The 140,164-nt window shown below is 41.2% G+C and overlaps 2 protein-coding genes and 1 pseudogene across 2 annotated transcripts in view; 2 read left to right on the forward strand and 1 right to left on the reverse strand.

Annotated features, from left to right (window-relative positions):
• LOC128698826 (transport and golgi organization 4) overlaps nt 1–35,031 on the forward strand; it is a 178,007-nt gene extending 142,976 nt beyond the window's left edge. Inside the window, exons 3-8 of the mRNA XM_070097659.1 lie at nt 18,650–19,122; nt 23,219–23,413; nt 27,334–27,522; nt 29,459–29,606; nt 32,791–32,906; nt 34,808–35,031. Coding sequence (XP_069953760.1) covers nt 18,650–19,122; nt 23,219–23,413; nt 27,334–27,522; nt 29,459–29,606; nt 32,791–32,906; nt 34,808–34,867 — 1,181 coding nt within the window. The 3' untranslated portion in view covers nt 34,868–35,031. The remainder of the gene's footprint in view (nt 1–18,649; nt 19,123–23,218; nt 23,414–27,333; nt 27,523–29,458; nt 29,607–32,790; nt 32,907–34,807) is intronic.
• Nucleotides 35,032–39,828: 4,797 nt separating this feature from the next.
• Nucleotides 39,829–119,542, reverse strand: LOC128698824 (NK1 transcription factor-related protein 1-like). The gene is made up of 3 exons (XM_053791242.2): nt 117,952–119,542; nt 54,324–54,427; nt 39,829–40,805 (listed from the first exon to the last, which is right to left on the reverse strand). The coding sequence occupies exons 1-3, from the start codon at nt 118,967–118,969 to the stop codon at nt 40,482–40,484; spliced, it is 1,446 nt and encodes a 481-aa protein (XP_053647217.2). The 5' UTR covers nt 118,970–119,542; the 3' UTR covers nt 39,829–40,481.
• On the forward strand, nt 107,468–108,703 carry LOC138854426 (GPI mannosyltransferase 1-like; annotated as a pseudogene).
• Nucleotides 119,543–140,164: the final 20,622 nt, after the last annotated feature.

The raw sequence follows: 140,164 nt of genomic DNA on the forward strand, positions 1-140,164 counted from the left end.
CTCAGTAACAAATTCGTTGCTGTCCAGTGTTATTGATCGGTAGGTTGGGCCCAAGAGCTGGATTTTCGTCATCAGTTTCTTGATGCCTGTGAAGGGTTTTTGATGCATGGAACCGGAGTTGCGGATTTTTTACCGTTTCTCCTTGAATGTAATACTAGGGCGCCGTCACGAACGCAGGTAAGACACACGTAAACATTTCCACCTGTCCGTAATTAACGGAAAAGGAGGATCGAGACCACAACACCACATGGTAAATTACCCACAAGGGTTTAGCGTTTCGTGTAAATTCGATTTTCTCTCTTTGCCCAGCGCACAAATTACGGAGTCAACCCCACCCACCATAATCCAATAGAGCGTGACGTCACTAACCCGTTCTTCACCTATCCGTATTCACGTTATGACGTCACTTTGCATCCTGCTTGCTTGTGGGGTAGACCGTGCAGGACCAGCCTCCTCCAGCCTTCCTTATCAGGCAGGCTTATCTTCTCACAACCGGAAGTTAATTTTGGCTGGTAGGGGAGTTAGCGAGGTGGGGAGCAGTCACGAAGAGCGGGGAGGAGGAGGTGGTGTACGGGGAGAACTGATGGAGGGGATATGGGGAGAGACGTGAATGTGTATGCATACGTATTTATGTAGGTGTGTATCAGTGTAATATATGTATGAATGTATATATGAAGGTATGTATAGGGGGGGGGGCACGTTTCCAATCCAATCCAAAATGGGGCAAAAGTTGCATAAACAAAATATCCAAAGTACTGGAGGCTCTTTACTTCAGTTTGTCATTATTAAGACGTTAATGCTGGAGACTTATTTAACATTTCTCGAATTCTTTTATTCACTTTATCAGTTGCACTTGTGTCCTTTTACTGTTACTACTACTACTACTACTACTACTACTACTACTATGCTGCTACTGTTATTACTACTGCTACTATGCTGCTACTGTTATTACTACTGCTACTATGCTGCTACTGTTATTACTACTGCTACTATGCTGCTACTGTTATTACTACTGCTACTATGCTGCTACTGTTATTACTACTGCTGCTACTGTTATTACTACTGCTGCTGCTACTGCCGTTGCTACTACTACTGCTACTACCTCTGACACATCTCTCCTATTGATTCCTCTCTACTCCACTTAATTCCACTGAGATTCTCTCAGTTCCCACCCCATTTGAAGCTCAAGAGAGACACTGCAGCTTCATCTTCATCATCCACTTATACCTGCCAAGAGGCTGGCTGGATCCTCTAGAACACCCCTCAAGTGTTTCACAATCCTCTGTGTCACGAGCTTCCGCAATGAATTTTTCGAGACGAATACGCGTGCATATTTCATCCTTCGAAATGTACTGAGACAGTGCGAAAGCAGCCTTCCCTTTGTTGGACAAAACCCGATTACCTCCCATTCTCCAGGTGCTGTAAAAATCAACACTATATATATATATATATATAATGATTGCAACACGAAAGGCCTAGAACTATGATTCATCCCCCTATGCGGATCAGTCTCCGACACTTAGGTGAAAGGACACAAGTGCTTGCACTAGGATATCATAATAGATGTTTTCCTGTACATGTCCCCCGGTCTTTCAAAGTGATATTGAAGTAATCAAGGTATCTGGACTGAAACCTGTTCAATGAAGATAACCTAAGAGTGCTTCCTTCCATGTAATCAGTATAAATATTCGTTTTGCCTTCAGGATCTCCCTTCTCTGATTCCATGTTGATTTTTTCACAGATGAAGCCTCTTTCTAGGGATAAATGGTCCGGTATTCTCACGACATTCTTCATTACTTGAGGCAGAATATTTGCAGTGATACCTTCCTTTTCATTTCCTCTTCTCTTTGTCCCCTTTCTTATAGAGAAACTACAGAAACAGACCATCAATTCATCTAGCTATCAATACCGTTGAAAATTGCATAAATGTGAGCATAAATGCGTACTTAATTTAACTATTTTAATTAAGGAAGTAAATGACCATTGCCTTCGTGGCCCGGTGGCCTGGTGGCTAAAGCTCCCGCTTCACACACGGAGGGCCCGGGTTCGATTCCCTGCGGGTGGGAAACATTTCGACACGTTTCCTTACACCTGTTGTCCTGTTCACCTAGCAGCAAATAGGTACCTGGGTGTTAGTCGACTGGTGTGGGTCGCATCCTGGGGGACAAGATTAAGGACCCCAATGGAAATAAGTTAGACAGTCCTCGATGACGCACTGACTTTCTTGGGTTATCCTGGGTGGCTAACCCTCCGGGGTTAAAAATCCGAACGAAATCTTATCTTATCTTATCTTCGTGATTTCTGTCATGTTCTCAAACAGTGATTGAGAGATCACGAAAGCATTTGGAATATATTTCCCTTTCAGAGTGGTTAAATTGCATGTGGAGATATCGCTTGGCCTTTGTGATCCTGTCACATGAATATATACATAGATATATGCAAAAAAAGAATGCATTAATTTATACGATGAAGATGAACAAGATTTGTTCTAACCCCAACAGTTGAGGAGTGGCGGGTGGCTCCCAAGGTCGACAAATTAGTACCAAGCCTCACCTCCACACCTCATCATTACACCAGACCTGGTCGTCAAGCCCGTGCCAGACCTGGCCAAGACCACATCAGGCGTGGTCAAGCCCACACTAGATCTGGTCAAGCCCACACCAGGCCTGGTCAAGCCCACACCAGGCCTGGTCAAGCCCACACCAGGCCTGGTCAAGCCCACACCAGGCCTGGTCAAGACCACACCAGGCCTGGTCAAGACCACACCAGGCCTGGTCAAGACCACACCAGGCCTGGTCAAGACCACACCAGGCCTGGTCAAGACCACACCAGGCCTGGTCAAGACCACACCAGGCCTGGTCAAGACCACACCAGGCCTGGTCAAGCCCACACCAGACCTGGTCAAGACCACACCAGACCTGGCCAAGACCACACCAGACCTGGTCAAGACCACACCAGGCCTGGTCAAGCCCACACCAGGCCTGGTCAAGCCCACACCAGGCCTGGTCAAGCCCACACCAGGCCTGGTCAAGCCCACACCAGACCTGGTCAAGACCACACCAGACCTGGTCAAGCCCACACCAGACCTGGTCAAGACCACACCAGACCTGGTCAAGACCACACCAGACCTGGTCAAGACCACACCAGACCTGGTCAAGACCACACCAGACCTGGTCAAGCCCACACCAGACCTGGTCAAGACCACACCAGACCTGGTCAAGCCCACACCAGACCTGGTCAAGCCCACACCAGACCTGGTCAAGCCCACACCAGACCTGGTCAAGACCACACCAGACATTTAAGAACCCCACCACACCTATATATCTCCTCACCCGACCTGGTTATCAAGACCACAGCAGCTTCTCTGTAACACTCGTAACAGACATTCTATACATGACCAGCCTTTACTGTATCATCAGTTTAATTGAACCTTTAAAAATAAACTTGAATTTAATTTTTTTCTCAAATTGAAGGTGAATATAATTTACTGCATTGTGGACAGCCTTTCCAAATTTAGAAATTCCCTTCTAGAACTGGTTGGTTAATTGGGTTTAAATCCTACCGACCAAACAAAACAGCCATTAAGATTTCATATGACTTGTGATTTTTTCTTATCCATAAAGTCTCATAAATCCACGAGTATCATTTGTGATACAGTCGTGTCAGAAGACTGACACAGGTACGGTAGAATTGTAGTTAGTGTAGTCTAAGTACACCTGTGGGCAGCAATTTCGCATAGATCTTCGTGCAAGACAAAGAGTAGTAGTCAACAGAGTAAAGTCTGTGGCGGCTACGGTGAAAAGCTCTGTTCCGGAAGGCACAGTACTCGCCCCCATCCTGTTCCTCATCCTCATATCGGACATAGACAGGGATAGAAGCCACAGTGCAGTGTCTTCCTTTATGAATACGAATATAAATCATCATCATGGCTTAAACACGAGCTTGATAACATTCTTCCCAAGTTCCTGCTTAAAGAAGAACGTCGTTTTCTCTCACGGTTCATCAAATTATAACAACGAAAATGTTTCGTAAGGGAACGCTAAGCCGGAAAGGTTCATAATAATAATATATTTATTTACTGCATGTACAAGGTATACAGACCATAGCTGACATCAATGACATACTACTATATAGAAAGCAGCTTGTTATGCAGAGCATTTCGGGCAAATTAGGTCAATTTTGTCCCAGGATGCGACCCACACCAGTCAACTAACACCCAGGTACATAAACAGCAGGTGTCTTATGGAAACACGTCCTGATGTCTGCTAGCCATACCGGGAATCGATCCCCGAATCACAATGTGTAAACCAAGTGCGCTACCGATCGAACTGTAATAGTATGGCATATTTTAATTTAAGTATTTAATGAATTTTGACATATACGAACCTCTAATGTGCAAAAATTACATGTGGTTCGGTCTATCTGCGATCAGAGAACGATATTCCCGTATCTCATAAACCCAGCCCTCTCTACCTCTACATGCGCACAAAGGAATTCTACAGAAGTCAAAGTAGAATTCACCGGTAATGAAAATTTGAAGCCGATCAACAGAACCTTTCTCGTGTTGTGGCGCTGAAACCAAAATCGGGAATGATTGATACAAAATTGACCTGGTAGGCAACTCTCTCGCCTGAGTGTCCGTGGTTTGATCCTGGAGTATGCCTGGAGAGAGTTCCGGGGGTCAACGCCCCCGCGGCCCAGTCTGTGACCAGGCCTCATGATGGACCAGGGCCTGATCAACCAGGCTGTTACTGCTGGCCGCGCGTAATCCAACGTATGAGCCACAACCAGGCTGGTCAGGTACCGACTTTAAGTGCCTGTCCAGTGCCTGCTTGAAGACAGCCAGGGGTCGATTGGTAATCCCCCTTATGTATGCTGGGAGGCAGTTGAACAGTCTTGGGCCCCTGACACTTATTGTGTTGTCTCTTATCGTGCTAGTGGCACCCCTGCTTTTCATTGGGGGAATATTGCATCGTCTGGCGAGTCTTTTGCTTTCATAGGGAGTGATTTTCGTGTGCAAGTTTGGTACTAGTCCCTCTAGGATTTTCCAGGTGTATATAATCATGTATCTCTCCCGCCTGCATTCCAGGGAGTACAGGTTTAGGAACTTCAAGCACTCCCGGTAAAGTGAGGTGGTTTATCGCAGTTGTGTGTGCCGTGAAGGTTCTCTGTACATTTTCTAGGTCAGCAATTTCACCTGCCATGAAAGGTGCTGTTAGTGTGCAGCAATATTCCAGCCTAGATAGAACAAGTGACCTGAAGAGTGCCATCATGGGCTTGGCATCCCTGGTTTTGAAAGTTCTCATTATCCATTCTGTCATTTTTCTAGCAGATACGATTGATCCAATCTTATGGTCCTTGAAGGTGAGATCTTCTGACATGATCACTCCCAGGTCTTTGACATTAGTTTTTCGCTCTATTGTGTGGTTGGAATTTTTTTATACTCCGATGCAGTTTTAATTTCCTCACGTTTTCCATATCGGAGTAATTGAAAATTTCTCATCATTGAACTTCATATTGTTTTCTGATGTCCGCAGTGTCTTCAATGGAAGACACTGTCATGCAGTATCGGGTATCATCTGCTAAGGAAGACACGGCGCTGTGGCTTCTATCCCTGTCTGTCAGATATGAGTATGAGAAACAAGATGGGAGCGAGTTACCTGGAGTTTACCTGGAGAGAGTTCCGGGGGTCAACGCCCCCGCGGCCCGGTCTGTGACCAGGCCTCCTGGTGGATCAGAGACTGATCAACCAGGCTGTTGCTGCTGGCTGCACGCAAACCAACGTACGAGCCACAGCCCGGCTGATCAGGAACTGACTTTAGGTACTTGTCCAGTGCCAGCTTGAAGACTGCCAGGGGTCTGTTGGTAATCCCCCTTATGTGTGCTGGGAGGCAGTTGAACAGTCTCGGGCCCCTGACACTTATTGTATGGTCTCTTAACGTGCTAGTGACACCCCTGCTTTTCATTGGGGGGATGGTGCATCGTCTGCCAAGTCTTTAGCTTTCGTAGTGAGTGATTTTCGTGTGCAAGTTCGGTACTAGTCCCTCTAGGATTTTCCAGGTGTATATAATCATGTATCTCTCCCTCCTGCGTTCCAGGGAATACAGGTTTAGGAACCTCAAGCGCTCCCAATAATTGAGGTGTTTTATCTCCGTTATGCGCGCCGTGAAAGTTCTCTGTACATTTTCTAGGTCGGCAATTTCACCTGCCTTGAAAGGTGCTGTTAGTGTGCAGCAATATTCCAGCCTCGATAGAACAAGTGACCTGAAGAGTGTCATCATGGGCTTGGCCTCCCTAGTTTTGAAGGTTCTCATTATCCATCCTGTCATTTTTCTAGCAGATGCGATTGATACAATGTTATGGTCCTTGAAGGTGAGATCCTCCGACATGATCACTCCCAGGTCTTTGACGTTGGTGTTTCGCTCTATTTTGTGGCCAGAATTTGTTTTGTACTCTGATGAAGATTTAATTTCCTCATGTTTACCATATCTGAGTAATTGAAATTTCTCATCGTTGAACTTCATATTGTTTTCTGCAGCCCACTGAAAGATTTGGTTGATGTCCGCCTGGAGCTTTGCAGTGTCTGCAATGGAAGACACTGTCATGCAGATTCGGGTGTCATCTGCAAAGGAAGACACGGTGCTGTGGCTGACATCCTTGTCTATGTCGGATATGAGGATGAGGAACAAGATGGGAGCGAGTACTGTGCCTTGTGGAACAGAGCTTTTCACCGTAGCTGCCTCGGACTTTACTCTGTTGACGACTACTCTCTGTGTTCTGTTAGTGAGGAAATTATAGATCCATCGACCGACTTTTCCTGTTATTCCTTTAGCACACATTTTGTGCGCTATTACGCCATGGTCACACTTGTCGAAGGCTTTTGCAAAGTCTGTATATATTACATCTGCATTCTTTTTGTCTTCTAGTGCATTTAGGACCTTGTCGTAGTGATCCAATAGTTGAGACAGACAGGAGCGACCTGTTCTAAACCCATGTTGCCCTGGGTTGTGTAACTGATGGGTTTCTAGATGGGTGGTGATCTTGCTTCTTAGGACCTTTTCAAAGATTTTTATGATATGGGATGTTAGCGCTATTGGTCTGTAGTTATTTGCTGTTGCTTTACTGCCCCCTTTGTGGAGTGGGGCTATGTCTGTTGTTTTTAGTAACTGTGGGACGACCCCCGTGTCCATGCTCCCTCTCCATAGGATGGAAAAGGCTCGTGATAGGGGCTTCTTGCAGTTCTTGATGAACACAGAGTTCCATGAGTCTGGCCCTGGGGCAGAGTGCATGGGCATGTCATTTATCGCCTGTTCGAAGTCATTTGGCGTCAGGATAACATCGGATAGGCTTGTGTTAATCAAATTTTGTGGCTCTCTCATAAAAAATTCATTTTGATCTTCGACTCTCAGTCTGGTTAGCGGCTTGCTAAAAACTGAGTCATATTGGGACTTGAGTAGCTCACTCATTTCCTTGCTGTCATCTGTGTAGGACCCATCTTGTTTAAGTAGGGGCCCAATACTGGACGTTGTTCTCGATTTTGATTTGGCATAGGAGAAGAAATACTTTGGGTTTCTTTCGATTTCATTTATGGCTTTTAGTTCTTCCCGCGATTCCTGACTCCTAAAGGATTCTTTTAGCTTAAGTTCGATGCTTGCTATTTCTCTGACCAGTGTCTCCCTACGCATTTCAGATATATTGACCTCTTTTAGCCGCTCTGTTATTCTTTTCCGTCGCCTGTAAAGGGAGCGCCTGTCTCTTTCTATTTTACATCTACTCCTCCTTTTTCTTAGAGGAATAAGCCTTGTGCATACATCGAGTGCCACCGAGTTAATCTGTTCTAGGCATAAGTTGGGGTCTGTGTTGCTTAGTATATCTTCCCAGCTTATATCGGTTAGGACTTGGTTTACTTGGTCCCACTTTATGTTTTTGTTATTGAAGTTGAATTTGGTGAATGCTCCCTCGTGACTAATCTCATTATGTCGGTCTGGGGCTCCGCGCATACATGACTGAACCTCAATTATGTTGTGATCTGAGTATATTGTTTTTGATATGGTCTCATTTCTTATCAGATCATCATTGTTAGTGAAGATGAGGTCTAGTGTATTCTCCAGTCTAGTAGGCTCTATTATTTGCTGGTTTAAATTGAATTTTGTGCAGAGATTTAAAAGCTCGCGTAAGTGTGAGTTTTCATCAGAGCTGCCTCCTGGTGTTATTACTGCAACAATATTATTTGCTATGTGCCTTGTGGAACAGAGCTTTTCACCGTAGTCGCCTCAGACTTTACTCTGTTGACTACTACTCTTTGTGTTCTGTTTGTGAGGAAATTATAGATCCATCTACGAACTCTTCCTGTTATTCCTTTATCACGCATTTTGTGTGCTATTACACCATGGTTACACTTGTCAAGGGCTTTTGCAAAGTCTGTGTATATTACATTTGCATTCTGTTTGTCTTCTAGAGCATCCAGGACCTTGTCATAGTTGTCCAGTAGTTGGGACAGACAGGAGCGACCGACAAGGGTGGAAATACCGGACGTGTTTACTTAAACCTGTTGTCCCCGTTTAGTCGACCGGTGTGGGTGGCATCCTGGCGTACAAGCTTAAAGAACAATAATGGAAATAAGACAGACAGTCTTCGATGAAGCACTGACTTTCTCGGGTTATCTTGGGTAGTTAACACTCCGGGTTAAAAGTGCCAACAAAATCTTATCTTATATCAGTAGTTGCATGAATCTTTTCCTAGTTATAGTACACCAGTATCATAAATTTCAAGGCGATCGGGTGAGGCGTTCTCAAGCTATGAAGGAAAACCTTGGAAGAAGAAAAAAAATCAGGAACCAGATTGGAACTTCCATGTTATTTCATGATAAATTTCTGTAAATAATTTACCTTTTGTATTATTAAACCTCATAACTATGAATGGAAAGTAGTAACATTGACTACTGAGGCTAAATCTACATAAAACACTGTTTTAGTGGACATAAAACGCTGTTTTATGTGACTATGTAATCCCTTTTCAGAAATTTGTCACATTTCGTGAATTCCCTGAATAATTTTAGGTAAAATTTTACAAAACGTGTAAGACCCCATTGGAAATATTTATTTAACCAGAATTTACACAAGTGCATGCAGCGCTGTATAGCCCTTGTGGCTTAGCGCTTCTTTTTGATTATAATAATAAAAATACACAAGTGCAAATACACAAGTTTTAGGGTGATTATAATTGTTTTACATTGTAACATGTGTGTAAATTACCTAGGATAAGGCCACGAAAATTATTGGAGAATAAGTGACCTGAGTTCAAACCTAAAACAACATGAAGGACAAGGCTAGTAGACTTCCGCGTAGGTATTGATGGAACGTGGCTGTCTCTCTGTACCCTCTTCCTGCGGTAACAATCAGTGTGGAATATTTCCTATTTTCTTTTCCTGAAACGTTCGTGTTCATCACACGTTGCCCATTGCTGGATAATGGACCACAGCGGCACCATACTGAGCTCTTTTGTAGGTAACCTAAACACCTGTTGTTGTTGACTCAGATAAGGGTGTGTATGGATTCACTTACTTGTGCACTCTTATTTGTGGTGTCATGGGTAGATTCTCTGAACCTGACCCCGCCTGTTAACTTGCCACTTGCCAGATTAATTTTTTCGTAGTCTCATGGGCCTTATATCTATACCAGCTATACTGCCCCAATAGAAATAAGTCACTGTCTGATTTTTTTGAGGGTTATCATAGGTAATTTTCACATATGTCACTATGTATGACAATTGTATTTATTCGTACATGTACCTAAATAAACTTATAGCCTAGCCTTAGTCCAGCAGTAACGCTATCTTTAATTTACTGGTCTTGTTACTGTGTCCATAGATATGTTTAACTTGACACATTTCATGATGATAATAATAATAAAACTAATTATATCTTTATTTCTATAAGTACATGCACAAGGTATACAGGCCTACCTAACATCAATGACATACCGCTGTATAGAAAGTCCCTTATTATGCTCAGCATTTCCCGCAAATTAGGTCAACTTTTGTCCCAGGACGCGACCCACTCCAGTCGACTAACACCCAGGATGTGACCCACACCAGTCAACTAACACCCAGGTACCCATTCTACTGATGGATGAGCATGGACAACAAGAACAGCAGATCTACTAGTTCCTATCTCTACTGTCATACTTCTTCAGGCTCCTTTGCTAATTCCTTCCTAATATATTCGCATGCTTTTATTTGGAAAAAAATAAATTATACTCAACATTCTCTTGTTTACTTAATTCATTAACTTCGCCATGCTCCTGGAGATCTATGGAGCCTAAAGCTGTATAATCCTACGGGTTTAGTGCTTCCCTTTGATTATAATACTAATAACATGGAGCCTAAATGTAATTCCCAACAAGGTATGCATAATTCATTCCCAATATAAAGTATTTTAGTGAATGTAAGACAGCCCATGGCTTCATTTTTTTTTTATTTATTTATTTATTTATTTATTTCCAATTTGTGCACACATACAGAGGTACAAAAAAATACAGATAAGAGCAGTATGCCAAAGCCACTTATACTATGCATAGCATTACGGGCTGGCTTAAAATTAACTTAAGATTAACTAAGCAATGATTATTATTATTATTATAATCAAAAAGAAGCGCTAAGCCACAAGGACTATACAGCGCTGCTACTAAGCAATGATGAAATCAGTGATAAAACATTAATGTAAACAGATAACTATAAAGCACAAGTGAGTATTACAAAGACAGGTCATATGGTTGCATTCAGTTAGGTAGTGATTCTGTTAGGTAGTGTATTTAAAAAATAATAAAGTTAGATTGGGTTTTAGGTTTAACATTTATGTGATATAATTGTGAGAAACATTTAAGATATACAATTTATAATGTTCAGTTATTCAGTATTTATTTGGTTTTGGGTGAGTAAGTAATCTTTGAGAAGAGACTTGAATTTATAAACAGGTTGTGTTTCTTTTATATTTACAGGTAATGAATTCCAGATTTTAGGGCCTTTTATGTGCATTGAGTTTTTGCATAGTGTGAGATGGACACGAGGAACATCAAAGAGTGATCTGTGCCTTGTGTTATGGTCATGTGTTCTGTTGAGGTTGGCAAGGAGATGTTTGAGGGGAGGGTTAATATCAGAGTTAAGTGTTCTATGTATGTAATAGGTGCAGTAATAAGTATGGATGTTTTGTATGGTGAGTAGGTTTAGTGTATTGAATATTGGTGGAGTGTGCTGCCTGTAGTGAGAATTTGTTATCATTCTAACTGCAGCCTTTTGTTGGGTAATTAGTGGTCTGAGATGGTTAATTGTTGTTGAGCCCCATGCACAAATTCCATAGGTGAGATAGGGGTAAATAAGAGAGTGATATAGGGCCAGGAGGGCTGACTGTGGAACATAGTACCGTATCTTCGATAGTATGCCTACAGTCTTGGAAATTTTCTTAGAAATTTGATGTATATGTGTATGAAATTTGAGTCTATTATCAAGGTGGATTCCTAAGAATTTTCCCTCTGTTAGTTTTGTGATAGGTGATCCATTTATCATTATGTTAAGAGGGACATCTGTAGCTCTGTTACCAAACTGAATGAAGTAGGTTTTGTCAATGTTTAGTGTAAGTTTGTTAGTCCTCATCCAGGTAGATATTTTCTGTAATTCGGTATTTACAGTATTGGCTAGCGTGACTGGGCTCGGGTGAGAGAAGACGTATGTAGTGTCATCTGCAAATAGTGTGGGTTTGAGTAATTGCGAAGCATTTGGAAGGTCATTTATGTATAGGAGAAAGAGAAGAGGGCCAAGGACACTTCCCTGTGGGACACCAACTGTAATTGGTTGTGCAGAAGAGTTTGCCCCATTTGCGTACACATATTGGCTTCTGTTGCTGAGGTAAGACTTGAGGTAGTTGAGGGAGTGCCCTCTTATACCATAGTGTGACAATTTTACGTGGAGCAAGTCATGGTCAACTGTATCAAAAGCTTTACGTAAGTCAATGAAGATCCCCAGTGGGACTTCTTTTTTCTCTATTGCAGTGTATATATGTTCTAGCATGTGTATAATAGCATCATTAGTATTTTTATTAGGCCTGAATCCAAATTGGCAGGGGTTGAGTATGTTTTGGGAGATAAGGTAGGAGTAGATTCGTTTATGAATTAATTTTTCGAAGATTTTTGAGAGAGGGTGTAAGTTGGATATTGGCCTATAGTTATTCAACTCTGTTTGGTCTCCTCCTTTGTGGATCGGGGTGACCCTTGCTATTTTGAGTACTGTAGGGAAGGTGGAGGATTCAATGGATTTGTTAAAGAGTGTTGCAATGATTGGTGATAGCACTTGTGAAACTTTTTTGTATATAAGGGGTGGTAAGGTATTTAAATCTCCTGCCTTGTTTTTTAGTGCGTTGATAATAAGGGAGACTTCGTATGGGTTAGTCGGAGCTAGGAACAGTGTGTTCGGGTAGTTGCCGGTGAGGTAGTCATTTGGTGGGGTATCTGAGCTTGGGATTTTATTGGCAAGGTTATGTCCTATAGTGGAGAAGAAATCATTGAGTCTGTTTGCTGTTTCTGTTGGTGGGAGTTGGGGTTCATCTGTTTTTGCTAATTTTATTTCGCTATTTCGTGATATCTTTTTTGTTCCCAGAATTTCTGATAGGGTTTTCCAGGTCTTTTTTATATCACCTCGTAAGTTGGATAATCTGTTCTCATAATACAATTTTTTTGCCCTTCTTATCAGGCTGGTTAGGATTGACGAGTAACGTTTTGTTTGGTCTCTGGTTATGTGACCCATTCTGTACTGTTTTTCATATTGGTGTTTTGTATTTATGGATTTGAGAATGCTGGGTGTTAGCCAGGGACTGTTCAGTCTCTTTGCTGTCATCTGTTTAGTTTTTTTAGGGCAGTGCTTGTTATAGAGGTATTGGGTTTTTTTTTAGAAAATTATTAATACATTCGTCAATATCTGTATAGGTTTCTAGCTCAGTGTGCCAGTCAATGTTTGCTATTGCTGTTGTGAAGTTATTAATGGCTGCCTCATTGTGAAGTCTGAAGGTGACTTTAGTAGTGTCTTGGGGTAGTTTACCAAGAGTTGTTATGAGGAAAGTAGGGTAGTGGTCTGTGGTATTATCTGTAATTATGCCTGATTTTAAAGGGGATATGGTGTTGGTCCAGATGTGGTCAAGTAGGGAAACACTAGTTTCGAATCTATCAATGGTTTTACTGTGTTGTAGGACTAAAACTAGTGCATGGCAATCTATGAACAATCTTATGTGCATTAAGTACATCATTTTTGCAATTCTAACATATACACCATATCTGAGATTATTTCCTTCAACAGTTCCCCTCAAGGAAGGTTCCTTGATGTTGGTGAGGGGCTCTTCCCCCTTATTTATTTATTTATTTATTTATTTATAATTTGAGCACACTTACAGAGGTACAAAAAAAAATACAGATAAGAGCAGCATGCCAAAGCCACTTATACTATGCATAGCATTACGGGCTGGCTTAAAATTAACTTAAGATTAACTAAGCAATGATGAAATCAGTGAAAAACATTAATGTAAACTGATTACTATAAAGCACAAGTGAGTATTACAAAGACAGGTCATATGGTTGCATGCATTGTTGTAAATTCAGTAGAATGGAGTATTCTGTTAGGTAGTGAATTTAAAAAATAATAAAGTTAGATTGGGTTTTAGGTTTAACATTTATGTGATATAATTGTGAGAAACATTTAAGATATACAATTTATAAGGTTCAGTTATTCAGTATTTATTTGGTTTTGGGTGAGTAAGTGATCTTTGAGAAGAGACTTGAATTTATAAACAGGTAGTGTTTCTTTTATATTAACAGGTAATGAATTCCAGATTTTAGGGCCTTTTATGTGCATTGAGTTTTTGCATAGCGTGAGATGGACACGAGGAATATCAAAGAGTGATCTGTGCCTTGTGTTATGGTCATGTGTTCTGTTGAGGTTGGCAAGGAGATGTTTGAGGGGAGGGTTAATATCAGAGTTGAGTGTTCTATGTATGTAATAGGTGCAGTAATAAGTATGGATGTTTTGTATGGTGAGTAGGTTGAGTGTATTGAATATTGGTGGAGTGTGCTGCCTGTAGTGAGAATTTGTTATCATTCTAACTGCAGCCTTTTGTTGGGTAATTAGTGGTCTGAGATGGTTACTTGTTGTTGAGCCCCATGCACAAATTCCATAGGTGAGATAGGGGTAAATAAGAGAGTGATATAGGGCCAGGAGGGCTGACTGTGGAGCATAGTACCGTATCTTCGATAGTATGCCTACAGTCTTGGAAATTTTCTTAGAAATTTGTTGTATATGTGTATGAAATTTGAGTCTATTATCAAGGTGGATTCCTAAGAATTTTCCCTCTGTTAGCTTTGTGATAGGTGATCCGTTTATCATTATGTTAAGAGGGACATCTGTAGCTCTGTTACCAAACTGAATGAAGTAGGTTTTGTCAATGTTTAGTGTAAGTTTGTTAGTACTCATCCAGGTAGATATTTTCTGTAATTCGGTATTTACAGTATTGGCTAGCGTGACTGGGCTCGGGTGGGAGAAGACGTATGTTGTGTCATCAGCAAATAGTGTGGGTTTGAGTAATTGAGAAGCATTTGGTAGGTCATTTATGTATAGGAGAAAGAGAAGAGGGCCAAGGACACTTCCCTGTGGGACACCAACTGTAATTGGTTGTGCAGAAGAGTTTGCCCCATTTGCGTACACATATTGGCTTCTGTTGCTGAGGTATGACTTGAGGTAGTTGAGGGAGTGCCCTCTTATACCATAGTGTGATAATTTTACGTGGAGCAAGTCATGGTCAACTGTATCAAAAGCTTTACGTAAGTCAATGAAGATCCCCAGTGGGACTTCTTTTTTCTCTATTGCAGTGTATATATGTTCTAGCATGTGTATAATAGCATCATTAGTATTTTTATTAGGCCTGAATCCAAATTGGCAGGGGTTGAGTATGTTTTGGGAGATAAGGTAGGAGTAGATTCGTTTATGAATTAATTTTTCGAAGATTTTTGAGAGAGGGTGTAAGTTGGATATTGGCCTATAGTTATTCAACTCTGTTTGGTCTCCTTCAACAGTTTTGAAAGCTTTAAGTCTATCTTTACAATGTTGGTTAATTTTATTCACAGCTATTAGTGTACATGGAACAGTAATGCTCGGTGGTCTGGTGGCTAAAACTCGCTTCACACACGGAGGGCCCGGGTTCGATTCCCGGCGGGTGGAAATTCCGACACGTTTCCTTACACCTATTGTCCTGTTCACCTAGCAGCAAATAGGTACCTGGGTGTTAGTCGACTGGTGTGGGTCGCATCCTGGGGGACAAGATTAAGGACCCCAATGGAAATAAGTTACAGTCCTCGATGACGCACTGACTTTCTTGGGTTATCCTGGGTGGCTAACCCTCCGGGGTTAAAAATCCGAACGAAATCTTATCTTATCTTATCTTGACGTGTAATTTCAATAAGCCTGCCATTAACGTTTAATTGTGATGGTCCACTTCTATCACTGGCCGTCTGTATGTGATTTAGAGTGGTTTGATTTCATGATACGTTTTAGTATGCACAAGAATAACTTCAGCATAGTTAACTGTGATATTGCTGGGGGTATTTAGTGTAAATTAAGAACATTGACTACCCAAAACTAAGATGGGTAACCAGTACTTACTCACCATTATTTGTTCTACTATTAGGTTCCCCGAGGCCATCCCACTACGTTAAATTACTACACGTGTGCTTTTGAGAGCACTGGTGAATTTGTTTACTAAAGCTGGGATCCCACAGGTAATTCAGAATTAATACATTAAACAGTGTAGGACTTAATACACCGCCTTTGGGAGTGCCAAGTTGCATTTCCTTAGTATCCCTGAAACAATGAAGCTGAGTTTCTGTTCGTGAGATACCCAAGCATCCACTGAAAAAGTAAACCACCACCAGTGTCTATTTTATCTAGTTTTCATTATAGTCTCCTGGTTCTCTTGTCCTCCACGCGTGTGGGAATGTGTTTGGGGTGGTGTGTGGGCGTTTAGCTTAGTTTAATATGTTTATTATGCACCCCATACCCATCCTGTGGGCGGTAGTCAAAAGATTACACAGGTACATAATGGGTCCAGAGACTGGACCCCAAAGTTTTGATAGCAGAGCAAGATACAAAGGTATTGAATTCCAGGTAGATCTGATCACAATCATGACATGTTAAAAAGATATTTACAGGTTACATAGGTACATAATGGGTCCAGGGACTGGGCGTTTAGCTCAGTTAGGGTTTAACCAATGGGGTCCACTTCCCTTTTCTCTTCCCAGAGAAAATTTTAGTAAGCAAGTAAGTTTATTTAGACACAGATACACATAAGTACAATTATTATTTAGAGTAAATTACCTAGGAAACCCAAAAATGTCAAAGTGACTTATTTCCATTGGAGTTTCTGATTTCAATTGGGGTCCTTGAACAAAGATGACCTTTGCAATAACTTAAGGACCCCCAGTGATAATTTACACATACATTACTATGTATGATAACTGTACTTATGAGGGCCTGTACCTAAATAACCGGTGGGACCTCACAATGTTTATAAAGGACCCCAATGGAAATAATTCACTCCGACTTTTTCACGGGTTATCCTAGATTCTCTACACATATGCTGCTATTTATGGTAATTCTATGTAACTGTATTTGTGTATACCTGAATAAACTTACTTACTATCTATATAACTATATTTGTAACTATACTGTACAACTGGCTAAAGCTCCCGCTTCACACACGGAGGGCCCGGGTTCGATTCCCGGCGGGTGGAAACATTTCGACACGTTTCCTTACACCTGTTGTCCTGTTCACCTAGCAGCAAATAGGTACCTGGGTGTTAGTCGACTGGTGTGGGTCGCATCCTGGGGGACAAGATTAAGGACCCCAATGGAAATAAGTTAGACAGTCCTCGATGACGCACTGACTTTCTTGGGTTATCCTGGGTGGCTAACCCTCCGGGGTTAAAAATCCGAACGAAATCTTACCTTATCTCTTACGATATACTACTCCTTAGTATTAAGTAGAATGTAAGCCAATAATGTTAAGTTGGCCCATAATGCCTAGGCATAATAGAGGCTCTCTTTGCACTGCAACCCACTATTGTATATACACAATCTCAATGTACTGTTTGCAAAGACATTAAATAAATAAAATACATAAAATAAAAATTTGTGTATACCTGAATAAACTTACAGACCCCCTGAAGGAAGGGTTCAGTAAGCCACAAGTTTTAGCGGCCCTTAATAACTCCAACAATAACAACACCGTCTTGTGTGTGAGGGGAAAGCTAAATTCAATAAATTGTTCGTATCTTGAGTAAGAGAAGGCATTTTAACATTATGCAGACGTTAAGAGTTACATATACATGAACTACGTGTGTTAAGAAGACAACTGAAGGTGTTGAGAGGAAGATAATAACATATATCAGGATAACACTGCTCAAAGTTCCGCTGTATTGTCAGGCAAAGTTAAAGTAAGTTTTTTTTTTTCTTTTATTTAGGTTTCATATGTTATATATTTTTTTTTATAGTGGTGTTAAGGGCACACACATATTATGGGCACACATATACATTATTTAAATTTAACTTAGGATAAAGTAATATAGCAAAAAACAGTAGGTGATTGATTTCTGCTGTGACGGAAATAACAGTAGTAGTATTGGTAATAATAATAATAATAATAATAATAATAATAATAATGTAATACCTATATACACGGTGTAATCTAAATGAAGACGTATAGTGAGACCTCCGTGTAACGAATTTTGGATATATAGGACAAAATCTACCGTCAGTCAATTTGGAAGAAATGGACAAATTCCATTGGTCACAGAATTATCAGTTATTGAAAATGAAAATGTTTATTTCCTTTCAAAGCTTATAATGTGTGGTTTACATATTATAAAATATTAATTACAAAGAAGGCTACTAGCATGCCTAGGCATTTCGGGCACACTAATCCTAATTTTTACTCTATATTGACCCACGTTATGGAGCAGTACATTTTAATATACCTTATTGCAATAATGGCAAAACAATCTTTTCTGTGTCCACCAAAGTTTCTATTTCCACCCACCTATCTCCCCACTCCCTAATTAGTGTATTATGTGGAGGGTTTATTGTAACCACTGTATGTAGAAGACAAAAAAGTCACTATAATGTGGTTAGAAAAAATCCCCAGTTGTGAACTGACAATAGTTGAAGACAGACTGAAACATCATCACAAGGTTCCTCGCATGTATGCATATACAGTATTGTATATGAACTAAATAATTATTTTTCACTAATTTTTTCACTGTATTAAGTATGTTGTTAAATTTTATGCAGCTGGAATTGTTCATCAGAAAAATGAGAAGTCCATTAATAAGCTGAAGGCTCTCTGTGTTAAGCAATTAGATATAAGAGCTATTAAGTACAGTAGGCACAAAAATTTGTGAAATTATACTTTTGGGGCTCTAATACGTATAAGAAAATAAAACACATCACTATAAAATACTGTTTGTTACAAATGACAAGTTTAACTTTAATTAAACTTTTCAATTCCTACCAATAGCTTGTTATATTATTCATTTTTACTAATGAGTTTACTGTTATTTTTCAGCAGTCAACATGCCATCAACTACAGATGATGTTCAGCGCCATTCAGTGCATACGTTGGTTTTCCGATCTTTGAAACGGACTCATGATATGTTTTTATGCGATCAGGGAGCTTTGCCTCCAGTTGACGAGTCTTTGGAGAAACTTCGACGGCTAGTAAAGTCCCGGGACCAGTATGGTCCAGTCCTCAACCTAGTAAAGCAGAATAAAAGAAAGGCAGCCACACAAGCTGTTTATGATGGTGAACCTGAAGACCACCCACCCAGGCCAAATAGTGTTACAAATGGCTCTGTGTCGGCTCCCTTGGCTCTTCCACCACCATCAAGCCCCCAGGCTCCCCCTCCACCAGCGCCATCACCAGTCAGCATGGCAGTTGTTCCTTCTCAGATCACTGGTGCTAGTATAGGCCAGCAGTCGCTCGTGCCTCGCCGTGCTCCGACGTTACCAAGACCTAAGTGGCACCCACCTTGGAAACTTGCCCGATAGGTAGTAGGTTGGTAGACAGCAACCACCCAGGGAAGTACTACCGTCCTGCCAGATGACTGTGAAACAAAAACCTGTAACTGTTTTGCATGATGGTAGGATTGCTGGTTTCTTTTTCTGTCTCATAAACACGCTAGATAACAGGGATATCTTGCTACTCCTACTTACACTTTGGTCACACTTCACAGACACGCACATGCATATATATATATACATACATCTAGGTTTTTCTCCCTTTTTCTAAATAGCTCTTGTCCTTTTTATTTCTTCTATTGTCCATGGGGAAGTGGAAAAGAATCTTTCCTCCGTAAGCCATGCGTGTCGTATGAGGCGACTAAAATGCCGGGAGCAATGGGCTAGTAACCCCTTCTCCTGTATACATTTACTAAAAAAGAGAAGAAGAAAAACTTTATAAAACTGGGTTGCTTAAATGTGCGTGGATGTAGTGCGGATGACAAGAAACAGATGATTGCTGATGTTATGAATGAAAAGAAGTTGGATGTCCTGGCTCTAAGCGAAACAAAGCTGAAGGGGGTAGGAGAGTTTCAGTGGGGGGAAATAAATGGGATTAAATCTGGAGTATCTGAGAGAGTTAGAGCAAAGGAAGGGGTAGCAGTAATGTTAAATGATCAGTTATGGAAGGAGAAAAGAGAATATGAATGTGTAAATTCAAGAATTATGTGGATTAAAGTAAAGGTTGGATGCGAGAAGTGGGTCATAATAAGCGTGTATGCACCTGGAGAAGAGAGGAATGCAGAGGAGAGAGAGAGATTTTGGGAGATGTTAAGTGAATGTATAGGAGCCTTTGAACCAAGTGAGAGAGTAATTGTGGTAGGGGACCTGAATGCTAAAGTAGGAGAAACTTTTAGAGAGGGTGTGGTAGGTAAGTTTGGGGTGCCAGGTGTAAATGATAATGGGAGCCCTTTGATTGAACTTTGTGTAGAAAGGGGTTTAGTTATAGGTAATACATATTTTAAGAAAAAGAGGATAAATAAGTATACAAGATATGATGTAGGGCGAAATGACAGTAGTTTGTTGGATTATGTATTGGTAGATAAAAGACTGCTGAGTAGACTTCAGGATGTACATGTTTATAGAGGGGCCACAGATATATCAGATCACTTTCTAGTTGTAGCTACACTGAGAGTAAAAGGTAGATGGGATACAAGGAGAATAGAAGCATCAGGGAAGAGAGAGGTGAAGGTTTATAAACTAAAAGAGGAGGCAGTTAGGGTAAGATATAAACAGCTATTGGAGGATAGATGGGCAAATGAGAGCATAGGCAATGGGGTCGAAGAGGTATGGGGTAGGATTAAAAATGTAGTGTTAGAGTGTTCAGCAGAAGTTTGTGGTTACAGGAAAGTGGGTGCAGGAGGGAAGAGGAGCGATTGGTGGAATGATGATGTAAAGAGAGTAGTAAGGGAGAAAAAGTTAGCATATGAGAAGTTTTTACAAAGTAGAAGTGATGCAAGGAGGGAAGAGTATATGGAGAAAAAGAGAGAGGTTAAGAGAGTGGTGAAGCAATGTAAAAAGAGAGCAAATGAGAGAGTGGGTGAGATGTTATCAACAAATTTTGTTGAAAATAAGAAAAAGTTTTGGAGTGAGATTAACAAGTTAAGAAAGCCTAGAGAACAAATGGATTTGTCAGTTAAAAATAGGAGAGGAGAGTTATTAAATGGAGAGTTAGAGGTATTGGGAAGATGGAGGGAATATTTTGAAGAATTGTTAAATGTTGATGAAGATAGGGAAGCTGTGATTTCGTGTATAGGGCAAGGAGGAATAACATCTTGTAGGAGTGAGGAAGAGCCAGTTGTGAGTGTGGGGGAAGTTCGTGAGGCAGTAGGCAAAATGAAAGGGGGTAAGGCAGCCGGGATTGATGGGATAAAGATAGAAATGTTAAAAGCAGGTGGGGATATAGTTTTGGAGTGGTTGGTGCAATTATTTAATAAATGTATGGAAGAGGGTAAGGTACCTAGGGATTGGCAGAGAGCATGCATAGTTCCTTTGTATAAAGGCAAAGGGGATAAAAGAGAGTGCAAAAATTATAGGGGGATAAGTCTGTTGAGTGTACCTGGTAAAGTGTATGGTAGAGTTATAATTGAAAGAATTAAGAGTAAGACGGAGAATAGGATAGCAGATGAACAAGGAGGCTTTAGGAAAGGTAGGGGGTGTGTGGACCAGGTGTTTACAGTGAAACATATAAGTGAACAGTATTTAGATAAGGCTAAAGAGGTCTTTGTGGCATTTATGGATTTGGAAAAGGCGTATGACAGGGTGGATAGGGGGGCAATGTGGCAGATGTTGCAAGTGTATGGTGTAGGAGGTAGGTTACTGAAAGCAGTGAAGAGTTTTTACGAGGATAGTGAGGCTCAAGTTAGAGTATGTAGGAAAGAGGGAAATTTTTTCCCAGTAAAAGTAGGCCTTAGACAAGGATGTGTGATGTCACCGTGGTTGTTTAATATATTTATAGATGGGGTTGTAAGAGAAGTAAATGCGAGGGTCTTGGCAAGAGGCGTGGAGTTAAAAGATAAAGAATCACACACAAAGTGGGAGTTGTCACAGCTGCTCTTTGCTGATGACACTGTGCTCTTGGGAGATTCTGAAGAGAAGTTGCAGAGATTGGTGGATGAATTTGGTAGGGTGTGCAAAAGAAGAAAATTAAAGGTGAATACAGGAAAGAGTAAGGTTATGAGGATAACAAAAAGATTAGGTGATGAAAGATTGAATATCAGATTGGAGGGAGAGAGTATGGAGGAGGTGAACGTATTCAGATATTTGGGAGTGGACGTGTCAGCGGATGGGTCTATGAAAGATGAGGTGAATCATAGAATTGATGAGGGAAAAAGAGTGAGTGGTGCACTTAGGAGTCTGTGGAGACAAAGAACTTTGTCCTTGGAGGCAAAGAGGGGAATGTATGAGAGTATAGTTTTACCAACGCTCTTATATGGGTGTGAAGCGTGGGTGATGAATGTTGCAGCGAGGAGAAGGCTGGAGGCAGTGGAGATGTCATGTCTGAGGGCAATGTGTGGTGTGAATATAATGCAGAGAATTCGTAGTTTGGAAGTTAGGAGGAGGTGCGGGATTACCAAAACTGTTGTCCAGAGGGCTGAGGAAGGGTTGTTGAGGTGGTTCGGACATGTAGAGAGAATGGAGCGAAACAGAATGACTTCAAGAGTGTATCAGTCTGTAGTGGAAGGAAGGCGGGGTAGGGGTCGGCCTAGGAAAGGTTGGAGGGAGGGGGTAAAGGAGGTTTTGTGTGCGAGGGGCTTGGACTTCCAGGAGGCATGCATGAGCGTGTTTGATAGGAGTGAATGGAGACAAATGGTTTTTAATACTTGACGTGCTGTTGGAGTGTGAGCAAAGTAACATTTATGAAGGGATTCAGGGAAACCGGCAGGCCGGACTTGAGTCCTGGAGATGGGAAGTACAGTGCCTGCACTCTGAAGGAGGGGTGTTAATGTTGCAGTTTAAAAACTGTAGTGTAAAGCACCCTTCTGGCAAGACAGTGATGGAGTGAATGATGGTGAAAGTTTTTCTTTTTCGGGCCACCCTGCCTTGGTGGGAATCGGCCAGTGTGATAATAAAAAAAAAAAATATCACACAATGCCTAATGATACATTAAATGTAATTGAGGGATAAATTACTAAGTAACTAACAAAAGCCATAAAATTTATTCGCGTACATATCCTCCAAGAACTTTTCATAACAACGAAATAATAAACTCAAGTGAATATTCCATATAACACAATGTTTAATTCCATGATGTACTTAAACTTTTATATTTTATCCTTTACATACAATAAATTTGATAGACAAAATAGCCTTGAGACCTGTTGTATATTTCTACCAAGTGAAATTAAAGGTATATTTTCATTCAGGTTGATGCATAAAAAGGTGCATATGAATTATTTACTAAGTCAGAGCCTCAAAACCATGTATCTCCACTCACTCCAATCTAATATGCTCACACATGTCTGCAGGATTTCCAGTCTCCCAATTTTTTTTTAATTTTAGCACTGAAATTTAATTCATTATTCATAATCTTAATTTATGGTTGAGCAATACACATATTTTCATATTTTTTTTCCAGGTGATTAGACATTATCATGGTCATCTGAGTGCCTGTTATGGATTAGCATTGCATCCAACAATTGATGTCTTAGTTACTTGTGGCCGAGACTCTACGGCCCGCGTATGGGACCTTCGGACTAAAGCAAACATTCATACACTTACTGGTCATACCAATACCATTGCATCAGTTGTATGTCAAGCAGCAGAACCTCAGGTTAGTGTAATAGATTAAAAGAACTTGAAAAAATCACCAGCAATAATTCAAGTGCTTTATACAGTAGAATTTTTTTTATTATTATTCTTCTATTCACTCCCATCTAACAGACAGATTACGGTTGCTAAATTACTGCATGTGCATATCTATAACTATTGTATGTTTATTACAAACATTGTGTAATTGTACATGTATAATAGTCTGTAAAACTATATACAGTGGTACCCAGATTTCACCCTTAATCCGTTCCAGAAGGTGGTTCTAATTCCGAAAAATGTGAAAACTGAAGCAATATTTCCCATAAGAAATAATGTAAATACAATTAATCCGTTCCAGACACCTAAAAGTATTCACAAAAAATTCATTTTTTAAAGAATAACTATAATTTTACATACAGAAAACAATTATAAATAAATATAAACATTACATACGTTTATTGAAGATTCTTGTTGGAATATGGAAGAAGGCGAGGAGGGGAGAGGGAGTTGGGGTTATTGTTTGGAAGGGGAATCCCCCTCCATAAGGACTTCAGGTATCAAGTCCCTCTCTGGGGTTACTTCCCTTCTTTGTCTTTTACTGGCACTAGGACCAGCTTGAGAGTCACTGGATCCCTATCACACACAAAAAAAAAAAACTGTCCAGAGAGCTCTGTTTCTGGCACCTCTTTAAGATTTACCTGAAGTGGGACAAGGTTTTGTCACTGAACATGTTGCAGATATGGCTTGTTTCAGCTTGGTCAGGGTGATATTTTTCAACAAAACTTTGCAACTCATTCCACTTTGCACACATATCCTTAATCACTGAAGAAGGCACCTTCTTCCCTCTTTCTTCCTCCTCCTCTGAAGCAATTTCCTCAGTTGCAGTCTGTTGCTGTTCCAGTTGATGGTCTTGCAGCTCTTCAGTGGCTAGCTCTTCCCTGTGGTCCTCCACCAACTCTTCCACATCCTGGCCACTCACCTCTAACCCCATGGACTTCCCCAAAGACACAATACATTCCACAACAGGCATAGGGTTGACAGGGTCAGCCTCAAGCCCTTCAAAATCCTTCTCTTGGACACATTCTTGCCACAATTTTCTCCAAGCAGAGTTCAAAGTCCTGGAAGTCACTTGCTGCCAAGCCTTACCTATAAGGCTTATGCAATGGAGGATATTGAAGTGATCCCTCCAGAACTGTCTTAGAGTCAGTTCAGTGTTGAAGTCACTTCAAAACACCTTTGAAACATTGCTTTAGTGTAGAGTTTTTTGAAGTTAGAAATGACCTGCTGGTCCATGGGCTGGATGAGAGGAGTGGTGTTAGGAGGTAAGAACTTCACTGTTATAAAATTGAAGTCCCTAAACAATTGGTCTTCCAAGTCTGGAGGATGAGCAAGAGCATTGTCCAGTACCAGGAGGCGCTTGAGTGGCAATTTATTTTCCAGGAGGTATTTTTTCACACTTGGGCCAAATACTTCATAGACCCAGTCAATGAAAATATGCCTCATGGTCCATGCCTTATTATTAGCTTTCCACATCACACATAATTTACTCTTCATGACATTGTTTTTCTTGAACACACTGGGATTTTCCGAGTGATACACCAGTAAAGGCTTCGCTTTGAAATCCCCACTAGCATTAGCACAGAACAAGAGAGTTAGCCTGTCTTTCATAGGCTTGTGTCTTGGCAGTGCCTTTTCCTCCTGCATGATGTAGGTCCTCTTTGGCATTTTCTTCCAAAAGAAGCCTGTTTCATCACTATTGAACACTTGTTGGGGAGGAATCCTTCAGCCTCTACGTAATCCTTGAATTCATGCACGAATTTTTCAGCCGCACATTTGTCTGAACTTAAAGCCTCACCATGTATGCCACTTCTCTTCTTGAATCTCTCGAACCAGCCTCTGCTGGCCTTAAATTCGCTAACACCACCACTTGTTTCAGGCATTTTCTCTACAAGATCCACATGTAACTGCCTTGCCTTTTTGCAAATGATCGACTCCACAGCACTGTCTCCCACTAATTGTTTTTCGTTGCTCCACATCTTCAACTACTTGTGACCTCTGTTTCGTTAGCATATTCACCCCTTTCGCAGCTTTAGCTTCCTTGATTTCTACTTTCTTTGCCAGGATGGAAAAGATTGTTGATTTTGACTTCCCATGCATCCTAGCAAGCTTGGCTAAACGTATGCCACTCGTATTTTTCTGCAATCTCTTTCTTTAATTCTATTGTGTTTCTCAGTTTCTTTAACAAAGGACTGGCACTAGGAACTTTCTTTGGGTCCATGGTGGCTTATTTCACAGTCACAATCAATAAACAAGCACAAAAATTGCGAAATGTTTTGGATGAATGCTCACTCAAGCAGCGACAGAACCAGACTGACGGCGCCCCCCAGGCAAGGGGACGCGTATGGTACATGCAATTCCCGGGCCAAGATCTGAAATTCGAGAAGGGAAGCATAAAAGGATGGTAAAGGAACTGGGAAGGATATGTAAAAAAAAAAAAATGGTAGTTGAAAGTTAATGCAGAGAAGAGCAGGGTGATGAGAATAGGTACATATAAGATTCAAAGATTAGTGAAAAAGATGAAAGGCAGGAGAGTGGAGGATGTGAGCAATTTATACATTTGGAAGTGGATGCATGAAGAACTTCATGGATCAGTGAACTAATGAGAAACCTGTAGGAATATTGAAATGTCTGGAAAGAATTTTGTTGATTAACCTTAGGATACACTATTCACTGGTTTCACCTCTTACACAGGTAGTATTTTTATAGGAAAACATGCTAGGTCTCGGTAAATGTGTTTTAAAAGAATAATATGAATATTCTTATCTGCTGTGACAAGTGAATACAAATAGGTAGCAGATCAATCATCCACTTAGTGAATACAAGATCGATCCTCCACCATGCCATGTGCTGGATGATCTGCATGAGTTTAGTCCTTTAAATAATTAAATGAAAATAGCCAAAATAAATATGACAGACATTATATTTCTGCATTATGGCTTGCCAGTCAGTCTGTTGATGTAAGTTGGAATGCTACCCAAATAACCCCCACACAGGAGAAACTTATGATGACATTTTGGTCCAACTTGGATCAAAATGTCATCATAAGTCATAACTAGTCAGTATGTGACAAGTTAATGGTCCAACTTGAACAAAACATCATCATACGTCTCTTTTTTCAAGTCACAGTATTGTGGCTTTTTGTCTTTTCAGATCTCTACTTACCCACCCTAGATGTGAGGCACCACTAGCTTAGGATTTCTGAAACTAATCATAATAACATCTTATTTCAGTATGCTCTCTAGCCTGTACAACTTAATATTTTGTCATTATGTAAATTTCCACAGCTTCAGCTTGTTCTGGTGCAGACCTTTATACTGTTCTATAATGAAACCAAAAGTCTAGATCTCAAGATGCCTTATATTAAGCAGTTTTACCTGTAACTTTAGGAAGAAATATTTTAATTTAAAATGAGTTCAGAAGTTCTGACACACTCTGTACTTCCTCCAGTGGTATGTGCTTGCTCAGATTATTTTTTATTCTTCCTACAAATTCTTTTTTCTCAATGTAAATAAAAATGTAATTACTTCATTTAAGTGATAGAATTATTTGCAAAATGTTCCAAGTGCTCCTACAAACGTAATTAACTTTTAAAGGCAGTTAGAAGAGATTCATTGCTTAGCGGACACATCACTGGCACTAAGCATTTAGAGAGATTATGGGCAAGTCTCGGTACAACTGTTTTCCTTGTTTTTTACTTGGAGCACCTAACCTCCATTAATTGTTTTAGGTTGCATAGCCTATAATCTCTACAGTGTAAAAAAAAATCTTAAGTTTTTTCTTTAGGTCACCACCTTATACTTACTGACTCATAGGATCATATTAGTCTTTGATTTTATCAGATATGTTGAAGACTCGTTTTGTGAAGCTCATTGTTTTTGGCAGGTAATCACTGGCTCTCATGATTTTACTATACGTTTGTGGGACTTGGCTGCTGGCAAGAGTACATGTACGTTGACCCACCACAAGAAGAGTGTTCGATCCTTAGCTGTTCACCCAGAACTTTATATGTTTGCGTCAGGGGCACCCGATAACATCAAACAATGGAAATGTCCTGAAGGGAAGTTTGTTCAGGTAAGGCTGGTTTTTTTTGGTGAAGGGCTCTTGATCCAAGGAATAGGAGCTACTTTCCCCTTCTTCAAATCAAACCTAATTTCCTCCCATTCCTTACATTCCCTAAGCACTGTATAACCCTTTACAAGGCTTTCCTTCAAATATAAAAATAAAATAAGGAAATTGTCAAAAAGGGTATTAATAAATAATACAAAGATTCAAGTTGTGTATTTTTAAGGGATATTGTGTGATCAGCTCATGAAAAATGTAGAATGGGTTGAAATATTTATTAAAAGTAACGAGAGATATCATTTCATTGTGTTTTTGTTAAAAATCAGTAAAGAAAAAAGTGTATGTAGTTCCATATTAGCTGTTCTGGCATTATTTATTAATGTAGTTAATAAATATAGAAACCCTAGGTAGTAGGTTGGTAGACAGCAACCACCCAGGAAGGTACTGCTGTCCTGCCAAGTGAGTGTAAAATGAAAGCCTGTAATTGTTTTACATGATGGTAGGATTGCTGGTGTTTTTTGTCTCATAAACATGCAAGATTTCAGGTATGTCTTGCTACTTCTTCTTACACTTAGGTCACACTACATATACATGTACAAGCATATATATACACACCCCTTTGGGTTTTCTTCTATTTTCTTTCTAGTTCTTGTTCTTGTTTATTTCCTCTTATCTCCATGGGGAAGTGGAACAGAATTCTTCCTCCGTAAGCCATGCATATTGTAAGAGGCGACTAAATTGCTGAGAACAAAGAGCTAGTAACCCCTTCTCCTGTACAAATTACTAAATGTAAAAGGAGAAACTTTCGTTTTTCCTTTTGGGCCACCCCGCCTCGGTGGGATACGGCCGGTGTGTTGAAAGAAAGAAGTTCCATATTAGCTGTTCTGGCATTATTTATTAATGTAGTTAATAAATATAGAAACCCTAGGTAGTAGGTTGGTAGACAGCAACCACCCAGGAAGGTACTGCTGTCCTGCCAAGTGAGTGTAAAATGAAAGCCTGTAATTGTTTTACATGATGGTAGGATTGCTGGTGTTTTTTGTCTCATAAACATGCAAGATTTCAGGTATGTCTTGCTACTTCTTCTTACACTTAGGTCACACTACATATACATGTACAAGCATATATATACACACCCCTTTGGGTTTTCTTCTATTTTCTTTCTAGTTCTTGTTCTTGTTTATTTCCTCTTATCTCCATGGGGAAGTGGAACAGAATTCTTCCTCCGTAAGCCATGCATATTGTAAGAGGCGACTAAATTGCTGAGAACAAAGAGCTAGTAACCCCTTCTCCTGTACAAATTACTAAATTTAAAAAGAAAAACTTTCGTTTTTCATTTTGGGCCACCCTGCCTTGGTGGGATACGGCCGGTTTGTTGAAAAAAAAAAAATATAGAAACACTAAATTCAACAAATAAAGTACTTGAAAGGGAGGCAGTAGGCATATTGTTGATGATCTGTTGCTGTAGGTTGAAAAATATTTAAAAAATATGGAAGAATCATTGGATTTTACTTTTGAGATTCAGAAGCTATTCTTTTATCATGGGATTCGAAGGTTATTAAGTCAGGAAACATCTGCATTTTAACCATTACCATTACATATAGTACATGCTTACAATTGATTTTCCCTTCTAAGGAGAGACCCTGGTGCTGGTGAAATTCTCTTGATCACATGAATTGGACCTACTTTATCTTATCTTGTTTTGTCTTACCTTTGCATTTTTTGGATCATATCTGATTTCATCTCATTCCCTAGACATTGTATGACCTTTATAGTTTTAGTGCTTCCCCATAAATGCAGTTATAGGTTTAACTTAGTTGCTTTATTGCTAGGATACTAAAAAAAGTATTTAGAACTCGAATTCTTTTGTAGCTCATTGAGTATTGCGGTCTTCCATATACTATGCTTATTTTGATACATTATTATATATGAATAACTTTTACAGAACCTGACAGGCCACAATGCTATAGTCAACTGCCTGGCAATGAACCGAGAAGGGGTTCTAGTGTCTGGAGCAGACAATGGCACCCTCTATTTCTGGGATTGGCGGACGGGATATAACTTCCAGAAACTCCAGGCACCGGTGCAACCAGGTGAGGAGGATGTTTTGTATGTAGTGAGTGTGATGTTCATTTATAGACCATAGTCAATATTGGTTCAACACTGAAGGAAATATCACACTTGTAGTAGAAAGACACAAAATGCAACACCCTCTAGATTAGACCTCACCTGACCTGAACCTGAACCTGACCCCTATGCTTTATGTACTGTTGATTTTGTGTTCTTTGTATATATTTAATGAAAATCCCTGTGGCAAAAATGTATTCATAAAAAGCTCTTTGCTCAGTTCAGTTATTATTCCACAGAAATGGTGGCTTTTTTCTTCTTTCAACAAACTGGCCATATCCCACCAAAGCAGGGTGGCCCAAAAAGAAAAACAAAAGTTTCTCTTTTTAACTTTAGTAATGTACAGGAGAAGAGGTTACTAGTCCCTTGCTTCTGTCATTTTAGTCGCCTTATATGACAAACATGGCTTACGGAGGAAGAATTCTGTTCCATTGCCCCGTGGAGAAATGGTCACTTTATAGTTCTTAATTTTTTTCAGTTTGATTAACCATCTATTTGTATGCATTAGGAGAGGAAAAAGACTACAGCAAATTTTAACTTGAACTTTATGAAGGGTACCAAAAACTAATATAAATTGAGTTCTTGATTAATAGTGTAATTAAATTAATGTTAAAATTAAAATTAGATGTTAAGTTGGACATATACTAAAGTAGTGTTCTGAATGAATTGGCTAGAAAGAGTAAGGATATGATGCCACAAATGGAAAATTTCTTGTGGTTCTGGGAAGGTTCCCAGGCATTATGCACGTCTCTGTGTGCTTGGACAGTTGTAACACGTGATCTCAGATACCCTGGGTGAGGCTCTGATGCCTTATTGTCACCATTTTGTTACCAACATTTGTCTCTGCCAGACCTGCATGCAGTACTCACTATGATTACTGTGTGCTTTGTGCATTTTCTCTTTTCTGAGGTGCGAAGATATTGTTGGAAATGTCAAAAGGGCTGCAGATTCCCCTGTGAGTAACAACGATAAGAAAAAATAGTGTACAGCAGCCTTTTAATCAAAGTATGCATTGAATATGGAGACTGAAAGCCTACCACTGTTTGTTGTTTTTTGAAGTGCTGATTCAGGTATTCTGACAATGCTGCTGTGCTGCTTTTATTAAAAATATTGTTGTTTTATAAATATTTTACAGTCACTCCTCACTTAGCGATGTACTAGTTTACCAACCGCTCAGAGTCATGACGAGCTCTCCAACCAATGTGCAAACCTTAGTAATGTATATTAGAGTTGATTTCCTCTATTCTGTTTATTACAATATACAGTGCACTACTGTATAAATGTTTAAAAATATACTAAAAATGTTATAAATGGTGCAAAAGTGACATTGAAAAAATATCTAAAGATGACTGACAGAAACCCACTACCAGTTCAGTATGCTCCTCGCTTAACGACCATTTCACTTACCGACCTATTCCTAGGAATGGAACTCGGTCATTAAGTGAGGAGAGGCTGTGTAAAATTACTTGCTGTATAAGCTGTATGTGGAATATATTTGATATTTGTGTTTAGACTTTGGTCCCATCCCTAAATCCAAAATCCAGAAAATTCTGAAATCCAAGGCACTTCTGTCCCCAAGCATTCCGGATAAGGAATACCCAGTCTGTACCTGGATTTGAGCAGCATTATTCTTATGTAATACAAGCCCTCAAATTTTCCACTTTTCACAACTCTAATTATATAACTTGGAAAGGAAATCTGAGATGATGCTTCACTTCATACTAGACTTTAATCAAGTTGTCAGTCCAGGATGGACCAAAAGGTTCTTTGAAGTTTCCTCTCCATATTGTGGGTTGATTGTGAATTGTTCCAGCCACGGTGCTTGACTTACTCTTTCACTTTTAAGTCAGAAAGAATGAAAGGCACAATACCATGACTGGAGCAATACACGAATAACCCGCACATAGGAGAAAATAACTTATGATGACATTTTGGTCCGACTTGGACTATTAACTAGTCACACACTAGTTGGACTGAAAGAGTCATAATTTTCTTTCTCCAGTGTGTGAGTTATTTGTCTATTGATTCAGAAGTATTATTATTATTATTATTATTATTATTATTATTATTATTATTATTATTATTATTATCAAAACTAAGCAAAACCCGACAAGGGCCATACAGTGCTGATATTGATTCAGAAAGATTATAAACTGCATTTCATACGAGGTGGTTCATATGGATGACTTCCAGGAAAATTCATATTTATCTTCTTCTTCATACACACTATTCCATTTTTGGCAGTTGAAATCTCAAAGAAAAATTATATTTGTTATTGTATTTACAAGTTGATTAACATAATTTTAATTTCTTCTTTGAATTCTGAAAGCTTTTTACAGTATTTGGCATTTAGCATAAATGAATGCTAATTTCAGGATGTCTTATTTGACTGTTAAGGGTTTAGTCCTTTCCATAAAAATAAAAATAATTCTGGTTGATTTTTGATTCATCATGTTAATCTGCATAAAAACAATTCATCAGAACATGGTACCACCTCTATATAATTTTGAAGATCATATAGCAGTGATAGAATTTTTATAGTTTATTATTATTATTATTATCATAATTAAGTGCTAAACCCACAAGGGTCATACAGCGCTGTGTAGTTTATTCTTTCTTTCAACACACCGGCCATATCCCACTGAGGCGGGGTGGCCCAAAAGGAAAAACAAAAGTTTCTCCTTTTACATTTAGTAATATATAAAGGAGAAGGGGTTACTAGCACCTTGCTCCTGGCATTTTAGTCGACTCTTACAACACGCATGGCTTACAGAGGAAGAATTCTGATCCACTTCCCCATGGAGATAATAGGAAATAGACAAGAACAAGAACTAGAAAGAAAATAGAAGAAAACCCAGAGGGGTATGTATATATATATGCTTGCACATGTATGTGTAGTGTGACCTAAGTGTAAGTAGAAGTAGCAAGACCTACCTGAAATCTTGCATGTTTATGAAACAGAAAAAAGGACACCAGCAATCCTACCATCATGTAAAACAATTACAGGATTTCGTTTTACACTCACTTGGCAGGACGGTAGTACCACCCTGGGCGGTTGCTGTCTACCAACCTACTACCTAGTAGTTTATTATATTATTTATATTCTAATTGTAAAAAAGATTCAATGATCATTGGGCTTTATTTTCACAGGTTCTATGGACAGTGAAGCCGGGGTGTTTGCCATGACATTTGATCAGAGTGGCTCACGGCTAATTACCTGCGATGCAGACAAAACTATCAAGATTTACAAGGAAGATGACACTGCAGTAAGTTTTCTGGCCTTTTTAATGATCCACATAATACTTTTTAAAACCTTCATTTTGTCAATTTTATCATAGGTGCATGCTGTTACATCTTTTTTTTTTAAACCTTCAGCATGTCGATTTTATTATAGTTCATCAGCTGCATTCCATGACATCTTTTTTAAAATCTCTAGTTTGTCGATTTTATTATACAGCCTCTCCTCACTGAACGATGGAGTTCCGTTCCTAAGACCACATCGTTAAACAAATTCATCACTAAGTGAGGAGCACACTATAATGGTAGTGGGTTTGTGTCAACCATCTTTGATACTGTTTTAATGTCATCTTTGCACCATTTATAACATTTCTGGTATAATTTTAAATGTTTATACAGTAGTGTACTGTATATTGAAATAAACAGAATAGAGGAAATCAGTTCTAATATACATTATTTAGGTATAAATACTGGTCAGAGAGCCCGTCATAAGTCCAAGGCGTCGGTAAATGATTACGTCGCAAAGTGAGTAGAGGCTGTAGTCAGTCAACTGCATTCTGTGACATCCTAGGAGACGCCCTATTTACCTGTTGTACAAAACCTCAATGCTTGGCTCTCTTGAGTTATCCACATTGTGCAGTTTCCATGCTATTGAAGTATGATCTGCCTTTCAAGTTAAGCTTAATTTTTCTGTATAAGTGATATCACAGAATTTCACATAATTTTTTTTTTTTAGGCAAGAAGTTATTGAGACTTGAAACCTTACAACCTTACTGTAGAAATCATTACTAATTAAGCACTTTGGAGAATTCCTGGGATTAGGACATTGTTAATTTTGCATCTAGGTTTTTGTGCAAGATATCTGTCTTGAGCAGTACTTTTCATCTAGGAATAGAGACATTGTTAAAAATAGTGTGAAAGATAAATAACATACAGTATTAAGATTTGCATGTTTGTATATTTGTTCAGCCACCACTAATGTAATATCTATTTTTGCCTCTGTATAATAGACATGAAATCTCAGTATAAGGGACTAATAGGGGTAAAGGGTGTCAGTTTAAATAAAAATCCATTGTATTGAAATCCCCAGTGCACCGATGTCCATTGTATGGAGAGCCTTTGGGCAAAACCTCAATATAGCATACTTGGTCCATTGTATGGGGAGCCTAGTGGACACACACACCTCTGCTGACGGAAAATCTTTATACAGTAGACTTAGACCATTGTATGGGAAGCGTACCACATGCACACATAACAACTAACAGTCTTGGTCCATTCCATCAATCATATATCCAGCCAAATATTTTTTCTGTCATACCTTTTATCCATCATACAGTAACTTGCTGTATCAAAGTTTGGCTGTACAATGGCCCCCTGCTTTACGATCACCTCCCAATGCGACCAATTATGTAAGTGTATTTATGTAAGTGCATTTGTACGTGTATGTTTGGGGGTCTGAAATGGACTAATCTAATTCACAATATTCCTTATGGGAACAAATTCGTTCAGTAATGGCACCTGAACATACTTCTGGAATGAAATAATATCGTAAACCGGGGTCCACTGTATTTACAGATTTGCTTTTTTTTTTTTTTTTTTTTTTTTTTTTTTTTTTTTTTTTTTTTTTTTTTTTTTGCCTCAGTGATGCTCTGTATCTACTTCCCTCCTACAGAGATTTATGAACTCTTCTTAAATACCTTTCATCCTTTCTCCATGACCTTACCAGCTCTCTCCAGACCTTGACTTTCACTTTTAATACTCCACATACATTCTAATTTCTGCATTTTTTATTTTCTGCTGAATGTTCACATCATACAAGAAATTTTCATACTTTTCTGGCCAGTTAATAAAAATGGGCATTAACTATTTCTACTTATTGATTTTTATTTTGCTTTCCTGTGATACTAATGTATCCACTTTTTTTTTTCAGTCTGAAGAGACACATCCAGTCAACTGGAGGCCAGAAATTTTGAAGAGGAGGAAGTACTAGATGTATCTTTAGAGTCACTGTCCTCTTTTAATAGTGGATGAAGCAAGTTAGACATTTTAGGAATCCATCTGAAAAATGTGCTATAAAGTCTTGTAAGTTTTCTATTGCTTTATACAGTAGTATATGTCCTGTTTAGGAAATAAATATGGATAAATTTCCTGTAATTGCAGTTTTGTAAGTAGCCTTATAGTGTCTTCTTAGTGACCGCTGCAGCACTTTATTAATATTAATAAAGTATCTTCACCTGTCAACACATTGGTGGTATGTTCACACACAATGGAATAAAATTCTATCACTACTCTTATACAGTAGCAAGCACTATATTACAGCATAATTTCTATTGAGTTTTTCAGGTTATCCATTTTACATTTTTTAAATATAAGTTGCTTTGGTGCTATTGAAGGGCTAGTGATCCAAGGAACTGGAGCTACTCTGCTTCCTTGAATCAAACCTGAATCCCTCTTATTCCCTAAACCCCTAAGAGTTTAGCGCTTTCCATTGAATATAATCATTACTGGATTCATCAACTTGTCAGTACTGTATATGATAAGCAAAGGCTGCAGTGACGTTAAAAAAATAAATTTAATATAATGGGGAGCCTTTAATTGAGCTATGTGCAGAAAGAGGTTTGGTAATAAGTAATATAGATTTTATGAAGAAGAGGATAAATATACAAGGTATGATATAGCATGTAATGAAAGTAGTTTGTTAGATCATGTATTGGTGGATAAAAGGTTGATGGGTAGGCTCCAGGATGTACACGTTTATAGAGGGGCAACTGATATATCGGATCATTATTTAGTTGTATCTACAGTTAGAGTAATAGGTAGATGGGAAAAGAGGAAAATGGCAACAACAAGCAAGAGGGAAGTGAAAGTGTATAAACTAAGGGAGGAGGAAGTTCGGGTGAGATATAAGCGACTGTTGGCAGAAAGGTGGGCTAGTGCAAGTATGAGTAGTGGGGGGGGTTGAAGAGGGTTGGAATAGTTTTAAAAATGCAGTATTAGAATGTGGGGGCAGAAGTTTGTGGTTATAGGAGGGTGGGGCCAGGAGGAAAGAGGAGTGATTGGTGAAATGAAATGATGAAGTAGAGGGTGTGATAAAAGAGAAAAAGTTAGCTTATGAGAGATTTTTACAAAGATGAAGTGTTGTAAGAAGAGTAGAATATATGGAGGGTGAAGAGAGTGGTGAGAGTGCAAAAGGAGAGCAGATGATAGACTGGGAGAGGCACTGCCAAGAAACTTTAATGAAAATAAGAAAAAATTTTGGAGTTAAACAAGTTAAGAAAGCCTAGAGAATGAATGGATTTGTCAGTTAAAAATAGAGTAGGGGAGTTGGGAGATGGAGGGTTTGGGTAGATAGCGAGAATATTTTGAGGAACTTTTACATGTCGATGAAGAAAGGGAAGCAGTAATTTCATGCACTGGCCAGGGAGGTATACCATCTTTTAGGAGTGAAGAACAGCAGGATGTGAGTGTGGGGGAGGTGCGTGAGGCATTACGTAGAATGAAAGGGGGTAAAGCAGCTGGAACTGACGAGATCAGGACAGAAATGTTAAAAGCAGGGGGGATATAGTGTTGGAGTGGTTGGTATTTTTGTTTAATAAATGTATGAAAGAGGGGAAGGTACCTAGGGATTGGCAGAGAGCATCTATAGTCCCTTATATATAAGGAAGGGGGACAAAAAGAGATTGTAAAAATTATAGAGGAATAAGTTTACTGAGTATACCAGGAAAAGTATACGGTAGAGTTATAATTGAAAGAATTAGAGGTAAGACAGAATGTAGGATTGCAGATGAGCAAGGAGGTTTCAGAGTGGGTAGGAGATGTGTAGATCAAGTGTTTACATTGAAGCATATATGTGAACAGTATTTAGATAAAGGTAGGGAAGTTTTTATTGCATTTATGGATTTAGAAAAGGCATACGATAGAGTGGATAGGGAAGCAATGTGGCAGATGTTGCAAGTATATGGAATAGGTGGTAAGTTACTAAATGCTGTAAAGAGTTTTTATGAGGATAGTGAGGCTCAGGTTAGGGTGTGTAGAAGAGAGGGAGACTACTTCCCGGTAAAAGTAGGCTTTAGACAGGGATGTGTAATGTCACCATGATTGTTTAATATATTTATAGATGGGGTTGTAAAAGAAGTAAATGCTAGGGTGTTCGGGAGACGGGTGGGATTAAATTATCGGGAATCAAATGCAAAATGGGAATTGACACAGTTGCTTTTTGCTGATGATACTGTGCTCATGGGAGATTCTAAAGAAAAGTTGCAAAGGTTAGTGGATGAGTTTGGGTGTGTGTGTAAAGGTAGAAAGTTGAAAGTGAACATAGAAAAGAGTAAGGTGATGAGGGTATCAAATGATTTAGATAAAGAAAAATTGGATATCAAATTGGGGAGGAGGAGTATGGAAGAAGCGAATGTTTATAGATACTACTTGGGAGTTGACGTGTTGGCGGATGGATTTATGAAGGATGAGGTTAATCATAGAATTGATGAGGGAAAAAAGGAGAGTGGTGCATCGAGATATATGTAGAGACAAAAAATGCTATCTATGGAGGCAAAGAAGGGAATGTGTGAAAGTATAGTAGTACCAACACTCTTATATGGGGGTGAAGCTTGGGTTGTGAATGCAGCAGCAAGGAGGCGGTTGGAGGCAGTGGAGATGTCCTGTCTAAGGCCAATGTGTGGTGTAAATATTATGCAGAAATATTGGAGTGTGGAAATTGGGAGAAGGTGTGGAGTTAATAAAAGTATTAGTCAGAGGGCTGAAGAGGGGTTGTTGAGGTGGTTTGGTCATTTAGAGAGAATGGATCAAAGTAGAATGACATGGAGAGCGTATAAATCTGTAGGGAAAGGAAGGTGGGGTAGGGGTCATCCTCGAAAAGGTTGGAAGGGGTAAGGGAGGTTTTGTGGGTGAGGGGCTTGGACTTCCAGCAGGCGTGCATGAGCATGTTCGATAGGAATGGAGACAAATGGTATTTGGAACCTGACGATCTGTTGGAGTGTGAGCATGGTAATATTTAGTGAAGGGATTCAGGAAAACCGGTTATTTTTATATAGCCAGACTAGAGTCCTGGAAATGGGAAGTACAGTGCCTGCACTCTAAAGGAGGGGTTTGGGATATTAGCAGTTTGGAGGGATATGTTGTGTATCTTTATACGTATATGCTTCTAAACTGTTGTATTCTGAGCACCTCTGCAAAAGCAGTGATTATGTGTGAGTGTGGTGAAAGTGTTGAATGATGAAAGTATTTTCTTTTTGGGGATTTTTTCTTTTTTGGGTCACCCTGCCTTGGTGGAGACGGTCGACTTGTTAAAAAAAAAAAAAAAAAAAAAAACACACCATACTTGACTTTTATGCTTAATTCTAATGAAAAATTTAGCTTCCCATCCCTTTGTGCAAACTACATTAATTTTAAGACCTTAACATTGAGATTCTCAGCATCACTTAACATTCCCTATAACTAAAAAGACTGTTTTCTTTATTGTAAATTGTGTGAACTGTATAAAATACATTTCAAATAGACAAAAAACAAAACAAAACAAATGACCGCTATAAATTTTGCATGGTAACCGGCCTACATAGGTCTCTTGAGAGAATGAGTTGCTAGTTGAGGGACAAATCCTCTCCATCACTGCTAGTCAAGGGAAACTATAATCCTAATTCTATACATTGACCCATGACCCTTTTGAATTTAGCACTTAGTTTAGATTGTAATAATAATAATCATCTCATGGAAAAACACTTTAAATCACTGCAAGGATTCTCATTTGTCAGTAGTATACAATACTGCCAAGTTTGAAGACTCGCCAATCAGTAACTTTCAGTTCAATACGGAGATTGTTTGGAAGACAATAGATAAGGTAATAAGTCCATCTGTGTGGTTCTGCAATGCTGAGGGACTGACTACCTCTACTGTTTTACGTATATACTGCAATCTGTATTAAAAGTAAATGGTTGATGAAAAATCTGAATATAGAAAACCAGGTGTTGAACAAACTTCTGATGCGTTGAGGATGGTTGTAACATGTTGGTGTCCCATTCAGAGCTCACAGTTTATTTCAGACTCCTCCTCTAACACCTAGTGCTGTATGACGCACTTCAGTTTAGCACTTTCTTGTGAAGATGATAATACTGTATTATTAATAGTAATACTCCAACACCCTGATGTGCTTGCTTTGTCAGTCATCCTCTCAGATGGTCCCACCTTAAAGAAATTATCAGTATTTATCCGAGAAAAAGTATCACCCTTTCAGGCATGAAAATGGGTGAAGGACAACAGTGCTTCACCAGCTGTGACCCTTATCCTTTCAGCCGACTTCCTTTCCTGACCATCACTTCTCATCCCCCACCTCCATCCGAATTTACATTCGGACAGGCGAAAGTATTTTGCTTTACAAGACAGTGTCAGAAATTCCCCACAATAAGCATTTCATGTGTACTGTAGAAAGTATATAGTAACAGTATCCTACATTATAAATTTGTAGTATTCTATAATCCTTATTAACTGAATGAATCACTCAGGTTTAGCACTTCATGTCATACAGTACAGAGTACAGTACATGTAGAAAATCGCTGAAGAGGCATTTTATCGGTCAAGTCAGACTTAGTCCTGGAGGTGGGAAGTACAGTACCTGCTCTCTAAAAGAAGTGATACTGCAGTTTTTTGTTTTTTTTTAACTAGTGTAGGCAAGAAAGTGATGGAGAGAATGATGAGAGCGTTTCTTCTTTTTCGGGTCACCCTACCTTGGTGGGAAACGGCCAGTGTGTTAATAAAGAACAAAATATAAATCTCATCAATAGCCATATTTTGTTATGGGTATTAACAGGGTAAAGTTTAGCTATATTTTATTTACAAACATAATATTTTCACTTGTTTTCTGGTTATTAACAGGTTGTAATTTAAGTTAATTTTATTAACAAGCATTACAAGTTGCAGAAAACATGTAGGTGTAAAATAATTAATAACAATGACTGGCATGAATACTCTTACATCGCAGTTGAAAAATAAATGATAAAAGTATATAGCAAATGTTTTCAAGAGTTTTAATTCACCACGTCCATAAGTTTTAAGTCACTGCATCCACAATATAATTATCATGTGCTGTAATTAGGCATTGTTTGTTGAAGTATTATCACATTGACACAATAAGCAGATAGTTTCCACCTAGCCAGTGCTTAGCAAAATCGTGTGTGTTAGCATTTCTAGAATGTTTTAGTGTGACTGTCGTTTCTTTTAACAAAAACAAATTGGTAGGACTTGTTTTTTTTTATGCTAGATTTACTACAGTATCTAGACTCCATAGAGTCGCAGAATATATAATACAGTACAATTTTTTCAAGCTTCATGCAAAAGAAAAATGAACACAGTACCTGAAAATTTTCTCCATGTAATTTTACCAATTTTATCAAAATTATTCGAAGCATCAGCCGTTAAGAAGGGTCACCGAAGTACCAGTGAAGGGCTCTTGATCCACCGAATTAGACCTACCCCTTTCCTTCCTTTGATCAAACCTGAGATCCACCATTTTTCCCCAGGTGTTGCATGACCTTTAGAGGGCTTAGCATGTCTCCCTGATAATTCAAAGCATAACATTCACTTAGAGCACATGTTTAGGACGTGGCAGGATCGTGTGCAGTGGAATATGGTGGATCCGGTGGTGACATTGGAGTTAAAAGGGGTGGAGGTGGCACTATGTGGCCATGTGTGGGTGGGGTAAGAGGATAGTAAGGTCCTAAAATTGGGGGGATCGGTGGGAGTGCTGGGTAGAGGTGTGGCGGCAGGAGTCCCTGACGCTGAGCCAGTCGCATGCGTGCTGCCATTTGCTTCTTCCACTTGGTACGTCTGTTCTGGAACCAAGTCTTGATTTGCGTTTCAGTTAATGAGAGTGCTTGAGAGAGCTCCAACCTCTTGGAAACACTTAGATACTTGTCAATCTGTTGGGGAAAAAATTTATACAATGGGTTATGTTCAACATTAGCTTTCACTTTGTACAAGGTTATTACTATCCTACGCTGTGACCTAACGAGTTTGCTGCATCATGAATAAAAAATATTGTACCTATGTTAACCCCCTCCCCTCAAGGAAGGTGCTTTGATTTAAGGAAGTGGACCTGTCTTCACTGAATTTAACTTAATTGCCTCCCACTCTCCCTGTGCTACATGATCCTTTTTGGGTTCAGCATTCTCCCCTCCACTCCCTGATTATACATAATTCACCTTTATTGAAGAAATTATTAAATACAGCTTCTCGTCACTTAGGAACGGAATTCCGTCGTTAAGACCTCGTCAGTAAACAGATTTGTCACGAAGTGAGGAGCATACTATAAAGGTAGTGGGTTTGCGTCAACTATCATTGATATTGTTTTAATGTCACCTTTGCACCATTTATAACATTTCTGGCATATTTTTAAATGTTTATTTCAATATACAGTACACTACTGTATAAACAGAATAGAGGAAATCAGCTCTTAATATATATTATTTAGACATGCATACTGGTCAGAGAGCCTGTTGTAATTCTGAGTCATCGGTAAGAGGCTGTATATGCATACCACGGTTTGTGCCGCCCCCGCCCAGCATTCTGTTTCTTCACTGACAGTTATTAGAACTTATACAGTATACATGTATACGCTGAAACTTACAATTTTTAGATATGAGTAAGGAACTGTTGCATTTATGGATTTAGGAAAAGGTATATGAAAGGGTGGGTAGGAAAGCATTGTGTCAGATGATGCAGTGGAACTTCGGTTTTCGTATGCCCTAGTCTGTATGTAAAACTATAGTTATTCTCTATAAAAAATGTATTTTTTGTTAATATTTCCCACAAGAAATAATGTAAATCCAATTAATCCGTTCCAGACACCCAAAAACATTAACAAAAAATACATTTTATAGAGAATAACTATAGTTTTATATATAGACTAGGGCAAACAAAAACAGAGGTTCCACTGTATATGAAATAGGATGTAGGCTATTAAAGCAGTGAGACACAGGTTAGAGTATGCAGGAAATAGGACCATTTTTTAGTAAAAGTCAAATTTTGATATATGATGTCACTGGTTACTTATCATGCAAATCAGCTCTTACACTTTTTCAGTTCCATTTATGAAAAATTGTGCTATATGTAGGAGCTTTATAACATTTGATTATATGTGGGATTGCCCCCAAGGAAGGTGCCTGGATACTGGCCAGGGGCACTTAATGAAGCCCACTGCATAGACTAAATGTTGTAAATAATGATATCCATTGCATCAGAGTGCTATTTACTCCACCTTGTCAGTACTGACATGCCATTCCAATTTTCATCTTAGTTTCTTAGACCTGTTTTCTGCCTATTTTCCACTCAATGTAAAATCCCTATGGGTTTAGCACTTCCCCCATGTTTTAAAGAGGAGCTTAAAGTAGGTAATTTGTTGGGGAGAGGTGTAGGATTATAAGATAAGGAACCTAATGCGAGTGAAAATTACTACAGTTGCTCTGTCAATGTTATTGTTTTGGGAGATTTTGAAGTGAAGTTGCAAAAGTTGAGAGAAAAATTTCAAAGTGTAAAATATGAAAATTGAAAGAACATAGCAAAGAACAAGGTAATGCGAGTAACAATCTAGGTAATGAAAGATTAGCTATCTGCTTATAGGGAGAGGAAGGGAATACAGTGGACCCCCGGTTTACAACATTATTTCATTCCAAGTGTTCAGGTGCCAGTACTGACCGAATTTGTTCCCATAAGGAATATTGTGATTAGATTAGTCCATTTCAGACCCCCAAACATACACACACAAACGCACTTACATAAATACACTTACATAATTGGTCGCATTGGGAGCTGATCATAAACTGGGGGTCCACTGTATGTAGGAAGCGAATGCATCGAGATATGCAAAAGTGTACTTGTCGGCAAATAGGTCTATGGAAAATGAGTTGAACCACAAAAATAGATGTTAAGAAAATTTTGATGGAATGTTGAAGTATACATCAAAAGATGGAAGCTTATCAATGGAAGCAAAAATAAGAGGACTGTACAAGTATATAGTGGTACCAATACTTTTACATGGATGTGATGCACAGACTTTAAATATTGCAGCAAGGTAGTGACTAGAGGCAGTGGAGATACATTAGCAAGTAATGTGTTGTGAGAATATTATGCAGAGCACAGAAATTAGAATTGTTGGGGTTATCAAAAGTATAATTCAGAGGGTGGAGGAATAGTAGTTCATTTAGAGAGGATGGAGTAGAATAGGTTGACAAAATTTGTGTATACTATATATCCTTTCAATGCTACAGAAGTATGCTTCTATAAATAGGCTTCATCCATTATACCCAGCGAGGACAAATGTTAAAACATAATTGCTCTAATCAGAATTTATTGTGGATACCAAGTAACATATAAAGTGACAGTCATTCTGTTTGAACGACCCACACCCATGACTACCTCACTAGGGTTAAGGAAGTTACACAAGGATACTGATGAGAGGCACCCAAAAAAAGGCATAGTAGCTACTCTCCTTCAAATCAAATCTAATAACCACCCAAATCCCCGGCACTGTACCCCCCCCCCCCCCCGACGGCTTAGCACTCCCCCATGAATGTAATAATTATAATAGAAATAATAATAATAATTAACAAGCATGGTATAACAGCTTGAGTAACTTGGCAAAATGAAGTCAATGTCTTATTGTTGTTGTACATTCCTATGTTGTGATACCGTGCATGCATGGGACACGTGGCCATGTGATACTGTGCATGCACAGGACATGTGGCCGTGTTGATACTGCACATGACACAGGAACAAGTCCGGACACTTGTGCCTTTACCAATTTTCACTTAAATTTTACCCAGTAGAATTTAGATCATTACAAAGTTCATAATTCTTGAATTTTTTTAAATAAAACCATTGCAAAGAGAACATTACATGAAATGTAACAGTTATTACAGCACTACTTAAAAATTAACTAATTTATTGAAAAAAAGTAAATTATTTTTATTACATTTGAGAAGTGGATAATTTTTTAACCATAGTCATTAGTTCAATATCCATACTTGTTTACTTTAATAAAAATAAATTTGATTTATGTACTTCAATGTACAGTGTATTATTTAATACCCTCTACATATCCTCTCTCTCTCTCTCTCTCTCTCTCTCTCTCTCTCCTTGGATTTTTTTATTATAATAATCTCTCCTTGGATCAAACCCAATTACTCCTGTTCCCCAGGTACATATAACCCGTCCCCCATCATTCCTACAGGTTTGAGCTTTTCTCCATAAATATAAATATTAACTACTAAACCCATTACCTATTACTAAGTTACTTATCTACTACTACACATGTAGTAAGACACCTTGTGTGTCATGCACAACAGACGGAGGAGCGAGCCTTCACCACACATGTACTGAATGACCCCACACGGGTTAAGTGTGTTATATGCTACTAAATAATTAAAAGATAAATATAAATAATTATTAGGTAATATGTCAATAAAGTGTTCTTGACTAGTGGTGAAGAGGTGACATGCAGCTTTAATGACCCTTGTGTAGACTAAAGGCTTAACTTCCATTAACCAACCAACCTACCCCCTTCCCTCCTGGTTTCACAACCCTCACACATTCAGCTACACACATCTAGCACTATCATAATTTACCATGCACAATGCCACACAAATAACCTGCATGTGGGAGTAAAATTGACTGACTTTTCAGTCTGCTTTGGACTGTTAAAAAGTCACAAGACTGATTGAAACGTCAGCATCAGTTTCCCCTACATTCAGGTTATTTGTGTATTGTTGCAGTCATGGTATTTGTGCCTTCTTATTCTTTATACACTACTCCCTTCTTAATACCATGCCTCTGTCACTCCATGTTGACTTTACTGATTACCATAACCCATGGAGGATACAGGACGACTGGGAAAATTAAAATGCTAATTTTCCAGTTTTCTCCTGTAAGTACATGTTACAAGAACCTAAACAATTAGGACAATTGGACTTTCTCATCTCTGGCTATGTTTGATTATTATTTTTTTACAATCACTCGAAACTTGCAGCGATGCATCATTCAATGAAAGCACTTCTTGCTCAAAAATACATTCCAAGTTTTGAAATTCCTTTTGTATCCCATTTCGCTACATTTCTGCCCTTGTATTCTGACAACTCTATATGGTCTGCTTTGTATTCCTTCCTCACACACCTTGAATTGCCATGTATGCTTTAATTATGCCCCTACTACGCAACTCCTTTTATTAGGCCATTTTTACTCTATACTCTGGGGAGGGGTGCACTGCCACTCACGGCAACTGGTCTCTTTCTCGCCCTTCCCTGCATGACCCTTGTGGGTTTAGCACTTAGATTTGATAGTAATAATAATAATAATAATAATAATAATAATAATATACAAGGTACGATGTAGCACGTAATGAAAGTAGTTTGTTAGATTATGTATTGGTGGATAAAAGGTTGATGGGTAGGCTCCAGGATGTACATGTTTATAGAGGGGCAACTGATATATCGGATCATTATTTAGTTGTAGCTACAGTTAGAGTAAGAGGTAGATGGGAAAAGAGGAAGGTGGCAACAACAAGTAAGAGGGAGGTGAAAGTGTATAAACTAAGGGAGGAGGAAGTTCGGGCGAGATATAAGCGACTATTGGCAGAAAGGTGGGCTAGTGCAAAGATGAGTAGTGGGGGGGTTGAAGAGGGTTGGAATAGTTTTAAAAATGCAGTATTAGAATGTGGGGCAGAAGTTTGTGGTTATAGGAGGGTGGGGGCAGGAGGAAAGAGGAGTGATTGGTGGAATGATGAAGTAAAGGGTGTGATAAAAGAGAAAAAGGTAGCTTACGAGAGGTTTTTACAAAGCAGAAGTGTTATAAGAAGAGCAGAGTATATGGAGAGTAAAAGAAAGGTGAAGAGAGTGGTGAGAGAGTGCAAAAGGAGAGCAGATGAAAGAGTGGGAGAGGCACTGTCAAGAAATTTTAATGAAAATAAGAAAAAATTTTGGAGTGAGTTAAACAAGTTAAGAAAGCCTAGGGAAAGTATGGATTTGTCTGTTAAAAACAGAGTAGGGGAGTTAGTAGATGGGGAGAGGGAGGTATTAGGTAGATGGCGAGAATATTTTCAGGAACTTTTAAATGTTAAGGAAGAAAGGGAGGTGGTAATTTCATGCACTGGCCAGGGAGGTATACCATCTTTTAGGAGTGAAGAAGAGCAGAATGTAAGTGTGGTGGAGGTACGTGAGGCATTACGTAGAATGAAAGGGGGTAAAGCAGCTGGAACTGATGGGATCATGACAGAAATGTTAAAAGCAGGGGGGGATATAGTGTTGGAGTGGTTGGTACTTTTATTTAATAAATGTATGAAAGAGGGGAAGGTACCTAGGGATTGGCGGAGAGCATGTATAGTCCCTTTATATAAAGGGAAGGGGGACAAAAGAGAATGTAAAAATTATAGAGGAATAAATTTACTGAGTATACCAGGAAAAGTATACGGTAGGGTTATAATTGAAAGAATTAGAGGTAAGACAGAATGTAGGATTGCGGATGAGCAGGGAGGCTTCAGAGTGGGTAGGGGATGTGTAGATCAAGTGTTTACATTGAAGCATATATGTGAACAGTATTTAGATAAAGGTAGGGAAGTTTTTATTGCATTTATGGATTTAGAAAAGGCATATGATAGAGTGGATAGAGGAGCAATGTGGCAGATGTTGCAAGTATATGGAATAGGTGGTAAGCTACTAAATGCTGTAAAGAGCTTTTATGAGGATAGTGAGGCTCAGGTTAGGGTGTGTAGAAGAGAGGGAGAATACTTCCCGGTAAAAGTAGGTCTTAGACAGGGATGTGTAATGTCACCATGGTTGTTTAATATATTTATAGATGGGGTTGTAAAAGAAGTAAATGCTAGGGTGTTTGGGAGAGGGGTGGGATTAAATTATGAGGAATCAAATTCAAAATGGGAATTGACACAGTTACTTTTTGCTGATGATACTGTGCTTATGGGAGATTCTAAAGAAAAATTACAAAGGCTAGTGGATGAGTTTGAGAATGTGTGTAAAGGTAGAAAGTTGAAAGTGAACATAGAAAAGAGTAAGGTGATGAGGGTATCAAATGATTTAGATAAAGAAAAATTGGATATCAAATTGGGGAGGAGGAGTATGGAAGAAGTGAATGTTTTCAGATACTTGGGAGTTGACGTGTCGGTGGATGGATTTATGAAGGATGAGGTTAATCATAGAATTGATGAGGGAAAAAAGGTGAGTGGTGCGTTGAGGTATATGTGGAGTCAAAAAACGTTATCTGTGGAGGCAAAGAAGGGAATGTTTGAAAGTATAGTAGTACCAACACTCTTATATGGATGTGAAGCTTGGGTGGTAAATGCAGCAGCGAGGAGACGGTTGGAGGCAGTGGAGATGTCCTGTCTAAGGGCAATGTGTGGTGTAAATATTATGCAGAAAATTCGGAGTGTGGAAATTAGGAGAAGGTGTGGAGTTAATAAAAGCATTAGTCAGAGGGCAGAAGAGGGGTTGTTGAGGTGGTTTGGTCATTTAGAGAGAATGGATCAAAGTAGAATGACATGGAAAGCATATAAATCGATAGGGGAAGGAAGGAGGAGTAGGGGTCGTCCTCGAAAGGGTTGGAAAGAGGGGGTAAAGGAGGTTTTGTGGGCAAGGGGCTTGGACTTCCAGCAAGCGTGCGTGAGCGTGTTAGATAGGAGTGAATGGAGACGAATGATACTTGGGACCTGACGATCTGTTGGAGTGTGAGCAGGGTAATATTTAGTGAAGGGATTCAGGGAAACCGGTTATTTTCATATAGTCGGACTTGAGTCCTGGAAATGGGAAGTACAATGCCTGCACTTTAAAGGAGGGGTTTGGGATATTGGCAGTTTGGAGGGATATGTTGTGTATCTTTATACGTATATGCTTCTAAACTGTTGTATTCTGAGCACCTCTGCAAAAGCAGTGATAATGTGTGAGTGTGGTGAAAGTGTTGAATGATGATGAAAGTATTTTCTTTTTGGGGATTTTCTTACTTTTTTGGGTCACCCTGCCTCGGTGGGAGACGGCCGACTTGTTGAAAAAAAAAAAAAAAAAAAATACTCACCCCTCTACCTCCCTAGTTCTAAACATGGGTATTCCAACACATCTAGATCCTCAAACCTGTACATTCTCTAATGTATTGAAATCTATTTTCTCCTTGTCTATAGCACCAGAGTGCTATTGGACAATAATGGCAATAATAATCTCCACGACAGCAATTATTTCACATTCTCATTACTTCCCCGTCTGATGCCCAACCTCCTGTCTGATCCTGATGGCAGTTTATGCAGATTGCACATTATGCAAGATACATCTTTGTTTTTTGCCAGGTATCCCTCATCATTTTTCTCCACAGAAGAGTTGTTACAACTCATCCACTGTTTTCTCTGCAGCCATGTGCTTCCTATCACCCAGGTAATTTTGTTTACAGAGGGCTCATGTGCTGTCTGTAAACAAAATTACCTTTGCATACAGTCTAGAAAAAAATACGGAAGTTAGTAGTTAAGGACTTCTCAGACTCTGCCCCCATTCTTACTGTTAAAAATGGTTTTAACTATAACCATAACTTTTAAAGGGGTGGACTGGTAAGCCAGCAGAAGGCCTTGGTCAGATGACCAAAAACTCCAACAGCGGGTCATCATCTAAGACACGCATCAGGAAACTTGTCCTGTTCTCCGACAAACCTTACCTAACCTTCTTACTGTTACCGGTGAAAACATAGCGGGAGTCCACCCTACTAGGTTTTATGTCATCTCATATTGAAGAACTTTATAATAGTCATTGCACACTCTTAAGAAATCTCATCAAGGCTGTCAGTGCACTAACCAATAGCAACTGGGTCAGGTATTACTGTACCTACACTTCAACACTTAAATCCTACAGCACTTGTGGGATGGTAGAAAATTGAAAGTCTTTTCTTTGTGAAACCCAGGTATCCCAGGCTAAAATAGTTGTAATTATAGACCAATTGCTTTTACCAGTGCCATTTGAAAACTGCTAGAATGCTTGGTTAATGGAAGACTAATGTGGTACTCTACCTAGAAACTCATAACTGTCTCCTCATCAACTTTGGTTTAAAAAGAGCCGTTCCAATATCTACTTCTTACCGCACCTCTGTATACATACATTCAGACCGCCTTTGCCTACGAGGCAGACTACCGTTTTTAGTGAAAGTTTTATGGGCAAGGCACTTCAGAGTTCTAATACACAACATCCTTTATCCTGGTTTTGTGTACAAGGCTACATGCCCATCACTACCACATTCCTGACAACTATCAATGGACCTCTGTTCTTCCTTCAACTGCTGGGTCATCCCTGCACTTTACTGTTGCTTGTACAGGCGTGGATCGTCATTTCTTAGCAATCGGTCCAGTGTTCTATCGATCATGTGGTCAAATGGGCCACTTTACTTACTTTCAAAATTTCTGCTGCTAAGTTACACCCTATCATCTTGCATTATTTTATACACTACTCATGAAATAAAATTAATCACAGAACGGGTGGGAGTTTGAACTCGTGACAAAGAGTCCCAAAACTCTCAAGCCAGTATTACTGAACCATACTGGCCTAATAGGATTAGTCAACGCAGATGCACGTTATATACCAAAGGTAAGTCAACATTTTTGCCACTGTGACCATGAATGTGGGTGTTGTCAAAGTGGGGTTTACGCTAACCTCCTTATGGTGTATAGAATTATAACTAGTTGCAAAATCTCATTACACTGGTAAAGTCCAGTGGATAACATACTGGTCTGTGAGCGTCTAGGACTTGCTTGCCATGGGTTTGATCCCCTACCCATTCTAAGATATATGTATGTATGGTTTCCCTATTCCAGTGAATGAATTTCTTTTGGGCCTGTCATAATCAGCTAAACTTACTTAATGCTGGCGAGGGGCTCTTGATTTAGGGAATTGGATCTGTGCTCCAGTTCCCTGAATGCCTTCCACACCCCCGCCCCCATCCCAGGCGCTGTATAATCCTCCGGGTTTAGCGTTTCCCCCTTGATTATAATAATAATAATAAACTTGCTTAAAACTCACCTTTTTTCTTGGGAAGCTAATAAATGAAAGCTTCTTCGACACCCTTCAGTTCTGATTTTGTCCAAGCTAGACTAGAGAGCAAATATTTTCCTCAGCTTTCCCAGTTGCTCTGCATTTAACATCATTCATCAAGAATTACGTTTATATCTAGGGGCTTATCTTTCCCTGTCACAAGCCTGTATACAAAGGCAGGCATTCCTTCTTTGCAGAAGCGACGCAATGCCAGTTGCCTTCATTTAATGTGTCTCCTTCCGTGGTCTACCTGGAGGTCGTTCCAAGGGTCAATGCCTTCACGATCTTCTTACAGAATAGTCACAGATGCTAGTAAGATTAAATCCTTTAACAGATTCTTATGGCGACAGTCTTTATCTGCACATTCCAACTAACATGTTTTAATATATTCCCTTTAATGTCCACCCAGCATCATGCTTTTCCCATCGTCTTGAGTAAACTACTCGAAAGACATGTCTACTACAAACTCCTCTTCCCTAACACTTTTGAATCACGTTCTCAAGCTACTGCAGTCTACACTGACGGTTCAAAATCCCATGATAGAAAAGGAGACTCGGCTTTTTTTTACTCCCCCAGATAGAGAAATGCAAGGACTTTACCAAATGTATACCCGGAGAGGGTTTCGGGGGTCAATACCCCTGCGGCCCGGTCCGTGATCAGCCCTCACGGTGCATCGGGAACTGATCAACCAGGCTGTTACTGTTGGCCGCACGCATTCTGATGCAACCAGCTTTTTTCCCCCAGATAGAGAAATATAAGGACTACCATCTTCACAGAAATTTTATGCACTACTCCCGCTATCAAACATTGTAACCAGTCTATTTCGTTGTTTCAGACTCCGGAGGTGCGTACAAAATCTATAAATCTAACTCCTCACATTTCACTGTACTAGGATACAACAATAGTTACGATGCAGTTCTAGCATGTATTTTTTTTAGGGGGGGGGGGAATGGGCCTCTGGACATGCCAATGTCCCAGGTAGCTCATGCGGTGTCACCCAATCGATCCGCTATTAACTACCAAGCAGCACTGTATGACCCTTGTTGGTTTAGCGCTTAAATTTGATTGTAATAATAACGACCCCTCAAGAGGGGAGGTTCCTTGATGCTGTTCAGGGGCTCTTGATGTAGGGAACCAGATCTGTGCTCAAATTCCCTGAATTAAGCCTGAGTGCCTTCCCTCCCCCACAGGCACTGTATAATACCTATGGGTTTAGCTCTCCCCATAATAATAATGAACTACCAATCTCTCACACTAAAGTCCCTTCCTCGGACTGTTTTCCAGCACTCCCCCAAAACTCTTTAAAATCGTTTGCACATTTACGTACCAGACATTCACGACTCTCAGATACCACATTAAGCAATGTCAAGAACCTTACTGCAAAAACTGCCAGGTTGAGAGCTATCAGTTCACCATATCTAAAGTTATTTATTAAAGCAGAGAACAAGAAGAATTTGCTTTCAACATCTACAGTGCCATGACGTGCTCACTTGACTGACTTCCTCGCTGAAAGTCCCACTTTCAGTGCAGATTCACCAACAGAAAAAAACTATGACATCGACTTCGACATTAATTTTATGCCTACGCTAACCTCAATAGACCCCTGGCTGCCTTCAAGAGGGAGCTGGACAGCTACCTAAATTTAATAACCGACCACCCAGGCTGTGGTTCATACGTTGGACTACATGCGGCCAGCAGTAACAGCCTGGTTGATCAAGCCTCGATCCACCAGGAGGCCTGGTCAAGGACTGGGTCGCGGGGGCGTTGAACCCCGGAATACCCCTAGGGTAGACCCCAGGTAACCCCTATCTCTTGCACATCTAGGCAGACGATGTCACTGCCCACCAAACTTATTAAAATCTTAAAAACAAAAAAAATTGACAGTATCAGATTAGGAAACCTCTGGTCCCTCTATACGAGTGGTCTTGGACCCTCCTGCCTGGGCGCAGGTGTGGTCTAGGACCTCCCTCCCTGGCCCCCGTTCGGGAAAATTCGAGCGCCCCAGTCAAACCGCCCCGTAGTAATTCTTAATTCTTTCGATGCCTTAAGCACTCTCGAGAACGATAATCTCGATGTTGCTTCACATGTCTCTGACGATGATGATTTTGGGGATGAAGTGGGACAGACCTTCTCTGATGACAACCCTCCTCTTTGTTTGCACGTTACTTCCAATGCGACGATGGGTCCCTTGGTGCATCTGCTCTTCAAGCGCCCGTTCGTGTGTTCATGGACTCTGGTGCGCAAGTCAATATTATCAGGTCTAGTTTAAGGATAAGAGGTTAAAACATGTCTTTCTCGTCGAACCGACTCCTGTGTCTTCCCTTAGTGGAGTATCTGGTTCTCACCTGCGTGTCAGAGGTCAGACTCCCCTCACTTTCTCCATTCCAATGTTATCCATCCAGTCGAGCACATCCCATTACCATTTCTGTGATTAGTTCTAAGTTATATATGTGTTTGCTATTGTCTAGAATCAGCACAGAGCCACGTGCCTGTTCAGTCTGTAGAGTTGTATGTCGAGACGTCATACGTAATACGACCAAGCTGTCAATAGTGTTACTGAATTCCCTTGTGATATACTTCTGTAGCATGCCGCAGGTGTGTTACCATATAAACAAGCCCCTATCCAGCTAGGTTCAGTGGCTAGCATGCGAGAGGTCACGCAGTGACGCATGTGAGCGGTCGCCCCCAGGCCTCCCTTTCAGTTCCAGCATAGGCACAGGCAAGAACAGGTAGGCTGGGCTATACTCCCCTCACGACTGACAATATACATGTAATCGACCATCCACGTGTGTATCCTTTCACCACCTTATCTCCTAGGAACCCCTTACAATGCAGGTGTGGTCTAGGACCCCCCTCCATGGGCGCAGGTGTGGTCTAGGACCCCCTCCCTGGGGCGCAGGTGTGGTCTATTACCATCCTCCCTGGGCGTAGTTGTATAGGACCCTCCCTGGGCGCAGGTGTGGTCTAGGACCCCCCTCCCTGGGCGCAGGAGTGGTCTAGGACCCCCCTCCCTGGGCGCAGGTGTGGTCTAGGACCCCCCTTCCTGGGCGCAGGTGTGGTCTAGTACCCCCTCCCTGGGCGCAGGTGTGGTCTAGTACCCCCTCCCTGGGAACAACTGTGGTCTAGGACCCCCTCCCTGAACGCAGGTGGTCTAGGACCCCCTCCCTGAACGCAGGTGGTCTAGGACCCCCTCCCTGAACGCAGGTGGTCTAGGACCCCCTCCCTGAACGCAGGTCTAGGACCCCCTCCCTGAACGCAGTTGGTCTAGGACCCCCCTCCCTGGGAGCAGGTGTGGTCTAGGACCCTCCTCCCTGGGCGCAGGTGTGGTCTAGGACCCCGCCCCCTTCCTTTGGCGCAGGGGTCACTACTAGAAACCTAATACAAGTAACCCTAACACCTTGAGAAACCCAGGATTGTAGATATCTGAAAAAACAGTCTGGAGTCACACATGACTATCTTGAGAAACTGGTGACATTCGGAGAAATGTTTGTTTTATTCGAGGAGACGCGCTAAACAAGTACGGGTCATACAAGTCCTGGATAATGGCAGAACGTAAGGTTTGGCCAGATGGAGGAGGAGTAGGGTAGCTTTTATATCCTTAGATTACAACTTAAAAAAAAAAAGTAAGCCCAGAACCCGTGTACATCATATAACGGAAGAAGGCTCTGTTCTCCGTCTAATTATATTGTAATCAAAGAAAGCGCTAAACCGACAAGGGTATACAGCTCCGTATAATTATAGCAAGACACGCTACATATTCCTATCTGACACGATCCTCTCTTAGAGGAAGCATCCAGGCACACCTCCCTTATGTGATAAATAGTTTAAAACCGACAAGTTGAAGATTGAGACACTTATGCAACATATGGGAATTTATATTGAAGAAACGTTTCGCCACAGTGGCTTCATCAGTCCAATACAAATCAGAAGGGTGTACGGAGAGGAGGAGTTTGAGGTAATCAGTCCCTCAGCCTTGAGTCGATGTGTTGAACTGAACACATCGACTCAAGGCTGAGGGACTGATTACCTCAAACTACTACTCTCCTTACACCCTTCTGATTTGTATTGGACTGATGAAGCCACTGTGTGGCGAAACGTTTCAATATAAATTCCCATATGTTGCATAAGAGTCGATCTTCACACCTCCCCTAGATGAAGCATCCAGCCACACCTAGGTGAAGCATCCAGCCACACCTCCCCTAGATGAAGCATCCAGCCACACCTCCCCTAGATGAAGCATCCAGCCACACCTAGGTGAAGCATCCAGCCACACCTAGATGAAGCATCCAGCCACACCTAGATGAAGCATCCAGCCACACCTCCCCTAGATAAAGCATCCAGCCACACCACCTTGAAGGGACCGCGAACGCTTTATCTCACCTTGAACTCTGCTTCCAGTCGTTCTAGTTGCTTAGCACTGTACGCCTGGCGAGGTTTGCGGTCCACTCCTGGCTTTCTTGATCTCCGACCCGTAGGACGCGGCGCTGCAAAAGAAGAGGTCAAGTAAGGTCACTGGTCATACATGTGGACTGGTCACTTTCCAGTGCAAATATCTGAAGCTTGGTCTGAGACCTGGCAAATTGAGGGGGGGCGGAGACCCCTAGGTTAGGCTACAGGTCAACAATAGCTACGATGAGAGTAAGACACATGTGCAACATCTGGGTATCTTTATTGTAGACGTTTCGCCATCCAGTGGCTTTATCAATACAAATTCTAGGACATAACTTGAAGACAGTAGAACTATGTACAGAAGATGAGGTAATCAGTCCCTCAACCTAGGAGTAGGTGCGAACAGCACCATAGTCGTGGAGATTCTGAAGCAGAAGAAAGAATCCTGGCGCTTATATAGTAACGTCAGGTGTAGCAGACGAGGGCATATTCACCGGTAGGCGGGATTCCCCAGTGGAAGTAGGTCCTTCCCAAAGAGATGGGTTAGTTGTAGTAGTAGTTATCGTAGTCGTGAAGGTTATGTCTACAATAAAGATACCCAGATGTTGCACATGTGTCTTACTCTCATCTTGTCGGTATTATATACCATTCGTACACAATAGCTACGATGCCCAAAGCTTCATTCTGTAAGGTTACCTAAAGCTTAATTGCTTTAAAGTGCCTGTGGTGTGACTTCGAAAAGTACCGAGTGTAGCAATAATAAAGATGAAATACAATGTAACAATAACACTGATGACAGTATAATGCAACGCTTTAATATATAATGAATACCTGGAGGGTGTACCCGGGGTCAACGTCCCCGCCGCCAGGCCCATTACCAGGCATTATAAATTATATGGACTCTCGCGTGGTTGTGATCGTCGATCAGTGGTCGTTGGTGGTCGTGGTCGCTGGTGGTCGTGAGAATTGGGGGGGGGGTTGAAGGAGGGGGGTCTCAGGGGTTTTGTACAGGTGACATTCAGCCTTAACGACCCTCGTGTAGTCCATAGACTTCTACCTTAGGAAGCTATAAAAGTATGGTTGACAACCACCATCTCAGCCCCCACCACATCCCAACCAGTCAATGTAAAAGCAACTACTCGTTTTAACCATGCTTCTCCAACACCCAAACCCTGCCAACCACACCAAGATTTTCCAACTACGCCACCGCAAGTCATTATTTCAACAGCTTCATTAGCACACCTCCGACCACCAGCATCCACACCATAGCACACCTTTGCACCATACCACACCACACATTACATCTACAAACAACACTGTTCCGACAGCTTAATATAACACTAACCACACTACACCAACACCTACATACACTACACCTTCACACACACACACACACACACACACACACACACACACACACACACACACACACACACACACACACACACACACACACACACACACACACACACACACTACACACACCATATGGTGCAGCATATGGGCGCCTGGCAAACCTGAGAATAGCGTTCCGATGCCTTAGTAAGGAATCGTTCAAGACACTGTACACTGTGTACGTCAGGCCCATACTGGAGTATGCAGCACCAGTCTGGAACCCACACCGGGTTAAGCACGTCAAGAAATTAGAGGAAGTGCAAAGGTTTGCAACAAGGCTAGTTCCGGAGCTAAGGGGAATATCCTACGAAGAGAGGTTAAAGGAAATAGGCCTGACGACACTGGAGGACAGGAGGGTTAGAGGAGACATGATAACGACATACAGAATACTGCGTGGAATAGACAAGGTAGATAGAGACAGGATGTTCCAGAGAGGGGACACAAACAAGGAGTCACAATTGGAAGTTCAAGACTCAGACGAGTCAAAGGGATGTTAAGAAGTATTTCTTCAGCCACAGAGTTGTTAGGAAATGGAATAGTCTGGCAAGCGATGTAGTGGAGGCAGGAATCGTACATAGTTTTAAGATGGGGTATGATAAAGCTCATGGATCAGGGAGAGGGAGGACCCAGTAGCAGTCAGTGAAGAGGCGGGGCCAGGAGCTGAGTATCGACCCCTGCAACCACAATTAGGCGAGTACACACACACACACACCCTTCAAACGTCACTGTCTCAACAGCATTATTAACACAGGAAGACACACACACCAGAGACGTGATAAAGATCTGCTTTGTCACTCATTATCAGACACACTTTAATTTTTTAGTCCCGCTGAGTTGAGAGTGGCTATGTGTGTCACTGTCGCACTGTCCCCGTCACTGTCTCACTGTCCACTGGACGATGACTTTCAGTAGTTCCCCATTAATGATTATAATTGTGGGATGAGGTCCGGGGACAGTCTTCACCCTTTTACACAATAACACTTCCTCCTCTTTTCCCTTCATGTTCCTTCCTTCCCCCTCCCCAATCCCTTCCCCCTTCCTCCTTTCCCTTGCTCTGTAGCAGAGTTGGTTAATTGGGTTTAAAGACTATCTACCACATAAAATGTCTTTACGGCTACTTGTAACCTGCTAAAAATACTTTTCTCTCTAAAATAGCAGTTAATTAAGGTAAATTCAGAGTATATACACATGCACCTTTCAATATATATGTATATAGACATATACAACTAAGAATATAAGAGTGAAGGAACACTGCAGAAGGCATACTCGGACCATACAAGACACGTCCTTCTCAAACCAACCATTCCCGATCACTGGGGAACGCTAAACCCGTAGGATTATACAGCGCATGTAGGGGGGGGATGGAAGGTATTCAGGCTAAATTCAGGGAACCGGAGCACAGATCCAGTTCCCTAGATCAAGAGCCCCTCACCAGCATCAGGCACATAGAATAGGAAAAAAAAATTCCTAGGTAGAGCCATGGTTGACAAATAGGCAGCAGAGTGTTTGCATAAATGGGGAGAAATCAGAGTGGGGGCACGTCACAGGGGTCAATGTTGGGCCCCTTGTTCACAATTTACATAAACGACAGACGAGGGAATAAAGAGCGACATAAGCAAATTTGCTGATGACACCAAAATAGACCGTCCAATTCATTCTAACGAGGACACTAGAGCACTCCAGGATTATTTGAATAGACTGATGCAGTTGTCGGAGAAGTGGCAGATGCAGTTTAATATAGACAAATGAAAAGTTCTAAATGCTGGACTGGAAAATAACCATGCCACATACAGACTAAATAATATAGATCTTAATGTTACTGATTGCGAAAAGGATTTAGGAATTATGGTTAACAGTAATCTAAAACTAAGACAAGCATGCGTAAGTGTTCGCAATAAGACTCAAATATCTTGTAGGGCAGAAGGGAATTTATAGGCGCATCAAAAGAGGCGAGGGTCATCTTATAAGAATATTCACATTAATAGAGGTAAGAAAGGGGATAAGAAATGCAAAACGGGACTAAGATTAAAGTTGCTAGGGATTCGAAAACTAAACCGAAATGTTCTTTCCAGGTTTAAAGAACAAAAGTTAGAGAAATGATAGGTCCCCTTAAAAATAACTGGGCATCTAACAAGGAGAATGAAATGTGCTCGATTTTTAATAATTAATTACTTTCTCTCAGTTTTCACACAGGACACTAACAATATATTAATAATTTATTTTTATATTAGGCCTGAAAAAGATAAATGATGTAATATTACAGTCACTAGCGATATTCAAATTCAAAGTTTATTCTCTATAAGGATTACAATGCTGAGTTTACAGAAATTTGGTTATTGTGTGGTTTACATGTAGTAAAATTGTGATTACAGAGTGTACCACTAGAACGCTTAGCATGGCTAGGCATCTCTGACCCTAATGAACTTTTTCAAGGAGTGTAAAACGTTCTTGTGCAACATTTGAGAATCTTGACTGAGGCAACGTTTCGCCCGCCAGTGGCTGGCGAATGATTCCCAAATTTTGCACAAGTGTTACTTTCTTCACCTCCAGGTGTATACACCCTAGTGTTCCTGGGGTGGGCCTACACCCCCTCCCCCAGGTAGGTGTTGGCACTGGCAGAGTTGCTAATGAATCTTATTGACTAGCGGTAAGCGCTTCATAGGCAAGAGTAAATATTTTATTCAGTACAAGTGGAAACACCCCATAGTGTGCTGCTACACTAATATATGATAGCTATATTGTGGGAACACCTGTCGTGTGCTACCATTGTATTTGATACTTAGCTAAAGATTTGTCAGGAATCTTTTGGTCATTTGGCCGAGGCCTTCCACTGGCTTACCCCTCCACCCCTTTAAAAATTAAGGTTATATTTATAACTATTATTATACCCATCTGATACTTGCATAGTTGCAAGTCCCATTTTTGTAAACACACTTCACCTGAGGGTATTGTAGTCTGCCCTGAAGACTTCACTACCCTCAGGGTGTGATGAATAGTTTGAAAAACAGACAAGTTGACGATTGAGACACTTATGCATATGGGAATCTTTATTCAGGAATAAAGATTCCCATATGTTGCATAAGTGTCTCAATCGTCTACCCTCAGGTTATTTAATGACCAGGGGGTGATGGAGAGGTGCGCTAAATCTGGTCGACTCTAAGAAAATAAAGTTTTTCTCTGTTCAGAGCAAAAAATTCTCTGAATAAAGGCTTAATTTTATGTACATGTGTATTCCTACACACACACACACACACACACACACACACACACACACACGGAGGGCAAATCCTGTGTCACAAACCTTCTGGAGTTTTATGATAAAATAACAGAAGTAAGACACGAGAGAGAGGGGTGGGTTGATTGCATCTTCTTGGACTGCAAGAAGGCCTTTGACACAGTTCCTCACAAGAGATTAGTGCAGAAGCTAGAGCATCAGGCGCATATAACAGGAAGGGCACTGCAATGGATCAGAGAATACCTGACAGGGAGGCAACAACGAGTCATGGTACGTAATGATGTATCACAGTGGGCACCTGTGACGAGCGGGGTCCCACAGGGGTCGGTCCTAGGACCAGTGCTATTTTTGGTATATGTGAACGACATGATGGAAGGGTTAGACTCAGAAGTGTCCCTGTTTGCAGATGATGTGAAGTTAATGAGGAGAATTAAATCTGATGAGGACCAGGCAGGACTTCAAAGAGACCTGGACAGACTGGACACCTGGTCCAGCAAATGGCTTCTCGAATTTAATCCTGCCAAATGCAAAGTCATGAAGATAGGGGAAGGGCACAGAAGACCACAGACAGAGTATAGGCTAGGTGGCCAAAGACTGCAAACCTCACTCAAGGAGAAAGATCTTGGGGTGAGTATAACACCGAGCATGTCTCCGGAAGCACACATCAATCAGATAACTGCTGCAGCATATGGGCGCCTGGCAAACCTGAGAACAGCATTCCGATACCTTAGTAAGGAATCGTTCAAGACACTGTACACCGTGTATGTCAGGCCCATACTGGAGTATGCAGCACCTGTTTGGAACCCGCACTTGATAAAGCACGTCAAGAAACTAGAGAAAGTACAAAGGTTTGCCACAAGGTTAGTTCCAGAGCTAAGGGGAATGTCCTATGAAGAAAGATTAAGGGAAATCGGCCTGACGACACTGGAGGACAGGAGGGTCAGGGGAGACATAACGACATATAAAATACTGCGTGGAATAGACAAGGTGGACAAAGACAGGATGTTCCAGGGAGGGGACACAGAAACAAAAGGCCACAATTGGAAGTTGAACACACAAATGAGTCAGAGATATTAGGAAGTATTTCTTCAGTCAGAGTTGTAAGGCAGTGGAATAGTCTAGAAAATGACGTAGTGGAGGCAGGAACAATACACAGTTTTAAGACGAGGTTTGATAAAGCTCATGGAGCGGGGGGAGAGAGGGCCCAGTAGCAACTGGTGAAGAGGCGGGGCCAGGAGCTAGGACTCGACCCCTGCAACCACAAATAGGCGAGTACAAATAGGTGAGTACACACACGCGCGTTAGGCGTGACGTTTCGACACGTATCTGGCTGTTTCCCAAATGTTTCCCTTCTATTTCCATTCTTTTGCAAGCTCCTGACGAAGAACGATCATTAGTGATAAAGACCTAGAGCTGCTATTCCACACTCCCTATGGTTTGTGCTGCTCTTTACTGCTCGTAAGCAATTTTTAATGAAAACTCCAGTCTTGCAGGAATGTATCCCATCCTGTAAGACAACACAGTCTTGCAAGACACTCCAGTTCCTGCTGTGCATAACTTTAGGCTTTCTACAAGCACAACTAAATGTCACCCATCTCTGTACAAACACTATCAAGCTGAACTTTAATGATTCGCCGGTACTGTCCCGGTCCGGGTCTTTCAGATGATGACTCGGCTGTCAGGCTGAAATAAAATTATTTTTTAACGAGGTTAATTCAGAACGAAGGTAACCATTATTATACAAAAGTAAGGCATCTTGTTTTTACAAGCATAATACTTCAAATCACAGCGCTAAATCGACAAGGGTCATGCAGAGCTGCGGGGCAGAATATAATGCTGGGGCTATAAACAGCTAGGTGGAGAGGGGATCAGAAGCGAGGGGAGGAAAGGGCTGTAAGGGACGCTAGAAGTTGTGTGTCAAAGTTCGTACAATAAAGCAGTTGCTGACAAAGTCAAAGACAGGGTCATCTGCAAGAAGGGAAGATAAGGTAAGAGTGGTAGGGCGACGGCATCGGTGGAGGTAAATCTTGTAAGCTCGCTGGTAAACTGGACAGTCCACAAAGTGAAAAGCCGAAATAGGGACCCGACAGACTTCACAAAGAGGAATAGGGTGTCATTCCATGAGATACCCATGGGCAAGTCGAGTATGGCCGATGCGGAGACGTGAGAGCGCAGTCTCCCGAGTACGGCAACGGTGGTAAGAAGATGGCCACAAACCTAAAAGCGGTTCAGTAGAGTGCAATTTGTTATGGTGCATGTCCGACCACCGTTGTTGCCAACAGCAGCGAAGATGGGCAGAGATGACTGGAAAATAGTCCCTGAATGGAATACCTCTATAGGAAACCAGAAGATCATGTACCACTGACCACCCAGCAGCATCCTCCTGTTCACTGCCCTGCACATCAACGTGTCCAGAAACCCAACAAAAACGACGTCTTTGTTTTTCCTAGCCACTCTGTGCAACCAAAGTTGAATACGAAGGACCGGTGGATGAGGGGAATCAAATTGTTTAATGGCTTGTAAAGCACAGATAATCCGAAAGAATCACAAATGCTGAAGGAGACGTATGTAATACGGAGAATGGCTATGAGGAAGGCATACAACTCAGGCTCTGCTAGCATTTTTCCCGCTAACAAATGACCCCGGACAACATCGTTAGAAGATTTAGAACCATCTGTATAAATAGCGATGGCATGAGAATGCAACCAGAAGTGATCAAGAAAAAGAGCGAAAAAGCAGCCGTAATAGGAGAGCTTTGGCGCCTGGCAGTAGGGGATAACAGACACGAACAGTCTGAACCTCCCAAGGGGCAAGGGAAAAGGCAAACGATACGTGAACATACAAGGGAGGTAACTGGAGAGAAGACCGGAGTGAGTAAAGACAAAGACAAAACGGTCAGAGTAAGCAGGGGCGCCGAACAAATAACTGGCTTCTACTAACATCTGAGACCAACCTATACAGAGAAGGAATACAAAGTCGTGAGAGCGGACAAAGTTACGAAGGCAATGAGCATCACGACGATCGGCTAAGAAAGGAACATTCGCCTCAGCATAGAGGTTTTCAACAGGGGATAAACGAAAGGCACCACGGCATAAACGTAGACCCTGATGATGATGGGGATTAACTTGGAAAGAGTTGTAGGAGAAGCCGCAGAGTCGATTTGGTCGCCATAATCCAGCTTGAACAAGACTAGGGTGGAATGGAAACAGAGGAAAGTCCGGCGATCTGTTCCTCATGAATGATGCGCAGGAATTTTAAGGGGGTCCAGCCGATCATGGCAAGCTGCCTTCAAAGAGGAAATGTGAGGTTTCCGTATCAACCGGCGATCGAATAGAATGCCAAGAAATTTGGCCGTATCACATTCTGGGATACGCGAGCCGTGTAAATACAACGAAATATCTGGGACAAGAGGACGTCTAGTGAAGGTAATGAAATGAGTTTTCGTGCTAGAAAATTTAAATTCATGAGAAGTTGCCCAATGGGAAACAGTCAATCACATCCTGAAGAAGAGAGAACCACACGAGGGGGGGGTGAACCTCCACCTTCATGCGAGAGTTAGAAAGGGGGCGAGAACTAGGCATCGATGCCGAAAAGGAGAACCACTGGGGAATTGTAAGCACCGGAGGAATGCAAAGAGACTTGGGCTTAGGAGGCAGGTTCAACTTTGCAGGTGATCGGCGTAAAGAAGGTGCAGGTGTGCGAGGCCACACAGATTGAGAAACTAGTGGGCGAAATGAAGAAGTAGGAAGAGGTGCAGAGGTGGGGGTTTCAGAGGGTAAAATTACAAAAGAATTAGAGACGTTGGCAGGACATATGTATCCACTTTGAGAATCCGAAGTTCCTGAAGGGCTGATTACTCTAAAATATCGTCACCGAAGGACAGAAAATCACATTGCACAATTGTACGCAGTAAGACCACCGTACCACTGCAAAAATTGAGAGTAGCATGCTTGTGAACTGTGACAGGAATGTTATCAATACATGTAGAAGTAAGATGGGGAAGATCATAAACTATCTGCATTCTGAACTGTAATGATGCATGCACTGCTCTGAAGAGTGTGAAAGGATGTATTTTGGCCAGAGTGTCGTAAACGAGCTTTAACAATACTATGGTCTGAAAGATAATCAGTTGGAGATGACTGTTGTAGGGAAAAGGATTTGGTCCACTACGTGCTTGAAAATATGGTGTGTGAAGGAAGTGGGTGTCATGTAGGTCGCTTCTGGGTGAAATGAGCAGAAATCGAAGGACCGTCGTCAGCAAAGGGTCTGGAACGTTTAGGCGTAGGTGGCCCGACCTGAGGCAGGTGGGTGATCTGAAAACCGTCGCACCATATGTGGGGAAGCCGTATGCTTAGTTAAAGACGTGCAAGGGGCAGAGACACTAGAAATGGGTGGAACCTCAGCACCTGGAGCAAGTGATGAAGCGTCATAAGCAGAAGGTACAAGGGTATGGGAAACGTCTGGAGAATGGCCCAGTAACGAAGCCGGGTCAGAACAGGATGGGGTAACGAAAAGAGGCCTGGAAGGTGGTGGTGGTGGTGGTGTCGTGGAACGAAGACTCCATGATAGTGGCACTTATTTTTTTTATTAACACATCGGCCTTTTCCCCACCAAGGCAGGGTGGCCCAAAAAAAGAAAAATTTTCATAATTCATTCCATCACTGTCTTGCCGGAGGCATGCGTACACTACAGTTATAAAACTGTAACATTAACACCCCTCCTTCAGAGTGCAGATACTGTACTTACCATCTCCAGGACTCAAGTCCGGCCTGCCGGTTTCCCTGAATCCCTTCATAAATGTTACCTTGCATACACTCCAACAGCACGTCAAGTCCTAAAAACCATTAGTCTCCATTCGCTCCTGTCTGACATGCTCACACACGCTTGCTTTAAGTCCAAGCCCCTCCTTTACCCCCTCCCTCCAACCTTTCGTAGGCCCACCCCTACCCTGCCTTCCATCTACTACAGATTTGTATACTCTCGTTCCACCCTTGCTAGATGTCCAAACCACCTCACATCCATTGAGCTACCTTGGCGGAGAAAAGAGGGCGGTCGGACACCTGCCACAAAGCATACCTCCCTCGGCTGCCGCCTCCCAAAACAGACAGGCAGCCTCCGGAGATACACACGTCACCTGCAGGACACCCTGCCCTACCTCCTGGAAATTCAAGAAGGGAGCAGGGCACCTCCAGATGATCCAGATTCCACGGCAAACCACGCTACTTCCGAGGGACCCTGCGGAGTGGGATGAACTCCTGCACATTTGCCCTACCTAGAAACCGTAATACCAGAATGGAAGACCCCAAAGGCTACAATCGGGACGGGGAAAGGGGAGGGTTGGAGGGTGGGGAGGATGAGATGGGGAAGGGGGATTCGGGGGTAATTAGGTTCGGTCCGAGGAAAAAGACCAAAAGGTCTAATTCCTCAGACGAAGAACCTCTTCACAGCGCCAAGGAGCCCCCCCCCCCCCACCCCTTGAAGAGACCTTTAGGCCTGTGTGAATATAATTACAAATGAAATACGAAAGTATTCTCTAAAGCGACCACAAAGTACACAAATTACTTTTCTGACTAGTCTATATCGCTTTCCTTCCGTTTATAAGATACATCAGCAACATTACTACACAGCGACGCCACATTAGTGTACAGTTACTATGCTACCAGCTAAGCACTACGACAGAAAATTAAGTTTGCGCGAGGTATGGAGGAGGCAGGAGAGCGCCAAAGTCGCCCAAGGCAGCGTTGAATACACACACTGGGGGATACACTTAGCGAACGCGTTCTAACGCCTGCAAGAAACATGTGATAATTGCTCCTACTCAGGCACTGCCGAGCTAACCACGAGTGTGCTAAAGTGATATAGTCTTGGACACACATTTTGATCGCGCGTCTTTCAGGTTATCTCGGACGTGAAGTACACTAACGTGGTAAGTAAAAGTGTGAAGACCGGTGTTAGTAGCCACCTGGAAGGCATTCGGACGCTAGAGCACGTTCACACCGGTGTTCGTGCTTTATGGCGGGTCGGTGACTCCGGCTTAACACCTTCCAACACAGGTGATAATGGATACATTGTTTAATTTTCCCAGAAGTGAAAAAATAATCTTATCGTACGTAAATACGTCTTAAGTATTGTCTGGTGTTTTCACTGGCGGTAATAGAAGCATTTATCGTGCCACTCAGAGCCAATGAAGACACTCGCAGTGCTCTATAGATCATCTCAAGTTAATTTCTTAACACCTGATTTATAAATAAACTTGCTTACCAGGAGTAAACTAAGAATTTTTATACACGCTTTTCATTTATATATTTAACTTATTGTTTAAAACATATATATGCTACACACACACACATATATATATATATATATATATATATATATATATAATATATATATATATATATAATTATATAATTAGTCGTGTCGAATAGGTAAAATTGGTCAATTAGCAAAAACTCTTTTATAATTAAGTCCTATTTTTTTTCTTGTACGTTTAAAGATATTTTTTTTCATTTATGTTAATGTAAAAATTATTAATTTTGTACCAAAAGAACCTTAGAAAACTTACCTGATCTTATTATAACAAGCGCAGTTTAAGTTTACAATAATGTAATTTTTTTTATTATTATCACACTGGCCGATTCCCACCAGGGCAGGGTGGCCCGAAAAAGAAAAACTTTCACCATCATTCACTCCATCACTGTCTTGCCAGAAGGGTGCTTTTACACTACAGTTTTTAAAATTGCAACATTATGTTCAGAATGATTTTTGCGAAATTATTGCATACACAAATTTTCCCATGCCTTGTTCGGCAAAAGCGTTGCTATTTAGCCAAAATCGCAAGTTTTACCTATTCGGCACGACATATAATGCTTTTATATTTCATAAATGATGAGGGGTTCGAACATAGGCCTCTGGAATACCAGCCAAAGCGAAATATAACAAGTTTGGTGGTCCAGTCCACCGTGCTAGTGATCCCCTGTACAAGAAATTAAGTCTCAGCCGTCGCTTGCTAATTCAACATTTAATCCCTGTCGGGGAAGCACCGTACAATGTGCTATAACTAAAAAAAAATTCCTAAGAACATATATCTACGTTGTAAAGTCCCTCATAATTTACTACGCATGTTGGATAATAGGACTCCAGAGTTACAATAGTTAGGTCAGGTAATGTTTGTCAGGAAGGAGGACAAGTGTTTCCTGACGCGGGTCTAAGTCATATAACGACCCTCAGCTGGAGCTTTTGGATCTGACCGAGGCCTTCCGCTGGCTTACCTCTCTAAAAATTATGGGCTACAGCTTTAATGACTACAATAAGCAAAGCTAAGGTTAGGAATACACAAGTAACCTCTACTTCCCCCCGTCTGGTGGCTGCTTGGTGTCGTGCAATGGCCTCATATTACCAAAATGATAAGCTTGATAATAATCAGCTTCATTTTAACAGGCAATTGAAAGTTTGAATTTATAGGCAGTGTCTAATATCCTTTCAGAGTGTTGAGGATCACAGGGTGAGAGGGAAATCATTTTATATAGGATGCAACTCTCTTGCCTCTGATGCTTGCTTTTTTTTTTTTTTTTTTTTTTTTACACCCTTTTTTTCTGAGTGTTCGTGCCTGGGTCGCTTCGAGGTATAATTTGATTATGATTTAGTGCCGTTTTATATTTACCTTCTTTTATAGACAAATATAAACTGCCGGGCAGCATAAATATCTTCTCGGGGTAAGAGTAAGCGGAGTGACCAGGTTTAAACTTTTTGTAAACTGTGGAATTTTTGGAGGATTTTTAAGATTTTTCGACGATTCTGCTAAGGTGTATGGCCCATACAATGTCTTTTTTAGCTGAAATTAATTTACTGGAGTTATTTTTCAAGGACCGTGGAATGTGGTAGACACACGAGGATTGTTGAAACATTTTGTACGATTCGTAAATATGAATGGAGTCAAAATTAATGTAAACATTAAGGTGGTATAAACTTTGGTAATAAATACCGACAAGTTGGTTTAGAAAGACACGTAAGCAAACACTACAACATATTTATTAGAAAACGTTTCGGTCCTGGGACCTTGATCACTTCTCAAGTGATCAAGGTCCCAGGACCGAAACGTTTTCTAATAAATATGTTATAGTGTTTGCTTACGTGTCTTTCTAAACCAAACATTAAGGTGTCTATTATTGGAATGCCAGGAAGGAACTGTTTAAGAGTGCCTGCCACTTGGCACTATAGGTCAACTTTTTATGACCTCTTGAACCCACTGCCCTACCCATCATTTCAGTACCCAATCTATGGAACTTGCTAATAATATGGACTCACTATTACTACTACTAATACTGCTATTATCACTACTAATACTATTACCACTAATACTATTACTACTAATACTATTACTACTAATACTATTACTGCTAATACTACTAATACTATTACTATACTATTACGGTTGTCCAGAGGGCTGAGGAAGGGTTGTTGAGGTGGTTCGGACATGTAGAGAGAATGGAGCGAAACAGAATGACTTCAAGAGTGTATCAGTCTGTAGTGGAAGGAAGGCGGGGTAGGGGTCGGCCTAAGAAAGGTTGGAGGGAGGGGGTAAAGGAGGTTTTGTGTGCGAGGGGCTTGGACTTCCAGCAGGCATGCGTGAGCGTGTTTGATAGGAGTGAATGGAGACAAATGGTTTTTAATACTTGACGTGCTGTTGGAGTGTGAGCAAAGTAACATTTATGAAGGGGTTCAGGGAAACCGGCAGGCCGGACTTGAGTCCTGGAGATGGGAAGTACAGCGCCTGCACTCTGAAGGAGGGGTTTTAATGTTGCAGTTTAAAAACTGTAGTGTAAAGCACCCTTCTGGCAAGACAGTGATGGAGTGAATGATGGTGAAAGTTTTTCTTTTTCGGGCCACCCTGCCTTGGTGGGAATCGGCCAGTGTGATAATAAAATATAACTATTACTACTAATACTATTACTACTAATACTGTTACTAATACTACTAATACTGTTACTAATACTATTACTAATACTGTTACTATTACTGCTAATACTACTAATACTAATACTATTACTACTAATACTGTTACTACTAATACTACTAATAATGTTACTAATACTATTACTAATAATGTTACTAATACTATTACTAATAATGTTACTAATACTATTACTAATACTACTAATACTATTACTAATAATACTATTACTAATACTATTACTACTAATACTATTACTAATACTACTAATACTACTAATACTATTACTACTAATACTAATACTATTACTACTAATACTATTACTACTAATACTATTACTACTAATACTATTACTAATACTATTACTACTAATACTATTACTAATATTATTACTGCTAATACTACTAATACTATTACTACTAATACTGTTACTACTAATACTACTAATAATGTTACTAATACTATTACTAATACTACTAATACTATTACTAATAATACTATTACTAATACTATTACTAATACTATTACTACTAATACTAATACTAATACTATTACTACTAATACTATTACTAATACTATTACTACTAATACTATTACTAATACTATTACTACTAATACTATTACTAATAATACTATTACTAATAATACTAATACTATTACTACTAATACTATTACTAATACTATTACTAATACTATTACTATTACTACTACTATTACTACTAATACTATTACTACTAATACTGTTACTAATACTAATACTACTGTTACTAATACTAATACTGTTACTACTAATACTACTAATACTATTACTACTAATACTATTACTACTGATACTAATACCATTACTACTAATACCATTACTACTAATACTATTACTACTATTATTACTAATACTGATACTACTTCGATTACTACTACTGATACTACTTCGATTGCTACTACTGATACTGCTTCGATTACTACGACTGGTACTTCGATTACTAATAATTTCTACGAGATAACGCCCAGGTACCTACTTACTGCTAGGTGAACAAGAGCAGCAGGTGTACGGAAACATGCCCAAAGTTTCACCTGTGCCTGGGATCGATCCTATTCCCCTCAGTGTGTGAGCTAAGGACGCTACCACCCAAGCCACGAGAACCCATTTAGGTCTCTGGGTGTTAGCAAATGTTACAGAAGAAGAGCCGGCGAGGGGCTCTTCATCCAAGGAACTGGATCTGTCCTTCCTCTGGATCAAACTTTACTACCCCCCCCTCATACCCCAGGGAAATTGCAGACAATCAGGTTTGATCCAAGGAAGAGAAGATATCCCTTTACCAGCTTCAAGGCAACCCCTTGAAGGAGTTCCACCTTAAATATTTAAAAAGGCAATACAATAAAGTCTTGGCAAGTAATGTGTAGGGAAAATCAACCTTCAAGACCATCGTGCAGTCTATAGGCTTCAAACCAACGTAATAAACCCCACATCAATCCTTTCACTCTAACTTAAAATTTCATCGATTCAAATTAGTACCTTCCAAAGCTTTAGTGTCTTTACAAAGTAAAGCTTTCGTTCCCGCAAAATAAAGCAAGTCTCCTTCCCTTACACTAAATAAAGCAAAAGTCTCCTTCCCTTACACTTAATAAAGCAAGTCTCTCCTTCCCTTACACACCAAATAAAGCCGAGCTCTCATAGTATTTACCGATAATTACCGGGTGGTGGTGGACAAACCCACTATCACAAGGACGATATTTACGCCAGGGTCTGATTTAATCAAGCAGATTAAACGTAATATACACTGTGGTTTGCCTTAATATTTAATGGAACGGCAGTGGTTCGTGTTCACTGGATGCTTGTCCAAAATCCAGGTGATCTTGGGGTGGTAAGAGCTAATAACTGCAGCATAACACGGGTTATCAGCTTTCGTAAATCTGGGATCAATGAGATGTAGATGGAGTGACGCTGAAGGCAGCAGCGGCGGAAAATGTAGGTTCTCGCCGTAATGTGTCGCGTTGTGTAAGCTGGAGGAGTTGCTTGTTTTGGGAGGTGGTGGTGGTGCGTCCTATGTTAACTGTGCATTTAAGTTCGGAGCTGTGCGCGCATGCGTATGCTCCGTGTTCGTACATGCGTTCGTGCTTGTATAACGAGGCGAATAACCATCGAGTTGTACTCTCATTAAGGGGGACCTTAAAAATTTCTGAATTTTCTTTTATCTCAGACTTTTAGACGTTATTTCGCTCATAACTCGAGAACCCCCCCCCCCCCTCCTCCTCATCCGATCTCATTCATATTTTGAACGTTTGTGTACGGTGACGAGGACTAGATTCTAGGAACTGGCTTGTACAAGTGAACACCAACCAAAGCTATCGAACCTAGTGGTTACAGATTGAAAACAGACAGGTGTTACATCAGTAAGCCACATTGATGTCCACTTTTTTGGCAAATCTTTATAATTATAGTATTCAGGGCAGCTGCCACCTAACCTTTCGACTGTTGTGGGTTAGTATTCCAATCAAACACTAAAAAAAAAAATTGAAATATTTGCATAGGCGTCTAAACAGCATACAAAGATTTGCTGACAGCAAAATGGGCTATTAAAATTATTTAATGATGGTATCGTTGATCTCTGAAAATATGTTTAATTTACTCTATAAAACTATCATAGTATACACGGAACTATATACAGTATTATATATTTCTATTATGTCCAAGGGACTAACTACTTCATCTTCCCCCATGGTATACACGTGCTAAACTCTGGGAGGGAAAAAAAAAACAGAAGATAATGCAGATATTTTTACTGTCATGACGTGAGTAGCAGGACTTGAAGGTGAGGACGATTACCTTCTATAAACCATTGTTCCACTGTGGAGGCTGCTGGGGCAGTGGATAATTGGGGAGCGCTAAGCCCGTAAGATTACACAGCGCATGTGAGGGGGGGGGGGATGGAAGGTATTCCGGCTCAATTCAGGGAACTGGAGCACAGATCCAATTCCCTAGATCAAGAGCCCCTCACCAACGTCAAGGAACCTCCCCTGAGGGACGGGGCAGTGGATAGATGTCCCGAGATTAGTACCAGATATAAATATGATACAAAAACTGAGGACTGGAGAAATTAGTTTACTGGTGTGATTGTTGCATTAGAGGGGAGAGTATAGGTGGCAGAGATTTATTAATTTAGTCACGGTGAGGCAAGATTGAAGTGTATAATTATGAGGTGGATGGAAGGTGAAGGAGACGAAGGGGGTTAAAGGAGATTATGAGATTTTTGAGAGAGGAGAGAAGTTTTTGAGATGCGTGTTACTGATGTGGGAGCAAGGTAACATGTGAAGGAATTCAGGAAAATCTGTTAGTTGAAGCCGTGTTTTGGAGGTGGGGAGTGCACTGGGGTTCGGGGTCGCTACAGTTTGGGTTAGCGCTGAGAAATCCTTTCGCCAGAGTTCTCTCCCGCCAACTCGGGGTGGGACTGGATTGACTCGTCAAACAATGAAGTCAAGCGTGTTTTAGCAAGAGACTACTGGTGCCAGTGTTCACGTACTCTGGCGTGCATGGTGTTGTCACAGGGAAGACGCTGTGGCAACTTGCCAAAACTCTCTCCTTTAGTCTTTTACCGGAGAAATATCTAAGGATTTGTAGCCTTCTTCAGGTGGCCGATAATCTGTGGACAACATCGGGCTTGTTCAAGCTCTGCCGCAGGATGTGCCGGTGGTTTACCGACAAGGAAACAGGATCTTATTTGCGTTGGTGTACAGACTAATCTTGAATGACAACCCCTGGGAAGTGCGATGCTATCCGGTTATATCTATATCCGGTTATATATCTATATTTGGCTTATTTCTGTCACGGAAATAGAGTGGTTTGAGGTAGACTATAACGTTTGTGGGACTAACATTTGGCATCATTTTTACATATATTAGGCTGCAGAAGTGTGTCATGAAGACGGCTGGTGTTGGTGTACGTTGCAGTGATGCGCTTACACTGCGGAATTTCTCCCAGTGCGTATTTTACCCTATCCATCACTGCTATCCTGGCGAGAACCCAGGAGCTACACGCCATCCAAGGGGGATATATGGACGAAACTGTTCACCTGACGGCCGGATAGGAGAGTTTGGTAGAGGAAAACGCCTGTTCTAAATCTGCATCCACATCTGCTGCCAGTATAGACATCCAGAGGAGCTGTAAAGGAATGCGGTTTTATATGAGTTGTGAATCTGCGACCCTGGAATTGCGACGTGGCTGCCTCTTATCCCCCCCGACTGAAAAGTGTACTTTGATATGTTAAATACTAATAAATACTGAGAAATATGCCTCTGTGCACCTACACACACTAGTATATACATTTATGAACTTTCCTATATACCGATTCTCCTCTGTATGGATAGAAAACTTAAAGATACACATTTGTGTATATGAATAGATTACTATCGATGTATATACACAGATCTTTGTGTATATACGAAGATTTCTGTATGCGAGTTCCCCTTGATGCTGGTGAGGGGCTCTTGATCTAGGGAATTGGATCTGTGCTCCAGTTCCCTGAACCGAGACTAAATACCTTCCATCCCCCCCCCACACAGGTGTTGTATAATCCCTACTGGTTTAGTGCTCCCCCATGATTATAATAATGTATACGACTTGCACACCTTTGGCCAGTGATAATGTGACGTATACAACAAACAGGAAACGCGTACGCGAGAACAGCTAACAGCAGATAGCAGCATTATACACCCGAGAACAGCTAACAGCAGATAGCAGCATTATACACCCGAGAACAGCTATCTACTGTTAACTCTGTTCTCGCGTGTATAATGCTGCTAACAGCAGGTAGTGTAATGTCCGCGAGAACACAGCTAACAGCAATAGTATGCTGACAAGGGCCGCGGCCTCAGCTGGTGCTAATTAATCTAATTATATTATCACATGTATATCCAAATGGCTTTTATTAGGAAAACCTGGTTGTGGGATACTGGTTTTGCCTTCGTTTACCTCCTCCCTCTCATCCTCTGCTACCTCTTCCTCCTGTTATTCTCTTTTCTGTTTACATTGCGCTCTGCCTTATTGTCTTGTTTTTGTCAGCTTTTGTTTACACAACTTAAAAATTATCTGCAGCAAATGCCTGAGTTACAAAGACACGTATGAGGGGAGGATATACAAAGGTGTGTGTATCTCAGGGTATACACACTGGTACATCTCGGGGTATGCAGGAAGTGGTGGGCATCTTCGTGTATATACACAGGTAGGTATAATGTTTGTTAGCAAACAGGACAAGTGTTTCCTGACGCGGGTCTTAGTCATATGATGACCCACAGCTGGAGCTTTTGGTCATCTGACCGAGGCCTTCTACTGGCTTACCCCTCCATTTCTTTAAAAATCATGGTTTGGATTATAACCGTTAGAAGGAATATGCCTAAGTGTACATACACAAGGGTTTATCATGATATACATGTCGTGCCGAATAGGTAAAACTGGTCAATTAGTAAGAACTCGTTTAAAATTAAGTCCTTTCTGAAAAAATTTCTTATACGTTTAAAAATATTTTTTCATTTATGTTAATGTAAAAATTAATTTTGTACCAAAAGAACCTTAGAAAACTTACCGAACTTTATTACAAGAGCAATTTAATTTTAATACAATGAAATATTTTTTTCGTTAGATTCAGAATTATTTTTGCGAAATTATTTCATATACAAACTTTCGCTTGCCTTATTCGGCAAGAAGAGCGTTGCTATTTAAGCCAAAATTGCAAGTTTTACCTATTGGGTACGACATCACACGCACAACACACAACACAAATCTCAATTTACGTAAAATATTCCATATTGAAGCAATTAAGATATTCCATAGGTTAGTATTTGTGAAATTAGAAATTAATGACCAGTGTTCATTAGACAGGATTTAAACCTCTGGACATAATGGTAGGTCTCTCGGCTCTCAACCAAAAAGAGCCCGAGTTCGATCCAGGGGAGGCTGGAGACTTAGGCTAGTGCCCCTTAAATGGGTGTTCCTGTTCACCTAGCAGCAAACAGGTACCAGAGAGTTGGTCGTGTGTTGTGGGTGGCAACCCAGGGGAAAAAGGAACGGAATTATCTTACACCTTAGGAACGGAATTATCTTACACCTTAAGACTAGGATTAACTGAAGGATAACAGTTTGTTACCTGAAGGATGGCAGGTAGGACCGACAAGTATGCTAGAAAGACCTATCCCCAGCGAAACATACTTTGTCTTAGACTAAATTTAACTGCTTGGAAAACTTGGCAACTGTATGAACAGAACTGATATCATTTGCTTAAATTAAATTTAATAAAGATAAGAAATCCTATACCGTCTTTGATTTTTTTCTTTCATAACTTCTTACGAACTTTAAACTTTCCCTACGTTTATATTACCCACCTGCTCCTCCCTATGGCCCAGTTTTATTCATAATTATTTTTACAAGTACATGTTTAAGGTATACAGACCATAGCTGACATCAATAACATACTACTATATAGAAAGCCGCTTGTTATGCTGAGCATTTCTCGCAAATTAGGTCAATTTTTTCCCAGGTTGCAACGCACACCAGTCGACTAACACCCAGGTACCAATTATTACTAATGGGTGAACATTGACAACCGGTGTAAGGAAACGCGCCCAGCGTTTCCACCCCTTTGCCGGGAATTGAACCCACACCCTCACCGTGTGAATAGAGTTTTTTGCCACCAGGTCACGGTGCACCGTCGCATCTACCGTGACTGATGCACACCATTAATTTTGCCTTTAACTGCACTGTCATCTTCAAAACTGTTTTACCAGTCTTCCATTATTCCCCAGTCTTAGCCTACTGGTCACTGGAGGGCTGCACACTGCTAGGCCTATCCCATGTTCATTTTCTTTTGAATTTCTCAGTGTGACCTCAAATTTCCACTTTCCCATACAAGCGCAACTTTTACGATCATTTCACAGCTAAAAGGGAAAAGACGTACGACTCCCGTTGAGCTTCATTCCTGTATTTCACGTTTGGTTGATCCATCGGTATATATGTACGTATCCATGTATGCACCTGTGTGTGTGTACACGTTTTGGTTACACTAGACTACACTAGGTTTTCAGAAAGGTATTCAAGGGGAGGCCTAGGCATTACACTCATCCCATTCTCTTTTGCAGTTATTTCCCGGCAGCAGTGTGCGTCCGTGTACCCTGTCAGCTACCAGCCTTTTAACCATACGGAGTTCCACTAACATTAATTACCCAGCTACTCATTACCGCGCTTAGCATCATCGTCGGTAATTAGCAGGAGCAGGAGTTGATCGCATTTACACGAGCGAACATACACGCATATCCAAACAGGGACGCTGAGCGCTGCCACACACGAAAGAAAACATTACAAGCATTTTTAAGTGATCGCTTAAATCTTGCATGTTCGAATTTAAAACATTTAAGCTATAATGGGTATTTAAAAAAAAATTAAGTGTACATTCGACAATTTGGAACATGGGGCCGAGGCATTGTGTCCGCCACTAAAATGAGGATAATCCACAAGAAAACAATAACATTTGTACATATCGACCTCAGTTTAGATCCTCTGTAGATATTTCTACCAACAAGTGTTCACGACACTGGTGTAACAATTGCTAAAAATTTAAATTTCAAAACCTTAAATTTTATTCCACAATTAAAGGGCATCGTAAGAGTAAAAAAGAAAAATTACATCTACTTACATTATAATATAAACAATCACCAAGTCATACAACACCTTTCGAATTAAAGGTGACCAGGTTTGATCAGAGGGATTAGTGAAGCTTCACGCCCTGGAGTCAGTCTCACCACTAGCTTCATCTCCAGCTAGTGATAAATCCTTTAGGAAATTAGACAGGCAAAACAGATTATGACATTTTAAGTTTGACATTTAATGGAAAAATCGCAAATCAGGAGTGGTCTTGCAACACCTGGGATGTTTTCAGATTCCCCAAAGAAAAGAACAGCCTTTGTCCCCTCTCCCCCTCCCCCCTCCAACAGTTCACTAGCATCAAGACAGCTCACCTGCATGGGCGGGAAGACTGACTGGGAGAATCTGCGCATTCTGCGGATAAGATACGGGAAGAAAAGAGTCTAGTCTATAGCTGGGTCGTTTTGGACAAGGTGATAAAAGCAATGGGGGGGGGGGGACAAAAAAGCATTCTTCCCCCTCCCTCACAGACGCCAACTGACTAAACCCTCCTTTCACCTCTTTTCCAATTTCCCCCGTGTCCCATACATAAATTACTTCACGGAATAAAAAAAAATGAATACTTAGTATTACTTTGCATCGTTTTGAGAGAAACACGAAATTTAAAAAAAGTATATATAAATTATCAGGTCAATCCGACGCGCTGACCACTCGGTCAACCCGCTCTTCGTTTTACAGACCAATTGTGAGAGCTGCAACTGGAATTCTCAACGACCACGGACTTTACCCAAGTATTTAGCAAAGACAGCCTACAACGATCAAACCAGGTCTTAGGGATGTAGATGAATGGTTCAGAGAACCGACATGTTGATAAATTAGACACATGTGCAACTCTTGGGTATCTTTATTGAGGAAACGTTTCGCCACACAGTGGCTTCATCAGTCCATACAAAGGAGAATCTTGAAGAACAGGAGGAGAATGAGGTAATCAGAGTTGCACATGTGTCTAATTTATCAACAGGTCTTAGAGACTTGGCCCCTAGCGTCATCTATGAGCCAACTAGCGTAATAAACACTGTCTTCTAGAACGAAACCCTCCGTATAATATTGTCCCGCGAGACAGGTTTCGCACTCCAAATGTATGGAAGAAATGATGGCGCCGGGGTTCACACAGAACATCTTGGGATATCGTCCATCCATTCTCTTCCATGAACACTTCACCGAGAGAAAACAACTTTGCCCCCAGAAGACAGTCTCAACGGGCATTCTAAAAGAGCAAAAATAGGTACATTGTAATAAACTGAAAAAAATAAGAAATTTCCCACCGTCGCCATTTTTTTTCTCTAACTCTGGACAAACTAGGCCCTCAGCCTAGGATTAAGATTGACTGCAGGGAACAGTAAACTAGAACGTACTATAGCTATATAGAACATACAAATTTAGACAGGTTTCCAAAAAAGGCATTATTGCAGGAGGCCCCTGTACCATCACAGGTAAACTTTCCAGGAAAGAAGTCTCAGGATGACAGTTGATCAAGGTGAAAGTTTGGTTATGAACACTACATCCTAAACAGGGGATCTATTTTGCGACACCAACGCAGATTTTTTCAGCAAAGCCAGAAAGACGCTTTTGAGATACAGTGAAAAATTAAGCTACCTGCTGACCAATGGCTTACTACTTAAACAATTAAAAGCCTATTCATGGCACATAAAACAGTACACTTTAGGGCCGTCGCCTCAGACATCGCCAGTGTTCCAAAACTCGAAGAACCACAGTCGAAGTGCAAAGCCCACATATTTACCTCAGACTAGTAAAATTCTCAGTATTGTATTTGAAAAAAAAGGTAAATTTTAACATTCAGAATATTCAAAAATTTTAATTAGAATAGAAATCAAAGGCAAACTTAGATAGACTGGACATTTCTATGGTGTTTAGTTCAGACTGCTTTCTCTTACTAGGAAAAATCCCAGACTTCCTACAGTGATTGCTCAGAGCAAAGTGGCCGAAGTCTCAAATATAAGATGGTGGCATAGTCCAGCAGAAAATACAGTCTCCAAGTCACTCAAAGGTGTAGCAGTTTTCTTCCTTCAGAGAATACCGAAGGAGTTTATCATTCTTGTCTACTCCAGTATGTATCCTTCACAGGTTGGCCACTGCAGATTAACGAAACAGAGGATTACTAGACGGTCAGACTGAAGGAGCCGAAGGCAAAAAAGTAATAAAAACTAATCTTTAATATGAAACTTCAAGAAGGGAAGTTCACATGCTAGGGAATCTTACTTTGCCCGAAGAGAAGTTAAGGGTAAAATATCCAACTTCACTAAATACCAAGTAAAAATTATTACCAACAGAAAGTGAGGTCATAAATATTAGAATTTATTATAATCAAAAAGAAGCGCTAAACCTCAAATATCAGAAGATACAAATTATTTTCAACTACGAACACTGGGCTTTCCAGTTGTTAAAAGAGAAGGAAAAGAATAGGTAGTTTCAACACCAGGAGCCCGAAAACTGAAAAATAAATTACCTACTGGAACCGGATCCAATATAGTGACTTCTATGCTAAAAAGATTTCGCCGTTTTTACCAAACCCATCAGACATAATGGAGCCACAACATCCTTCACAGGACCAAAGGACGTAAGTCTCTCCAGGATCTGGTGAATGTGATCAACACAGGTAGACCTGGAGAAGGGAAACACCACCACCCATCATGGCATAGAGAGGCTCCTATTTCAAGAAAAATTCTATAAAAATTTAGTAGGTTCACATTAGAGACTCCTTAGAATCCTTGGAATTGAGGTTGCCTAGTCGGCCAGTAGGCCTATTTCAGTGTTCCACAGATAAAGTACACACGTGCAACGCTGCTATGTATTGTCGAGACGTTTCATCAACTAGTGGCTTTCAATTTTATACAGTAATCTTAAAGATCGGAAAACATTTAGCCTTGGAGGTGATAGTCCCTCAGGCTTTAGTCTGTACGACTGATCAGCTCAGACTACAAATCTTCTATTGTCTCTATGAGGACTATTGCCTTCATAAAGTCGTGCAAGAAAGGTATAAAATACCGACAATGTGAAAGTTAAGACATGTGCAACATCTGGATATCTTTATTGTAGACGTTTTGCCATCTAGTGGCTTTATCAATACAGATCCTAGGACATAATTAGAAGACAGTAGAACACTATACCAAAGATGAGGCAATCAGTCCCTCAGCTTTGGAGTTAGTGGATAAGGACGTGTAGCAGACGAGAGCATAGTCACTGGTAGGTGGGATTTCCCAGTGGAAGTAAGTCCTACCCAAAGGGATGGGCTAGTTGTAGCAGCAGCAGTTAAGACATGTTGTACATGTGTCTTAACTTTCACATTGTCGGTATTTTATACCTTTCTTACACAACTTGTCAGACACTGCAACATCATGGAATCTTGGTTCAGAGGACATCCGCAAGACCTTCACGGCTGCTACAACTAACCCATCCCTTTGGGAAGGACCTACTTCCACTGGGGAATCCCGCCTACCAGTGACTATGCCCTCGTCTGCTACACGTCCCTATCCACTGACGCTTATATAAGCGCCAGTCTTCTTGCCTTTGCCCCAGATTTTCCTCCACCACGATGTTGTGAACACTAACTCCAAGGCTGAGGGACTGATTACCTCATCTTTTGTATATAGTTCTGTCTTCTAATTATGTCCTAGAATCTGTATTGATAAAGCCACTGGATGGCGAAACGTCTACAATAAAGATATTCAAATGTTGCACATGTGTCTTAACTTTCACTTCATAAAGCCACTAAGACCTCCACAACAGGGATACCAAAGTATTACACACTTTGGTATCCTTGTAATATACTAAGAAATATTCATTGTACGCCTGGCCACCAGCCTCGGAAAACCAATACAAGCTAATTTATCATCGTCTTAAATGATTATAGACGACCAGTCGTGGATTCATCTTTGTACCAATTAAATGTTTCACCGTGTGGGGTAAGCCAGGTTTACCAAACCTGCCCATTTTTGGGGGGCATGCTAAGGAATGCTCAAGAGGGTACGAGTGGGAGAGTTGATGTTTATAAACTAAAAATTTCTAGATAGTAGAGAACCTTTCTTTAAAAGAATGTCATCACCGTTTAACCCAATAGTAAATCAACGTATATTCTTACAAAAAGTATTGGTGGCCACTGTACCTATTAGGCTTTTAATTCAAAGTTTTTTGTTTTTTTCTAAAAGAAAGCATACCACGGGCGGGGATAGAACCCGCGATCAGAGATTCTCAAAACTTGCATTTGTGGTCACATTGGTTTTTATGCTAACCTTCCTATGGTGTAGAAATATACCTAGTTGGATGAATCTTATTGTGGCTAGCTGGTCCAGTGGCTAACGCGACGGTCTGGAGTTTTGAGAGTGACCGCGGGTTCTATCCCCGCCCGTGGTATGGTTTGTTTGCAATCGTGTCATTACGATTTCGCGAGTCATGTTTTCCTAAAAGATTTTTATTGTTGTACAGCGAAGGTTTATAGACCTAAGAATTAGGAGTACTGTTGTCTGACTACTTCGGTATTATTTATAGGAAGTTATCGTCACATCAGAACACATCAGTGGTGTCGGGTCACCACATGACGACCAAGGTCAGGACCAGTCTTGGCAAACCTATGTGAACAGTACACATGGGGGGGGGGTTGGTACGTGGCTAATAAAGATTAAGGGGGGTACACTATCATCAGGAATTTGAGAACCACAGTTGGGCCTTAGTTTTATATTCAACACTTGTTTTTACTATGGTTTTACAGCAGACTTTCACAGTAGCAGCTTAATGCTCGACCCATCCAACTTTTCAAAGTCCGCGAGAAAACGCACGTTCTAGGCCTTACAATATGCCCCCCCTCCCCCCGGCCTATTAAGACATTGCGGTGCGTGGCATTTAAAATGAGAAATTTCCTTTTGCTAGGAACTAAAGTCGCACAATTAATTTAAGTCACTGGTGGACGGAAAGTTCTCAGAAATGCCAGTGCACGGTGCTTTTCTTAAATAATGTTCTTATGTTAGCTTTCTTTTCGTTTAGTCCGGCAATTTTCCGTAAATGAGAGTTAATACTGCGTTATCCTAGCCGAACTAAACCAAACACGATATGAAAGTAAAACCGAGCGGTCACGGCTGGACGACGCAGAAATCGGTAAACAAACCGACGCTCGAATGAGAACTGTGTGGTATACTGAAATAAGTAACTTCAGCCATAATTATAGCAGAGTTTGGAGTCTTTTTTTTTTATTAAACTCGTGTCTAGTTTCTTCCCAATGACATGAGTGACCAATAAACAATATTCCTCGCCATCAATGTCCTACTAGAATACATAAACATCGCTATTAGAAATGGAACAAAGGATGTCTGTAAACTTATTATAATCATGAGGGAGCGCTAAACCCGTAGGATAATACAGCGAAATGGGGGGTGGAAGATATTCAGGCACAATTTAGGGAACTGAAGCACAGATCCAATTCCCTAGAACAAGAGCCCCTCACCAACGTCAAGGAACCTCCCTCGAGGGGGAGGATATTCCATAATATTTAACTTGGAACTAAACTGAAGGTAGATCTGCACTGTGGTTATATGTACACAATTCAGAATTTCAATTTCTTTCTATTTTAACCCTTCGATTCCTTCCCCACTAATCCAGTCCACGGGAGCCGAGAGGATTGGTGACTGGGAAGAGAAAGCGGATAATGGATCACCACCGAAACCAAGTAAAGCCTTTAACTTACTTGCCATGTTGACCTAGGGTAAGAAAACAGTTCCTAAACACGTGATACAAATTTTATATTAATGCAGATGCGATTCGGTATAGTGTTATAGTTAAATTGGGCCTCAGAGGCTCTACTAGTCTGACCAGAGACTACGGCTCTCAGGCTGTTACAAAGCTTAATTAATTGTTCTTGGCGACTGTTTTTCCTCGACAGGCTGTCTCCAACTAGCCAAATGAAATTCATCGCTTCCCATCCATGATAATATACGCTTGGAAAATCCTAGAGGGATTAGTACCAAACTTGCACACGAAAATCACTCCTTACGACAGCAAAAGACTCGGCAGGAGATGCAACATTCCCCCAATGAAAAGCAGGGGCGCCACGAGTACACTAAAAGACAACACTATAAATGTCAGGGGCCTAAGATTGTTCAACTGCCTCCCAGCATACATAAGGGGGATTATCAATAGACCCCTGAGTGTCTTCAAGAAGAAGTTGGTCAGACACTTAAAGTCAGTACCTGATCAGCAGGGCTGTGGTTCGTACGTCGGTTTACGTTCGGCCAGCAGTAACAGCCTGGTTGATCAGACCCTGATCCACCACGAGGCCTGGTCTCAGACCGGGCCGCGGGGGAGTTGACCCCCAAAACCCCCTCCAGGATACTCCAGGTATCCACTGAAAAACCATGTAATGATCAATTATTTTCTCTTGAAGTGCGACAAGGAATATATTCAACTATTTCCCTTTCATTTTATCCCGGTCTACCTACCTGGAGTCTACCTGGAGGGTATTCCGGGGGGTCTACGCCCCCGTGTCGAAAATAAAAGTATCTCGCAAGAATACAAAAGTGCCGCAGTACAATTTAATAAGTTACCCTAATTCAGAATAATAATTAAAGAAGATCCTGGGCAAATATTAAATAATCTAAAAAAAAATTACTAATTAGATGCACAAACTCTCAATGGAACTTATCTCGAGTTGCAGAAAGTCAGCGCAAATCCAGGCTGAAAGCTTTCCAAAGCAATTTTCTGGAAAAATACACACACACACACCATAGCTCGCACAGGTCACCAGCCAGACTAAGTCACTGCTTCATTTCCCCCCAGATGTCACTGTACTGGTTACGTCACACGATCTACTAAATTTAAATCTCACAAAACACTCTCTTAATTATGCCTTATATTGAATACTGCATTATTTATAAAATCCACAAAAAATGTCATTGTTTTTCAAAGGAATTTGACATAAAATTAATTCCGTGTGTAAATTTGATGACAATCATTTGATGTATCGTTTGTCCTGTCACCAACAACACCAAGTCAACATTTATTTCAAGGTGTAAGAGAGCACAATAATCTTATATTTTGATTTTCCAAAAACAATATAGACGGAATACAGTGATACATGATAGATGAACATTGAGATACAAGGTTTCAAGCCTCGCACTGCAAACTTAACAAACTGACGTTGAATGCAAAATAGAGAAGCTCACCTACATCAACGCTAAGAGAAGCTCTTTCTTCCTCAGTCACTACATAAATGTGCCACCTCGAATTTTCGTTGATTATTTTACACTAAAGGCTCGTGGATAGTCTCCTAGTCACATTGCGGAGGATAGTTACAGCCGTCTTAGCCCTCTCCTACAATATATTTTGCTGGTGACCAGTTAATAGTTATGGATATCCTTCCAGTACCTCAGTAGTGTCACCTATACAGATGTTTTGGACATTCCGATTGCTTTTATTGTCAATCGATACCATAACGCACAACCTTTAACGTTATATATCATAACTTTCCTAACTTCAATCCCTATCTTGCAGTAACTCTTAAGAGGCATGAAGCAATTATTCTCGTCACTGCTTATGCTTCCATGGAGCTTAAAGTTCCTTTTTCGAGGGAGAAGAATGGCGTGTTGTATATCCTGGCCACGTACAATCTCCGACAACATTCGCATACCCGTATCACCAGCCCAGCGACATCCTCAGCCAACCCGTCAACTACGCAAACCCATTCTCTCTCCTATGTACGGGTTATTTGTGTATTACAGTTGTTCCCTTAGACATTTATTCCTTTTCTAACCCTCTCTCCATTATGGGTCTTCCACCTCGGACTGTGTTCTGTTTCCGATTAATTCTCAGCTTGCATATAGTCAGCGACTCCTCAAAGGATGAAAATTAGGCACATGTGCAACATTTGGGTATCTTTATTGTAGACGTTTCAGTAAAACACAGCTCTGTGTTGTGTGCTTGGTTCTTGTAGGATTGGTTGGTCCTGTGTGTTAAGGCGTCATGTGGTTCTCGCTCACAATGGCGGGCCAGTACGACATGGGTTCGGGTCCTTGGCTAGCGCAGTGTTATTGATCAACACCACTCGTTCATGATTACAATAATGTATATATATATATATATATATATATATATATATATATATATATATATATATATATATATATATATAATCATTTTTTTTTTTGCATCTGGCACAAGGGTCGGTGTAGACCCCGGCCGTGTTGTTAGGTCTATTGTGGATACACGGCCCAGTGATGTCCTTAATGGACTTGAATGAAACCACAGCCCTGTCAGTTTCAAGTTCGTTAAGGATGTATGCAACCACAGAGGCAGTGCTTCCCGTGGGAAGACCCGCAATCCTGTTCTTCCTAGAAGTTTCCAGCTTCACAGTGTCATTTCCCTTCAGTCTACAATACAACGCTGAGGAACCTTCAGTCTAACAAAGCTGTGGGAGACGGAGCAGTTAATCCCCTTCATGTAATTAGTGATGAAAACAATATAGACTCCTTGGAGGAACTCCATCAGGACATCATGCTTAGTTTTTGAGTCATGGTGGGAAATGTGATGGGTTAGATCATCTTGCTGGTTCGACTCAGAGTAAAATGGAGGTTAGGACGATAAATCCTTCATCAGCATCAAATTAAATAGAGCGTCTTGACTGATTAAGGGGTAATAATTGTAATGATAGGCGGTGGCGTAACAAGAGGGCGTGAGTGGTAATGTTAGGGAAGGTATCAGTTATACCACAGAGTCAACTGTTTGTCTTGTTTTGTGTTTAGATGTGTTAATAGCTGTGTTGACACCGGTAGCGAGATGTGCGGAGCGCTAGGATGAGGGTAATAAGCTAGGGTTGAAGAGTTGGCATCAATTGTGACATTAAATATTAAAACAGTGGCAGGATAGTGATAATAGCAACGGATGTGGAAGATAACAGAATAGATATTATGACTGCATCCTTGGTGAAAAGTCGTAAAGCTGCATTTTGTGAATCTATGGTACGGGTGGGGTTAGAACCCATGGCAAGTGAATCGTAAAACTCCAGGCCAGTACGTTACCCACCGGACCAGGTAACTACAAAAAGATTCATCCAACTAGGTATATTTATACACCATAGGGAGGTGAGCATCGGCCCCACCGTGACCACAAATGCGAACGTTAAGGAATTGGAAACACTCAGATGATCCCTCGGCGAAGGTAGATGCGCAATCTTTATTTATCTCAATGTCTTTAACACTGTTAAATCAGCTAGTTACTATAGTTAGAAAAATCTTAAGAATAAAAGAAGAGGGTTGCACCTGCAATAGACTATCAGCCAGTTAATGGCAACTTAGGAGCCTAACTCTATAGGCCTAAGATATAAATATAAAAAGCCTTTTGTCTGTCCTGGCAGGCTGACTTTAATTATAAAAATGTTAACATTTCCAAATATTTACATATATTAGTCGTTTTTGCTTCAAATTTTGAGGGAAAGGGGGGTCATCTACCCCTCTCGTCTCCCCTCGCTCTCCCCTCACCCCCTCCCGAGGCTACAGCTCTGGGTACCAACGAAACACACTTTAAGTTCTAGCAAAACATTTGCTGAAATATATTTTCAGCCGTATACACTGAGAAATATTTTCTGATATATATAATGAAGGAAGGTGGCTTAGTGCTGGTGATGGCTCTTGATTCCTTCAAGGAAGGTGGCTTAGTGCTGGTGATGGTGCTTGATTCCTTCAAGGAAGGTGGCTTAGTGCTAGTGATGGCTCTTGATTCCTTCAAGGAAGGAGGCTTAGTGCTGGTGATGGCTCTTGATTCCTTCAAGGAAGGTGGCTTAGTGCTAGTGATGGCTCTTGATTCCTTCAAGGAAGGTGGCTTAGTGCTGGTGATGGCTCTTGATTCCTTCAAGGAAGGTGGCTTAGTGCTGGTGATGGCTCTTGATTCCTTCAAGGAAGGTGGCTTAGTGCTGGTGATGGTGCTTGATTCCTTCAAGGAAGGTGGCTTAGTGCTGGTGATGGTGCTTGATTCCTTCAAGGAAGGTGGCTTAGTGCTAGTGATGGCTCTTGATTCCTTCAAGGAAGGTGGCTTAGTGCTGATGATGGTGCTTGATTCCTTCAAGGAAGGTGGCTTAGTGCTGGTGATGGTGCTTGATTCCTTCAAGGAAGGTGGCTTAGTGCTGGTGATGGTGATTGATTCCTTCAAGGAAGGTGGCTTAGCGCTGGTGATGGTGCTTGATTCCTTCAAGGAAGGTGGCTTAGTGCTGGTGATGGTGCTTGATTCCTTCAAGGAAGGTGGCTTAGTGCTGGTGATGGCTCTTGATTCCTTCAAGGAAGTTGGCTTAGTGCTGGTGATGGTGATTGATTCCTTCAAGGAAGGTGGCTTAGTGCTGGTGATGGCTCTTGATTCCTTCAAGGAAGGTGGCTTAGTGCTGGTGATGGTGCTTGATTCCTTCAAGGAAGGTGGCTTAGTGCTGGTGATGGTGCTTGATTCCTTCAAGGAAGGTGGCTTAGTGCTGGTGATGGCTCTTGATTCCTTCAAGGAAGGAGGCTTAGTGCTGGTGATGGCTCTTGATTCCTTCAAGGAAGGTGGCTTAGTGCTGGTGATGGTGCTTGATTCCTTCAAGGAAGGTGGCTTAGCGCTGGTGATGGTGCTTGATTCCTTCAAGGAAGGTGGCTTAGTGCTGGTGATGGTGCTTGATTCCTTCAAGGAAGGTGGCTTAGCGCTGGTGATGGTGCTTGATTCCTTCAAGGAAGGTGGCTTAGTGCTGGTGATGGTGCTTGATTCCTTCAAGGAAGGTGGCTTAGCGCTGGTGATGGTGCTTGATTCCTTCAAGGAAGGTGGCTTAGTGCTGGTGATGGTGCTTGATTCCTTCAAGGAAGGTGGCTTAGTGCTGGTGATGGTGCTTGATTCCTTCAAGGAAGGTGGCTTAGTGCTGATGATGGTGCTTGATTCCTTCAAGGAAGGTGACTTAGTGCTGGTGATGGTGCTTGATTCCTTCAAGGAAGGTGGCTTAGTGCTGGTGATGGTGCTTGATTCCTTCAAGGAAGGTGGCTTAGTGCTGGTGATGGTGCTTGATTCCTTCAAGGAAGGTAGCTTAGTGCTGGTGATGGTGCTTGATTCCTTCAAGGAAGGTGGCTTAGTGCTGGTGATGGTGCTTGATTCCTTCAAGGAAGGTGGCTTAGTGCTGGTGATGGTGCTTGATTCCTTCAAGGAAGGTGGCTTAGTGCTGGTGATGGTGTTTGATTCCTTCAAGGAAGGTAGCTTAGTGCTGGTGATCGTGCTTGATTCCTTCAAGGAAGGTAGCTTAGTGCTGGTGATGGTGCTTGATTCCTTCAAGGAAGGTGACTTAGTGCTGGTGATGGTGCTTGATTCCTTCAAGGAAGGTAGCTTAGTGCTGGTGATGGTGCTTGATTCCTTCAAGGAAGGTGGCTTAGTGCTGGTGATGGTGCTTGATTCCTTCATGGAAGGTGACTTAGTGCTGATGATGGTGCTTGATTCCTTCAAGGAAGGTGACTTAGTGCTGGTGATGGTGCTTGATTCCTTCAAGGAAGGTGACTTAGTGCTGGTGATGGTGCTTGATTCCATCAAGGAAGGTGACTTAGTGCTGATGATGGTGCTTGATTCCTTCAAGGAAGGTGACTTAGTGCTGGTGATGGTGCTTGATTCCTTCAAGGAAGGTGACTTAGTGCTGATGATGGTGCTTGATTCCTTCAAGGAAGGTGGCTTAGTGCTGGTGATGGTGCTTGAATCCTTCAAGGAAGGTGGCTTAGTGCTGGAGATGGTGCTTGATTCCTTCAAGGAAGGTGACTTAGTGCTGATGATGGTGCTTGATTCCTTCAAGGAAGGTGGCTTAGTGCTGGTGATGGCTCTTGATTCCTTCAAGGAAGGTGGCTTAGTGCTGGTGATGGCTCTTGATTCCTTCAAGGAAGGTGGCTTAGTGCTGGTGATGGTGCTTGATTCCTTCAAGGAAGGTGGCTTAGTGCTGGTGATGGTGCTTGATTCCTTCAAGGAAGGTGACTTAGTGCTGATGATGGTGCTTGATTCCTTCAAGGAAGGTGGCTTAGTGCTGGAGATGGTGCTTGATTCCTTCAAGGAAGGTGACTTAGTGCTGATGATGGTGCTTGATTCCTTCAAGGAAGGTGACTTAGTGCTGGTGATGGTGCTTGATTCCTTCAAGGAAGGTGACTTAGTGCTGATGATGGTGCTTGATTCCTTCAAGGAAGGTGGCTTAGTGCTGGTGATGGTGCTTGAATCCTTCAAGGAAGGTGGCTTAGTGCTGGAGATGGTGCTTGATTCCTTCAAGGAAGGTGACTTAGTGCTGATGATGGTGCTTGATTCCTTCAAGGAAGGTGGCTTAGTGCTGGTGATGGCTCTTGATTCCTTCAAGGAAGGTGGCTTAGTGCTGGTGATGGCTCTTGATTCCTTCAAGGAAGGTGGCTTAGTGCTGGTGATGGTGCTTGATTCCTTCAAGGAAGGTGGCTTAGTGCTGGTGATGGTGCTTGATTCCTTCAAGGAAGGTGGCTTAGTGCTGATGATGGTGCTTGATTCCTTCAAGGAAGGTGGCTTAGTGCTGGTGATGGCTCTTGATTCCTTCAAGGAAGGTAGCTTAGTGCTGGTGATGGTGCTTGATTCCTTCAAGGAAGGTGGCTTAGTGCTAGTGATGGCTCTTGATTAATTCAAGGAAGGAGGCTTAGTGCTGGTGATGGCTCTTGATTCCTTCAAGGAAGGTGGCTTAGTGCTAGTGATGGCTCTTGATTCCTTCAAGGAAGGTGGCTTAGTGCTGGTGATGGCTCTTGATTCCTTCAAGGAAGGTGGCTTAGTGCTGGTGATGGCTCTTGATTCCTTCAAGGAAGGTGGCTTAGTTCTGGTGATGGTGCTTGATTCCTTCAAGGAAGGTGGCTTAGTGCTGGTGATGGTGCTTGATTCCTTCAAGGAAGGTGGCTTAGTGCTAGTGATGGCTCTTGATTCCTTCAAGGAAGGTGGCTTAGTGCTGGTGATGGTGCTTGATTCCTTCAAGGAAGGTGGCTTAGTGCTGGTGATGGTGCTTGATTCCTTCAAGGAAGGTGGCTTAGTGCTGGTGATGGTGATTGATTCCTTCAAGGAAGGTGGCTTAGCGCTGGTGATGGTGCTTGATTCCTTCAAGGAAGGTGGCTTAGTGCTGGTGATGGCTCTTGATTCCTTCAAGGAAGGTGGCTTAGTGCTGGTGATGGCTCTTGATTCCTTCAAGGAAGGTGGCTTAGTGCTGGTGATGGTGCTTGATTCCTTCAAGGAAGGTGGCTTAGCGCTGGTGATGGTGCTTGATTCCTTCAAGGAAGGTGGCTTAGTGCTGGTGATGGTGCTTGATTCCTTCAAGGAAGGTGGCTTAGCGCTGGTGATGGTGCTTGATTCCTTCAAGGAAGGTGGCTTAGTGCTGGTGATGGTGCTTGATTCCTTCAAGGAAGGTGGCTTAGCGCTGGTGATGGTGCTTGATTCCTTCAAGGAAGGTGGCTTAGCGCTGGTGATGGTGCTTGATTCCTTCAAGGAAGGTAGCTTAGTGCTGGTGATGGTGCTTGATTCCTTCAAGGAAGGTGGCTTAGTGCTGGTGATGGTGCTTGATTCCTTCAAGGAAGGTAGCTTAGTGCTGGTGATGGTGCTTGATTCCTTCAAGGAAGGTGGCTTAGTGCTGGTGATGGTGCTTGATTCCTTCAAGGAAGGTGGCTTAGCGCTGGTGATGGTGCTTGATTCCTTCAAGGAAGGTGGCTTAGTGCTGGTGATGGTGCTTGATTCCTTCAAGGAAGGTGGCTTAGCGCTGGTGATGGTGCTTGATTCCTTCAAGGAAGGTGGCTTAGTGCTGGTGATGGTGCTTGATTCCTTCAAGGAAGGTGGCTTAGCGCTGGTGATGGTGCTTGATTCCTTCAAGGAAGGTGGCTTAGCGCTGGTGATGGTGCTTGATTCCTTCAAGGAAGGTGGCTTAGTGCTGGTGATGGTGCTTGATTCCTTCAAGGAAGGTGGCTTAGTGCTGATGATGGTGCTTGATTCCTTCAAGGAAGGTGACTTAGTGCTGATGATGGTGCTTGATTCCTTCAAGGAAGGTGGCTTAGTGCTGGTGATGGTGCTTGATTCCTTCAAGGAAGGTAGCTTAGTGCTGGTGATGGTGCTTGATTCCTTCAAGGAAGGTAGCTTAGTGCTGGTGATGGTGCTTGATTCCTTCAAGGAAGGTGGCTTAGTGCTGGTGATGGTGCTTGATTCCTTCAAGGAAGGTGGCTTAGTGCTGGTGATGGTGCTTGATTCCTTCAAGGAAGGTGGCTTAGTGCTGGTGATGGTGCTTGATTCCTTCAAGGAAGGTGGCTTAGTGCTGGTGATGGTGCTTGATTCCTTCAAGGAAGGTAGCTTAGTGCTGGTGATGGTGCTTGATTCCTTCAAGGAAGGTGGCTTAGTGCTGGTGATGGTGCTTGATTCCTTCAAGGAAGGTAGCTTAGTGCTGGTGATGGTGTTTGATTCCTTCAAGGAAGGTGGCTTAGTGCTGGTGATGGTGCTTGATTCCTTCAAGGAAGGTGGCTTAGTGCTGGTGATGGTGCTTTATTCCTTCAAGGAAGGTGGCTTAGTGCTGGTGATGGTGCTTGATTCCTTCAAGGAAGGTGGCTTAGTGCTGGTGATGGTGCTTGATTCCTTCAAGGAAGGTAGCTTAGTGCTGGTGATGGTGTTTGATTCCTTCAAGGAAGGTGGCTTAGTGCTGGTGATGGTGCTTGATTCCTTCAAGGAAGGTGGCTTAGTGCTGGTGATGGTGTTTGATTCCTTCAAGGAAGGTAGCTTAGTGCTGGTGATGGTGCTTGATTCCTTCAAGGAAGGTAGCTTAGTGCTGGTGATGGTGCTTGATTCCTTCAAGGAAGGTGACTTAGTGCTGGTGATGGTGCTTGATTCCTTCAAGGAAGGTAGCTTAGTGCTGGTGATGGTGCTTGATTCCTTCAAGGAAGGTGGCTTAGTGCTGGTGATGGTGCTTGATTCCTTCATGGAAGGTGACTTAGTGCTGATGATGGTGCTTGATTCCTTCAAGGAAGGTGACATAGTGCTGGTGATGGTGCTTGATTCCTTCAAGGAAGGTGACTTAGTGCTGGTGATGGTGCTTGATTCCATCAAGGAAGGTGACTTAGTGCTGATGATGGTGCTTGATTCCTTCAAGGAAGGTGACTTAGTGCTGGTGATGGTGCTTGATTCCTTCAAGGAAGGTGACTTAGTGCTGATGATGGTGCTTGATTCCTTCAAGGAAGGTGGCTTAGTGCTGGTGATGGTGCTTGAATCCTTCAAGGAAGGTGGCTTAGTGCTGGAGATGGTGCTTGATTCCTTCAAGGAAGGTGACTTAGTGCTGATGATGGTGCTTGATTCCTTCAAGGAAGGTGGCTTAGTGCTGGTGATGGCTCTTGATTCCTTCAAGGAAGGTGGCTTAGTGCTGGTGATGGCTCTTGATTCCTTCAAGGAAGGTGGCTTAGTGCTGGTGATGGTGCTTGATTCCTTCAAGGAAGGTGGCTTAGTGCTGGTGATGGTGCTTGATTCCTTCAAGGAAGGTGGCTTAGTGCTGATGATGGTGCTTGATTCCTTCAAGGAAGGTGGCTTAGTGCTGGTGATGGCTCTTGATTCCTTCAAAGAAGGTAGCTTAGTGCTGGTGATGGTGCTTGATTCCTTCAAGGAAGGTGGCTTAGTGCTGATGATGGTGCTTGATTCCTTCAAGGAAGGTGGCTTAGTGCTGGTGATGGTGCTTGATTCCTTCAAGGAAGGTGGCTTAGTGCTGGTGATGGTACTTGATTCCTTCAAGGAAGGTGGCTTAGTGCTGGTGATGGCTCTTGATTCCTTCGAGGAAGGTGGCTTAGTGCTGGTGATGGTACTTGATTCCTTCAAGGAAGGTGGCTTAGTGCTGGTGATGGCTCTTGATTCCTTCAAGGAAGGTGGCTTAGTGCTGGAGATGGCTCTTGATTCCTTCAAGGAAGGTGGCTTAGTGCTGGTGATGGCTCTTGATTCCTTGATGGTAGGTGGCTTAGTGCTGGTGATGGTGCTCGATTCCTTCAAGGAAGGTGGCTTAGTGCTGGTGATGGCTCTTCATTCCTTGAAGGTAAGTGGCTTAGTGCTGGTGATGGCTCTTGATTCTTTCAAGGAAGGTGGCTTAGTGCTGGTGATGGCTCTTGATTCCTTGAAGTTAAGTGGCATAGTGCTGATGATGATGCTCGATTCCTTCAAGAAAGGTGGCTTAGTGCTGGTGATGGTACTTGATTCCTTCAAGGAAGGTAGCTTAGTGCTGATGATGGTACTTGATTCCTTCAAGGAAGGTGGCTTAGTACTGGTGATGGCTCTTGATTCCTTCGAGGAAGGTGGCTTAGTGCTGGTGATGGCTCTTGATTCCTTCAAGGGAGGTGGCTTAGTGCTGGTGATGGCTTTTGATTCCTTCAAGGAAGGTGGCTTAGTGTTGTTCCCTTGAAAGGTATATCATTTTCGGCGAATGATTCTTGTAACGGGAGCCCCACACCAGCTCTCAGATTAAAGCAGATTAACTGCCAGCAGACTCCCACCTGTGACCCAGCTGCCTGTTTCAATAAAGAATTCTTGCCGCCAACACAGATGGTGCAACGATCTTGTACCACCTGCAGTCAATGAGTTAGAAAACCATAGTCAAAATCGAAATTTTGCATTAAAAGTTCCTTACAGTATATATATATATATATATATATATATATATATATATATATATATATATATATATATATATATATATATATATGCAATAAGATCACAGTAAACAGGTGATTTCGGAATATTCAAAACAACCACTCTGAAAAAATAGAGAAATTCCAAGCGCTTTCGTGACTACTCACATTATCAAGGAACTATGAAAGTAAAGCATCCAAGGAAGCTATATAAGGGGTCTGGCCAGCACCTCACTATCAGATCCCACAACGGTTAAACACCTGACGCGCGCCGACCCAACTTGGATAGGTCCTTTGCACAACTCACCCACAAACTATTCTACCCAAGAAAATTTAAAAATTATTTGTCCAGTGTATTATTAAATTCTTCCCAAATTCTATTAATTATAAATGGATCTAATTTATATCAACCAAAGGAAATATTCATATTATTGTCAAAACTATATATATATATATATATATATATATATATATATATATATATATATATATATATATATATATATATATATATATATATATATATATATATATATATATATATATATATATATATATATATATATATACGAAAGAGGGAGAGAGAGCAACGGACTTTAGAAATAAAATAAAAATGAAGAAAACTTGTACACACACGCTCTCCCATGTTTCAGAAGGTGAGACGAGCTCCAAGGAATGGAAAGTCGAAGAGAGTTGATGGGTTGTGGCAGTAGAGTGAATGTGAGACTGCAGTGTGTGTGTGTGTGTGTGTGTGTGTGTGTGAGAGAGAGAGAGAGAGAGAGAGAGAGAGAGAGAGAGAGAGAGAGAGAGAGAGAGAGAGAGAGAGAGAGAGAGAGAGAGAGAGAGAGAGAGAGAGAGAGAGAGAGAGAGAGAGAGAGAGAGAGAGAGAGAGAGAGAGAGAGAGAGAGAGAGAGAGAGAGAGAAGAAACGAAAGACGGCTACTTCTTTCTTTGCGTGTACGTAATTGTTCACGGGAAGCTGGTCATAACGGGGTGACTTGTTCTCAAATATATTAGAGCCTCAGCAATAGTCAGAGACCTTTCCCACATATACAGAAGGAAGGTCACCAGAGACTTCAGGAGGAAGGTGTCGTTGCAACCACACCTGCTGGAGGAAGGTGTCGTTGGAACCACACCTGCAGGAAGAAGGTGTCGTTGCAACCACACCTGCAGGAGGAAGGTGTCGTTGAAACCACACCTGCAGGAAGAAGGTGTCGTTGGAACCACACCTGCAGGAGGAAAGTGTCGCTAGAACCACACCTGCAGGAAGAAGGTGTCATTGGAACCACACCTGTAGGAAGGTGTCGTTTTAACCACACCTGCAGGAAGAAGGTGTCGTTGGAACCACACCTGCAGGAGGAAGGTGTCTTTAGAGCCACACCTACACTAGGAGGGTGTCGTTGGAACCACACCTGCACTAGGAGGGTGTCGTTGGAGCCACACTTACGCAAGGAGGGTGTCGTTGGAACCACACCTGTATTAGGAGGGTGTAGTTGGAATCAAACCTACACCAGGATGGTGTCGTTGGAACCACGCCTACACTACGAGGGTGTCGTTGAAACCAAACCTACACCAGGAGGGTGTCGTTGGAGCCACGCCTACACTACGAGGGTGTCGTTGGAACCAAACCTAAACTAGGAGAGTGTCGTTGGAGCCACACCTCGTGGAGGGTGTTGTGGAACCACACCTCGTGGAGGGTGTCGTGGAACCACACCTGCACTAGGAGATTATCGTTGGAACCACACCTACACTACGAGGATGTCGTTGGAACCACACCTACACTACGAGGGTGTCGTTGGAACCACACCTACACTACGAGGGTGTCGTTGGAACCACACCTACACCACGAGGGTGTTGTTGGAACCACACCTACACCACGAAGGTGTTATTGGAACCACATCTACACTACGAGGGTGTCGTTGGAACCACACGTACACTACGAGGGTGTCGTTGGAACCACACCTACACTACGAGGATGTCGTTGGAACCACACCTACACTACGAGGGTGTCGTTGGAACCACACCTACTCTACCAGGGTGTCGTTGGAACCACACCTACACTACGAGGGTGTCGTTGGAACCACACCTACACTACGAGGGTGTCGTTGGAACCACACCTACACTACGAGGATGTCGTTGGAACCACACCTCGTGGAGGGTCATGTTTCTGGGAGAACAGGTAGACGCCACAGTGAAAATAGGAAAAATACCTGAGAACTTCCATAATATTTTCACTTGTATTTTTATATATGTTATTCTTTCGTACCTGGAACGGGTTGACGGAGTAGTAGTAGTAACAGTAGTAATAGTAGTAGTAATTGTGGTAGTAATATTAGAAGTCGCAATACTGGTGGTGATTCTAGATATCAGCATAAATTAAGGCAAAATAAAAGAAGAGAGCTAATTTGTAGTTCTAATCATAGATTACAAATTGAAATTTAATTCCCATGTCCCACACATGTCAACAAAAAATTATAAGGATACTCCCCAAAATTCGCAATTTTATTCAACAACTTACGCTGTTAATTCAGAATTCTAAGACTGTGAGGATACTCTTGAAAATTCGATAAATTATTTCCGTGTTCTACGTCAGTGATGCGTTACTTTTCCTCCTCAGTAATCTGTACCTCATATTGGATTCGATCCTAGGGATCCACCTCAGCAACTCGCCTTAGCAGCTCTCCTCAGCAACTCTTCTCAGCAACTCGCCTCAACAACTCGCCTCAGCAACTCGCCTCAACAACTCGCCTCAGCAACTCGCCTCAACAACTCGCCTCAGCAACTCGCCTCAACAACTCGCCTCAACAACTCAGCAACTCACCTCAGTATCTCACCTCAGCAACTCACCTCAGCAACTAGCCTTATAAACTCTCTTGACCCGACAAACATACACATCACAATGCAGTCAATTTCTCTTTTTACTATTATTCTGTAGACTAGATACTAGTTATACCGATACTAGATATATTGATACTAGATATATTGATACTATATATACTGATACTGGATATATTGATACTGGATATATTGATACTAGATATACTGATACTAGATATACAGATACTAGATGTACTGATAGTAGATATACTGATACTAGATATATTGATACTAGATATACTGATACTAGATATACCGATACGGGATATATTGATACTAGATATACTAATACTAGATATACCGATACTAGGTATACTGATACTAGATATACTGATACTGGATATATTGATACTGGATATATTGATACTAGATATACTGATACTAGATATACCGATACTAGATATACTGATACTAGATATACTGATACTAGATATACTGATACTAGATATACTGATACTAGATATACCGATACAGGATATATTGATACTAGATATACTAATACTAGATATACCGATACTAGATATACTGATACTAGATATACTGATATTGGATATATTGATACTGGATATATTGATACTAGATATACTGATACTAGATATACCGATACTAGATATACTGATACTAGATATACTGATACTAGATATACTGATACTAGATATACTGATACTAGATATACTGATACTAGATATACCGATACCGGATATACTGACACTAGATATACTAATACTAGATATACCGATACTAGATAGACTGATACTAGATATACTGATACTAGATATACCGATACTAGATATACTGATACTAGATATACTGATACTAGATATACCGATACTGGATATATTGATACTAGATATACTGATACTAGATATACTGATACTAGATATACCGATATCGGATATATTGATACGAGATATACTAATACTAGATATACCGATACAAGATATACTTATGCTAGATATACTGATACTAGATATACCGAAGCTAGATATACTGATACTAGATATATCGATACCGGATATACTGATACTAGATATACTAATACTAGATATACCGATACTAGATATACTGATACTATATATACTGATACTGGATATATTGATACTGGATATATTGATACTAGATATACTGATACTAGATATACTGATACTAGATATACTGATACTAGATATACTGATACTAGATATACCGGTACCGGATATACTGATACCTGATATACTAATACTAGATATACCAATACTAGATATACTGATACTATATATACTGATACTGGATATATTGATACTGGATATATTGATACTAGATATACTGATACTAGATATACCGATATTAGATATACTGATACTAGATATACTGATGCTAGATATACTGATACTAGATATACCGATACCGGATATATTGATACTAGATATACTAATACTAGATATACCGATACTAGATATACTGATGCTAGATATACTGATACTAGATATACCGAAACTAGATATACTGATACTAGATATACTGATAATAGTTATATTTATACTAGATGTACTGATGTTATATATACTGATACTAGTTATATTGACACTAGATATATTGATGTTAGATATACTGATACTAGATATACAGATACTAGATGCGAATAAATGGTATAAAATACCGACACAATGGAAACATAAACACATATGCAGTTTAATGTGATCCTTTATTGACAACGTTTCGCCCACACAATGTGATCCTTTATTGACAACGTTTCATCGCTCATCTCTATAACCAACAATTTCAACCAGAACAATGGCTTCTATAACATAGCTGAACCACTTCCCAAGAAACTTCTTCATCGCTATCCCACATAAGAACATAGAACACTGCAGAAGGTCTACTCACAAATTATCCAATACCCTTGCCAAGCTACCCAAGACTCTATAACCCCACCCGGTAGATCATCAGATGCGGCATTCTCCACCTGACCTCAACATTCTGAACCTGACTATAAATACTCCCGTACCTTCCACCTTCCACCCCAGGTAGATCTGTTTGTGACTTGAAAAAGCCCACTGTGTGGGCGAAACGTTGTCAATAAAGGATCACATTAAACTGCATATGTGTTTATGTTTCCAGATACTAGATGTACTGATGCTAGATATACTGATGCTAGATATACTGATGCTAGATACTTGTGATTCTATTCACTAGATACTAACACAGTTGATACTAGTTTGGCCACTTATTTTTATTAAACCCTCTCCTCACTCCCCCCCCCATCCTTCACATACTATCCTTACCTATCCTTCATCCTTCCCAAACTTACCAATCCTAGGCTAAAAGAATTAAATTGCTATTCTGTACAAAACTATTTATTGGCAGTTGCAATTGAATACGCTCATTGCAACAGCCTGGTCGATCAGACCATGATCCACCATGAGGCCTGGTCTCAGACCGAGCCGCGGGGGCGTTAACCCCCGAAACCCTCTCCAGGTAAACTCCAGGTATACGGAGGGTATAAAGAAAACTGACAGAACGTTTAACAGACTAGACACTCTTGGACAGTGCTCGGGTAGAGAGCTTGGAGCTGGTGACTCTTGTTCCAGTGAATTGGAGCTTCTCTTCCCTTCCTCGCATTTAAAGTGATGCCCCAGGCGCTGCCTGTGGTCGTGTTTTCTTGGACTCTCTCCGCTTTTCTGCAACATTTCGAGCTTCTGATAATGTGTTGATTGCAACACGAAAGGCCTAGAGCTATCATTCAACTCTCCCCGTGACTGTTTTGCATCTTGTATCGCTTATTCGCGATTTTTGCGTAATATATATATATATATATATATATATATATATTTTTTTTTTTTTTTTTCAACAAGTCGGCCGTCTCCCACCGAGGCAGGGTGACCCAAAAAAAAAAGAAAGAAAATCCCCAAAAAGAAAATACTTTCATCATTCTACACTTTCACCACACTCACACAATATATATATATATATATATATATATATATATATATATATATATATATATATATATATATATATATATATATATATATATATATATATATATATATATATATATATATAAGAGAGAGTGAGAAAACTGTCCTGGGGACCCTAATCCTCAGAGAAAAGAATAAACTTGCTTCAGGGAAAACTCAAGGTTCTCCCTGAAGCTGTTTGAGAATTTTCTCCTACCACCCCCTATATTTAATATATATTTTATTTAAAGACAAAATACATTGACAAAACATTCACAAAAATACAATAGAAAGTAAAACATAGATAACAACTCAGAGCTACATCTCGAATACTTCGCCCAGCTCCCTGGCAGTGGGCCGCGTGCCCAGAATGCTGCAGGCATTTCCTCTTTGGATTGCAACACTGAGTCGCCCTGTGGTCCTTGGTTTCTATGAAAAGCTTTTCACCCAGCTCTGAGAAACTTTAGAGCACACTTGCCCCATGCTCCAAGGGTCTCCGACCCTATTGGGATGAAGTTATAGCAAGGGTGGAAGGTCTTCATATTTACGGATCTTCTGGGTCTCCCTGTGACTGGCAGCTCCATCCCCTTCAGCTACGGAGTATGGTAAGTAGGTGTCTGCCAATGTGGCAGCACAGGTGTAGTCCCAGGCAATCTGCTTTCCATCCTTCCAAGGTAGCAGAGTGGCTCCATCAGGAAGCTTTTGACTTCCGTCAGACCTCTGCACTTGGGATTCCCGTTGAGCTGGGAAACTGGTTGTGGCGAGGTTTCTCTTTATGATGTCATTGACCTCATGTCTGGCATACTTCCCTTCTGCTGTGTGACACGAGACCATGAAGTCCGAATTGATCAGCCGTCGCCCTGCTGCAAATACACCTATGTTCGGTGAGGATGGGGGCGGCTAGGTGAAGAGTAACACCAATCTGAATGGCCTGTTGGTCGAGTCGAGTGCCCAGGGAGGAATTGGGAACAGCTAAAAGGAAATCTCCTGAGTGTGTTGCCTTCACTTCCAGAAGACGAGCTTTGTCCTTTCCTGAAGCGTTGGTGAGCATTGTGTTGGCGATTTTTTGTATGATCGGTTTGTCCCAGTGGGACTGTTTGTGCTCTTTGGGAGGATCTGGTCTACTGGTCCCACAGAAACGCTGCTTCAGTAAACCTGTGGTCTTGAGCTACTACCACGTCTTTCAAGCTTTCCTGGAGTTACCTGGAGAGAGTTCCGGGGGTCAACACCCCCGCGGCCCGGTCTGTGACCAGACCTCATGGTGGATCAGGGCCTTATCAACCAGGCTGTTACTGATGGCTGCACGCAATCCAACGTATGAGCCACAGCCCGGATGGTCAGGTTCGGGGACAATCTTCTTGACTAATGCACTGGAAGCCAAACACGAAGACAGAAAAGCAGGTCTATACCTGCTTTTCTGTCTTCTATACCTCCCAGTTGCACTGGGAGGGTTGCCTGATCCCATTGCGGATCCTCTAGTGACAGGTTTAGTGCCTTCTTAAAGGTTGACCTCAGGTGTGCGTCATATTCGTCGAGTGTTGGGTTGTCAAAAGAGGGTGCACACCTCAGGAAGCGAGTCTTGGCTTAGTAAGGCACCTTGTGAGGAGATACAGAGCATCATGGGCATCAAGATCGCTTATTCTCTCCTCCATTCTCATCAGGTCATTCAATTTGTCCTTTAGGACAGTGTCGATGGCCTGGTGACCCAGCGGTGCTCCCAAGAGTGGTAGTAGAGACTTCTAGGAGGATTCTTCGCACAGCATTGATTATTCCCTGGTTCGCTGTGATTTCATACTTGGAGGGATTGAAGATGAGTTCCAAGTCTTCTCGCTGTGTCTTCACCAGTTGTAGGTCCTCTAACAGGGGCTCTTCAGTACCTGCCAGAGTGCCATCATCCAGGTACCAGATGCTGACCTCGCTGCGTAGGCTGGAAGTTAGTTCTCTTACTGCCAAGCAGAAGAGAAGTGGAGCGAGTGGGTCACCCTGCTGAACACCCTCTGATGAGAGAATTTCATGTTCTCCAAACAAAAGAATTGAGGGTTTGCTATAGCCGGCTGAAATGAAGGGAAAAAGACTGGGAAACCGATCCCGAACAGCTGGCAAGACAGCATCTCTCATTACCATATTAAATGCATTTCTGAAATCAAGTTTGACTACGGCCTTGTCTTCTGGTAGGTCCCTGATGTAGGCCCTTGCCGCATGAGCTGCGGCTTCACTGCCTCGAGAGACCCCAAAGCCCAGTTGGTGTGGCTGGAGTAAACTGGCAGCTTCTAAGCGAATGTTTCTTACTGCTGCTTTGGCAACGAGACGGCGAAGAGTGTTACCAACAACAATGGGTCTGATACCCCCATCCTTCTTCTTCAAAGCACATAGTGAGGCTCCAAAAAAGAAAGGTTTAATTTCTTCTGAGATTCGCCCAGCCAGGCAGTTGTTGACGAAAGTTGTTAACTCGGTGAGAAGAATTGATGCAGATGCGCCGAGTACTGGATTTACCATCTCTTTGAGGTGTTGTGGTTGAATTCCAGTGTAGCTGAGAAAAGTGTATTTTAAATGTATCTTACAAACAAAATTTTATATATTCTTATAAATGAAAATTTGTTTTACTAGGGAACGAAAAATCATTTTTTTTTATTTTGTCTATTTTATATATTTTTCCATTCACTTGTGATGTACTGTCAGAAAAAAAGTTTGGAGGGAATAGTCTACAATTTTTTCAATAATTTTTAGCTTGTATAGTGGCGAATTAAGAAAAGGATTCGACACCACGCTCACATAAAAGAAGGGTTCCCCCCATAAAAAGGGATCCCATAAATAAAAAAGGGGTCCCTCATAAAAAAGGGGCCTCCCCGTCAAAAAAGAGTGGTCCCCCTCATAAGGGGCCCTCCACAAAGTAAGATTTTCCAAGAATTAACGGATGTGGCAGCAGACATCAGTGAATTAACACCAGTGAAGTCGATCCCCATCATAACTAATGCAGATATCGGGAGGTGATGAATTCTTTCAGTAAACTTCAAGTATCTTTAAGGAGACGAAGAAGAAGAAGAAGAAGAAGAAGAAGAAGAAGAAGAAGGAGGAGGAGGAGGAGGAGTAGGAGAAGAAATAGGGTTCTGGGTAATCTGGACACGTAAGAGGCTCATCAAACAATATCTCTTAAAATGATCTCTTTTTTCGAGTGTCACATCATCTTCGCTGAAAACAAACGCAGTGCAGGTCGACTGGTCGACAGGGCGACAGGTCGACAGGTCGACAGGTCGACAGATCGACACGTAATACAAAAACAGAAGATTGTATTTCCACAAGATTTTCCAAGGACACGAAGGTAACAGTAACGTGACTGGAACAAAAACCAGTATTTATGATAGAAACCTCATGACGACCATACCACGGGCGGGATTTGAACCCGCGGTCAGAGAGTCTGAAAACTCCAGACCGTCGCGTTAGCCACTGGACCAGCTAGCCACAATAAGATTCGTCCAACTAGGTATATTTCTACACCATAGGAAGGTTAACACAGACACCACTGTGACCACAAATGCAAGTTTTTACAGACGAATCTCCAGCTAGCGTGGCCGTGACGAACTCGAACTCAATCCCGCCCGTGGTATGGTTTGTTTGCAATCTTGTCATTACGATTTCGTGACTCATGACGACGTTTCGGTGCATCCTGTTGTCCAGTCACAGGACGGAGCGAAACGTCGTCATAAGATTCTTCTAAGTGCTGATGAATTAAAGTGAATTAAATTTCTGAAGTTTTCTGCGCCATCTATACATTTTCACCTGTAAATTCCAAATATTTTTTTTTTAAATCTAGAAACGATATCAACCTTTTAATTTTTCTCAGTGAAGGAGAAGTAGCCATTTACAAACTATTTCTTCAAAATTTACATTTGAAAAAAGGAATATTTTCACTTAATCCCTTCCTTTTGTAATGAATATTCCCGTTGTATATACTCTGAAGAGTATATCCATATATACATAACTTTTTTGATATGTATGCGCTGAGAGTAGCAAGATATGCGCACCGAGTGGGAGTATATCTCAGTGTATATCCGTAGGATATATAATTAATTCCTTAGGGATTAGATTATCATTGGTATTGTATAGGTAGATTTTAACTCTAATCAGCTTACGGTTAATTACACACATGGCTTTATTGGGACAACGTTTTGCTCTTAGGAGGGTGAAACGTTGTTCCAGTAGAATATGGATAAAATGCATGTAGATTATGTATTCTCTCTATCGGATAGAATACGGATAGAACCCGTATTCTATCTAGAGGATCAGACCTAATTATCTCTCATTCTTCAGTAGCTATTTTGACCCTTATTGATTTAGCTGGAAATAAATGGTATAAAATACCGACACAATGGCAATATAAACACAAATGCAGTATAATGTGATCCTTTATTGACTACGTTTCGCCCACACAGTGGGCTTTTTCAAGTCACAAACAGTGAAAAAGCCCACTGTGTGGGCGAAACGTAGTCAATAAAGGATCACATTATACTGCATTTGTGTTTATATTGCCATTGATTTAGCTATTCCCCATAATAATAATAATTATAATAATACTAATAATAATAATAATAATAATAATAATAATAATAATAATATTATTATTATTATTATTATTATTATTATTATTATTATTATTATTATTATTATTATTATTATTATTATTATTATTATTATTATTAACATTATTATTATTATTATTATTATTATTATTAAGATTATTATTATTAGTAGTATTAATATTATTATTATTAACCACTGATTCTTCTACACAGTGGATACCTTTAATAACCACTGGGCTGCTCTCACTTAGTAAATACCTTCAGTGACCACAGCGTTTCGCCCAGACGATGGATACCTTAATTCACCACACCTTTTCGCCCACGTACGAACCTTTTCAAGTCGCAAACTTTGGCCTACAAGACATAGACGTAACTTGGAATCATTTTTAAAATAACGTTTCCCCCACTCGAAAGCTTTATCATGTGAGTGACTTTACAAAGTCAACTGTGTGGGCGAAACGTTGTGGATAATAAAGACATCCAATGCATTCCAGCTCAAGGGAATCCAAAAGCACAGCTGTTTAATAAAGGCCTTCTATATAACGTGGCCTTTTTTTTGTAAATATTTTTGTAAAAATACATCGCAAATTAAATAGTACGTACTATGAAGGCTTTTTCCTGGGCTTTTCATTTTTTTTTTTTGGCGGGGGGGGGGAAAGCCCCTCTTTTCATATTTACGCAAAAAAAAATCATTGTGTGGAGGAGCTTTATAAGAGTTCTCAAGGTATTTAAAAGTATTTATTTAAAAGAATTTAAAAGTATTTATTTAAAAAGTATTTAAAAATTATTGGCCTGAAACTTCTAATTTACATATTATTTCTTCAATGTAAATTTGATTTTCTGCCTTGATTTAAAAATATATATTTACTAAATCTTTTTCAAGTTCTCTTTGCCGAAATGAAGTTAAGCATTATGTAGTTTGCAAAGCAATCTGTCTCTGTCTCTGTCTCTGTTTCTGTCTCTGTCTCTGTCTCTGTCTCTCTCTCTCTCTCTCTCTATCTCTCTCTCTCTCTCTCTCTCTTTTTTTTATTTTTTTTTTTTTTTTTTTTTTTTTTTTTTTTTTTTTTTTTATTTTTTTTTTTTTTTACACAGGGTTTGACAAGGTTAAGGATCCCTAGCTTTATTGACAGCTATATTACAGGTTAAGGATTCCTAACTTTATTGGCAAGCTAAGAGCTGTTACCTACATCAGCTCATTTGAAAGCATTTTTATTGTTAAGAGACATACAAGTAGGGAACAGGATGAAGTTGGAGCCATCTGTGGGCCAGCATTTTCATTTGATCAACTGACTTTTTCTCGTTGACATCATTATGCTGTACGAATGTGTTCCATACTCGAGTCATCCTGGGTATGTATGATCTCAGATGGAGTGATGTTCTGGAGAAGGGTACAGCCAGAGTGAAGTTGCTGCTTTCTGCCCGTCTTGTGGCATAAAAGCTTGTTTCATGCTGTCCTCGAAGTGGATCCAAGTGTGGTATTTTGACAATATTGGCCTTGTACATAACAGTAAGGCCACCCACATCCCTCCTATGTTGAAGGCTCTGCTGAAATGACAGATCTATCCAGGATGGGTCCAGGCGAGAGATGAGACGTCTTGCTCTGTTCTCTACTCTGTCAAGCAGTCGCAGATGAGAGGGGGGGCAGGCAAACCAAGAAAGTGGAGCATACTCAAGGTGTGAGCGTACTTGCGCCTCGTACAGGATCTAGGATCTTGCAACCCCTACTGTCAAGCAGATGCGAGATACGGCGAAGTGCTGTAAGCTTCCTGGCTGCCTTGTTTGCAAGATTTACAACATGGTTCTTCATGGTTAGTTTGGAGTAAAATTTCACCCCAAGGATATTAACTTCTTCTCCAGGTGCCAACACCCTCCCATTCATCCTTACTACTGCACCAGCATTACCATCATGGTGCCTAGAGACTATCATCATTTGCGTTTTCTCAGGTGCAAATGTTACTTGCCATCTATTTCCCCAAGCTGATATAGCTCTCAGCTGGTGATTGATGTAGCTTAGAGCAGCTGGCATTTCTTCTCTTGGATAAGTGAATGTCAGTGTACAGTCGTCTACATATGCATGTGATTCTGGGATGAGACGAAGAAGGTCGTTGAAGTAGACATTCCATAACAATGGACCCAGCACGCTTCTTTGTGGAACACTTGCCCCAATAGGATGTCTTGCTGATTCCGTTCCATTGAGAACTACACTTAGAGATCTACCATGAAGGTAATCACTGAGGAGACATAGCGTAGAGCCTGCAATTCCCAGTGCTTGAAGTTTTGCTAAGAGGCCCTGGTGCCACACCCGGTCGAAAGCGCCAGCAATGTCCTGTGCTACCACACAGCTGACTTTGGATTCATCCAGTGACTGGTGCCACTTAGTGGAGAGGTTTAACAACAGATCAGCAGCAGAGTAACCTTTCCTGAAGCCATATTGACGATCACAAAGTAGTGAGTGGTAGTCAAAAAACTCTGTCATTTGCCTTGAGATTATTGTCTCAAGGATCTTACCAGTGATTGACAGGAGTGACACTGGACGGGTACAGTTTTGGATAAGACACAACCCTTATAAATTCCATTTTACTATAGTACGTTTAAAATTACTAATATTTTCCCACAAATTCACATATGACTTACAAAGGAAAATAAAGTAGGGCGTCAAGTTAAAGAAAGAGGCTATAGACCAGTATTATAATGGAATCTGTGAAGAAAGTACGCCATCGTCTTCAAGTGTACCCAAAGCTAGTTGTCGATTGTGGGTCTACAAGAGTAGAATATGCTCGTTGTGCAGCACTGAAGGCGATTGTCGAGCAGAATTTCCTTCATTTAAGAAAGGCATCATGGAAGCTGCTGGAAAGATGAAAACAAAAGCTTGAAGTTCAGTACTTGATGTCCAGTACTTGAAGTCCAGTACTTGAAGTCCAGTACTTGAAGTCCAGTACTTGATGTCCAGTACTTGAAGTCCAGTACTTGAAGTCCAGTACTTGATGTCCAGTACTTGAAGTCCAGTACTTGAAGTCCAGTATTTGATGTCCAGTACTTGAAGTCCAGTACTTGAAGTCCAGTATTTGAAGTCCAGTACTTGAAGTCCAGTACTTGAAGTCCAGTACTTGAAGTCCAGTACTTGAAGTCCAGTACTTGATGTCCAGTACTTGAAGTCCAGTACTTGATGTCCAGTACTTGAAGTCCAGTACTTGAAGTCCAGTACTTGAAGTCCAGTACTTGAAGTCCAGTACTTGATGACCAGTACTTGAAGTCCAGTACTTGAAGTCCAGTAATTGATGTCCAGTACTTGAAGTTCAGTACTTGATGTCCAGTACTTGAGGTCCAGTACTTGAAGTCCAGTACTTGAAGTCCAGTACTTGAAGTCCAGTACTTGAAGTCCAGTACTTGATGTCCAGTACTTGAAGTCCAGTACTTGAAGTCCAGTACTTGAAGTCCAGTACTTGATGTCCAGTACTTGAAGTCCAGTACTTGAAGTCCAGTACTTGATGTCCAGTACTTGAAGTCCAGTACTTGATGTCCAGTACTTGAAGTCCAGTACTTGATGTCCAGTACTTGAAGTCCAGTACTTGAAGTCCAGTACTTGATGTCCAGTACTTGAAGTCCAGTACTTGATGTCCAGTACTTGAAGTCCAGTACTTGATGTCCAGTACTTGAAGTCCAGTACTTGAAGTCCAGTACTTGATGTCCAGTACTTGAAGTCCAGTACTTGAAGTCCAGTACTTGATGTCCAGTACTTGAAGTCCAGTACTTGATGTCCAGTACTTGAAGTCCAGTACTTGATGTCCAGTACTTGAAGTCCAGTACTTGAAGTCCAGTACTTGATGTCCAGTACTTGATGTCCAGTACTTGAAGTCCAGTACTTGATGTCCAGTACTTGAAGTCCAGTACTTGAAGTCCAGTACTTGATGTCCGGTACTTGAAGTCCAGTACTTGATGTCCAGTACTTGAAGTCCAGTACTTGATGTCCAGTACTTGATGTCCAGTACTTGAAGTCCAGTACTTGATGTCCAGTACTTGATGTCCAGTACTTGATGTCCAGTACTTGAAGTCCAGTACTTGAAGTCCAGTACTTGATGTCCAGTACTTGATGTCCAGTACTTGAAGTCCAGTACTTGATGTCCAGTACTTGATGTCCAGTACTTGATGTCCAGTACTTGAAGTCCAGTACTTGATGTCCAGTACTTGAAGTCCAGTACTTGAAGTCCAGTACTTGATGTCCAGTACTTGATGTCCAGTACTTGATGTCCAGTACTTGATGTCCGGTACTTGAAGTCCAGTACTTGATGTCCAGTACTTGAAGTCCAGTACTTGATGTCCAGTACTTGATGTCCAGTACTTGAAGTCCAGTACTTGAAGTCCAGTACTTGATGTCCAGTACTTGAAGTCCAGTACTTGATGTCCAGTACTTGATGTCCGGTACTTGAAGTCCAGTACTTGATGTCCAGTACTTGAAGTCCAGTACTTGATGTCCAGTACTTGATGTCCAGTACTTGAAGTCCAGTACTTGATGTCCAGTACTTGATGTCCAGTACTTGATGTCCAGTACTTGAAGTCCAGTACTTGAAGTCCAGTACTTGATGTCCAGTACTTGATGTCCAGTACTTGATGTCCAGTACTTGATGTCCAGTACTTGATGTCCAGTACTTGAAGTCCAGTACTTGATGTCCAGTACTTGATGTCCAGTAAGTCATTTAGATAAAACGTCTTTCACTGTGTAAGGTGCGTCAAACTAAATATTAGTTTGATACTAAAGCAGAGTTTGCACTTAGTATTTGTTAAATATATATTTCACTCTGGAATACTCACACTGAAACATGAATAGTTAACTCATATTGATTTCAGATAGTCACCACAATGGGTTCAGGTAGAAGAGGTTCACGATTTGGATGAACTGAAGTAATTCAGATCCCCCTCATCCTTGGATTCTTTATTACACTTCCGTTTATTGTGTATGGTGAATATTGTGATAAAACAAATACACTTAAGTACACAGATAATAATTACCATGTTTTTACTGATGCTTCAGGTGAAATAGCAACAAGGGGATCCCCTTTGATCGCCATACATATCGGTATACCCCTTTTCTTGCTTGGTTCCTCATACCTAATGTATATATAAATTTTATATTTGGAAAATTGTTTTTCTCTGCTTTAGACTATGTTGCTACAAAACTAATCTATGAATTACTTATACAGGATAGACAAAGCAAATTAACTGCTCTCAAGTGTTCCTTCATATGATTATACAATCCACTGGTGATTGGGGTGTCCACAAGAGGAAGTGCCGAGACCATTACGGCAGTTTTACTGTTACGTACTCTTTACATGATGAAATTACGTCTCTACCTTCTTGCTGGGTTATTCCTAGGTATGTCTGGTCATGTCAAACTGCATCCACTTATCTACAGTCTTCCACTATACTTGTCATTAACTAGTGACCTTCATCAGTATTGGGGGATGGAGACGATTAATGCCAACCTACTCAAAAATAATATTAGTGATAGGTTCTTTAACTTTTTATTTTGGTCTAACAGGATTATATATTGCAATGTTTGGAGAACAGTATATTGAGGAGGACTTTTTATACCATCTTACACGTACAGACACTAAGCACAATTTTTCTATTTACTTCTACCTTCTATACATTGGTGCAGATTTTCATATTCCAGGGTTAAATTTCACCACTTTTGGGCCTCAAATAATTCTGCTGTTTGTACTTGGATATAAACTTGGTAACTATGGAGATGGTCCTTTTGCAATGTTTACACAGACTATAGTTTTGGTCACCTTTAACAAAGTAGTAACATCACAGTATTTCTTGTGGTATCCCCTTCTCTTGCTCGTTATAATACCAAGATTGAAACTTACCTGGCACAAACCTACATTACTGTATGTGTTGTGAGTCACAGCTCAAGCATCTTGGCTACTTCCAGCATATTTGTGGGAATTACATGCTATTATTGCTTTTGTACCCATATGGTTAGAAGGTCTAGCTTCTTTCTGCTGCAACGTAGGGGTGCTGATGGCACTTACCTCGAGCTACACAACACACATAACCAACCATCAACATACCTCTCGTAAAAATCGATAATTCTTAGAATATTGTATTAATTTTAAAACCGCTGTGGTATAGGTTAAATAGTATATACAGTACATATTTAAATGTCAAACTTCAAAGTGGTTTCTGTAAATTTCTGTTAAAGAGCACAAATACTGTATACGAATTATTATAATTTGGGGAAATGCTAAACCCATAGGGGGTCATAAAGCACCTGAGAAGGTTATTATTATTATTATTCAAAGACATGTACTCAACCTGTGTGCATCATGTAGAAATAGGATGCAATTCAGGTTCAATCCAAAGAAGGGAAGGATGGTTCAGTTCCTTGAATCAAGAGCCCTTCACCAGCAGTTGAGGGACTCACCTGATTGTTGGTGTGAGAATACTGCATAATTTAATGAATACATGCTAGTGTAAGCTGCTTCATTACTTTCACAAGAGACCCTTTTAACTTCTGTGAAATTTGTAAGATAACTAAAACTGTTAAACATCTCTTAATGATATAATAATAATAATAATAATAATAATAATAATAATAATAATAATAATAATAATAATAATAATAATAATAATAATAATAATAATAATAATAATAATAATATTATTATTATTATTATTATTATTATTATTATTATTATTATTATTATTATTATTATTATTATTATTATTATTTTCGGGGAGCAAGGGTCTAATAATTTCTTCTCCTGCATAAATAACTAAATTTAAAAAAAAATTCGTTTTTCTTTTTAAGCCACCCTGCCTTGGTGGGATACGGCCGGTTTGTTGAAATATATATATATATATATATATATATATATATATATATATATATATATATATATATATATATATATATATATATATATATATATATATATATATATATATATATATATATGTATGTATGTATGTATGTAAATATGTATGTATGTATGTATATGTATATATATAGAGCTTTGCCAAACCATGATGAAGCTCCACACAGAGCGAAACGTTGCCGCCCCCAATAGAAGCTGATTCCGTAAGATGCCTAATGCACCTTACGTAGTGCACCATATGTAATGCGCCTTCTGCTTTTCTATCCTAGATATTGCCCAGTGGCTAAAGCGTCGGTCTGGAGCTTTATGACTCTCTGAACGTGGGTTCTATCTCCACCCGTGGTGTGGTTTATAATGTACGATAGTTCTCGGTCTAGAGGCAGATAGTTCTTCTGGGTAGACAGCCAAGTCCCTTGCTGTTTGTTTTTTCCCATGTATTCCTATGCACTCCCTTTTACTTCCATATACTCCCATATACTTGAATGTACTTCTTTATACTTTCATATGCTCCTATATACTCCCATGTACTTCTATACACTCCTATATATTTCCATGTACTCCCACGTACTTCAATGTACACCCATATACTCCCAGGATCTGTACATTTCGTCAGATCAACTTTTTTCCCTGTCAATTTTCTAACCGCTATATTAACAGGAACATGAGTTCCCTTGTCTCCTAATATCATGTTCATTTTTCCACTATAATCTATCTTATCCATAATTACTATCGCATTTGCTTCGTTTCGTAAGGTGAAGTCCAGGATCTTTCCTTAATTCAGGGTATAATTTAACAAATCTTTGAGGACAGCTGTGTTGCAGAGGTCTGAACTTTGCTCAGACCTCTGTCGCACTTGCTTTGTCTGTAAATGCGACAGAAATTATAGAATTATAGACAAGGTAAATTATAGTGGAAAAAATAATGTATTATTAGAAGACTTGGGAACTGACTTGTCCCTTAACTCACCTAAGTTATCATGAAGACTTGGGAACTGACTTGTCCCTTAACTCACCAAAGTTATCATGAAGACATGGGAACTGACTTGTCCCTTAACTCACCTAAGTTATCATGAAGACTTGGGAACTGACTTGCCCTTTAACTCACCTAAGTTATCATGAAGACTTGGGAACTGACTTGTCCCTAAACTCACCTAAGTTATCTTGAAGACTTGGGAACTGACTTGCCCCTTAACTCACCTAAGTTAGCATGAAGACTTGGGAACTGACTTGCCCCTTAACTCACCTAAGTTATCATGAAGACTTGGGAACTGACTTGTCCCTTAACTCACCTAAGTTATCATGAAGACTTGGGAACTGACTTGCCCCTTAACTCACGTAAGTTATCATGAAGACTTGGGAACTGACTTGCCCCTTAACTCACCTAAGTTATCATGAAGACTTGGGAACTGACTTGCCCCTTAACTCACCTAAGTTATCATGAAGACTTGGGAACTGACTTGTCCCTTAACTCACCTAAGTTATCATGAAAACTTGGGAACTGACTTGCCCCTTAACTCACCTAAGTTATCATGAAGACTTGGGAACTGACTTGTCCCTTAACTCACCTAAGTTATCATGAAGACTTGGGAACTGACTTGTCCCTTAACTCACCTAAGTTATCATGAAGACTTGGGAACTGACTTGTCCCTTAACTCACCTAAGTTATCATGAAGACTTAGGAACTGACTTGTCTCTTAACTCACCTAAGTTATCATGAAAACTTGGGAACTGACTTGTCTCTTAACTCACCTAAGTTATCATGAAGACTTGGGAACTGACTTGCCCCTTAACTCATCTAAGTTATCATGAAGACTTGGGAACTGACTTGCCCCTTAACTCACCTAAGTTATCATGAAGACTTGGGAACTGATTTGTCCCTTAACTCACCTAAGTTATCATGAAGACTTGGGAACTGACTTGCCCCTTAACTCACCTAAGTTATCATGAAGACATGGGAACTGACTTGTCCCTTAACTCACCTAAGTTATCATGAAGACTTGGGAACTGACTTGTCCCTTAACTCACCTAAGTTATCATGAAGACTTGGGAACTGACTTGTCCCTTAACTCACCTAAGTTATCATGAAGACTTGGGAACTGACTTGTCCCTTAACTCACCTAAGTTATCATGAAGACATGGGAATTGACTTGCCCCTTAACTCACCTAAGTTGTTATGAAGACTTGGGAACTGACTTGCCCCTTAACTCACCTAAGTTATCATGAAGACATGGGAATTGACTTGCCCCTTAACTCACCTAAGTTGTTATGAAGACTTGGGAACTGACTTGTCCCTTAACTCACCTAAGTTATCATGAAGACATGGGAACTGACTTGTCCCTTAACTCACCTAAGTTATCATGAAGACTTGGGAACTGACTTTCCCCTTAACTCACCTAAGTTATCATGAAGACTTGGGAACTGACTTGTCCCTTAACTCACCTAAGTTATCATGAAGACTTGGGAACTGACTTGTCCCTTAACTCACCTAAGTTATCATGAAGACTTGGGAACTGACTTGCCCCTTAACTCACCTAAGTTATCATGAAGACTTGGGAACTGACTTGCCCCTTAACTCACCTAAGTTATCATGAAGACTTGGGAACTGACTTGCCCCTTAACTCACCTAAGTTATCATGAAGACTTGGGAACTGACTTGTCCCTTAACTCACCTAAGTTATCATGAAGACTTGGGAACTGACTTGTCCCTTAACTCACCTAAGTTATCATGAAGACTTGGGAACTGACTTATCTCTTAACTCACCTAAGTTATCATGAAGACTTGGGAACTGACTTGCCGCATAACTCACGTAAGTTGTCATGAAGACTTGGGAACTGACTTTTCCCTTAAATCACCTAAGTTATCATGAAGACATGGGAACTGACTTGTCCCTTAACTCACCTAAGTTATCATGAAGACTTGGGAACTGACTTGCCCCTTAACTCACCTAAGTTATCATGAAGACTTGGGAACTGACTTGTCTCTTAACTCACCTAAGTTATCATGAAGACATGGGAACTGACTTGTCCTTAACTCACCTAAGTTATCATGAAGACATGGGAACTGACTTGTCCCTTAACTCACCTAAGTTATCATGAAGACATGTGAACTGACTTGTCCCTTAACTCACCTAAGTTATCATGAAGACTTGGGAACTGACTTGCCCCTTAACTCACCTAAGTTATCATGAAGACTTGGGAACTGACTTGCCCCTTAACTCACCTAAGTTATCATGAAGACTTGGGAACTGACTTGCCCCTTAACTCACCTAAGTTATCATGAAGACTTGGGAACTGACTTGCCCCTTAACTCACCTAAGTTATCATGATGTTCACCGCTGTGTTAACATTCCTTAATGGTAAATCGATTTTGGCTCTTAGAAAATGGAGCTGATACTGTCCCTTATGAATTGTACAAGAATTACCAAAGATGTTTAGCATACTGACTGGAAAATAATAGATTTTTTTCATGTGATTTAAAAAAAAATAAATTGTGAAATATTTAAAAATATAGTAAAATGTGCTAAAATGTTATTTTATTGCATATGTCGACGATTCGGTTTCTAGCATTTTCTGACAATTTCAATCACGCCTCAATTACTCTTCAGTCACGCTTCAATCACACCTCAGATCACGCCTCAATTACTCTTCAGTCACGCTTCAATCACACCTCAGATCACGCCTCAATCACGCTTCAGTCACACTTCAAGCACGCCTCAGTTACGTTTTAATCACGCTTCAATCACGCCTCAGATCACGCCTATTCCAACACCTCCCTAAGACTTGTATTTATCACGTCTTCGTTAACATTACATTAATCGAAAGGGAAATCAATGCAATTTTAATATTTTGTACGAAATAAAAAAAATCGATCACGTGTCACCTTAAAGAATAAAAAGGCACAATACCGTGACTGGAACAATACTCATATAGTAGATGAATGGTTGCCAAACTGGGGGTAAATTACCCCCTAGGGGTAATTTAACCATTTTTGGGGGTTAATGGAGGGGTGACAGAAAAAAAGTTATGAATTCTGAAAATCAAGAAAACAATGCGGTACCCGGTATGAGGATTATTGTTAACTTTGTCTTAGTATATAAAGTTGTAAAGTAACCCTATTATAAGTAAGTAATAAAGTTAAACCAAATAACAATAAACATCAAAAACTAATATACAGTATTAGAAAAGAAGAAATATATAGCTAAGTGTGTGGAAACCCAAAAGTATTTTGACAAGTATGCTTCAGGACAAAAGTCACTTAGTAGCCCAGATCGACCTGTCCAGTACGCGTCACTCACTTCCTGAGGCTGCCTCTATTTCACACTGTCAGTTTATCTGTGAGCATCAGCCGAGGTAGACATAAGCTGGTATGAAGCCAAGAATTCCTAAACTAGCTTCAAGTATGCAACTCCATCCATCCCACTGATGTTCTAGACATCTGAAAACACCATTCATCTACTAAGTAGATAAATGGTTCAAAGAACCGACATGAGTTGCACATGTGTCTAATTTAACAACATGTCGGTTCTTTGAACCATTCATCTACAATCCTGTCAGACACTGCAACTTCTTGGGATCTTAATATTTGGGAATTCTTCGCTTGCCTAACCCTTGGGCACGACCTACTTCCACATTGAACAAATGTGACACCACCTACCACTGCTGCACCTCTCCTGCCATACGGTTTATAAGCTGCTTCTCTGCTCCTATGCCGTATTCTATTCAAGATTGATGGACTGACCACATCGACTCAAGGCTGAGGGATTGATTACCTCATTCTCCTCCTGTTTCTTCAAGTTTATCCTTTGTATGGACTGATGAAGCCACTGTGTGGCGAAACGTTTCCTCAATAAAGATACCCAAGAGTTGCACATGTGTCTAATTTAACAATACACATATAACTCACACACAGACAAAAGGTGCGACGACCTTTCGGTCCGACTTGGACCATTTACAGAGTCACAGTGTAACTTTGTAAATGGTCCATGTCGGAACGAAACGTTGTCATAGCTTCTCTCTTTGTGCGGGTTATTTGTGTAGGTTCTAGGAGCAACTGGCAGGTACAGGTGACCTAAACCCAGAGTTACTGAACCAATTCCCAGCATCCTGGAACGGATCGGATAATTTCCAAAACTCTCGATGGCGGAGCTTCAAACTTTCCAAAAAGATACCTGAAGAGAGTTCCGGGGGTCAACGCCCCTCCCCCCACGGCCCGGTCTGTGACCAGGCCTCGCTATATATTCTAATTGTGTGAAGTTTTGATCCACGTTTTATCAGAATTAAAATATATACATTTACCTCTTCTGAGGCAGTTGCATATATTTTGATTTTATGATTTACGCATCGAAATTTGCTAATGCAAAAAAAAAAAAATTAGAACCTGACATTTCTAGAGTTTTTATCAAAATGGACTCTCCTAGACAACATAAAAATCATTTTTTTCCTTTCAGGAATGTATATACTTTTAAACTTGATACAATACAGAAAATAAAAGGAAAAAATATTAACAGCTCGTTTTTTTTTTTTTGTAGCATTTTAAAATTTCGTGAGTTGAGTAAACCCTTAAATACTACACGATGCCAGAGTCGTCCATGTGTTAGCAACAGTTTTCTCATTCCATCTAAGTTTTCCACTTATAATTTCAGAACGCCTTTTCTAATCGCCTTCAAATTTCAGTCCCTGGTCAGGTATTACTAGATAAAGGTTTGTAGAACAATTGACATGTGTAAGTGCTCTCTGCTCATTTTTATATAAACTAGAGGGAAGAATACGATGATGATCAGCGCCGTACAATGTCTCTCCACATAGACCATTCCTGAAATTAAGTTCAGACTCCACAAATACACCTAGATGTATTTCAGTCTCTCAACGGTCCAAGAAACTTATCCCTGTATTGTATAATCCCATTCCCATGCACCTCATTGCATGTGAAAGGAATAGTGCAGGGTGCGGCATAAGATTGTAATGCAGTTATACATTAATGTTTAAGATTTTAAGTGAAAGGAGAGAGGCATGCACAAGCTGTCACATGGAAAGTAATATACTAATTTCTTTAATGAAAACTGACAAATTAGGACATTCACAGCTCAACACAAATTCAAACTTTCCTTCAAGAACGACCTGCTTAAGAAGTTTAAAGCCAAGCTGAAGAGGCATTCTCTAGGTATCTCACATGGATCAATACCCCATAATACATTACCACTAACTTTAAGGCCACTCACAAATTACATTATCAGGTTATCGGGGTTGATAGTTTGAATCCAATCGGATGACGAACTCAGGAACTAGATTATGAAAACCAGCATTTCAAATGTCACAATTTCTCCAGTAAAAAAAAAAAAATTAAATCTGGGACTATTACAGGGCAAAATGAATCCAAACTTTTCCTCTAACTAAACCTAACCAGCGTCTAAGTTACACTAACTTTCAGTTAAACTTTGGATACATAACCTACAAATTTTGTTACAATATCCTCGTGATCACGCAGAGGTCACGGTTACAAAACAATTACAGTACGTATACAATGTGTTTCAAAATGATGGACACTATCTGAAATTCAACTATCGTTGAAATCGGGTCCCATCTCTTTTGACACACCCTGTATCGAGGCTAGGATTACAGCGCTGTGTGATCCTTATGGGTTTAGCGCTTAGTTTTGATAATAATAATAATAATAATAATAATAATAATAATCAGCATCATCATCATAATCATAATAATAATATCAATACTAATAATAATAATAATAATAATAATAATAATAATAATAATAATAATAATAATAATAATAATAATAATAATAATAATTATGCTAGGATGACCCAGTAGAGTCAAACACTGACTTCTGGTCACCAGAAACATCCTCCAGGTATTTCATTGTTCGCAATTTAATCAAATTAAGACAAAAATTTCTTTGAGAAGCCACACCAAATCTGAAGCTTCAAGCTGACCCGAAGTTTTGTCCTCAGCTATTCCACAGAAACCAATAATTTCTAGTTAATAAACCAGTGTTTAAAACAGGGAAATTTGCAGCTACAAAGTTTAAACCCAAAAAAGGCTTCGTCCATTTAATAATATAAGTCGGCCATTAAAGGTTAAAAAATGAAGAATGTTTAATGGAACATATACCGTTTTGAAATTAAAATTAACAAAATTACCGTTTTGAAATTAAAATTAACAAAATGGCTACCGTTTTGAAATTAAAATTGACAAAATGGCTACCGTTTTGAAATTAAAATTGACAAAATGGCTACCGTTTTGAAATTAAAATTGACAAAATGGCTACCGTTTTGAAATTAAAATTGACAAAATAGCTACCGTTTTGAAATTAAAATTGACAAAATGGCTACCGTTTTGAAATTAAAATTGACAAAATGGCTACCGTTTTGAAATTAAAATTAACAAAATGGCTACCGTTTTGAAATTAAAATTGACAAAATGGCACCTACACACACCACAGACAGTAACAACGTTCTTCTTGATCAAGTCACCACTGGATGAAGCTCAACACTGAGCGAAACGTTGTCTCGCTGACAGATTGTTCTACCAGCTGTGTCTTGCCTTCACTGTTGTCAGCAGAACACCACTTGGAACAATCAGTCTATGTTTCACATAAAAAAGGCAATTAGAAACCCTATGATTACATTTCGGTCCGACCTGAACCTCTGTCAAGTCCAGGGCCGACCAAAACGTCGTCAAGACGTTTTTAGTGAATTGTTGCAGTCACGGGGTTGTGACTTTCTTCATTAATCTACCAGTGAATAGGCATACAGGTGTGATGATGTACAGATGTCTTAGCACGGTGATCGCCGCATGCGGGTGTTGTCTCCTTAATTCATGCTGGTGTTTGACACGTGTTTAACACGTGTTTCAAAGAAAAAAAAACGTTTGATGAGTTGTATTTAACAAACAGTTTGTAGGAAGTGGATGGACGAATTTTCTGGCTGTCCAATAGTTTATGGACAAGTACTAGGCCTTGTGAGGCCTAGAAGCCGCATCAAAACCAATGATTAACATCGACAAGAGAATGAAACGTTGCCACAATAAAAATGTCACATTAGTTGACTGTGTCCATTTACCTTACATTTTCTCGGATATTCTACCATTATTACTATTCGTTGAAGTTACGTTTCGCCCAGTTTCTTCAGTCTTCTGTACAGGTGTGAAAAAAAGCATGTGGTGGGCGAAACGTATCCTCAGTAAATGTCTTAATACTCGCATGCCTGGCTTTCCCAAATGCCAGCGCCTTGAGGCATCTCCAGACTGCTTCCGACACCTCTGAACGGTGTTTTTAGCTGAAGAATACCACAAGAATATTATCAGCTGTAATATATTTCCTCCTGGGCTAAATAATACATTTGCTTTACTATTCAGACGTTGAAATACACAGGGAAGGGGGGAGGGGGGGGAGGGGGAAACATTTCCGACATGTAAACAAGAGTATGGCGGCCGTGGGTCTCCTTACCTTGTAGTCCAAACATAGGTTTGAAGGCTGCCACCCAGGGTGGATACCACAGGGGAGGCAGATGTGCCGCAGGGTTGATGGCGTTCCCTAGGGGGCCACCTAGCACTCCACCGCCCACGCCCATGCCCGCCCCGCCTAGGCCGGTCATGCCCTCTACGCCCTCTGGATCTGGCCGGAGGTGAAGCGGCGTAGGGCGGACGAATGCTGACGGATGGTGGACGTTTATCCCGAGTGAGCGGGATTCATCGGCGCCGACATCTTCCCCGACGACTCCGTCGGGTTCGCTGCCGTTGTCGTCGTCGCCTGAGCCCGCCTCGTCCACGTCGTCATCCATGAGGGCGTCATCAGTAGGGTGGAAGGCATCGTTGTGTTGGAGGTGACCAGTGGAGGGGTGTGTGGGTGCATCGTCGCTCCCATCACCCATATACATGGAGTACGTGGGCGTGCTCGGCCGTTGTGGTGATCTGGTACGTATGTTCGTAGGTGAGACTGACCTGCCGTGTGTGTAGGTGGGCGTGGTTGACCTACTCTGTGTATAAGTAGGCGTAGTAGGCCTGCCGTGTGTGTACGTAGGCGTGCTTGGCCTACCATGTGTATAGGTGGGTGAGGAACGTCTCCCATGAGTATAAGTGGGCGTGGTAGGCCTGCCATGTGTGTAGGTGGGGGAGGAGGGCCTACCTTGGGTATAATTGGGCGTTGAAGGCCTACTTGGAATGTAGTTTGGGGTGGAGGAACCCCTCTTAGAGTAAGGGTTGTTTAGGTGCGATGGATAGTGTGTGTGGGGTGGACTGTGTTTTTCTTGTAGTCTCTGGCTAGTGTCTAGCCCCAGGATAGAGCTAATTGAGAAGTGTGGGCGGCTGCTGCTACTGCTACTGCTGCTGCTACTGCCTGAGTTATTGCTACCACTCACGCCCATACTTACGCCCACGCTCTCTCTGTTATCCTGAGTGGGCGGCGGTGGGGAAGGCGGACACTCGTGCGATACGTCGGTAAATGTCGAGCGTCCTTCCGCTGACATTTTCAAAAAAAAATAAAAAGTATCAAAAATAAAAAAAAAAAAAACTAGCAACTCAGTCTTCTAAGGTCATCTAATTCCGTTTTACATGAGACCTTTTATTTGTGTGTAAATGTTTGGTTTTATAAGGTTTTAGGTCTTCTAGTAAGTAAAACCATCTCGCCACTTTTAGTTTGTTTAATAAATATTTATATAATATTCCTCTTTAAATTTCTTTACTTACTTACACTGATCTTCATCTACTCTCTTCAGTAATTCCTGGTTAAGTGTTCTAAGTAGCGGGATTAATAAGATTGAAGTCCTGGTGTTGCCACGGGCGGGGTCTTCAAGACCTGGCCGGTCTGAGTGGTCTTGACCAGACCTACGCCGGGTAAAACCATAAAAATCACGTCATTCCACCACTACGTCTCTATTGTACTTGCACAGAAATTACGATATCTCTCACTGTATAGCACTTCCGGTACACACAGTCACATACTAGCACATTTGTTTAGCACTTGTAACTAACAAAACTAGTGTGGTTTCAGCCATCAGCTAGCACCAGCACACAGCCACAACCTCAACAAGCCACGGACAAGTCTGTACACAATCTTCAGACAGATTTATCTTGAGGTGGGCGGGGCCAAGTATATGAGGAGGGGGCGGAGTCAGGTAGAGGCCAACCTTCCAGTGGGCGGAGCTCACTGATGGGCTCCTCCCACCTTGCTTCGCGGGTAATCTAATTGAGATGTACGTTTATTCTCTATATTATTTTGATTATGGTGCTGTTTCCAGATCGTAAAAGCATTACCGCGCGTGTTGTTTAAAACGCGTGTTTTAAATCATTTGTATGATTTAATATTGGTTTTTAATTTCTTGGACACATACACACAAACATACACACACGTGCACATACATACACACACACACACACACACGTGCACATACATACATACACACACACACACACACACACACACACACACACACACACACACACACACACACACACACACACACACACACACACACTGGAGACAAAAATACTTCCAGCAAACAGAGGCAGTAGGGTGCACCAGCAAGAACTGGATTCACTGCACATTACTAAGGAGGAGGTAAGGAAACTGCTTCGTGAAGTACATACCTCGAAGGCAGTGGGCCCAGATAACATCTCTCCATTGGTCCTGAGAGAGGGAGCAGAGGAACTGTGTGTGCCGCTAGCAACAATCTTAGGTAAATCTATTGAAACAGGACAACTGCCTGAGTTGTGGAAGACGGCAAATGAAGTCCCAATTTTTAAGAAAGGAGACAGACACGTAGCATTAAACTACAGACCAGTCTCACTGACATGTATATTATGTAAAGTTATGGCGAAGATTATCAGAAGAGTGGTGAAGCACCTAGAAAGGGTTGGGCTCATACATGACAATCAGCACGACTTTGGGAATGGAAAATCCAATGTCACAAATCTACTTGAGTTCCAGGACAACGTAACAGAAGTAAGACAGGAGAGAGAGATAGAGGGATGGGAAGATTTCAGCTTTTTGGATTGTAAGAAGGCTTTCGACACAGTACCATACAAGAGACTGGTTCAAAAAACTAGAGGAGCAGGCGGGAATAGTAGGGGAAAACACTGCAATGGATCAGGGAATACATGACAGGAAAGAAACAACGAATGTTGGTACATGATGAGGTGTCAGAGTGGATGCATGTGTCGAGTGGGGTCCCATAAGAGTCAGTCCTAGGTCCGGTGCTGTTTCTTATATATATGAATAATATGATGGAAGGAATAGATTCAGAGGTGGCCTCGTTGTTTGACTATGTGGAACTAATGAGGAGAATACAAGTGGACAAGGATCAGGTAAGATTACAAGGGGATCTGGACAGGCTTCAAGACTGGTCCGACAAATAGCTCCTGGATTTTAACCCCAGCAAGTGTAAAGTCATGAAGCTTTGGGAAGGACAAAGGAGACAGCAGACGGAGTACAGGATAGGGAATCAAAAGTTGCGAACCTCACTTAGGGAAAAGGATCTTGGGGTGAGCATTATACCAAGTACGTTTCCTGAGACGCACATCAACCAAATAAGCACTGTATCATATGGGCGCCTGACAAACCTGAAAACAGCATTTCGACATCTAAGCAAGGATTCATTCACGACATTGTGCATCGTGTACGTCAGGCCCATATTGGAGTATGAAGCACCAAGTGGAACTCACACCTGGTCAAACACGTCAAAAATTTAGATAATGTCCAAAAGTTTGCAACAAGACTAGTTCCGGAGCTAAGGGGTATGTCTTATAAGGAGAGGTTAAGGGAACTCAACCTGATGACACTAGAGGATAGGAAGGATAGGAGGAGCATGATAATGACGTATAAAACACTGAGAGGAATTAACAAAGAGGACGTAGCCAGAATGTTTCAGAGATGGGACACAGAAACAAGGGGACACAGAAACAAGGGGACATAACTGGAACTTGAAAACACAGATGAGTCATAGGGATATTAGGACGTATTTCTTTAGCCTTAGAGTTGTCAGGAAGTGGAATCTGGAGAATGAAGCGGTGGAGGCAGGATCCATACATAGTTGCAAGATGAGGTACGATAAGGCTCTTAGAGCAGGGAAAGTGACCTAGTAGCGACTAGCAAATAGGCAGGGCCAGGAGCTGTGAATCGACCCCTACAACCACATATAGGTGAGCACACACACACAGTGTCTATGTATGTGTGTGTGTATATATATATATATATATATATATATATATATATATATATATATATATATATATATATATATATATATATATATATATATATATATATATATATATATATATATATATATATATATATATATATACATATATATATATATATGCAAAACATTCCAAGCGCTTTCGTTACTACTCACATTATCAAGGAACTATATAAAACAAAAAAAACATCAACAGAAAGGCATATAAAGGAGCAAGACTACACCTCAGAGTCACGTCACCACAACAAGACTACACCTTACTATCATGTCACCACAACAAGACTACACCTCACAATCATGTCACCACAACAAGACTACACCTCACAATCATGTCACCACAACAAGACTACACCTCACAATCATGTCACTACAACAAGACTACACCTACAATCATGTCACCACAACAAGACTACACCTCACAATCATGTCACCACAACAAGACTACACCTCACAATCATGTCACCACAACAAGACTACACCTCACAATCACGTCACCACAACAAGACTACACCTCACAATCACGTCACCACAACAAGACTACACCTCACAATCATGTCACCACAACAAGACTACACCTCACAATCACGTCACCACAACAAGACTACACCTCACAATCATGTCACCACAACAAGACTACACCTCACAATCATGTCACCACAACAAGACTACACCTCACAATCATGTCACCACAACAAGACTACACCTCACAATCACGTCACCACAACAAGACTACACCTCACAATCACGTCACCAAAACAAGACTACACCTCACAATCATGTCACCACAAGACTACACCTCACAGTCACGTCACAACACCCGACTCTGAGAAACACAACTAATACTCTACCCAAGAAGTAAGATTTTTTACTTAGTCTAATGTAACATTAAATTCTTCCCAAATTTTATTAATTATAAATGAATCCAATTTATATAAACCAAAGGAAATATTCATATTATTTTCAAAACTGCTTTATATGAAACATGATTCAGTTATATTTCTGTCGACCATGGAAAAAAAATTTGTATCAAGCAAGTCCATAGTCGACACGAATAAAATTGAATCATGAGTCATAAAAAGCAGTTTTGAAAATAATATGAATATTTCCTTTGGTTTATATAAATTGGATTCGTTTATAATTAATAAAATTTGGGAAGAATTTAATGTTACATTAGACTAAGTAAAAAGTCTTACTTCTTGGGTAGAGTATTAGTTGTGTTTCTCAGAGTCGGGTGTTGTGACGTGACTGTGAGGTGTAGTCTTGTGGTGACATGATTGTGAGGTGTAGTCTTGTTTTTGTGACGTGATTGTGAGGTGTAGTCTTGTTGTGGTGACGTGATTGTGAGGTGTAGTCTTGTTGTGGTGACATGATTGTGAGGTGTAGACTTGTTGTGGTGACATGATTGTAAGGTGTAGTCTTGTTGTGGTGACGTGACTCTGAGGTGCAGTCTTGTTGTGGTGACATGATTGTAAGGTGTAGTCTTGTTGTGGTGACGTGATTGTGAGGTGTAGTCTTGTTGTGGTGACGTGATTGTGAGGTGTAGTCTTGTTGTGGTGACGTGATTGTGAGGTGTAGTCTTGTTGTGGTGACGTGATTGTGAGGTGTAGTCTTGTTGTGGTGATATGATTGTGAGGTGTAGTCTTGTTGTGGTGACGTGATTGTGAGGTGTAGTCTTGTTGTGGTGACCTGATTGTGAGGTGTAGTCTTGTTGTGGTGATGTGATTGTGAGGTGTAGTCTTGTTGTGGTGACGTGATTGTGAGGTGTAGTCTTGTTGTGGTGACGTGATTGTGAGGTGTAGTCTTGTTGTGGTGACGTGATTGTGAGGTGTAGTCTTGTTGTGGTGACGTGATTGTGAGGTGCAGTCTTGTTGTGGTGACGTGATTGTGAGGTGTAGTCTTGTTGTGGTGACGTGATTGTGAGGTGTAGTCTTGTTTTGGTGACGTGATTGTGAGGTGTAGTCTTGTTGTGGTGACGTGATTGTGAGGTGCAGTCTTGTTGTGGTGACGTGATTGTGAGGTGTAGTCTTGTTGTGGTGACGTGATTGTGAGGTGTAGTCTTGTTGTGGTGACGTGATTGTGAGGTGTAGTCTTGTTGTGTTGACATGATTGTGAGGTGTAGTCTTGTTGTGGTGACATGATTGTTAGGTGTAGTCTTGTTGTGGTGACATGATTGTTAGGTGTAGTATTGTTGTGGTGACATGATTGTGAGGTGTAGTCTTGTTGTGGTGACATGATTGTGAGGTGTAGTCTTGTTGTTGTGACGTGACTCTGAGGTGCAGTCTTGCTCCTTTATATGCCTTTCTGTTGATTTTTGTTTTATATAGTTCCTTGATAATTTGAGAAATCGCGAAAGCGCTGGGAATTTTGATATTTTTTCACAGTGGTTGTTTTGCATATTGTAATATTACCTGTTTACTGTGATCTTATTGCATATATATGTCGTGCCGAATATGTAAAACTTGCGATCTTAGCTTAAATAGCAAAGCTCATTTTGCCAAATAAGACAAGTGAAAATTTGTCTATGCAATAATTTCGCAAAACTCCTTCTGAACCTAACGAAAAAAATATATTTCACTTTGTTTGTTTAGTATTAAGTTATTGTAAAAGTATCTAAAATATATTTAGTTGGATTAGGCTAAAATAAACTGAGCTTGTTATAATAAGGTTAGGTAAGTTTTCTAAGATTCTTTTGGTGCAAAATTATAAATTTTTACACTAAAATTAATAAAAAATATATATCTTTAAACGTATAAGAGAAAATTTTAGAAAGGACTTAATTTTAATGAGTTCTTGCTATTTGACCAGTTTTACCTATTAGGCACGACATGTATGTATATATATATATATATATATATATATGCAAAACAACCACTCTGAAAGAATAGAGAAATTCCAAGCGCTTTCGTGACTACTCACATTATCAAGGAACTATGAAAGTAAAGCATCCAAGGAAGCTATATAAGGGGTCTGGCCAGCACCTCACTATCAGATCCCACAACGGTTAAACACGTGACGCGCGGCGACCCAACTTGGATAGGTCCCTTGCACAACTCACCCCCAAGCTATTCTACCCAAGAAAATTTAAAAATTATTATTTGTCCAGTGTATTATTAAAGTCTTCCCAAATTCTATTAATTATAAATGGATCTAATTTATATCAACCAAAGGAAATATTCATATTATTGTCAAAACTGCTTTTTATGAAACAAGATTCAATTATATTCCTGTCGACCATGGACTTGCTTGATACTACTTTCTCAACTTTTTGAAAATCAATTGGATGGTTAAAATCTCTTACATGAATAAATAGAGCATTGGAATCTTGTCCAGTTCTAATGCTATATTTATGTTGTTTTAATCTTAGTTCGAGATTTTTACCAGTTTGACCGTAATAAACTTTATCGCAAATTTTACAAGGAATCTTATAGACACATCCATCAGCATTTTGGGGGGAATTCTTTATCAAAAGTTTTTTCACTGTATCAAGATTTTTGAATACAACTTTAATATTAAAAGTCTTAAGAAGAGAAGGCATATCAACCAAGTTTTCATGGTAAGGGAGAACCAACATATTTTTAGTTGAATAAGGCTGGTTGTCACTTTTTGGATTATAAAAAGTGTTTCTAGCAACTTTAAAAGATTTATCAATTACATTTCTTGGGTATTTTAAATCATTACCTATTTCATAAATTTTGGATATTTCCAAGTTGGGTCGGCGCGCGTCACGTGTTTAACCGTTGTGGGATCTGATAGTGAGGTGCTGGCCAGACCCCTTATATAGCTTCCTTGGATGCTTTACTTTCATAGTTCCTTGATAATGTGAGTAGTCACGAAAGCGCTTGGAATTTCTCTATTCTTTCAGAGTGGTTGTTTTGCATATTTTGAAATCACCTGTTTACTGTGATCTTATTGCATATATATATATATATATATATATATATATATATATATATATATATATATATATATATATATATATATATATATATATATATATATATATATATATATATAGATATATATATATATATGTAGTATATCATCTCTACTTCTACACGTTCTCATGTAAGGTTCATTAAAAGTGAGTAGGTGATGTATCAAGTGTAATTACTTCCCTGCCAACATTAGCATCAAGTTGTAAGCCATAAGCTATCAATTTGACCCCATCATTACTCTTCGTAGCAGTGGTAATTTGCCATGATGCACAGGCTGACACATAGTCCAATGCAGTTGTAGCTTGGTGCTTCGTTACTCTCTCTTGTGAAGTGTTGCTCCCTTCTGGACTCCAAAAAGAAGACTTCCATGTAATCTTTAGGTCCAATAGGGTCCAGGGACGACTAAATACGGATATGCTCATGATTGACATCAAGATCATTAGTTGGGATCAACATTTGCAGCTCAGCAGCTCTTGTCCCCAAGTAAAACGAGTCGGGTCCTCAATACAATATTTACACTCGTTCAGCTTCAGAATATCTTCACATATCTAGCCTTGTAGCATTCCCGTCTACACGGGGAAATGAGTTAGAAACCTTTCTACGTAAGCAATGTGTCGTAGACGGAAACTAAGAATACCGGAAACAAAGAACTAGCTATCTCTCCTTCGGCATCAATTATTAAAATAACAAAGAAATTGATTTTTTAGTTACTTAAAGATGCATGAACGTAGTGTAGATAAGAACAGAATTGTTGTTAATACTATGATAGAAAGCTGGGCGTCCTAGTGAGGTTAAACACGGGTTCTGTAGACCAGGTGTTTACATAGAAACATTTAAGTGAATTATACTGAGATATGGGTGAGGAACTGTTCGTCGCATTTATGGATTTAGGAATGGCGCAGAAGCTGGGAAAGGGAAGCAATGTAGGAGATGTTACAAGTGTTTGGAATAGGTGGAACATCATGACATGAGGTACATAAGTTTTTTGAGAAGAATGAGGCTTAGGTTTCGGTATGTCGGAAAGGAGGGATGATTTTCCTGTAAAAGTTAGTCTTAGACAAGAATCTCTCTCTCTCTCTCTCTCTCTCTCTCCTTCTTCTTTATCACTGTTTTTCTTGGCATCTAAATACCACTAACAGCCCCGTGAACAAACTTGCATTAAATGTTGCAAACTATCGTTTAAATACCATTAAAACTTTTATAAACGACTCGACATCATTTCCCATTAAACTACCCTGAAAAGTTTTCATTGGATTTTAGCATGGATAAAAGAACGCGTAATGTAACTTTGTATACTTGAGAACCTGATGGTGTGTGTGTGTGTGTGTGTGTGTGTGTGTGTGTGTGTGTGTGTGTGTGTGTGTGTGTGTGTGTGTGTGTGTGTGTGTGTGTGTGTGTGTGTTGTCTTTGAAAGGGATAAGCAAGGAAGAAGGGCGATGAAAAGAGGAGAGAGAGAGACAGATAGAGGCGAAGAGAAATAGGGGGAATGGGACTGGGGTGGGTAGGAGATGTATTGGAAGGAGGGGAGGGGGTTATAGTAAGTCTAGCAAACAAGTCTATCAGAGAGTTGGTGAGGTAAAGATGGGTGACGGAGTGAAGCATCGGTATCCAATAACAAATTTGTCTTCCATCTCTTCTCTCTCCTCCGTTACCCCCCTCACTCTCTCCTCGTCTCTCCTCGCCCTGCCCTCACTCTCCTCTCACCCTCATTCTCCCCTCTAACGCGATTATTCACTCCGATTTCTGCTGTCCGATATTTCTCTCTGAGTTACCTGTGTTGTGATACTGTTGCACAAATATTGGCTGCCATTACACTCCTTTCTCCGATGATCCTCTTCATATTATTCTCCTATGCCACTGATTACCTTTTGGAGGATTCCTGATATTGACTGATAGTACCAGATACTTTTCCTGCAAACCACCACCATACACCCCAGTATACAATCATACTACATCGCCACATACCATACCACACCACTAACATCTACCATATTCCACAATCATACCACCATACCACACTACCACTCCTCACTATCACACACCATATTTGACATCCCTAATGTATGTATTTTTCAACAAACCGGCTGTATTCCACCGAAGCAGGGTGACCTAAATAGAAAAATGAAAGTTGTCCTTTTTAAATTCAGTAATATATACAGGAGAAGGGGTTACTAGCCCCTTGCTCCCGGAATTTTAGTCGCCTCTTACAACACGCATGGCTCACGGAGGGATGGTGTATATCGTTGCCTTTGGCTATTGTACTGGAAAGGGAACCTGCTTGGAATTGGGAAAGGAAGCTGGGTTTAGCCACGGCTCTTCTTCTTCTGCGGCCTTTTCCTCTCCCCGTTTATTCTTTATTTGTCCTCACTTCCCCCCTCATCCCTTGTGGGTCCTTACCTGTGAGTTCTAGTTCTGGGAAAGGGAGCAGCAAAACGAGGAAAAAAAAGTTAGAGAGAATGATTATACTGGTTTAAATAAATGGTTTAGAAAACCGACAGGGTGATGAATAAGACACTTGCCATACATGGGGATATTTATTTTAGAAACATTTCGCCAGCCAGTGGCTTCTTCAGTCCACTGCAGAGAAACAGTGAAAAATGATGAGCTTTGAGGTAATCAGTTCCTCATCCTGGAGTCGACGTGTGCAGTCCATCATTCTTGGTGAAAGTACAGCATATTCACGGAGATGGCGCTTGTATTCTGCAGACAGATGAGGTGGAGCAGTGGTAGGCAGAGTCAACAGTGGAAAGCCCCACTAGTAAAAGTAGGTCGGGCTTATAGGTCAGATTCCCATGTGTCGCACAAGTATCTCATTCATCATTATGGTGGTATTGGTGCAAGCGCTTGTGAAAGCTTAAGACGTAGTGCCAGCGTTTGTGATGGTGTAACCAGGGTCGGATTAAAATACTCTTCGTCCCTAGACATTTTAACATCCAAGGCACTTTATTGTTAGATGGATGATAAAAATTATCTTGAATGTTTTTCACTTATAATGATAATCCAATAATCTGTTTTTGGATTACCGCGTTACATCTCCCACGAGCCTCCCAGTCTGTCAGACAAGAGATGATGGTGCCAGAAGTGACTGTGCAAGAGGTGTTGGCGACAGAAAAAGCATGAGTCGGAACGTGAGAAGAGGAAAGAACGAGAAACGGTGGAGGAAACACAAAAAGGGATCAATGGATCATTTATAAAGTTCATAAACAAAGATGAGAAAACGCAGAAGAATGATTGTGCAAAAACTAACATTGAGGGATACAGTAAGTGAAGGACACATCAGTGTACCTTCGGAAATAGATGACGCTATATATAAGATCACAGAGGCAACAAAGCTAACAACAGGCGCTAACAACAGAAATCTTGCAAGGTATCATGCACTCTGGAGAGACGTTATCGTATATCTGATGTTTTAGCTGATATCACCCTATCTCAGAATACTGATGATCTTTTTTTCAGTATCAGGTAGATAATTTAGTGAAAAGAAGAGGTATGCAAGCAAGAAATTTTGCTGCAGGTAATTTGCAGAAGAGGCTGTCCAGAGAGAGACTGACTCATGCCTATGATATAATACAGCCCTGAGTGCAAGAGTTGATGGTACCAGATGTTGTGATGAGGCAAGACGTGTTGGCATCAGAAAATGGTTAGTTTGATTTAAAATGTCTCCTATAGGGTTGGTCTACCTACCTGGAGTCTACCTGTAGGATATTCCGGAGATACCCGGAATACCTGAATGGCTGTGTGTGTGCTCAGGCCTGTTTATAAATTCAAGAGTCAGAGGGATGATGGTTCAGATGTGTCGGCCTGGACGAGGAGAGTAAGAGGAAGATTATGGCGTGTGAGGAAGAGGGAGAGCTTGAGGAAGAGATAGTGTGTGAGGGAGGAAGAGGGAGAGCTAGAGGAAGAGATGGTGTGTGAGGGAGGAAGGAAGAGGGAGAGCTAGAGGAAGAGATGGTGTGTGAGGGAGGAAGGAAGAGGGAGAGCTAGAGGAAGAGATGGTGTGTGAGGGAGGAAGAAAGAGGGAGAGCTAGAGGAAGAGATGGTGTGTGAGGGAGGAAGGAAGAGGGAGAGCTAGAGGAAGAGATGGTGTGTGAGGAAGGAAGGAAGAGGGAGAGCTAGAGGAAGAGATGGTGTGTGAGGGAGAGGACGGGAAGTTTGAGTGAATGACATGTTTTGAGGGATGAAACCGTGTATAAGGAAGTTAGAGGGAAATTGAGTGGTGAAGCATAGAAGGTGCGAGAGGAAGAGATGATGTCTGAAGGAAGAGTAGGAGAGAGAAATGAGATGATTCAGTGAAAGGTGGAGAAGGATGATAAACAGTAAAGAAAAGCATACTTTTCTAAACATCATTTTAATAATATTTTTAATACTGACGATAAGTTTACTTAACAGGTTTAGAAATAACCCATTTTTTATACGATAATTAAGTAAAATGAGTTTTCAACAATGATTAAAAAGTAAATGTATAAATATCATTCGCATAAATAACTATACGAGAGACCAGTGACATTAATTACAATAGCAGAGAAACATCGAAATAAATTATATCTTTGGAACGTGACACAATTATATTCATGGGAGTATACGTGAATATATTCACACATAAACAAAAGAACGTTAAAAAGTACATTTTCATGGATTTTTACCTTCTCAGTGGCGCAAGAGAGACTACGGAAATCTGAGGTAAACACTGAGTATGCGACTTCCCCAGGCTGGCCTCTGGGATTGGCCAGTTTTGACTGGGCGGGAGGAGCCATGATTGGCTTTTGTCCGCCAGCCACGCCCTCTCCGCTCCCGGTCTTGCATCTCATTGGCCGCTGTCTCCCACCCAGATTTCTGCCTAAACGATTTTATGGATATTAGCACAATGTGTGAGTGTTGAGTCCGCCGCCTGCTGGCGGTGGAAGCACAAGGAGGTGAGGGGTTTCGCTTACCCTTCGAGTATCCATCACTGCCGCCTCCCCCTACTCTCATTACCACTTACTGCAACTCCCTCCCCACTAATGATGTGCTTAATTACATATATAAAATTAATTTACCGCCACTTTAAGTCCTTGTAGATATGTAAAGCTTTCAACAACGGTATTAAAAACGTGTGTAATTTCAATTCACTATTTTTACGATGTATAATCAGAAGGCGTGAACAGCAAGAAGAAATTTTATATATTGAAACATAAATACATCAGTAATATTTTTATATAAAATAGATGTACTTTTAAGTGAAATTTAATTAACATTTTATTTTAATTAATTTTAACATAATTATCATACCATATAAACTTCATCTTAATTTTACATTAGATCTACGTCGTTAATGTGTGTTAATTTCGTAAGTCTAATTCATAAGTCTAAGGCCATAAGTCTAACGTCGTAAGTCTAATGTAAGTCTAATTGTCGTAATGTAAGTCAAACGTCGTAAAATGTCTAACATCTTAAGTCTAATGTCATAAGTATAACGTCTTGCTTTAGACTTACGATATTAGACTTAGTTCTATTCTCGTAATCTCAAAGTATTCCACAAACAAATTGGCCAGGAATGTGGCAGTGGATTTCCCATCGCACTACCATAAGTCTGCTTGTAAAAAATATCTTTAACAGACGACATTAGTCTTACGTTTGACTTACATTACTGACCACATTAGACTTACGACTTTAGACGATAGTCCGATTGTGAGGATCTTCAGTTCTCTCTCTTAGGAGGGGGCCATATGTGGCGTCATCTAGCGATGAAATTCTCTATATGTTTCTTCATCTCCCTTTCATTTCCCTTGGAGGGGGGCGGGGGGTGACTTTTGTCTCCCTAATTCACCTACTTCCTTCTATCCACATGAACATTAGTGTTCTTTCGTGTTGGGATATAATAATGTTTTGAATTGGCCAAGTAGATGCTTTTATAACGAAGGACTGGCTCCCTGTCACTGGTCTTACTTCCAGAACTGGTAGCGGGTATTAGGCATCTCTCTGCAGGATATCCAATATTTCAAATTCAATTTCGTGACAAGACCTCTTCACCTAATCTACTCTTTACCTTCCAGAGGTTCCAGAACGGCCTTGAAGCCTGGTCAACTCTCTCTCTCAACCCGTCTATTGCCTGTGAACATTAGTGCTCTAAACTTCATAGAACTCGTTTTCAAGGACCACGATTCATCACGTTGTAGAGGCCAACTATTGTTGCAGGGCTGTATTATGTCCCCAGGACGCCTCTACTGACGTGAGTTTGCTGTGGGTGAGAATCATGTCTCCAGGACATCTACTGACGTGTGTTTGCTGTGGGTGAGAATCATGTCTCCAAGACATCTACTGACGTGTGTTTGCTGTGGTTGAGAATCATGTCTCCAGAACATCTACTGACGTGTGTTTGCTGTGGGTGAGAATCATGTCTAAAGAACATCTACTGACGTGTGTTTGCTGTGGGTGAGAATCATGCCTCCTGGACATATACTGACGTGTGTTTGCTGTGGGTGAGAATCATGTCTCCTGGACATCTACTGACGTGTGTTTGCTGTGGGTGAGAATCATGTCTCCTGGACATCTACTGATGTGTGTTTGCTGTGGGTGAGAATCATGTCTCCTGGACATATACTGACGTTTGTTTGCTGTGGGTGAGAATCATGTTTCAAGAAAATCTACTGACGTGTGTTTGCTGTGGGTGAGAATCATGTCTCCTGGACATCTACTGACGTGTGTTTGCTGTGGGTGAGAATCATGTCTCCTGGACATCTACTGACGTGTGTTTGCTGTGGGTGAGAATCATGTCTCCAGAACATCTACTGACGTGTGTTTGCTGTGGGTGAGAATCGTGTCTCCTGGACATCTACTGACGTGTGTTTCTTGTGGGTGAGAATGATGTATCCAGGACATCTACTGACGTGTGTTTGCTGTGGGTGTGAATCATGTCTCCAGAACATCTACTGACGTGTGTTTCCTGTGGTTAAGAATCATGTCTCCAGAACATCTAATGATGTGTGTTTGCTGTAGGTGAGAATCATGTCTCCAGAACATCTACTGACGTGTGTTTGCTGTGGTTGAGAATCATGTCTCCAGAACATCTACTGACGTGTGTTTGCTGTGGGTGTGAATCATGTCTCCAGAACATCTACTGACGTGTGTTTGCTGTGGGTGAGAATCATGTCTCCAGAACAACTACTGACGTGTGTTTGCTGTGGGTGAGAATCATGTCTCCAGAACATCTACTGACGTGTGTTTGCTGTGGTTGAGAATCATGTCTCCAGAACATCTACTGACGTGTGTTTGCTGTGGGTGAGAATCATGTCTCCTGGACATCTACTGACGTGTGTTTGTTGTGGGTGAGAATCATGTCTCCAGAACATCTACAGACGTGTGTTTGTTGTGGGTGAGAATCATGTCTCCAAAACATCTACTGACGTGTGTTTGCTGTGGGTGAGAATCATGTCTCCTGGACATCTACTGACGTGTGTTTGCTGTGTGTGAGAATCATGTCTCCTGGACATCTACTGGACATCTACGTGTGTTTGCTGTGGGTGAGAATCATGTCTCCTGGACATCTACTGACGTGTGTTTGCTGTGGGTGAGAATCATGTCTCTAGAACATCTACTGACGTGTGTTTGCTGTGATTGAGAATCATGTCTTCTGGACATCTACTGACGTGTGTTTGCTGTGTGTGAGAATCATGTCTCCTGGACATCTACTGACGTGTGTTTGCTGTGGGTGAGAATTATGTCTCCAAAACATCTACTGATGTGTGTTTGCTGTGGGTGAGAATCATGTCTCCTGGACATCTACTGATGTGTGTTTGCTGTGTGTGAGAATCATGTCTCCTGGACATCTACTGGACATCTACGTGTGTTTGCTGTGGGTGAGAATCATGTCTCCAGAACATCTACTGACGTGTGTTTTCTGTGGGAGATAATCATGTCTCCAGAACATCTACTGACGTGTGTTTGCTGTGGGTGAGAATCATGTCTCCAGAACATCTACTGACGTGTGTTTGCAGTGGTTGCGAATCATGTCTCCAGAACATCTACTGATGTGTGTTTGCTATGGTTGAGAATCATGTCTCCAGAACATCTACTGACGTATTTTTGCTGTGGGTGAGAATCATGTCTCCAGAACATCTACTGACGTGTGTTTGCTGTGGGTGAGAATCATGTCTCCAGAACATGTACTGACGTGTGTTTGCTGTGGGTGAGAATCATGTCTCCAGAACATCTACTGACGTGTGTTTGCTGTGGGTGAGAATCATGTCTCCAGAACATCTACTGACGTGTGTTTGCTGTGGTTGAGAATCATGTCTCCAGAACATCTACTGACGTGTGTTTGCTGTGGGTGAGAATCATGTCTCCAGAACATCTACTGACGTGTGTTTGCTGTGGGTGAGAATCATGTCTCCAGAACATCTACTGACGTGTGTTTGCTGTGGGTGAGAATCATGTCTCCAGAACATCTACTGACGTGTGTTTGCTGTGGGTGAGAATCATGTCTCCAGAACATCTACTGACGTGTGTTTGCTGTGGGTGAGAATCATGTCTCCAGAACATCTACTGACGTGTGTTTGCTGTGGGTGAGAATCATGTCTCCAGAACATCTACTGACGTGTGTTTGCTGTGGGTGAGAATCATGTCTCCAGAACATCTACTGACGTGTGTTTGCTGTGGGTGAGAATCATGTCTCCAGAACATCTACTGACGTGTGTTTGCTGTGGGTGAGAATCATGTCTCCAGAACATCTACTGACGTGTGTTTGCTGTGGTTGAGAATCATGTCTCCAGAACATCTACTGACGTGTGTTTGCTGTGGGTGAGAATCATGTCTCCAGAACATCTACTGACGTGTGTTTGCTGTGGGTGAGAATCATGTCTCCAGAACATCTACTGACGTGTGTTTGCTGTGGGTGAGAATCATGTCTCCAGAACATCTACTGACGTGTGTTTGCTGTGGGTGAGAATCATGTCTCCAGAACATCTACTGACGTGTGTTTGCTGTGGGTGAGAATCATGTCTCCAGAACATCTACTGACGTGTGTTTGCTGTGGGTGAGAATCATGTCTCCAGAACATCTACTGACGTGTGTTTGCTGTGGGTGAGAATCATGTCTCCAGAACATCTACTGACGTGTGTTTGCTGTGGTTGAGAATCATGTCTCCAGAACATCTACTGACGTGTGTTTGCTGTGGGTGAGAATCATGTCTCCAGAACATCTACTGACGTGTGTTTGCTGTGGGTGAGAATCATGTCTCCAGAACATCTACTGACGTGTGTTTGCTGTGGGTGAGAATCATGTCTCCAGAACATCTACTGACGTGTGTTTGCTGTGGGTGAGAATCATGTCTCCAGAACATCTACTGACGTGTGTTTGCTGTGGGTGAGAATCATGTCTCCAGAACATCTACTGACGTGTGTTTGCTGTGGTTGAGAATCATGTCTCCAGAACATCTACTGACGTGTGTTTGCTGTGGGTGAGAATCATGTCTCCAGAACATCTACTGACATGTCTCCAGACCATCTACTGACGTGTGTTTGCTGTGGGTGAGAATCATGTCTCCAGAACATCTACTGACGTGTGTTTGCTGTGGGTGAGAATCATGTCTCCAGAACATCTACTGACGTGTGTTTGCTGTGGGTGAGAATCATGTCTCCAGAACATCTACTGACGTGTGTTTGCTGTGGGTGAGAATCATGTCTCCAGAACATCTACTGACGTGTGTTTGCTGTGGGTGAGAATCATGTCTCCAGAACATCTACTGACGTGTGTTTGCTGTGGGTGAGAATCATGTCTCCAGAACATCTACTGACGTGTGTTTGCTGTGGGTGAGAATCATGTCTCCAGAACATCTACTGACGTGTGTTTGCTGTGGGTGAGAATCATGTCTCCAGAACATCTACTGACGTGTGTTTGCTGTGGGTGAGAATCATGTCTCCAGAACATCTACTGACGTGTGTTTGCTGTGGGTGAGAATCATGTCTCCAGAACATCTACTGACGTGTGTTTGCTGTGGGTGAGAATCATGTCTCCAGAACATCTACTGACGTGTGTTTGCTGTGGGTGAGAATCATGTCTCCTGTGGGTGAGAACATCTACTGACGTGTGTTTGCTGTGGGTGAGAATCATGTCTCCAGAACATCTACTGACGTGTGTTTGCTGTGGTTGAGAATCATGTCTCCAGAACATCTACTGACGTGTGTTTGCTGTGGGTGAGAATCATGTCTCCAGAACATCTACTGACGTGTGTTTGCTGTGGGTGAGAATCATGTCTCCAGAACATCTACTGACGTGTGTTTGCTGTGGGTGAGAATCATGTCTCCAGAACATCTACTGACGTGTGTTTGCTGTGGTTGAGAATCATGTCTCCAGAACATCTACTGACGTGTGTTTGCTGTGGGTGAGAATCATGTCTCCAGAACATCTACTGACGTGTGTTTGCTGTGGTTGAGAATCATGTCTCCAGAACATCTACTGACGTGTGTTTGCTGTGGGTGAGAATCATGTCTCCAGAACATCTACTGACGTGTGTTTGCTGTGGGTGAGAATCATGTCTCCAGAACATCTACTGACGTGTGTTTGCTGTGGGTGAGTGTCCAGAACATCTACTTTGCTGTGGTTGAGAATCATGTCTCCAGAACATCTACTGTGTGGCTGTGGGTGAGAATCATGTCTCCAGAACATCTACTGACGTGTGTTTGCTGTGGGTGAGAATCATGTCTCCAGAACATCTACTGACGTGTGTTTGCTGTGGGTGAGAATCATGTCTCCAGAACATCTACTGACGTGTGTTTGCTGTGGGTGAGAATCATGTCTCCAGAACATCTACTGACGTGTGTTTGCTGTGGGTGAGAATCATGTCTCCAGAACATCTACTGACGTGTGTTTGCTGTGGGTGAGAATCATGTCTCCAGAACATCTACTGACGTGTGTTTGCTGTGGGTGAGAATCATGTCTCCAGAACATCTACTGACGTGTGTTTGCTGTGGGTGAGAATCATGTCTCCAGAACATCTACTGACGTGTGTTTGCTGTGGGTGAGAATCATGTCTCCAGAACATCTACTGACGTGTGTTTGCTGTGGGTGAGAATCATGTCTCCAGAACATCTACTGACGTGTGTTTGCTGTGGGTGAGAATCATGTCTCCAGAACATCTACTGACGTGTGTTTGCTGTGGGTGAGAATCATGTCTCCAGAACATCTACTGACGTGTGTTTGCTGTGGGTGAGAATCATGTCTCCAGAACATCTACTGACGTGTGTTTGCTGTGGGTGAGAATCATGTCTCCAGAACATCTACTGACGTGTGTTTGCTGTGGGTGAGAATCATGTCTCCAGAACATCTACTGACGTGTGTTTGCTGTGGGTGAGAATCATGTCTCCAGAACATCTACTGACGTGAGAATCATGTCTCCAGAACATCTGACGTGTGTTTGGTGAGAATCATGTCTCCAGAACATCTCCTGACGTGTGTTTGCTGTGGGTGAGAATCATGTCTCCAGAACATGTACTGACGTGTGTTTGCTGTGGGTGAGAATCATGTCTCCAGAACATCTACTGACGTGTGTTTGCTGTGGGTGAGAATCATGTCTCCAGAACATCTACTGACGTGTGTTTGCTGTGGGTGAGAATCATGTCTCCAGAACATCTACTGACGTGTGTTTGCTGTGGGTGAGAATCATGTCTCCAGAACATCTACTGACGTGTGTTTGCTGTGGGTGAGAATCATGTCTCCAGAACATCTACTGACGTGTGTTTGCTGTGGGTGAGAATCATGTCTCCAGAACATCTACTGACGTGTGTTTGCTGTGGGTGAGAATCATGTCTCCAGAACATCTACTGACGTGTGTTTGCTGTGGGTGAGAATCATGTCTCCAGAACATCTACTGACGTGTGTTTGCTGTGGGTGAGAATCATGTCTCCAGAACATCTACTGACGTGTGTTTGCTGTGGGTGAGAATCATGTCTCCAGAACATCTACTGACGTGTGTTTGCTGTGGGTGAGAATCATGTCTCCAGAACATCTACTGACGTGTGTTTGCTGTGGGTGAGAATCATGTCTCCAGAACATCTACTGACGTGTGTTTGCTGTGGGTGAGAATCATGTCTCCAGAACATCTACTGACGTGTGTTTGCTGTGGGTGAGAATCATGTCTCCAGAACATCTACTGACGTGTGTTTGCTGTGGGTGAGAATCATGTCTCCAGAACATCTACTGACGTGTGTTTGCTGTGGGTGAGAATCATGTCTCCAGAACATCTACTGACGTGTGTTTGCTGTGGGTGAGAATCATGTCTCCAGAACATCTACTGACGTGTGTTTGCTGTGGGTGAGAATCATGTCTCCAGAACATCTACTGACGTGTGTTTGCTGTGGGTGAGAATCATGTCTCCAGAACATCTACTGACGTGTGTTTGCTGTGGGTGAGAATCATGTCTCCAGAACATCTACTGACGTGTGTTTGCTGTGGGTGAGAATCATGTCTCCAGAACATCTACTGACGTGTGTTTGCTGTGGGTGAGAATCATGTCTCCAGAACATCTACTGACGTGTGTTTGCTGTGGGTGAGAATCATGTCTCCAGAACATCTACTGACGTGTGTTTGCTGTGGGTGAGAATCATGTCTCCAGAACATCTACTGACGTGTGTTTGCTGTGGGTGAGAATCATGTCTCCAGAACATCTACTGACGTGTGTTTGCTGTGGGTGAGAATCATGTCTCCAGAACATCTACTGACGTGTGTTTGCTGTGGGTGAGAATCATGTCTCCAGAACATCTACTGACGTGTGTTTGCTGTGGGTGAGAATCATGTCTCCAGAACATCTACTGACGTGTGTTTGCTGTGGGTGAGAATCATGTCTCCAGAACATCTACTGACGTGTGTTTGCTGTGGGTGAGAATCATGTCTCCAGAACATCTACTGACGTGTGTTTGCTGTGGGTGAGAATCATGTCTCCAGAACATCTACTGACGTGTGTTTGCTGTGGGTGAGAATCATGTCTCCAGAACATCTACTGACGTGTGTTTGCTGTGGTTGAGAATCATGTCTCCAGAACATCTACTGACGTGTGTTTGCTGTGGGTGAGAATCATGTCTCCAGAACATCTACTGACGTGTGTTTGCTGTGGGTGAGAATCATGTCTCCAGAACATCTACTGACGTGTGTTTGCTGTGGGTGAGAATCATGTCTCCAGAACATCTACTGACGTGTGTTTGCTGTGGGTGAGAATCATGTCTCCAGAACATCTACTGACGTGTGTTTGCTGTGGGTGAGAATCATGTCTCCAGAACATCTACTGACGTGTGTTTGCTGTGGGTGAGAATCATGTCTCCAGAACATCTACTGACGTGTGTTTGCTGTGGGTGAGAATCATGTCTCCAGAACATCTACTGACGTGTGTTTGCTGTGGGTGAGAATCATGTCTCCAGAACATCTACTGACGTGTGTTTGCTGTGGGTGAGAATCATGTCTCCAGAACATCTACTGACGTGTGTTTGCTGTGGGTGAGAATCATGTCTCCAGAACATCTACTGACGTGTGTTTGCTGTGGGTGAGAATCATGTCTCCAGAACATCTACTGACGTGTGTTTGCTGTGGGTGAGAATCATGTCTCCAGAACATCTACTGACGTGTGTTTGCTGTGGGTGAGAATCATGTCTCCAGAACATCTACTGACGTGTGTTTGCTGTGGAGTGAGAATCATGTCTCCAGAACATCTACTGACTGTGGGTGAGAATCATGTCTCCAGAACATCTACTGACGTGTGTTTGCTGTGGGTGAGAATCATGTCTCCAGAACATCTACTGACGTGTGTTTGCTGTGGGTGAGAATCATGTCTCCAGAACATCTACTGACGTGTGTTTGCTGTGGGTGAGAATCATGTCTCCAGAACATCTACTGACGTGTGTTTGCTGTGGGTGAGAATCATGTCTCCAGAACATCTACTGACGTGTGTTTGCTGTGGGTGAGAATCATGTCTCCAGAACATCTACTGACGTGTGTTTGCTGTGGGTGAGAATCATGTCTCCAGAACATCTACTGACGTGTGTTTGCTGTGGGTGAGAATCATGTCTCCAGAACATCTACTGACGTGTGTTTGCTGTGGGTGAGAATCATGTCTCCAGAACATCTACTGACGTGTGTTTGCTGTGGGTGAGAATCATGTCTCCAGAACATCTACTGACGTGTGTTTGCTGTGGGTGAGAATCATGTCTCCAGAACATCTACTGACGTGTGTTTGCTGTGGGTGAGAATCATGTCTCCAGAACATCTACTGACGTGTGTTTGCTGTGGGTGAGAATCATGTCTCCAGAACATCTACTGACGTGTGTTTGCTGTGGGTGAGAATCATGTCTCCAGAACATCTACTGACGTGTGTTTGCTGTGGGTGAGAATCATGTCTCCAGAACATCTACTGACGTGTGTTTGCTGTGGGTGAGAATCATGTCTCCAGAACATCTACTGACGTGTGTTTGCTGTGGTTGAGAATCATGTCTCCAGAACATCTACTGACGTGTGTTTGCTGTGGGTGAGAATCATGTCTCCAAAACATCTACTCTACTGACGTGTGTTT

This window comes from Cherax quadricarinatus, chromosome 59, assembly GCF_038502225.1.
Source record: "Cherax quadricarinatus isolate ZL_2023a chromosome 59, ASM3850222v1, whole genome shotgun sequence".
Lineage (NCBI taxonomy): Eukaryota > Metazoa > Arthropoda > Malacostraca > Decapoda > Parastacidae > Cherax > Cherax quadricarinatus.

What these genes read in the sequence shown, in the direction of transcription:
- LOC128698824 (XM_053791242.2), bottom strand. Translation starts at nt 118,969, where the DNA reads ATGTCAGCGGAAGGACGCTCGACATTTACCGACGTATCGCACGAGTGT. An exon ending in ACCTATGTTTGGACTACAAG is followed by an intron (nt 54,428 to 117,951) that starts GTAAGGAGACCC and finishes CTTCTTTTGCAG; the next exon opens with CGCCGCGTCCTACGGGTCGG. An exon ending in GACTGGAAGCAGAGTTCAAG is followed by an intron (nt 40,806 to 54,323) that starts GTGAGATAAAGC and finishes TTTCCCCAACAG; the next exon opens with ATTGACAAGTATCTAAGTGT.